This window comes from Physella acuta, unplaced genomic scaffold (genome assembly GCF_028476545.2).
Source record: "Physella acuta isolate Inbredline_101_S28 unplaced genomic scaffold, ASM2847654v3 ptg000258l, whole genome shotgun sequence".
NCBI lineage: Eukaryota > Metazoa > Mollusca > Gastropoda > Physidae > Physella > Physella acuta.
In genome coordinates, this window is record NW_026731777.1 from 603755 (window position 1) to 736580 (window position 132826).

The 132826-nt window shown below is 39.5% G+C and overlaps 12 protein-coding genes and 2 long non-coding RNA genes across 16 annotated transcripts; 9 read left to right on the forward strand and 5 right to left on the reverse strand.

The window, feature by feature from the left end:
* Nucleotides 1-1788: 1788 nt before the first annotated feature.
* Nucleotides 1789-3521, reverse strand: LOC131938851 (GTPase IMAP family member 4-like). The gene has a single exon (XM_059297075.1). The coding sequence runs from the start codon at nucleotides 3519-3521 to the stop codon at nucleotides 2166-2168; it is 1356 nt and encodes a 451-aa protein (XP_059153058.1). The 3' UTR covers nucleotides 1789-2165.
* Nucleotides 3522-8694: 5173 nt separating this feature from the next.
* Nucleotides 8695-11596, reverse strand: LOC131938873 (uncharacterized). Its single transcript, XR_009386370.1, has 3 exons — nucleotides 11511-11596; nucleotides 9628-9726; nucleotides 8695-8750 (listed from the first exon to the last, which is right to left on the reverse strand). It is a non-coding gene; the product is annotated as an uncharacterized LOC131938873 (long non-coding RNA).
* Nucleotides 11597-14853: 3257 nt separating this feature from the next.
* On the forward strand, nucleotides 14854-16030 carry LOC131938872 (uncharacterized). Its single transcript, XR_009386369.1, has 3 exons — nucleotides 14854-14901; nucleotides 15232-15307; nucleotides 15927-16030. It is a non-coding gene; the product is annotated as an uncharacterized LOC131938872 (long non-coding RNA).
* Nucleotides 16031-16940: 910 nt separating this feature from the next.
* LOC131938852 (uncharacterized) lies at nucleotides 16941-20676 on the forward strand. Its single transcript, XM_059297076.1, has 4 exons — nucleotides 16941-17154; nucleotides 18316-18411; nucleotides 19215-19293; nucleotides 20001-20676. The coding sequence occupies exons 1-4, from the start codon at nucleotides 16941-16943 to the stop codon at nucleotides 20674-20676; spliced, it is 1065 nt and encodes a 354-aa protein (XP_059153059.1).
* A 2704-nt stretch (nucleotides 20677-23380) lies between these two features.
* Nucleotides 23381-35032, reverse strand: LOC131938868 (structural maintenance of chromosomes protein 4). The gene is made up of 4 exons (XM_059297092.1): nucleotides 34857-35032; nucleotides 33568-33767; nucleotides 31431-31540; nucleotides 23381-24118 (listed from the first exon to the last, which is right to left on the reverse strand). Exons 1-4 carry the CDS (start codon nucleotides 34957-34959, stop codon nucleotides 23629-23631), a joined length of 903 nt encoding a protein of 300 aa, XP_059153075.1. The 5' UTR covers nucleotides 34960-35032; the 3' UTR covers nucleotides 23381-23628.
* Nucleotides 35033-40622: 5590 nt separating this feature from the next.
* Nucleotides 40623-63338, forward strand: LOC131938893 (kelch-like protein 17). Its single transcript, XM_059297119.1, has 11 exons — nucleotides 40623-40759; nucleotides 43219-43439; nucleotides 43772-43969; nucleotides 45137-45304; nucleotides 45554-45688; nucleotides 49874-50063; nucleotides 50829-51021; nucleotides 53146-53343; nucleotides 54151-54251; nucleotides 61235-61372; nucleotides 61870-63338. The coding sequence occupies exons 1-11, from the start codon at nucleotides 40633-40635 to the stop codon at nucleotides 62067-62069; spliced, it is 1869 nt and encodes a 622-aa protein (XP_059153102.1). The 5' UTR covers nucleotides 40623-40632; the 3' UTR covers nucleotides 62070-63338.
* Nucleotides 63339-67313: 3975 nt separating this feature from the next.
* On the reverse strand, nucleotides 67314-74846 carry LOC131938892 (LDLR chaperone boca-like). Its single transcript, XM_059297118.1, has 5 exons — nucleotides 74600-74846; nucleotides 70228-70384; nucleotides 69785-69866; nucleotides 69055-69196; nucleotides 67314-67458 (listed from the first exon to the last, which is right to left on the reverse strand). The coding sequence occupies exons 1-5, from the start codon at nucleotides 74768-74770 to the stop codon at nucleotides 67408-67410; spliced, it is 603 nt and encodes a 200-aa protein (XP_059153101.1). The 5' UTR covers nucleotides 74771-74846; the 3' UTR covers nucleotides 67314-67407.
* A 64-nt stretch (nucleotides 74847-74910) lies between these two features.
* Nucleotides 74911-79162, forward strand: LOC131938889 (putative methyltransferase-like protein 24). Of its 3 annotated transcripts, none has more exons than XM_059297112.1 (7): nucleotides 74911-75016; nucleotides 76084-76371; nucleotides 76622-76728; nucleotides 77271-77399; nucleotides 77782-77856; nucleotides 78063-78201; nucleotides 78676-79162. In XM_059297112.1, exons 2-7 carry the CDS (start codon nucleotides 76186-76188, stop codon nucleotides 79084-79086), a joined length of 1047 nt encoding a protein of 348 aa, XP_059153095.1. In that variant the 5' UTR covers nucleotides 74911-75016; nucleotides 76084-76185; the 3' UTR covers nucleotides 79087-79162. The 3 variants fall into 3 exon arrangements, with proteins under 3 accessions (XP_059153095.1, XP_059153096.1, XP_059153097.1); XM_059297113.1 differs by having other exon boundaries at nucleotides 74966-75016; nucleotides 76160-76371; XM_059297114.1 differs by having other exon boundaries at nucleotides 74966-75016; nucleotides 76193-76371.
* An 896-nt stretch (nucleotides 79163-80058) lies between these two features.
* On the reverse strand, nucleotides 80059-82858 carry LOC131938890 (uncharacterized). Its single transcript, XM_059297115.1, has 3 exons — nucleotides 82764-82858; nucleotides 82168-82254; nucleotides 80059-81644 (listed from the first exon to the last, which is right to left on the reverse strand). The coding sequence occupies exons 2-3, from the start codon at nucleotides 82232-82234 to the stop codon at nucleotides 80746-80748; spliced, it is 966 nt and encodes a 321-aa protein (XP_059153098.1). The 5' UTR covers nucleotides 82235-82254; nucleotides 82764-82858; the 3' UTR covers nucleotides 80059-80745.
* A 3622-nt stretch (nucleotides 82859-86480) lies between these two features.
* LOC131938885 (F-box/LRR-repeat protein 21-like) lies at nucleotides 86481-91498 on the forward strand. The gene is made up of 8 exons (XM_059297109.1): nucleotides 86481-86699; nucleotides 87290-87533; nucleotides 87665-87907; nucleotides 88575-88721; nucleotides 89050-89255; nucleotides 89688-89825; nucleotides 90085-90158; nucleotides 91220-91498. Exons 1-8 carry the CDS (start codon nucleotides 86595-86597, stop codon nucleotides 91371-91373), a joined length of 1311 nt encoding a protein of 436 aa, XP_059153092.1. The 5' UTR covers nucleotides 86481-86594; the 3' UTR covers nucleotides 91374-91498.
* Nucleotides 91499-93857: 2359 nt separating this feature from the next.
* Nucleotides 93858-100709, forward strand: LOC131938887 (F-box/LRR-repeat protein 21). Its single transcript, XM_059297111.1, has 8 exons — nucleotides 93858-94061; nucleotides 95034-95277; nucleotides 95402-95623; nucleotides 96234-96380; nucleotides 96921-97117; nucleotides 98200-98337; nucleotides 98682-98755; nucleotides 100493-100709. Exons 1-8 carry the CDS (start codon nucleotides 93957-93959, stop codon nucleotides 100644-100646), a joined length of 1281 nt encoding a protein of 426 aa, XP_059153094.1. The 5' UTR covers nucleotides 93858-93956; the 3' UTR covers nucleotides 100647-100709.
* A 2553-nt stretch (nucleotides 100710-103262) lies between these two features.
* On the forward strand, nucleotides 103263-109558 carry LOC131938853 (F-box only protein 39-like). The gene is made up of 8 exons (XM_059297077.1): nucleotides 103263-103458; nucleotides 104302-104539; nucleotides 104623-104865; nucleotides 105163-105309; nucleotides 106134-106330; nucleotides 108693-108830; nucleotides 109139-109212; nucleotides 109405-109558. The coding sequence occupies exons 1-8, from the start codon at nucleotides 103360-103362 to the stop codon at nucleotides 109556-109558; spliced, it is 1290 nt and encodes a 429-aa protein (XP_059153060.1). The 5' UTR covers nucleotides 103263-103359.
* A 3101-nt stretch (nucleotides 109559-112659) lies between these two features.
* On the forward strand, nucleotides 112660-120930 carry LOC131938854 (F-box/LRR-repeat protein 21-like). The gene is made up of 8 exons (XM_059297078.1): nucleotides 112660-112877; nucleotides 114822-115062; nucleotides 115175-115414; nucleotides 117413-117559; nucleotides 118794-118990; nucleotides 119481-119612; nucleotides 119911-119984; nucleotides 120693-120930. The coding sequence occupies exons 1-8, from the start codon at nucleotides 112773-112775 to the stop codon at nucleotides 120859-120861; spliced, it is 1305 nt and encodes a 434-aa protein (XP_059153061.1). The 5' UTR covers nucleotides 112660-112772; the 3' UTR covers nucleotides 120862-120930.
* A 1305-nt stretch (nucleotides 120931-122235) lies between these two features.
* Nucleotides 122236-130693, forward strand: LOC131938855 (uncharacterized). The gene is made up of 8 exons (XM_059297079.1): nucleotides 122236-122429; nucleotides 123292-123535; nucleotides 124497-124720; nucleotides 125034-125265; nucleotides 126053-126249; nucleotides 128241-128378; nucleotides 129714-129787; nucleotides 130481-130693. The coding sequence occupies exons 1-8, from the start codon at nucleotides 122325-122327 to the stop codon at nucleotides 130632-130634; spliced, it is 1368 nt and encodes a 455-aa protein (XP_059153062.1). The 5' UTR covers nucleotides 122236-122324; the 3' UTR covers nucleotides 130635-130693.
* The last annotated feature ends 2133 nt before the right edge of the window (nucleotides 130694-132826 follow it).

The window sequence follows — 132826 nt, forward strand, 5'->3', positions numbered from 1 at the left end:
TTGTGTTTAGGCTATGTATCAACTAGTCAGTTCTGAACTTGTGTTTAGGCTATGTATCAACTAGTCAGTTTTGAACTTGTGTTTAGGCTATGTATCAACTAGTCAGTTCTTAACTTGTGTTTAGTCTATGTATCAACTAGTCAGTTCTGAACTTGTGTTTAGGTTATGTATCAACTAGTCCGTTCTGAACTTGTGTTTAGGCTATGTATCAACTAGTCCGTTCTGAACTTGTGTTTAGGCTATGTATCAACTAGTCAGTTCTGAACTTGTGTTTAGGCTATGTATCAACTAGTCCGTTCTGAACTTGTGTTTAGGCTATGTATCAACTAGTCAGTTCTGAACTTGTGTTTAGGTTATGTATCAACTAGTCCGTTCTGAACTTGTGTTTAGGCTATGTATCAACTAGTCAGTTCTGAACTTGTGTTTAGGCTATGTATCAACTAGTCAGTTCCGAACTTGTGTTTAGGCTATGTATCAACTAGTCCGTTCTGAACTTGTGTTTAGGCTATGTATCAACTAGTCAGGTTTGATCGTTGATACCTGAGTCTCCCTGACTATTGATGCTCTAATGTGTACCTGCCACAAAGATACTTGAACACCGTGTCACCCTGACTATTGATGCTCTAATGTGTACCTGCCACAAAGATACTTGAACACCGTGTCACCCTGACTATTGATGCTCTAATGTGTACCTGCCACAAAGATACTTGAACACCGTGTCTCCCTGACTATTGATGCTCTAATGTGTACCTGCCACACAGATACTTGAACACCGTGTCACCCTGACTATTGATGCTCTAATGTGTACCTGCCACACAGATACTTGAACACCGTGTCACCCTGACTATTGATGCTCTAATGTGTACCTGCCACAAAGATACTTGAACACCGTGTCTCCCTGACTATTGATGCTCTAATGTGTACCTGCCACACAGATACTTGAACACCGTAAAAGTTATTCAAAACCCTGCATGGTGGTCTATTCCACAGCTCGTAGCATCGTGTCTGTATCCATACAGGGATGTACAAGGATACCGACGAAAACGTTATTTTAAAATAATTTCTAGCGTTTCTTAATGTAAAATATTTATAAAAATTTATTTTATAGTAATATTTCCAACAGGCTATAATTTACAAATTCGATTTTGTAATGTTTGCCAAAATTTTTTATTGATTGGTTATTCGATTAAATGATTATATACGTGGAGCGTTCAATGTATTTTAATATTCAGCCTAAAGAGTGTTCTTTAGCTAACTCTGTTCTTTAATAAGTCATCCTCTCATACACAATTCTTTTGCCCAAATTTTCACGACAACTGAAGTTTAAATCACTGCCTTCTTTCATCCACCCTGAGGATTAACAATTATTGTGAAATCGAAGTTTTGAATTAAGTAAATGTAAACTATTGTGACAGTGATAACCGTGCTCGAGGGTCCACTGTGAATTAATGTAATACCTAAAAAGAATAAAGTACAACACCAAACAGGTGTTAACATTTCAACCATAAGCACAGTTTCTTCCAGGCATCTCTTCGGGGGGGCGAAGCCCCCCCGAAAATTTTTTACCGCCCCCCCGAACGAAATGAAATTTATATAATTTATATAGAAAATATATACTTTTAACAGTGTCCGCCCCCCCGAAGAAAGTTTACCGCCCCCCCCGAAGATTTCAAGTGCCCCCCCGGAGAAAAAAGTCTGGAAGAAACACTGTAAGGCCAAATAGAAGGAAAGAAAGAAATACAAATTTATTGCAACGGTTTTGATACTTTTAATAACACAGTGTAGACTGTCTTCTTTATACGCTTAATTAAGTCAATTAATTAACTGAACTGAACAGAACAGATTTTTTTTTAAATGGTGAATTCGGAAAAAAAAACATTTTCTTTACAATATTTAAAAAGTAAAATAAGTTTGTCTTTTTGCAATTAGAATATGAGAAAAACAACTCCGCCACCTAAATAACACGTGCGTTATGGTGCCAACACCTGTATAAAGTAACGGAACTTTGACTTACAAAGCTCATTAGTGACACACAGTTAAAGAAACACTGGAATTCTAACCTGAACTTAAGACATTTGCTGACTTAAGTCACCTGACATTCGCTGACTTAAGTTTATCTGTGCCTTCTCCACCTGCTTCAGTTCTTCATGAACCGGTTTCAGGCTTTAAGAAAGATTATTTTTGAGGTCTAACGTTCCCCCTTCTTGCTGTGCTTGTCCTGCCTGTTCCATTACTCTGGGAATCCTTTGAGGTCCGCGCTCTGTGTCTCGCCTCTGTTGCACCAGATCTTCAAACCTCTTCTGGTGATTGCGTTCTATTTCCCTACGCTGTTGCTCATAGCCTTTTAAGTCCTCAGTCTGATTTTCATAATCATCCCTTTGATTTTTCAGCTCTTTATCGAAGACCTGTTTCATTTCTTCTTTATGTTGTCGACTTTGTTGTATTTCTTCAATACATCTACGAGAGAAAGCGCTTTCATCAGAAACCTGTTTTTGTCGAGTTTCCAAGGTTTGAGTCAGGTCTCGAAAACCTCCTGATAATTCTTCCATCTTGGCAAGAATGACCTGGACAGTATTGGTTTGACTCAACATCTTGTAAAGTGTGACTAAGTCTACTGTCTCATGTTCCAATACCTGTGCTGTCTCTCGACAATTGCCTTTTTTGTCTTGCATTCTCTGCTCAATTTCTTCAAATTTTTTCTGGAAATTCTCTTCGATTTCTTGTTGTTTTTTCTTAATAAGTTCGAGCTCTTTTCTCAGATTTTCGTATTCCTCACTTTTATCTTTGGGTGGAGAATCTGGGTAGTCAAGTGGTGAATACGTGGCAGGCTGGATCTGATTTTGGATCTGAACTCTTTCCAAGCGCTTGTTGGTAAAGCGGCGAGCGCTAAGTAACTTATCGATATTTTTTATTAATTTTTCAATTTGTTTGACTTTAACCCGTTTGGCCTGAGTGCTGTTGTTGAATAAGATGACCCTATTGTCACATTCTTCAAGCAAATCTTTAAAGGCGCCGTCTTGTTTTTCGCACCATTGGGAGAAGGTCGTTCTTTTGTCAATCTTTCCACGTTGTTCTTCCTTGAAAATATCCCCATAAGTTATAATAAGGATTCCGTATTTTCTTAGGAAATTATCGCCAAAAACCTTTTTTAAGGTATCAACCGAGGCATGTTCTTCTCGAGTGAACCTCTTGCCATATTTAAGCACAAGAAGAAAAGCGTGATATCCTTCAGGATTGGCTGCCAGAGCCAGTTTAGCGGACTCAGTTGTCTCCTCAACTGACCGTGCACTGTCCAGCCTGGTGTCACAGAATGTCAGACCGTCCACGACTTTTAACTGACGACCGTTGTGTTCTGTTGTCCCACTATAGAAACTTTGTTTTAACGAAGACGTGGTTGACCCGCTTTGGAACGTCCGTTTTCTTAAGATGCTATTTCCAGTGGAACTTTTTCCGTTTCCGGTTTTCCCAATCATTAGCAAATCAATCTTAGGTGGTATGCACTTGGAAAAAAAGAAGTTCATGTTGCAAACACATTTGGTATAATAACATGTTACATAACAATGTATACACAGTGTCACTTCCCACTAAACAGTCGATTGATGACTTAATTGCTATTACGGCTACATAATAATTACGGATGAAATAAATAATGGGTTAGAGTGTATCGACTTGAATATGTTTGTTGATATAGAATATGTGTGGTGTGAGTATGAGCAGAATGACGTAGTTGACATGTCGAGGGTGGGTAGGAGGTGATTAGATAAAAAGCATCAATTTTGATTTTAACGCTAGGCAAAGATAAGAAGGAAATAATTTAGTATTAACGGTAGACTTTAATGATAGACGAATCAGTTATGTTTTTGTTTTTTCTCATCCAATGTGGTTTGTATAACCATAGACTTGAGTAAAGTTATTGAACACATCAAAATAAGCCAATTCAGTCCTCATTTGTAGTAGATAGTCTAGTTGCAGAAATTGTTAATATATTAACATATAGATCAGCCGCCTTCCCCCCTTCCTCTATATCTATTACCCATGATTACATCTTACAGACTGCCTCCTCTATAAATTGTGTAATTTGGTATTAATCCTTAATAAACTATTTATTTTAATATGCAAAGACATTAATGCTGAAAGTAATGAACGTCTCAACTTTGTTAAAATTTAACGTCATTAAAATCTAAACTTATTAAAATCTACCGTTATTAAAATCTACCGTTATTAAAATTTAACGTTATTAAAATTGTACGTTATTTAAATCTAATCCAACATCGACCGTTTCTGGAGAACAGCATGGTCTAGCTGTAGAACAGCATGGTCTAGCTGTAGAACAGCATGGTCTAGCTGTAGAACGGCATGGTCTAGCTGTAGAACAGCATGGTCTAGCTGTAGAACAGCATGGTCTAGCTGTAGAACAGCATAGTCTAGCTGTAGAACGGCATGGTCTAGCTGTAGAACGGCATGGTCTAGCTGTAGAACAGCATGGTCTAGCTGTAGAACAGAATGGTCTAGCTGTAGAACAGCATGGTCTAGCTGTAGAACAGCATGGTCTAGCTGTAGAACAGCATGGTCTAGCTGTAGAACGGCATGGTCTAGCTGTAGAACAGCATGGTCTAGCTGTAGAACGGCATGGTCTAGCTGTAGAACAGCACGGTCTAGCTGTAGAACGGCATGGTCTAGCTGTAGAACGGCATGGTCTAGCTGTAGAACAGCATGGTCTAGCTGTAGAACAGCATGGTCTAGCTGTAGAACAGCATGGTCTAGCTGTAGAACGGCATGGTCTAGCTGTAGAACGGCATGGTCTAGCTGTAGAACGGCATGGTCTAGCTGTAGAACGGCATGGTCTAGCTGTAGAACGGCATGGTCTAGCTGTAGAACGGCATGGTCTAGCTGTAGAACGGCATGGTCTAGCTGTAGAACGGCATGGTCTAGCTGTAGAACGGCATGGTCTAGCTGTAGAACGGCATGGTCTAGCTGAAGAACGGCATGGTCTAGCTGTAGAACGAAAACCACATGCTCGGTTAACGGGGTCGAGAAAGTAGGTCGTTAACTGACCAAGGTCCACCCAGTAGGTCGTCTATTGACCAAGGTCCACCTAGAAGGTCGTCTACTGACCAAGGTCCACCCAGTAGCTCGTCTACTGACCAAGGTCCACCCAGTAGGTCTACTTACCAAGGTCCACCCAGTAGTTCGTCTACTGACCATGGTCCACCCAGTCTACTGACCAAGGTCCACCCAGTCTACTGACCAAGGTCCACCCAGTAGGTAGTCTACTGACCAAGGTCCACCCAGTAGGTCGTCTACTGACCAAGGTCTACCCAGTAGGTCATCTACTGACCAAGGTCCACCCAGTCTACTGACCAAGGTCCACCCAGTAGGTCATCTACTGACCAAGGTCCACCAAGTCTACTGACCAAGGTCCACCCAGTAGGTCGTCTACTGACCAAGGTCCACCCATTAGTTCGTCTATTGACCAAGGTCCACCTAGAAGGTCGTCTACTGACCAAGGTCCACCTAGTCTACTGACCAAGGTCCACCCAGTAGGTCTACTGACCAAGGTCCACCCAGTAGGTCGTCTACTGACCAAGGTCCACCCAGTCTACTGACCAATGTCCACCCAGTAGGTCTACTGACCAAGGTCCACCCAGTAGGTAGTCTACTGACCAAGGTCCACCTAGTAGGTCGTCTACTGACCAAGGTCTACCCAGTAGGTCATCTACTGACCAAGGTCCACCCAGTCTACTGACCAAGGTCCACCCAGTCTACTGACCAAGGTCCACCCAGTAGGTCGTCTACTGACCAAGGTCCACCCAGTAGGTCGTCTACTGACCAAGGTCCACCCAGTCTACTGACCAAGGTCCACCCAGTAGGTCGTCTACTGACCAAGGTCCACCCAGTAGGTCATCTACTGACCAAGGTCCACCAAGTCTACTGACCAAGGTCCACCCAGTAGGTCGTCTACTGACCAAGGTCCACCCATTAGTTCGTCTATTGACCAAGGTTCACCCAGAAGGTCGTCTACTGACCAAGGTCCACCCAGTAGGTCGTCTACTGACCAAGGTCCACCCAGTAGGTCGTCTACTGACCAAGGTCCACCCAGTCTACTGACCAAGGTTCACCGAGTAGGTCGTCTACTGACCAAGGTCCACCCAGTAGGTCGTCTACTGACCAAGGTCCATCCAGTAGGTCGTCTACTGACCAAGGTCCACCCAGTAGGTCGTCTACTGGCCAAGGTCCACCCAGTAGGTCGTCTACTGACCAAGGTCCACCCAGTCTACTGACCAAGGTCCACCCAGTATACTGACCAAGGTCCACCCAGTAGGTCATCTACTGACCAAGGTCCACCAAGTCTACTGACCAAGGTCCACCCAGTAGGTCGTCTACTGACCAAGGTCCACCCAGTAGGTCGTCTACTGACCAAGGTCCACCAAGTAGGTCTACTGACCAAGGTCCACCCAGTAGGTCGTCTACTGACCATGGTCCACCCAGTCTACTGACCAAGGTCCACCCAGTCTACTGACCAAGGTCCAACCAGTAGGTAGTCTACTGACCAAGGTCCACCCAGTAGGTCGTCTACTGACCAAGGTCCACCCAGTAGGTCATCTACTGACCAAGGTTCACCCAGTAGGTCGTCTACTGACCAAGGTCCACCCAGTAGGTCGTCTACTGACCAAGGTCCACCCAGTAGGTCGTCTACTGACCAAGATCCACCCAGTCTACTGACCAAGGTCCACCCAGTAGGTCGTCTACTGACCAAGATCCACCCAGTCTACTGACCAAGGTCCACCCAGTAGGTCGTCTACTGACCAAGGTCGACCCAGTAGGTCGTCTACTGACCAAGGTCCACCCAGTCTACTGACCAAGATCCACCCAGTCTACTGACCAAGGTCCACCCAGTAGGTCGTCTACTGTCCAAGGTCCACCCAGTCTACTGACCAAGGTCCACCCAGTAGGTCGTCTACTGACCAAGGTCCAACCAGTAGGTCGTCTACTGACCAAGGTCCACCCAGTCTACTGACCAAGGTCCACCCAGTAGGTCGTCTACTGACCAAGGTCCATCTAGTAGGTCGTCTACTGACCAAGGTCCACCCAGTAGGTCGTCTACTGACCAAGAACCACCCAGTCGGTCGTCTACTGACCAAGGTCCACCCAGTCTACTGACCAAGGTCCACCCAGTAGGTCGTCTACTGACCAAGGTCCACCCAGTCTACTGACCAAAGTCCACACAGTAGGTCGTCTACTGACCAAGGTCCACCCAGTAGGTCGTCTACTGACCAAGGTCCACCCAGTAGGTCGTCTACTGACCAAGGTCCACCCAGTCTACTGACCAAGGTCCACCCAGTAGGTCGTCTACTGACCAAGGTCCACCCAGTAGGTCGTCTACTGACCAAGGTCCACCTAGTAGGTCGTCTACTGACCAAGGTCCACCCAGTAGGTCGTCTACTGACCAAGGTCCACCCAGTAGGTCGTCTACTGACCAAGGTCCACCTAGTAGGTCGTCTACTGACCAAGGTCCACCACTAACCCAAAACAAGGGAGTCCGAAGTACTAATGAAGGAAGCAATAGCTTGAAGCGGTTGAGAAGAAATGATCGTCGTTTAAAGTTCAGGGTAATACATTTTGGCAACGTTTTATTTACTATATTATAGCTATACTAAAGTTCAGGGTAATATTGGCAACGTTTTATTTACAATATTATAGCTATATTAAAGTGGTGCGTGGACTATTTAAATTGAACTCAACAAAAGGCCTAATTGACTAAAATAAAGATTTTAATTTTGTCTTAAAATAAACATAAAATGACATGACATTTCAATTTGCAATGCAGAATTATATAAGTTTTAAAAAATAAAAATAAAGAAATCCTGCTAAAAAGCAATATTATAATGTAGACAATGGAAGGGAAAAAAATTATAGCCAAAACTAAATTTAAGTATATTTCAATATGTAGGTGAGGGGGGGGGGGGGTGAACTATCACAATCAATATAACAAAAATCTATCACTACTTAATATGTTCACATGGCAGCTATTTCGGAAATTCTTGGTTAAAAACAACAGCGCAAGTTTCAGATCGAGCGAAAAACCAACTTTTAAAAAATTTGCTTTTTTAAAAATTAAAATTATAAAACTAAATTTTGAAATGTTATAGTAGAATAAGTAGTTTCCTCTCATATTTGTTCAGTAAAAACATTTAGTGGCAGCAAATAGGAATAGAACAATGTTTTCACTCCAGCAAAATTTGTATCTCCGTAGATAATAGTTTTAAAACATGATCAGTAACTTGCGATCTCTAAAAGACAGTTATCTACACATTATTTGTCCGTGGGTGCATCTCAAGCAAAAAACTAACCAGTTCATCGTTGTCAAGCAGTTGATAGTTTATAATCCTTCCACCTCCCCCTTCATATTCGTTAGGGATAATTAATGAGATATATAATGACTAATCTAATGTCTAATAGACTCAACATGTGAAATTATTTCAGTGTCACCAGGGATGAATGTATATGGAAAGTTACGAAATCGCAGAATTAAAAAGGGTTTGTAATTAAGTTACTAGATTTACTAAAAATCCTGTCAAATAATATTTGAGCCTCTCGTACCATATTTAAATGTAATGCATGCATATCACCTTACATGCTACTAAACAAACCATCAAAATAAATTCTATAATACGAACTCTTATACAGACTTACCCTCGACTTTCGGTGGCTCACAGTACGTCCTCTGCTAGTATTTATATTGGAGCCATCTATGTATGTGGAAGAAGGGGCATTATTATTGTATATATGTTTATATGTAAATATGTACATACATATATATATATATATATATATATATATATATATATATATATATATATATATATATATATATATATATATATATATATATATATATAACACAAATGTAAATAAAGAAAACATTAGGATATAAAAAAATATACTTTAAAAACTCAATTATTAGTCATTATTTAAAAATTTTAGTTATTTGAAATATACTATTTGCTTCTTACGTTCCATGGGAAAAAAGATTGTTGCAATGGAAAATGAAATTGCGCTCAAAATCACTATTATAGCATTAATTATAGTACAATCAACATCGATGTAAACTTTCATAATTTTTGTCGAACAAAAATTTAAATTTCAAACAAATCTCGTCAACTTCCCAAAGTTTGATAGTGATCTGGTGAACGGTGTCAAACCGAAATCGACTTTTATTTTTATATACCGTATATTGAGAAAAACAAATCATGTCTTCGTTTAATAATGCATAAAGGTCAAACACACACACATACATTGCTTTATATATATACATACATTGCTTTATATATATATATATATATATATATATATATATATATATATATATATATATATATATATATATATGTGTGTGTGTTTGTGTTTATGGAAGTAAACGAAGACCAACTCATCCCACAAGCTATACCTCAAGTTTGTATAACCACATTTATTTTAATATTAGTGAACATTATTTTTAAAACAGGAGTTAGACGATATTTAAAGATGCAACAAAAATTAAGGTGGAAATTTTGTCCTCTCTTGATTAATATGAGTAGAAAAAAAGTGTGAAATGTAAAAGAGTTTAATCAAATATTTAAACCCTACCCCAGAGGTACTTGAATAAGCTATCATTTGATGAGACATCGTTTAGGTCGAGAATCCGGTCCAATGAAGTTTTAAGCTCATCTGATACACCTTTCGTTTCTACAAGGAAAGAAAACAAGTTAATTAAAAAGTCTAGTGACATTTAAGCGCAATTTCCTTATGTTATCTAAAAATAGCTCTGTCGTGACGTAAATCAAGAGCAGGGTTGGTAAAACCATTGGTTAGTTATTAAAATGTTTTTTATTAATTTTTATTTTCATTATTTACATGTTTTATTTACAATAGAGTTACATGACTAAAAACCATTGCGCGCCTAGCTACCGAACGTGATGTCGCAGCCATTGAACTTGATGGCGCAGCTATTGAACGTGATGACGCGTGTGTTGTGGTTGAATAAAAATGCCTACTAATTCGGTCAAAATTTTAATTAATTCAAAAAATTATTTTGTGACCGAACGAAAGGATATTTTTGAAAACTTTCTTCGGCAATATTGTTCTAAATTATGGCAGAAATCGATTGGTACATGTTTCAAGTCGCTAAGTGGTCTGGTTGCCGAGATATGGGCAAAAAAAATGCATTTTTTTAAGTTTTTTTGGCTTTTCCGGGAAATCCACGAAAGAAACCCGGAATTTTTATGGCCTATGTTCATCCTCGTAACTTGCTTAACATAATTGCTTTGGAACTGGTCCTCGATATTGCTTCGTTGAGGAGGAGATACGACTTAAAGCTGCGTACGCACAATCATTCATACATCCATCCAGAAATGACGGGTTTATAAACGCAATTTACAGAATGGAAATTGCGCTAAAAAGAAGGAAATTGATTAGATTGATTTCTTCTAATGTTGTGAACATCTCAAAATGTCAATCTATGCTTTACCTCACTCCCATTCGTGTAAATTTAGATGGGGAAAATATTTTGCAAGATTTTCTAGGCTGCTTGCCGCACTCAGATTCGTGACTTACAGAGCTACATTAATGATAGCTACATCAATTACAGCTACATCAATGACAGCTACATGAATGACAGCTAAATCAATGACAGCTACACCAATTACAGCTACATCAATTACAGCTACATCAATGACAGCTACATCAATGACAGCTACATGAATGACAGCTAAATCAATGACAGCTACATCAATGACAGCTACATCAATTACAGCTACATCAATGACAGCTACAACAATGAGAGCTACATCGATAACAGCTAGAGTAGTCACAGTTTAATATATCACAGCTACATCAATCACAGCTACAGCAATTAACTCTATATCAACCACAGCTAAAATAATAAAAGCTGCATATAACATAGATACAGTAAAAACATCTACATCATTTACAGCTACATAAATCATAGCTACATTAATCACAACAACAGCAATCACAGCTACAGAAATCACAGCTACAGCCATCAGATCTACAGCAATCACAGCTACAGCAATCACAGCTAGTATAATCTAAAATCTGTTCCATGTGTACGGCCATATGGAGATTATCACCACGCCAAGAGCATGCTCTAGTGTACGTCCCTGTTTTATGTTGCCTACTTCCCCATACAACTTTAACAGACATCTGAATATAATTCCCTAACACCAACCCTAACACCAACCTGAAACACCAACCCAAACACCAACCTGAAACACCAACCCAAACACCAACCGAAACACCAACCCAAACACCAACCCAAACACCAACCCAAACACCAACCTGAAACACCAACCCAAACACCAACCTGAAACACCAACCCAAACACCAACCCAAACACCAACCCAAACACCAACCTAAAACACCAACCCAAACACCAACCTGAAACACCAACCCAAACACCAACCCAAACACCAACCCAAACACCAACCTGAAACACCAACCCAAACACCAACCTGAAACACCAACGCAAACACTCCCATCCTCAGGTAGCGATACTGCTCTGTTCGGGAACCACTGGTGTGGGGTACGTTTGTATCCTTAAAGTAAAACTATCGTGTTTAAGATCACAGTACTAACATCTTTTATAACACAAGTATATATATATACATACATATATATATATACATATATATATATATATATATATATATATATATATATATATATATATATATATATATATATATATATAAACGGATGATCACTGACGTCTAAGAGCCTGATGTGGTCTCTTGATAAGAAGCAATTAAATGATAAAGTGGGAGCTTAGAGGAGAGAGATGGAAGAAGTGCAGGCTATTGGCAAGACCTGGCATGAATTGAAGTTGCTCGCCCAGGACAGAGTGGAATGGCGGAGATTTGTTGCAGCCCTTTACTCCACAGGGACTGACGAGGACAAATTACGTACATGATAATCAGTAGTACTTAATTAAAAAAGATTATGGTATAAATTATTCTATACCTGATTGACCAGGTTCAAGATTAGTCGGTTCGTCACGTTTGCTTTTCGAAGCTTTAGAGCCCATTTCAGCATCTAATGAACATAACATGATGTATTTGTTTAAAAAACTTTAAGTGGACTAATGTATTACTTTTGATGTTTCGCACACCCAAGAATAAAAAAGTTGTAATATTTTCGTCACAACACTGTCGTGTGTAGCTTAACAATCCAGCGTCTCTAACATTAGCATCCACCGCTCTGAGCGTAAAAAATTAACTGCAGTTGTTTCCTATCGTTTCAAACACATTCCTATAGTGATTAGAATTAGATGGAATGTGTTAATGAATATTTTAGAACGTTTGGAACATGTCTGAATTAGATATACATGGTACATGAACTATTAAAAATCTGCCGATGTTAAATATTAAATATTGTTTGTAAAAGTAAATATGTATTTTATTACCAAGTAAACTTCTGGACGATTGAGTTTCATAAATTTAAATAGATCTAGATCTATATGTCATAATTATAATACACAACACAAGATCAAACCTGACTAGTTGATACACAACACAAGATCAAACCTGACTAGTTGATACACAAGATCAAACCTGACTAGTTGATACACAAGATCAAACCTGACTAGTTGATACACAAGATCAAACCTGACTAGTTGTTTCACAACACAAGATCAAACCTGACTAGTTGTTTCACAACACAAGATCAAACCTGACTAGTTGATACACAACACAAGATCAAACCTGACTAGTTGATACACAACACAAGATCAACCTGACTAGTAGATACACAACACAAGATCAAACCTGACTAGTTGATACACAACACAAGATCAACCTGACTAGTAGATACACAACACAAGATCAAACCTGACTAGTTGATACACAACACAAGATCAAACCTGACTAGGTGATACACAACACAAGATCAAACCTGACTAGTTGATACACAACACAAGATCAAACCTGACTAGTTGATACACAACACAAGATCAAACCTGACTAGTTGATACACAACACAAGATCAAACCTGAATAGTTGATACACAACACAAGATCAAACCTGACTAGTTGATACACAACACAAGATCAAACCTGACTAGGTGATACACAAGATCAAACCTGACAAGTTGATACACAACACAAGATCAAACCTGACTAGTTGATACACAACACAAGATCAAACCTGACTAGTTGATACACAACACAAGATCAAACCTGACTAGTTGATACACAACACAAGATCAAACCTGACTAGTTGATACACAACACAAGATCAAACCTGACTAGTAGATACACAACACAAGATCAAACCTGACTAGTTGATACACAACACAAGATCAAACCTGACTAGTTGATACACAACACAAGATCAAACCTGACTAGTTGATACACAACACAAGATCAAACCTGACAGGTTGATACACAACACAAGATCAAACCTGACTAGTTGATACACAACACAAGATCAAACCTGACTAGTTGATACACAACACAAGATCAAACCTGACTAGTTGACTGTACAGAAGATGGGGAGTCAGGAAAGCTGCAACCTTCTGGTAAAATCAGCTAGCTTCTGTGCACAAGAAGTTTTGTTGCTAAGCGTATTGTAGCTACAAATTTGATCAACAATGACACATTTTAAAATGTTGTTAGTAGATAAAATGGTGTAAATACAGTCGTTTATTATCGCGTACTGCGCTTACTCTTTAAAACCATGGTGCGCAATCTTAACCATAAACATGGTATGCAATCTTAACTTATAGGCTATTCTAGTTCGGTCCCGCTTTGAGCTCACAGTCCAGGATCCATGATGTTTGTGTAAAGCGTGATAGAAAACAAACATAGCAAATCATTTTAAAAGAACTCTACAGCAATGTGTCATTGTTGATCTAATTTATAGCTACAATACGCTTAGCAACAAAACTTCTTGTGCACGCCAGTTGATCTTTTAATTCACGAGGTAAAAAAAAACACTAACACATAAGAGAGTGCCTAGCACTCAGTCAATCAGTTCAAACAATCCACAAGGAGAACAACAGAAGCTGGCTGATTTTACCAGAAGGTTGCAGCTTTCCTGACTCCCCATCTTCTTTCCAGTTTGTGTATCAACTAGTCAGGTTTGATCTTGTGTTGTGTAGCAACTAGTCAGGTTTGATCTTGTGTATCACCTAGTCAGGTTTGATCTTGTGTTGTGAAACAACTAGTCAGGTTTGATCTTGTGTTGTGAAACAACTAGTCAGGTTTGATCTCGTGTTGTGGAACAACTAGTCAGGTTTGATCTTGTGTTGTGGAACAACTTGTCAGGTTTGATCTTGTGTTGTGTATCACCTAGTCAGGTTGGATCTTGTGTTGTGTATCAACTTGTCAGGTTTGATCTTGTGTTGTGTATCAACTAGTCAGGTTTGATCTTGTGTTGTGGAACAACTTGTCAGGTTTGATGCGTTCAGTGCTTGTGAGCAAGAGAATAAAAGCAATGTAGCTGCTGATACATGTCTACGGTTGATGTTGCTGGTACATGTCTACGGTTGATGTTGCTGGTACATGTCTACGGTTGATGTTGTTGGTACATGTCTACAGTTGATGTTGCTGGTACATGTCTACAGTTGATGTTGCTGGTACATGTCTACGGTTGATGTTGCTGGTACATGTCTAAAATTGATGTAGCTGGTACATGTCTACGGTTGATGTTGCTGGTACATGTCTACGGTTGATGTTGCTGGTACATGTCTACGGTTGATGTTGTTGGTACATGTCTACAGTTGATGTTGCTGGTACATGTCTAAGGTTGATGTTGCTGGTACATGTCTACGGTTGATGCTGCTTTGTCTCCACAGATGATGACAATGATGGCCTCATTGACGAAGATGTCGTTGATGATTTGTTTGGTTGGTTGGTGTTGCTTCATTCGATTTGACTTTTAGATTTAATGTTACTCTAGGTGTGATTGGATACTTTAGCAATGTTTCAGTCGATATGATTGGTTGTTGTCGATCTGACAGTCGATATGATTGGTTGTTGTCGATGTAGCCCTTAATGACTGTTTACGTATAACATTGTGCTGCAATGTGACCGTTAGCAATGTAAACAATCGTCATGGTTAGCTGTCACCTATGTAACACTCGATACGAATGGCTGTTGGGTGTGAATCGTGTGTTTAGTTTAGCCTGTCCTGTGCATGTCTTCTGTGACGTCACTAGACGGCCAATCTATTCCAGTGGACGGCCATTGGTCGGAGTGGGACGAGTGGGAGTGTGAGGGGTCGTGTGGGACGTCGACCTTCATCTCTTACAGGTAACATGTCACGTGATTCAGGTGTGTTTTGTGCACGTGATTCAGGTGTGTTTTTTCATGATGCATACATATGAGCATATATATCCACTAAAGTACTCTGCCACCAAATTCACCATTAATGATAAATAAATTTAAAAATTTTTTTTTTTTACAAAAAAACTTGGTCCTAAGTAAGAAAAATGGTTTACATATTTTTGCCACATAAAAAGCCACTTTGTATGGAGATATTACTTTACCTCTTGTAACAATCAAAAATTTGTTTCAGCTATTGTAACAATTCTCCATTTGTTTTAGTTCTTGTAACAATTCTCCATTTTTGTCAGTTTGTGTAACAATTCTCCATTTTTGTCAGTTTGTGTAACAATTCTCCATTTTTGTCAGTTTGGGTAACAATTCTCCATTATTTTTCAGTTCTTGTAACAATTCTCCATTTTTTTCAGTTCTTTTAACAATTCTCCATTTTTGTCAGTTCTTGTAACAATCCTCCATTTGTTTTAGTTCTTGTAATCGTTCTCCATTTTTTTCAGCTATTGTAACAATTTTCCATTTGTTTTAGTTTTAGCTCTTGTAACAATTCTCCATTATTTTCAGTTCTTGTAACAGTTCTCCATTATTGCAGGTCGTGTAACAACCCTAATCCTAGATATATGGGCAAAACGTGTGAAGGATATTTTGTCAGGAAAAATAACAGCAGTTGTAAGGGATTGGTGGAGTGTGGCCAAAGTAAGTTGTAAGGGATTGGTGGAGTGTGGTCAAAGTAAGTTGTAAGGGATTGGTGAGAGTGTGGCCAAAGTAAGTTGAAGGGATTGGTGGAGTGTGGCCAAAGTAAGTTGAAGGGATTGGTGAGAGTGTGACCAAAGTAAGTTGAAGGGATTGGTGCAGTGTGGCCAAAGTAAGTTGTAAGGGATTGGTGGAGTGTGGCCAAAGTAAGTTGTAAGGGATTGGTGAAGTGTGACCAAAGTAAGTTGTAAGAGATTGGTGGAGTGTGGCCAAAGTAAGTTGTAAGGGATTGGTGGAGTGTGGCCAAAGTAAGTTGTAAGAGATTGGTGGAGTGTGGCCAAAGTAAGTTGTAAGAGATTGGTGGAGTGTGGCCAAAGTAAGTTGTAAGGGATTGGTGGAGTGTGGCCAAAGTAAGTTTTTATGGATTGGTGGAGTGTGACCAAAGTAAGTTTTAAGGGATTGGTGGAGTGTGGCCAAAATAAGTTGTAAGGGATTGGTGGAGTGTGGCCAAAGTAAGTTTTAAGGGATTGGTGGAGTGTGGCCAAAATAAGTTTTAAGGGATTGGTGGAGTGTGGCCAAAATAAGTTGTAAGGGATTGGTGGAGTGTGGCCAAAATAAGTTGTAAGGGATTGGTGGAGTGTGGCCAAAATAAGTTGTAAGAGATTGGTGGAGTGTGGCCAAAGTAAGTTGTAAGGGATTGGTGGAGTGTGGCCAAAGTAAGTTTTTATGGATTGGTGGAGTGTGGCCAAAGTAAGTTTTTATGGATTGGTGGAGTGTGACCAAAGTAAGTTTTAAGGGATTGGTGGAGTGTGGCCAAAATAAGTTGTAAGGGATTGGTGGAGTGTGGCCAAAGTAAGTTCTAAGGGATTGGTGGAGTTGATATATTTATAAGTAGCATTACATAAATGTTACCATGACGGCTAAACAAAAGTATCTAGATCATGCAATTCTTCCAACGTGTCAAGAAGCATTTACAACTCTGTTATTACCAAACTGTACCAGGCGTCGCTATGGTTACCAGTGTGCCTTCAGGTGCGACAACTGTGTCAGCAACTGTCATCCAGTCAACGGCTCGTGTGCTGAGTGTTTGCCTGGGTGGAGGGACCCTCGTCTGGCCTGCAACACACGTAACTTTTTTTATCGTTATTTGGGGGAGGGGATTGGGGGTGGGGTGGAGAGACCCACCTCTCGCCCACGCACATTACTAGGAGTGAAGTTGGCTCACCCATTATAATGGTCCTTGTGTTGGCATTCACTTATTATATATACAACCTGATGGCACAGTTCGATAGAATGAAACAACTGAGCTAATCCGCAGCGGGGAGGGTGGGGTGGCACTTCGAAGTTCCGATGGGCAGATGGGGGGAGAGGGGAATCACTGTTATTATTTTCTATATATTTTTTCCTAATTCGTCCAGTGATGGGGATGGTAGACGTGCTCCGGGTGGGTAGGGGGGGGGGGGGATTTTGGCCTTCTGAGAGATGACAGACAGAAACACTGAATACTAATCGTGTCTATTTATATCTCTTTCTGTAACACGCAACTGGATGAAACAAAAAATTGTTTGTTCTTTTATAGCTAAGGTTTATATAAAATATAGTTAGGTTAAGGTTTATATAAAATATAGTTAGGCTAAGGTTTATATAAAATATAGTTTGGCTTAGGTTTATATTAAATATAGTTAGGCTTAGGTTTATATAAAATATAGTTTGGCTTAGGTTTATATAAAATATAGTTTGGCTTAGGTTTATATTAAATATAGTTGGGCTAAGGTTTATATAAAATATAGTTTGGCTTAGGTTTATATTAAATATAGTTAGGCTTAGGTTTATATAAAATATAGTTTGGCTTAGATTTATATTAAATATAGTTAGGCTTAGGTTTATATAAAATATAGTTTGGCTTAGGTTTATATAAAATATAGTTTGGCTTAGGTTTATATAAAATATAGTTTGGCTTAGGTTTATATTAAATATAGTTAGGCTTAGGTTTATATAAAATATAGTTTGGCTTAGGTTTATATTAAATATAGTTAGGCTTAGGTTTATATAAAATATAGTTTGGCTTAGATTTATATTAAATATAGTTAGGCTAAGGTTTATATAAAATATAGTTAGGTTAAGGTTTATATAAAATATAGTTAGGTTAAGATTTATATAAAATATAGTTAGGTTAAGGTTTATATAAAATATAGTTAGGTTAAGGTTACTAAATACGAAATGTATGTTCAGCTCTGTTCAACCCAAAATTTGACATGAAAACAAAAATTTTCACAACCAATCAACAGCCTGCCCGGAGTGGACGTATGGCTTCATGTGTGAGATGATGTGTGAGAAAAAGTGTGGGGTGGACTGTGTGAGTCGTGTGGACGGGGCTTGTCCAGGTAAGATAGGTGTGGGTCTCGGTGTGTGGGAGCTGTGTGGGGGAACTTGGTAGAGATTGAGACTGGTGTGTCTAGGTGTGTGCGAAAACTTGGTGGAGAGTGTGAATGGTGTGGGTCTAGGTGTGTGGGGGAACTTGGTAGAGATTGAGACTGGTGTGTCTAGGTGTGTGAGAAAACTTGGTGGAGAGTGTGAATGGTGTGGGTCTAGGTGTGTGGGGGAACTTGGTAGAGATTGAGACTGGTGTGTCTAGGTGTGTGAGAAAACTTGGTGGAGAGTGTGAATGGTGTGGGTCTAGGTGTGTGGGGTAACTATGAGAAGAATGTGACTAGTGTGTGGGTTGACTTTGTGGAGAGTATGACTGGTGTTATTCTAGGTGTGTGGGATATGTGTGTATGTGAGTGGTGTAACAGGCGTATGTCATATGAAGCGCGACTGATGTATATGACATGAAGTGTGATGTCATATGAAGTATGACGGCTGTATGTCATATGGAGTGTGACGTATGTATGTCATATGAAGCCTGACTGATGTATATGACGTGAAGTGTGATGTCATATGAAGTATGACGGCTGTATGTCATATGGAGTGTGACGTATGTATGTCATATGAAGCGTGACTGATGTATATGACATGAAGTGTGATGTCATATGAAGTGTGACAGCTGTATGTCATATGGAGTGTGACGTATGTATGTCATATGAAGCGTGACTGATGTATATGACATGAAGTGTAATGTCATATAAAGTATGATTGCTGTACAACACACACCTGTACACACCCAGTTTTGACCATGTAATTCTAGAGTCCAACATGATGTTTATCTCCTCTGTGTGGACGGTCTTGTTGTTGGGGTTGATAACCTTGGCCTTCATCGCTCTGTGGTGAATAGGTACACACACATCTCACACACACACGCACACACATCTCACACATACACACATATCACGTACAGAGACACACATCTCTCACACACAGACATATAAACACACGCTCACACATCTCGCACACACAAACACACACATCTCGCACACACTAACACACATCGCGCACATACACATATATATATATATATATATATATATCGCATACAGACACACACATCTCGCACATACACACATATCTCGTACACAGACATATAAACATACGCTCACACATCTCGCACACACAAACACACACATCTCGCACATATACACACATACACACACATATCTCGCACACAGACACACACATCTCGCACACCTACTCAAGTGGTCAGGTTTTGTTTGTTATGGCCAGGTGCTCTTTACTAATGAGCTCTGTTGATAAAATTTGTTCCTTTTGTGCGGTCGATTGGATAGAACCATAGTTTTAAACATTTAAATGTCAAAGCTATTGTTAATGTTTGTAAAATATACACTTTTAACTAACCCCCCACTAAAACCAATGAGTTGTAAAGCTAGTAATATCCTATTACACCAATTACAACGTTCACTAAACCCCCACTAAAACCATTGAGTTGTAAAGCTAGTCTCGCTCTACTCCATCATTTACAACGTTCACTAAACCCCCACTAAAACCATTGAGTTGTAATGCCCTCTCTCGACCACAGGTACAACGAGGCGACACGATTGACCCTCCTGCTCATGGTCTCCGCCATCAAGGGAAAGAACTACATCTGGAGGTATAAAAACAAGAAAGGGGAGAAAATCCTTGTGCTTACTACACCCAATCTCTACAAAAAGTTAACCTCCTTGAAAAAGAAAAAAGGCCGTAAAGGGAAAAAATCTACTCGCGTTTTCATATCTGAAGTTGATGGACAAACAATAAGGACAGGTAAAAAGAGATCGAAGAAGAAAGCCAAGGTTTCAGCTAAAAGAGATACCGGAAAAGAATCCCGTAAAAAGAAACTATCTGCGAAAAAGCTCGCGAAAAAACGCGCAAGAAAACTGGCAAAAAAGAAACGGAAGCAACTCCAGCAAACTGCCGGATCTTCGACTCAAGTGGACGGCAAAGACGCGGCTGACGTCACACCGTCTATGTGGAGTGAAACCGCTTCCTACGTTAAGGAGTCCATCAAATACAACTCCCTGGCCTCCACCCCCAACCAGCCGTCTCCTAAATCCGTGTCCGAGGTTCCGTCCACTAACGTGTCTGGTGGAAAAGATACAGACACCAAGATGGCTGCCCAAATCAAACCCAAGTCATCCTCCACAAATGCTTCGGCCACAAAAGGATCTAAGTCTCCTAATCTGACTCTAGGCATTATTTACCAAAAACGTAGCTAGGCCCTATTTGACAAGTCACATATTCAATACTCTTGATCTTTTGATTTACTTAGATTTGTCTACAATGAGTAGTATCACCAACACTATCTGTTGTATTACTTATTGAGTAGTATCTACAACACTGTCTGTTTTACTACTAATTGAGTAGTATCTACAACACTATCTGTTTTATTAATAATTGAGTAATATCTACAACACTATCTGTTTTACTACTAATTGAGTAGTATCTACAACACTATCTGTTTTATTACTAATTCAGTAATATCTACAACACTATCTGTTTTATTACTAATTCAGTAATATCTACAAAGATACCTAGCTCATGTCACCCAGCTTTAATGGGTACCTATATTATATCCACACTTTGACATAACTTCTCAGAAATGTCTAGTATTACGCCAATACAAACAACGTGTCCCAGATGGTTTAGAACTTACCCCAGGTGGACGGGGACATACACACTATAGCATGTTTTGTTTGGGAATGTCTATAAATGAGGACAGGACATTACAACTAGAAGAAATTAATCGATTACCACACAGTAATACACATTTAACATCACACGGTGATACACATTTAACATCACACGGTGATACACATTTAACACCACACGGTGATACACATTTAACATCACACGGTGATACACATTTAACATCACATAGTGATACACATTTAACATCGCACGGTGATACACATTTAACATCACACGGTGATACACATTTAACATCACATGGTGATACACATTTAGCATCACACGGTGATACACATTTAACATCACACGGTGATACACATTTAACAACACATGGTGATACACATTTAACATCACACAGTGATACACATTTAACATCACACGGTGATACACATTTAACATTACATGGTGATACACATTTAACATTACATGGTGATACACATTTAACATTACATGGTGATACACATTTAACATTACATGGTGATACACATTTAACATTACATGGTGATACACATTTAACATTACATGGTGATACACATTTAACATCACATGGTGATACACATTTAGCATCACACGGTGATACACATTTAACATCACACGGTGATACACATTTAACAACACATGGTGATACACATTTAACAACATCACACAGTGATACACATTTAACATCACACGGTGATACACATTTAACATTACATGGTGATACACATTTAACATTACATGTTGATACACATTTAACATTACATGGTGATACACATTTAACATTACATGGTGATACACATTTAACATTACATGGTGATACACATTTAACATCACATGGTGATACACATTTAACATTACATGGTGATACACATTTAACATTACATGGTGATACACATTTAACATTACATGGTGATACACATTTAACATCACACGGTGATACACATTTAAGATCACACGGTGATACACATTTAAGATCACACGGTGATACACATTTAACATCACACGGTGATACACGTTTAACATCACACGGTGATACACGTTTAACATCACATGGTGATACACGTTTAACATCACACGGTGATACACATTTAAGATCACACGGTGATACACATTTAACATCACACGGTGATACACGTTTAACATCACACGGTGATACACGTTTAACATCACATGGTGATACACATTTAACATCACATGGTGATACACATTTAACAACATCACACAGTGATACACATTTAACATCACACGGTGATACACATTTAACATTACATGGTGATACACATTTAACATTACATGTTGATACACATTTAACATTACATGGTGATACACATTTAACATTACATGGTGATACACATTTAACATTACATGGTGATACACATTTAACATCACATGGTGATACACATTTAACATTACATGGTGATACACATTTAACATTACATGGTGATACACATTTAACATTACATGGTGATACACATTTAACATCACACGGTGATACACATTTAAGATCACACGGTGATACACATTTAAGATCACACGGTGATACACATTTAACATCACACGGTGATACACGTTTAACATCACACGGTGATACACGTTTAACATCACATGGTGATACACGTTTAACATCACACGGTGATACACATTTAAGATCACACGGTGATACACATTTAACATCACACGGTGATACACGTTTAACATCACACGGTGATACACGTTTAACATCACATGGTGATACACATTTAACATCACATGGTGATACACATTTAACATCACACGGTGATACACATTTAACATCACATTGTGATTACACATTTAACATCACATGGTGATACACATTTAACATCACATTGTGATTACACATTTAACATCACATGGTGTACCTAACAAAAATAACATCTCCCCTTGCCAGATGTTTTACGGACAATTAACGTTTGTTATATTTTAGGCATCGTCGTAAAGGTCAGAACCCCTCCCACTTTTTTGTTTGTTCTTTCGTCGAGTGGTTCTTAACCTGGATTCAATCGTACCCCAGGGTTCTGTGAGTCAGTCTTAAGAGTTCGGCGGATGTTGAACACACCCGACTCATATGATTCGCGATCAGATGTTGTCACTGTGCACCATAAAACTATCAACAAGGGTTCGGTGAATGTCCAAATGAAACGGGTAGGGTTCGGTACCTCCAACAATGTTAAGAACCAATAAGACTTGTCTACGGTAGAAGTAAAAAGTAAATAGCGTTTTATTAAACTGTGATACGTGAAATTAATTGCTATTTATTCTTATTAAAACCTTGAAAAAAAATGTGTGTAAACCTTTATAATAAATTTAAAAAAAAATCAAGACAACGCTACTAAACAGGTGAAAATGCGAATCAACTTCGAGTAAAACAATCAGCAGTCAGACAACTGACATGTAAACAGTTTGAAGGAAAGCAGTAGTGAGTAAAAACAAATAACATGATGGTAGGTCGATGGTCAAAATCTGAAAACAGTTCAATAACATTACAACTCATCCTTCTTCTTTGCTTTCTTCTTTTCTTTGACGCCATCTTTGTCTTCTTTCTTGTTGACGTCATCTTTCTTGCTGACGTCATCTTTCTTGTTGACGTCATCTTTCTTTTTACTTTCATCTTTTTTGTTGACGCCATCTTTCTTTTTACCTTCAATTTTTTTGCTGACTTCATCTTTCTTGTAGACCTCCTCTTTCTTTTTACCCTCATCTTTTGTGTTGGCGTCATCTTTCCTGCTGACGTCAGCATTCTCTTTCCCCTCATCTTTCTCTTCCAAGTCATCCTGTCTTTTCACGTCATCTTTCCTGCTGACGTCACCGTTACCCTTGACGTCACCCGTGTCTTTAGGGCTGGCCTTCTCTGGGGGCTGACATCTCGAGTGGCAGATCTTCTCAGCCAGACCGTAGCCCGGCCCTTCTCTGTAGCGGTCCTGTAGCATCTCATGGTGCTGCTCGATCAACTCCTTACACAGCTCTTGGTTGCTGGGGAGTACAGGGTAGTGTGGGGAGTACAAGGGTAGTGTGGGGAGTACACGGTAGTTTGGGGAGTACAGGTGTGGGGAGTACAGGTTGGTGTGGGGAGTACACGGTAGTGTGGGGAATACAGGTGTGGGGAGTACAGGTTGGTTTGGCGAGTACAGGTGTGGGGAGTACAGGGTAGTGTGGGGAGTACAGGGTAGTGTGGGGAGTACAGGGTAGTGTGGGGAGTACAGGGTAGTGTGGGGAGTACAGGGTAGTGTGGGGAGTACAGGGTAGTGTGGGAAGTCCAAGGTTATGTGGGGAGTACAGGTGTGAGGAGTACAGGTGTTGGGAGTACAGGGTAGTGTGGGGAATACAGGTGTCGGGAGTACAGGGTAGTGTGGGGAGTACAGGTTAGTGTGGGGAGTACAGGGTAGTGTGGGGAGTACATGGTAGTGTGGGGAGTACAGGGTAGTGTGGGGAGTATAGGGAAATGTGGGGAGTACAGGTGTGGGGAGTACAGGTAGGGAGTACAGGTTAGTGTGGGGAGTACAGGGTAGTGTGGGGAGTACAGGGTAGTGTGGGGAGTACAGGTGTGGGGAGTACAGGTGTGGGGAGTACATGGTAGTGTGGGGAGTACAGAATAGTGTGGGGAGTACAGGGTAGTGTCGGGAGTACAGGGTAGTGTGGGGAGTACAGGTGTGGGGAGTACAGGTGTGGGGAGTACAGGGTAGTGTGGGGAGTACAGGTTAGTGTGGGGAGTACAGGTGGGGAGTACAGGGTAGTGTGGGGAGTAAGGTGGGGAATACAGGTGGGGAGTACAGGTTAGTGTGGGGAGTACAGGGTAGTGTGGGGAGTACAGGTGTGGGGAGTACAGGTGGGGAGTACAGGGTAGTGTGGGGAGTAAGGTGGGGAATACAGGTGGGGAGTACAGGTTAGTGTGGGGAGTACAGGGTAGTGTGGGGAGTACAGGTGTGGGGAGTACAGGTGTGGGGAGTACAGGGTAGTGTGGGGAGTACAGGTGGGGAGTACAGGGTAGTGTGGGGAGTAAGGTGGGGAATACAGGTGGGGAGTACAGGTTAGTGTGGGGAGTACAGGGTAGTGTGGGGAGTATAGGGTAGTGTGGGGAGTACAGGTTCGTGTGGGGAGTACAGGTTAGTGTGGGGAGTACAGGGTAGTGTGGGGAGTACAGGTGTGGGGAGTACAGGTGGGGAGTACAGGGTAGTGTGGGGAGTACAGGTGTGGGGAGTACAGGTGGGGAGTACAGGTGGGGAGTACAGGGTAGTGTGGGGAGTACAGGGTAGTGTGGGGAGTACAGGGTAGTGTGGGGAGGACAAGGTAGTGTGGGGAGGACAGGTTAGTGTGGGGAGTACAGGGTAGTGTGGGGAGTACAGGGTAGTGTGGGGAGGACAAGGTAGTGTGGGGAGGACAGGTTAGTGTGGGGAGTACAGGGTAGTGTGGGGGTACAGTGTACTGTAGGGAGTACATATTGGTGTGGGGAGTAAAGGGTAGTGTGGGGAGTACAGGGTAGTGTGGGGAGTACAGGTTGGTGTGGGGAGTACAGGGTAGTGTGGGGAGTACAGGGTAATGTGGGGAGTACAGGGTAGTGTGGGCAGTACAGGTGGGGAGTACAGGATAGTGTGGGGAGTACAGGTTGGTGAGGGGAGTACAGGGTAGTGTGGGGAGTACAGGGTAGTGTGGGCAGTACAGGTGGGGAGTACAGGATAGTGTGGGGAGTACAGGTTGGTGAGGGGAGTACAGGGTAGTGTGGGGAGTACAGGGTAGTGTGGGGAGTACAGGTGTGGGGAGTACAGGTGTGGGGAGTACAGGTGGGGAGTACAGGTGGGGAGTACAGGGTAGTGTGGGGAGTACAGGTGGGGAGTACAGGGTAGTGTGGGGAGTACAGGTTGGTGAGGGGAGTACAGGGTAGTGTGGGGAGTACAGGGTAGTGTGGGGAGTACAGGTGTGGTGAGTACAGGTTAGTGTGGGGAGTACAGGTTAGTGTGGGGAGTACAGGGTAGTGTGGTCAATACAGGTGTGGTGAGTACAGGTTAGTGTGGGGAGTACACGGTAGTGTGGGGAGTACAGGAGTGGGGAGTACAGGAGTGGGGAGTACAGGGTAGTGTGGGGAGTACATGTTAGTGTGGGGAGTACAGGTGTGGGGAGTACATGTGTGGGGAGTACAGGGTAGTGTGGGGAGTACAGGTTAGTGTCAGGAGTACAGGTTAGTGTGAGGAGTACAGGTTAGTGTGGGGAGTACATGTTAGTGTGGGGAGTACAGGTGTGGGAAGTACATGTGTGGGGAGTACAGGGTAGTGTGGTCAATACAGGTGTGGGGAGTACAGAGTAGTGTGGGGAGTACAGGTTAGTGTGAGGAGTACAGGTTAGTGTGAGGAGTACAGGTTAGTGTGGGCAGTACAGAATAGTGTGGGGAGTACAGGGTAGTGTGGGGAGTACAGAGTAGTGTGGGGAGTACAGGTTAGTGTGAGGAGTACAGGTTAGTGTGGGCAGTACAGAATAGTGTGGGGAGTACAGGGTAGTGTGGGGAGTACAGAGTAGTGTGGGGAGTACAGGTTAGTATGAGGAGTACAGGTTAGTGTGGGGAGTACAGGTTAGTGTGGGGAGTACAGCGTAGTGTGGGGAGTACAGGTTAGTGTGGGGAGTACAGGTGTGGGGAGTACAGGTTAGTGTGAGGAGTACAGGTTAGTGTGGGGAGTACAGGTTAGTGTGGGGAGTACAGCGTAGTGTGGGGAGTACAGGTTAGTGTGGGGAGTACAGCGTAGTGTGGGGAGTACAGGTTAGTGTGGGGAGTACAGGGTAGTGTGGGGAGTACATGATAGTGTGGGGAGTACTGGTTAGTGTGGGGAGTACAGGTGTGGGGAGTACAGGTGTGGGGAGTACAGGTGTGGGGAGTACAGGTGTGGGGAGTACAGGTGTGGGAGTACAGGTGTGGGGAGTACAGGTGTGGGGAGTACAGGTGTGGGGAGTACAGGTGTGGGGAGTACAGGTGTGAGGAGTACAGGTTAGTGTGTGGAGTACAGGCTCGTGTGGGGATTACATAGTGTGGGGAGGACAGGGTAGTGTGGGGAGTACAGGCTAGTGTGGGGAGTACAGGTTAGTGTGGGGAGTACAGCGTAGTGTGGGGAGTACATAGTGTGGGGAGTACAGGTTCGTGTGGGGAGTACAGGATAGTGTGGGGAGTACAGGCTAGTGTGGAGAGTACAGGTTAGTGCGGTAAGGGTTTTGCTCTCGACCCTAACCAGATGTCTTGACTTTAAGCTGCGGCCTTCACGTGGCTTCGGATGTGTGCCACTAGTCGGACCAAGCTCATGACCCCCCTAGTGGGTGCGGGATGGCTAGTGGTAGCCAACAGCAGCTAGAGGTTTTTGATCTGGCCGAGTAGAACTGCTGTATGCGTTCGGCTCTTCCGAAGAGCCTGGTACGTCGGACTCCCAAGTCCCCCACATAATAGCGTGGGGGAGGAGAGGTGCAAGACTGCCGGGAACCAAAAGAGTCAGATATTTTGACTTTAAGCTGCGGCCTTAACGGGGCTTCGGAATAATGCCACTGGTCCGACCAAACTCATGTCCCCCTAGTGGGTGCGGAATGGCCGGTAGCAGATAACAGCAGCTAGAGGGTTTTGATCTGGCGGAATGCCCCCCTCGATCAAGCTGGGTACCAGGCGGTGGGACGACGTCCCGCGTCTGGTGGGTGGGGAAGGAAAGCCCGGTGAGAGCCCACGGAAGTAGCGACCGAGGTGTGGGGAACTCTTGTGGTCGGAGTTTGCTACACTGAGGCCTGCCTGGCTGATGGAAGTCAACCTTCTGAGCCGGTTTCCGTATAAGAAGAAGAAGAAGAAGTGCGGTAAGTACTGGTTAGTGTGGGGAGTACAGGTTAGTGTGGGGAGTACAGGTGTGGGGAGTACAGGTGCCTATGTTAGTGTAGGGAGTGATACCATTTCAAGTCCCCAAGAGAAAAAAGTATGGAAGAAACACTGGGGATGACACCCTCGGTTACCCCACCGGATGATACCCGACCTAGTGACGCCACTGTGGTGTTAATGACAAGCCAATGCCGGTGAATGTAACGTTAAGAGTTAATGTAATTAAAGATCAGTAAAAAAAAACAGGGCTAATAAACTAGTGGTGGTGGGGGCGGCCCGACTTTGTGGCCCAACAAGACTTGAGCCTACCATCTAGGTGGGCCAACAAGACTTGAGCCTACCATCTAGGTGGGCTAACAAGACTTGAGCCTACCATCTAGGTGGCCCAACAAGACTTGAGCCTACCATCTAGGTGGGCCAGCAAGACTTGAGCCTACCATCTAGGTGGGCCAACAAGACTTGAGCCTACCATCTAGGTGGGCCAACAAGACTTGAGCCTACCATCTAGGTGGGCTAACAAGACTTGAGCCTACCATCTAGGTGGGCCAGCAAGACTTGAGCCTACCATCTAGGTGGGCCAACAAGACTTGAGCCTACCATCTAGGTGGGCCTACAAGACTTGAGCCTACCATCTAGGTGGGCTAACAAGACTTGAGCCTACCATCTAGGTGGGCCGACAAGACTTGAGCCTACCATCTAGGTGGGCCGACAAGACTTGAGCCTACCATCTAGGTGGGCCAACAAGACTTGAGCCTACCATCTAGGTGGGCCAACAAGACTTGAGCCTACCATCTAGGTGGGCCAATGAGACTTGAGCCTACCATCTAGGTGGGCCAATGAGACTTGAGCCTACCATCTAGGTGGGCCAACAAGACTTGAGCCTACCATCTAGGTGGGCCAACAAGACTTGAGCCTACCATCTAGGTGGGCCAATGAGACTTGAGCCTACCATCTAGGTGGGCCAACAAGACTTGAGCCTACCATCTAGGTGGGCCAACAAGACTTGAGCCTACCATCTAGGTGGGCCAATGAGACCGCACCCTATAATCCAGGTGTAAGAGAGGTTTCTTGTGATTGTGGGTAGAAAAATAAATACCTTACACTACATTCACAGAGGTTGTTTTTTGTTGATATATAAAAGGTTTTGAATCTATTGAGTTTTTTTTAAATTATCGTCGACACTCTACACTAGCCAAACAACCAGTTGGTCAAAATAAATATGCTTGCAAGACAAAATTGGCCTAAACAAACTGTTAGCCAAACCAAGCTGTTGGCCAAACCAAGCTGTTAGCCAAACCAAGCTGTTGGCCAAACCACCCAGTTAGCCAAACCACCCAGTTGGCCAAACCAACCTGTTGGCCAAACCACCCAGTTGGCCAAACCAACCTGTTGGCCAAACCACCCTGTTGGCCAAACCACCCAGTTGGCCAAACCAACCTGTTGGCCAAACCAACCTGTTGGCCAAACCACCCAGTTGGCCAAACCACCCAGTTGGCCAAACCAACCTGTTGGCCAAACCAAGCTGTTGGCCAAACCACCCAGTTAGCCAAACCAAGCTGTTGGCCAAACCACCCAGTTAGCCAAACCACCCAGTTGGCCAAACCAACCTGTTGGGCAAACCACCCTGTTGGCCAAACCAACCTGTTGGCCAAACCAACCTGTTGGCCAAACCAACCTGTTGGCCAATCCAACCTGTTGGCCAAACCAACCTGTTGGCCAAACCACCCTGTTGGCCAAACCAACCTGTTGGCCAAACCACCCTGTTGGCCAAACCAACCTGTTGGCCAAACCAACCTGTTGGCCAAACCAACCTGTTGGCCAAACCACCCTGTTGGCCAAACCACCCTGTTGGCCAAACCAACCTGTTAGCCAAACCACCCTGTTGGCCAAACCAACCTGTTGGCCAAACCAACCTGTTGGCCAAACCAACCTGTTAGCCAAACCACCCTGTTGGCCAAACCAACCTGTTGGCCAAACCAACCTGTTAGCCAAACCACCCTGTTAGCCAAACCACCCTGTTGGCCAAACCAACCTGTTGGCCAAACCACCCTGTTGGCCAAACCAACCTGTTGGCCAAACCAACCTGTTAGCCAAACCACCCTGTTGGCCAAACCAACCTGTTGGCCAAACCAACCTGTTGGCCAAACCAACCTGTTGGCCAAACCAACCTGTTGGCCAAACCGCCCAGTTAGCCAAACCAACCTATTGGCCAAACCAACCTGTTGGCCAAACCAACCTGTTAGCCAAACCACCCTGTTGGCCAAACCAACCTGTTGGCCAAACCAACCTGTTAGCCAAACCACCCTGTTGGCCAAACCAACCTGTTGGCCAAACCAACCTGTTGGCCAAACCAACCTGTTGGCCAAACCGCCTAGTTAGCCAAACCAACCTATTGGCCAAACCAACCTGTTGGCCAAACCAACCTGTTAGCCAAACCACCCTGTTGGCCAAACCAACTTGTTGGCCAAACCAACCTGTTGGCCAAACCAACCTGTTGGCCAAACCGCCCAGTTAGCCAAACCAACCTGTTGGCCAAACCAACCTGTTGGCCAAACCGCCTAGTTAGCCAAACCAACCTATTGGCCAAACCAACCTGTTGGCCAAACCAACCTGTTAGCCAAACCACCCTGTTGGCCAAACCAACTTGTTGGCCAAACCAACCTGTTGGCCAAACCAACCTGTTGGCCAAACCGCCCAGTTAGCCAAACCAACCTATTGGCCAAACCAACCTGTTGGCCAAACCAACCTGTTAGCCAAACCACCCTGTTGGCCAAACCAACCTGTTGGCCAAACCAACCTGTTAGCCAAACCACCCTGTTGGCCAAACCAACCTGTTGGCCAAACCAACCTGTTGGCCAAACCAACCTGTTGGCCAAACCGCCTAGTTAGCCAAACCAACCTATTGGCCAAACCAACCTGTTGGCCAAACCAACCTGTTAGCCAAACTACCCTGTTGGCCAAACCAACTTGTTGGCCAAACCAACCTGTTGGCCAAACCAACCTGTTGGCCAAACCGCCCAGTTAGCCAAACCAACCTATTGGCCAAACCAACCTGTTGGCCAAACCAACCTGTTAGCCAAACCACCCTGTTGGCCAAACCAACCTGTTGGCCAAACCAACCTGTTAGCCAAACCACCCTGTTGGCCAAACCAACCTGTTGGCCAAACCAACCTGTTGGCCAAACCAACCTGTTGGCCAAACCGCCCAGTTAGCCAAACCAACCTATTGGCCAAACCAACCTGTTGGCCAAACCAACCTGTTAGCCAAACCACCCTGTTGGCCAAACCGCCTAGTTAGCCAAACCAACCTGTTGGCCAAACCAACCTGTTGGCCAAACCGCCCAGTTAGCCAAACCAACCTATTGGCCAAACCAACCTGTTGGCCAAACCGCCCAGTTAGCCAAACCAACCTATTGGCCAAACTGGTATTGCTGTTTGGGCAGTCTTGTCATACCTGTCTACTTTCTTGCTACAAATTTTCTGGGCGAGTTCAATGACGTCATCCTCAGAGAGTGACCCTCCATATTTCTTCCTCTTGTCTCCGCTGACCATACCTTTCTCCAGCTACACAGGAGGGGGAGGAGACATCAATGAGGCTGATCACACAGGCTGAGGTTAGCAGCCCACCCCCCCCTCCCCACATACGCACTACACAGCAGACAATACACCTTCTCCCTCACAACACACCAGAGCAGCAACCACTACCCCACAACACAGACAATCAACTTCCCCCACACAACATACCAGACAATCAACTTCCCCCACACAACACACCAGACAATCAACCTCACACACAACATACCAGACAATCAACCTCCCCCACACAACATACCAGACAATCAACTTCCCCCACACAACATACCAGACAATCAACTTCCCCCACACAACATACCAGACAATCAACTTCCCCCACACAACACACCAGACAATCAACCTCACACACAACATACCAGACAATCAACTTCCCCCACACAACACACCAGACAATCAACTTCCCCCACACAACACAGACAATCAACCTCCCACACACAACATACCAGACAATCAACTTCCCCCACACAACACACCAGACAATCAACCTCACACACAACATACCAGACAATCAACTTCCCCCACACAACACACCAGACAATCAACTTCCCCCACACAACACAGACAATCAACCTCCCCCACACAACATACCAGACAATCAACTTCCCCCACACAACATACCAGACAATCAACTTCCCACACACAACATACCAGACAATCAACTTCCCCCACACAACATAGACAATCAACCTCCCCCACATAACATACCAGACAATCAACTTCCCCCACACAACATACCAGACAATCAACTTCCCACACACAACATACCAGACAATCAACTTCCCCCACACAACATAGACAATCAACCTCCCCCACATAACATACCAGACAATCAACCTCCCCCACATAACATACCAGACAATCAACCTCACACACACAACATACCAGACAATCAACTTCCCCCACACAACATAGACAATCAACCTCACACACAACATACCAGACAATCAACTTCCCCCACACAACATACCAGACAATCAACCTCCCCCACACAACACAGACAATCAACCTCACACACAACATACCAGACAATCAACTTCCCCCACACAACATACCAGACAATCAACCTCCCCCACACAACATACCAGACAATCAACTTCCCCCACACAACATACCAGACAATCAACTTCCCCCACACAACATACCAGACAATCAACCTCCCCCACACAACATACCAGACAATCAACTTCCCACACACAACATACCAGACAATCAACCTCCCCCACACACAACATACCAGACAATCAACCTCCCCCACACACAATGCACCAGACAATCAACCTCCCACACAACATACCAGACAATCAACCTCACACACAACATACCAGACAATCAACCTCCCCCACACAACATACCAGACAATCAACTTCCCCCACACACAACATACCAGACAATCAACTTCCCCCACACAACATACCAGACAATCAACTTCCCCCACACACAACACACCAGACAATCAACCTCCCCCACACAACACACCAGACAATCAACCTCCCCCACACAACATACCAGACAATCAACCTCCCACACACAACATACCAGACAATCAACTTCCCCCACACACAACATACCAGACAATCAACTTCCCCCACACACAACATACCAGACAATCAACTTCCCCCACACAACATACCAGACAATCAACTTCCCCCACACACAACACACCAGACAATCAACCTCCCCCACACAACATACCAGACAATCAACCTCACACACACAACATACCAGACAATCAACCTCACACACACAACATACCAGACAATCAACTTCCCCCACAGAACATACCAGACAATCAACCTCACACACATAACATACCAGACAATCAACCTCACACACACAACATACCAGACAATCAACCTCACACACACAACATACCAGACACCCTCGACCACACAACAAACCAGAGCAGCAACCCCCACCCCCAACACACACACAGCATCTCCACAACACGCCCTCCGTTCCTACCCCACAACACAAAGACAGGGTTACTCACAACACACCTGAACTGCGACCCCATTACACATGTCACACATGTGCTTGCGGTACACCTCCTCAAAGCTGTCACCGGATGTAGGTCTCAACATCTCGGCTTGTACCGGCTTCTCCTCAGCATCGCAGCCGGGCTTCTTGCTGTACTTTTCCCGCGCTTTCTGCATCTCAATGTCCAGCAGTTTCTGCATGTGCTCCCAGTCCTTGCGCTCTGAGGAAATTAGAATCTAGCCATCAGACTCTAGCCATCAGACTCTAGCAATCAGACTCTAGCAATCAGACTCCAGCAATCATACTCTAGCATTCAAACTAGCAATCAGACTCTAGCCTCTAGCAATCAGACTCTAGCAATCAGACTCTAGCAATCAGACTCTAGCAATCAATCAGACTCTGGCCATCAGATTCTAGCAATCATGAGAAAAAAGTCTGGAAGAAACACTGCAGCCCAGTGGCGTAGGCGGGGGGGGGGCGGGGTTGGGGGGGTCATAACCCCCCCCCCCCATAGACCCCTCGGTATATATATATAAAGTTTGAGGGGGGGGTGGAAATCGACAGTTTGAGGGGGGTGGTGCAAATCGAAAGTTTGAGGGGGGTGTGCAAATCTAAAGTTTGAGGGGGTGCAAATCGAAAGTTTAAGGGGGGGGGGGGTGAAAATCGAAAGTTTGTCCCCGGGTAAAAATTGGTCGTCCCCCCCCCCCCCCCCCCCCGAGACGATCCTGGTTACGCCACTGCTGCAGCCAGCATTGAAAACTGAGAGAGAGAGAGAGAGAGAGAAAGCTTGCTTTATTAAGAACGTAGTCTGGTGTTTTGCTAGCGTTCATATCTGCTATGTAACAAAACAGTCTATTCTGTAACATATGTAGATTCATATTGCCTGTTCATCGACCGCCCCCCCCCCCCCCCGAACGAAATGAATTTTATATAGAAAATATATACTTTTAACAGTGTCCGCCCCACCCCCCCCCCCCCGAAGAAAGTCTACAGCCCCCCCCCCCCCCCCGAAAATTTCAAGTGCCCCCCCCCCCCCTACACTGGTAGGGAGTTGAGTGAAGATTTTTTTTTGTATCGGTGCAGTTTTTTTAACAAGTCGGCTAAGTATTTACGTAACTGCTCAGATGTTAGCAGTGTCTAACAGTGTTGTTAGACGTGAACAGATTATCTCATACTTTTTTTTACAAAGATCAGACTAAAGTCTACTAGTCTAAACACTGAGCCGAACTAAACTCACCAACATGCCTTATTACTTGTTACACTTACACCAGATTTTGAAAAATATGGACCGAATGTTTTGTTTTTTTACCTTGATCGGTCATAGGACCTTCGGGTATTATGCTGCTACTGTGAACCCCAACTATCAAAAGATTACCGACGAGAAAAAGCAGAGAAATAGTAAAAGAATTCATGGCTTTTTCAATTTGAAGCAAAACGTTCGTTTATATCTGCTACGAAGCCAGTTGTAAGGTGAAAGACAAATAGTTTCCGGTGTTGTTTTTGCACCGTTTAGCACTTTGGTGTGCACGCTTGAACTTTATCTAGTATTCAGCTAAATTCTACTTTTAAGATTTAAGGTTGATAGCCTAAGTCATTATTTTTATACGCTTTCTCTTACTTTAGAGCTTTAATTTTGAATAGTTAGTCAAAAAGTTTTGTTAAAGGCCTAAACAGTAAACAAGTCTGTCAGTATAACAGTTTATTTTTAAAAACAAAAAAGGAACAATGGTTTTTAATATTTTACGTCAAATCTAGATCTAGATCTAGAATCTAGTCAAAAAAATAAATTGTTTCCTACTTAAAAATAATAACGAAATAAAAGTACCATAATCCATATTTTACATTTGCAAAATAGTATATTTCTAGTTTCCTTTACAAAAGAAGAGCTCTCGAAGGATTTGTTTATTTACCATAGCAGTAGCAGTCTGATATCTAGATCTAGATCCAGATAGAGCAGTCTAGATTGATATCTATTTTCTAATTTTACCTTGTTTGTTCGTGAAAGTTGTCTGTAGTTACACAAATTTCAACTTGTTTTAACAACATCATGCTTCTTGGATCATCAGTAGCTTTTAGTAGATCTAGATCTAAATCTAGTAAGTTAGGCGTACACATCTGGCTGGCCATCTCAGCTGTTCTTACTCCTTTATTCTTAGAACGTTATATATAGTTATAAATATATCTTAATATCTTAGTCTTACTCTTCTTAGAGTTTAGAGTCTTAGCTTAGACTGTTAGACTTTTACTAAAAGTTTTAGACTTTAGTTTTGTTAGAGCATATTTGTGCCTAAATTGTAGCTTTTCTTACTAAATCTAGAATTTACCCAAATTTCAAATTAAACATGACTACTGAATGATAGACATCCATATTTAATCCATTAGGGACTAATTTTGAAGTTTTTAGTTCGTTTTAAACTAAATTACTTAATTTAATATTTATTGACACTCACTGCCATGGACAACACATCTCTCCATGACAACTCTTCTTACCCCTGAAGGCACTTGAAGCTAAAGAAAACCACAAATGCGGTTAGACTTTTTAAGTGGCCATGTACCCAGAGTTCCCCACTAGTGATCATCAAATAGCGGTCACGTGGTCAAAAAAATAAAAAAAATTTGGTTGTCATTTTTTGGCCACTCTTATAAAAAAAAGGGTTGACTATATTTGATTTATTTTTTCATAGACTGATAAAACTAATAATGCTTTAGTAGGGAAATCAATTTTGTAATAGGGAAATCTATATTTAAAAAGTTCTAGTATTTTTGATGAAACCAACTTTTAAATTTAGCCTTCATTCTCCAACGCAAATTTTAAAATGCTTTTCTGGCATATATAGCCCTGCCACCTATAGCTTGTTGTTATAACGTGAAAGTCCCGCCATTTTGCGCGTGGTAAACATTTTAAAAACTAATTAGTAGAAGGTCTCTGGAATTTGGCCGAAAAATCGTCGGAAGTCAAGCGTCCGGTCCGGGCGCCATATTGTTGTTAGCAACCGGCCACGCCTCCGGGTTAGCGAGAAATACTACTAAATTGCCCCTAATTTTATAGGCCTAATCACCTAATCCTTTAAAATTAATGACCTACCCCTATTTTATTTACGAAGTGACTACTCGGAAAAAGATTTTTCGCCCCAACGTCTCCACCTAGTTGGCAAAAGATAGTACTGCACATGCGCAGTGACCTATGGCTGAGTTTAAGTATAGGGTTAGGGTTCTGCAGTTGTAAACACACGCATGCGCAGTACCATCAAAAAACATCGCCACGAAGGCAAGTCGTAGTTTCTCTCCAATGCGCATGCATATCTTTTTCCGGCTAGTATCGGCCTTTTATTTAATAGGCTTAGTTAGGCCTATGGCTTTAACTCCCACCCAACGATTGATTGGTTTATGTCCCATTATTGTCATGTGACTTTGAGGTCATAAAAATGGTGATAAACATGTTTTTTTTCAAGCACAATAGCATTTTATATCAAAATAAATGATGAATTAATCATAATCTGCAAAAAATATTATTAATTTTAAACTTATTATATATTTTCGAGTACGAAAATTAATGCTATCGCGTGATCGGCGAGACGCCGCCATCTTGCCGACTTTGCATTCATCCTCGGTCAGACCTCATGGAAAATGGAATTAGATTCTAATTATCTGCGTGAAAATGATTTAGATTCAAGTAACGAAGAAGTGTAAGACCTTACTGATGTCCTAGACACTGGAGATAATGAAAATACAGTTTTGAACACTATTTTGAACTCTTTCTCTACACATCGTAAGTAACTCAGTTTTTATCGTTTTTTTCCTACTGATTTTTTGGCGATTTTTATAAATTTTTCTTTTTAATGATATTAATTAGATATAAATGTGTAGTTAAAAGAACACTTCAATCATTTTACTATGTAACTAGCCTAGTTTCAGTTCATAGTATATGACAATTATTAAATAATAGTAGTATTGGTAGCAGTACTGTCTACCGTCTAGAATGTAAACACAAATCAGCTGATCATACATGACTGTAATAAAAACTCAGTTTTCTTTTGTTACAAACAGTACTAACTTGTACTAACTTATTATAAATCACCTAACATTTATGATGAAATTATTATATGTGAAAATATTGAATAGAATCCATATTTTAAATATTTACCATTTTTTCTTTTCAACAGAACTGAGAATGTATAAAGGAAAAAAGGAGTGAATGGGTATCCCTTATCAACTGGGACTATTACCTCCTGAGAAAGAACCAGGAATTTAGCTGGCTGAGATGAGGACAGGAGACAGTACAATGAAGTATATGTTTACTCAAACTTACTGTGTTTGTAAACTCTACAGTGGATATTGTGACATACATCCATTATGTCAATTTACCAATGGATATGTAAAGCGACGCAGATCACCTATCTGTCTCGGGATGGTTTAATTTGACACCTGATTAAATCTTACAGGTTTTATGGACTTAAATATGTGCTGGGGATTATCAACACTCATTTTGACAGATTCTGAAGCAAGAATTTACTCTATGCTCTACAATGGACTGCGGCTCAAGCTTTCATATCACGCTATTGCTTCAAAGCTGTCATGCTTTTTGAAAGATGTACTATCAAGATACTGAACATACAGAGGACATATTATACAAATAATGCATCCTACTTACATCAAAATTAAGTGCAGCAAATTGTTGTAGCTTTATACAATATTTCCATAGATAAGACAATGGTGAATGGTTAGGAAGAATATTTTTCTTGACAATACATTATGATTGTGGATAAGCCAACAGTAGGGTATGCAATTATGAGCTTTGGCTGATCATTGAGAGGTTACACATAAGGTTTTGTTTTTTATATTTTATTATTCTGGTCAGTGGGCCAGATTGGTTAGCTTATGTGGTGGATGAAAGTGATCAGTTAATTAAATTGTTATGTCCTTCGGTAAACAATTAAGTACTAGTAGTGTACTAGAACTAATTTTTTTCACCTTTGAGATATAACTAAAGTTAATTTCTGTATTTTACTTCAAGATTATTGAGAAAAGAATCCAGATATCATAGGGAAAAAAATTCCAACATGGTATTGCCAATTACACTCTTTAAAAGTTAGTTGGAAAGTTAGGTAATATTTCACTTAACCATACTGTTTCTTTGGCTTGTAAGCCACCATTATTTTCCAACCATTCTATGAACCATACTATATCAGATTAGAATGAGGTTTTTAAATTGTTATTGTATGATAAAACAATATTAAAAGAATGTAAGTTAAGTGTAGATAAGTGTATATGATACACTTTATGTTTACAAAAAGAAGGAAATTGTTTGTTTAGTTATCATGTGTGTTCGCATTATTTATTAATTGAAGATCATTAAAAGCATCTGTTTTAATGTAATAAGAAGCACTGTAGATATTACAATTTGATTATTTCATTACATTGACTTATGTGTGTGTTTGATTACATGTTAACCTATGTTTGCCACTTTTAGAGTAAAAATGTTTGCGGAGAGGTCCAAATCATGTAAAGATCATCATAAGATCAATTAATTTGTGAAAAATCCATTTCTTGGCACAGTGCATTCAAAATTGTCACATTTATACATATATGGATGTAAGTCAATAAAATATACATATAAACTCAATAGCTCTTATTAATTATTTTTTTGCTTCTTAGGAACTGTTGATTTTAAAGTTTTTAATTATTTTTTTAAAATAAAACCATCCAATTTTAGGCTACAAAACTAAAACCAATTGTTAACACCTAAAAACTCTTCAGTAATATTAAAGACAAATCAAATACCTACACAATGATATATAACACATGTGTGTACTGATGTTCAATCTATACTTATGGTCAAAAGTTACAAGCATACTGCCGAACACTGAAAATATCACTAAAACCCTCAGTCTGTTAAGAGTTAAAGGGGTCATCCATAAATGACGTCACGCTTTTTTTGACAGTTTTTGTCTCTCCCCTCTGTCACACGTCGTCACAAAAAGCCAGACCCCCCTAAAATGACGTCACACCTCAACCTACAACCCCCATCAAAATTGCAGTTGAATTTTTTTTAAACATCTATATTTTTCCAAAATCTTGTCTGAACTCTGTCAAAAAAGAGTATTTTAATCAATTCCAATTACAATTTATTAAAAAAGTTTTCTAAAACCCAAAATAATGTCTAAAATTTGTTTTCTAACATTGCTTTTTGATAATGCAAAAGTGTGACGTCGCACCATCTGAACCCCCCCCTCCCCCTCATCATATACCGTCACAAAATTACTGACCCCCACTCCCCCCATTTATGGACGATCCCTAAGGGCCTTATTAATATTATTTTACTATTCTGGAATGGTTTAGCAAGTTTAGCATTTGTAAAGGCAAATCATTTGGTTAAGCTAATGAATTTTTAGTGTTTTTGATAATTATTACTGTTAGTATAGTATCTGGTACTGAGTAGGGCTAGGTTTATATTTGCAAAAGCTAGCTGCTAGGTCTAAATATTATTAATTATATGCCTATTAAAATTAATTTAAAAAAAATATTATATAAACACCTAATAGCTGAACTTTTTTAGTAAAGTTATTAGTTATTATTAAAAGTGTATCTCATAGGTATTTTGTAATTGTTGAAAGTAAAAAGAAAACATTTATTAAAATCTTTCAGTGCATGGAAACCTTATGAAAAAGAATTGCAAAACCTAACCTTTCTCCTAGACCAAAATCTGTAAGTATGTCTGAATTTATAATTTAAAATATAGAACACATGTCTCAATCTGCTGCATAGGCCTTGTCTAATATTAATTTATTAATAGTTGCTCTTACAATATATATATATATATATATATATATATATATATATATATATATATATATATATATATATATATATATATATATATATAGTAGGCTAATGAATAATATTGATCATATTCTTCATATTGTATTTTATTTAATGGATACTTATGAATCTTCTGTAGTATTTTGAGAATTCTGCTGGCCTTATTAATTATGTTGTTTATACCTTTCATGTTTTATAACAATGTACTTTGAATAACCGACCTGCTGTAGTTTTCCATCTGTTACTACAGAACCTTTCTGTCAACCATGACAACTGAGAGTAAAATGTCCGACTTGAAACTGTGCGACTCCTGTACATCTCCAAATAGTGAAGCCTCAGCCCCAGGGGAGGACCTATACACTGATGAGGCCAGGGCGGCAAATCTCCTGTCAGGTACTGGTGGTCATTGAACTTTAACCTCCTGTCTGTTGGTCATTGAACTTTAACCTCCTGTCTGGTGGTCATTGAACTTTAACCTCCTGTCTGGTGGTCATTGAACTTTAACCTCCTGTCTGTTGGTCATTGAACTTTAACCTCTTGTCTGGTGGTCATTGAACTTTAACTTCCTGTCTTGTGGTCATTGAACTTTAACCTCCTGTCTTGTGGTCATTGAACTTTAACCTCCTGTCTGGTGGTCATTGAACTTTAACCTCTTGTCTAATGGTCATTGAACTTTAACCTCCTGTCTGGTGGTCATTGAACTTTAACCTCTTGTCTAATGGTCATTGAACTTTAACCTCTTGTCTAATGGTCATTGAACTTTAACCTCCTGTCTGTTGGTCATTGAACTTTAACCTCCTGTCTGGTGGTCATTGAACTTTAACCTCCTGTCTGGTGGTCATTGAACTTTAACCTCCTGTCTGGTGGTCATTGAACTTTAACCTCCTGTCTGGTGGTCATTGAACTTTAACCTCCTGTCTGGTGGTCATTGAACTTTAACCTCCTGTCTGGTGGTCATTGAACTTTAACCTCCTGTCTAATGGTCATTGAACATTAACCTCCTGTCTGGTGGTCATTGAACTTTAACCTCCTGTCTGGTGGTCATTGAACTTTAACCTTCTGTGTGGTGGTCATTGAACTTTAACCTCCTGTCGGGTGGTCATTGAACTTTAACCTCCTGTCTGTTGGTCATTGAACTTTAACCTCTTGTCTGGTGGTCATTGAACTTTAACCTCCTGTCTGGTGGTCATTGAACTTTAACCTTCTGTGTGGTGGTCATTGAACTTTAACCTCCTGTCTGGTGGTCATTGAACTTTAACCTCCTGTCTGTTGGTCATTGAACTTTAACCTCTTGTCTGGTGGTCATTGAACTTTAACCTCCTGTCTGGTGGTCATTGAACTTTAACCACATGTCTGGTGGTCATTGAACTTTAGCCTCCTGTCTGGTGGTCATTGAACTTTAACCTCCTGTCGGGTGGTCATTGAACTTTAACCTCCTGTCTGTTGGTCATTGAACTTTAACCTCTTGTCTGGTGGTCATTGAACTTTAACCTCCTGTCTGGTGGTCATTGAACTTTAACCTTCTGTGTGGTGGTCATTGAACTTTAACCTCCTGTCTGGTGGTCATTGAACTTTAACCTCCTGTCTGTTGGTCATTGAACTTTAACCTCTTGTCTGGTGGTCATTGAACTTTAACCTCCTGTCTGGTGGTCATTGAACTTTAACCACATGTCTGGTGGTCATTGAACTTTAGCCTCCTGTCTGGTGGTCATTGAACTTTAACCTCCTGTCTGGTGGTCATTGAACTTTAACCTCCTGTCTGGTGGTCATTGAACTTTAACCTCCTGTCTGGTGGTCATTGAACTTTAACCACATGTCTGGTGGTCATTGAACTTTAGCCTCCTGTCTGGTGGTCATTGAACTTTAACCTCCTGTCTGGTGGTCATTGAACTTTAACCTCCTGTCTGGTGGTCATTGAACTTTAACCTCCTGTCTGGTGGTCATTGAACTTTAACCTCCTGTCTGGTGGTCATTGAACTTTAACCTCCTGTCTAGTGGTCATTGAACTTTAACCTCCTGTCTGGTGGTCATTGAACTTTAACCTATTGTCTAATGGTCATTGAACTTTAACCTCCTGTCTGTTGGTCATTGAACTTTAACCTCCTGTCTGGTGGTCATTGAACTTTAACCTATTGTCTAATGGTCATTGAACTTTTATCTTCTAAGGTACAGATGGACATTGCCCTTACTAATTAAACTTTCTGCATAAACTAAAAATCTGAAGCCTTGAAAACCTCATAACCTTCTACACAACACTTTCATAATCCCAGACATTTTGTTTTACTTCAGTCTCAAAATAAATAAACCGGGAGTGATCTCCCCTAAACTTTCTCGAATATTCTTATATAGACATGATTTTTAATTACTTTAACTTTTAAAAATAGAATAGAATAGAAAAATGAATTGCGCACCGAGTAAACGCCAAAACAAAATGTGCATAATAGTACGCAATACTATTAGTATTTTATAAATTTACATACGTTTTTTGAGAAATCGGAAATAGCGTAAATTAGTACTTCCGTTCAACGGAAATTACTCGAAATTTGACAGAAGGTAGAAAATTAGATCTTTTACTTGCATGTGAAATTTCATTTATCTACCTGAAATAGTACTCAAGTTATAGGCTTTTGATAAATTCAAAGTAGAAAAGTACCACTTCCGGTTATCGGAATCGGAAATCGCTCTTTTTTTTGCACGATTACAATACTTTCTCTATACTTCGTATATACGAGAAAGTAAAAAATCCTGTAAACAAACGGTACAAGCCAGTGGTTGAAAGTCTGTGTCTGTGTATTAATCCATAAAAAACACATTGAAATCCTATGATGTTTTAAAATACCTTCTCCCCCCAGGTTTCTCCACCCTATACAAGAACCAGCAGTTTGTTGACATTACTCTGAAGGTAGAACAGACTTCCTTCCCCTGTCACAAGAATGTTCTAGCTGTGTCCAGCCCGTACTTCCTGGTCATGTTCTCCACCAGTCTGGCGGAGGGTCAGCAGGACTGTATCACCCTGCAGGACATGGAGCCCAGGACACTTCAGCTCATCCTGGACTATATTTATACTGGACAGGTCAGTGGTCACAGGATGCTGTGAATAAAATTAAAAACTTAATTGCTGTTGTAGAATTTCTACAATAATGTAAATGAGGACTTACTAACACATACATATTTTTATGTTGGAAATTTTTTCAGTACTAGATTAAGTAGTCTTGCTGAAATTGTTTACTATCAGTTGATAATAGACATGCTTAGAATAGATTTAAGAAACTAGTGGGAAAAGTAAATAAGTGTCGTTTCTAGGAGTTCTAAAAAGTCATAAAAATAGTTAGCCATATTGATTACTTAGGTCCACCTGACAGAAGACACTGTAAAGAATCTAACCATCAGATTGTTGACCCACAGGTCCACCTGACAGAAGACACTGTACAGCACCTGCTGTCCGCAGCCAATCTGTTCCAGCTGATCTCACTGCGTGACGGCTGCGCAGAGTTCATGATGAACCACGTCAACGTCAGTAACTGTATTGGTGTGTATTTCTTCGCTAAAGCCCACCAGTGTAATGTGCTGGCCCTCAAGGCTAAGGAGATCATCAACAACAAGGTCAGTGGATTATCATGATGTCACAATCTTATTACATGATGTCATGATCTTTTGACATGATGTCACAATCTCATGATATGACATCACAATCTTTTGACATAATGTGACAATGACATGACGTCACAATCTTTTGACATGATATAACAATCTTTTGGCATGATGTCATGATCTAATGACATGATGTCACAATATCATGACATCATGTCACAATATCATGACATCATGTCACAATATCATGACATGATGTCATGATTGTATGACATGATGTCATGATTGTATGACATGATGTCATGATTGTATGACATGATGTCATGATCTTATGACACAATGTCACAATCTCATGACATTACATTGTGATATTTTGACATGACATCATGATCTCATGCCATGACATCATGATCTCATGCCATGACATAATGATGTCATGTCATGACATCATGATCTGACTTGACAAATAACATGATCTCATGACCTTGTCATATCACACTATCATGTCACATCTCTTGCTACCATGTACAGTTGAGTAGAACAGTTTGTAGATAGCAAAGTACGAACATAGTGTGTCTTAGCAGCAGCAACATTTAGTTTGTACCATTTTGTACAGCATTTATTGGTCCCCTTATTGTCCCTGACCCACTTCTCTCCACACTTCCCCCCCCCCCCCACCCAGTAAACCCTGTACCTACACTGATCCCCCACTAAACCCTGCATTACACTCACCCCATCCCCCTATAAACCCTCCATCCCTTCTCACAGTCCCTCTCCCTGACCCCTTTTCCTTCACTGACCCCTGTCCCTTCCCTGACCCCCCCTCACTGACCCCTCCCTGACCCCCTCACTGACCCCTGTCTCTTCACTGACCCCTCACTGACCCCCTCACTGACCCCTGTCTCTTCACTGACCCCTCACTGTCCCCTCACTGACCCCTGTCCCCTCCCTGACCCCCTCACTGACCCCTGTCCCCTCCCTGACCCCCTCACTGACCCCTGTCCCCTCCCTGACCCCCTCACTGACCCCTGTCCCCTCCCTGACCCCCTCACTGACCCCTGTCCCCTCCCTGACCCCCTCACTGTCCCCTCACTGACCTCTGTCCCCCCCCTGACCCCCTCACTGACCCCTGTCCCCTCCCTGACCCCCTCACTGACCCCTGCCTCTTCTCTCCCCCAGTTCCCCCTCCTATGCAGGCAGCAAGAGTTCCTGTGTCTGCCCATAGACAAGCTGGTTGAGATAGTCAGTGATGATGACCTCAACGTCACAATGGAGGAGAGCGTGTACGAGGCGTGTATGGCCTGGGTCAACGAAGACCCAGACACCAGGAAAAATAATCTCGTAGAGGTACAGACAAATTTCTGGTTGCGTAATCAGTTAAATTAACCAGTTTTAGAAAAATGTTGTTTTATATTATTTAGAATTAGTTAACAAAACTAAAACCTGATAGTCTTATATAATATATTATATAGTCTTGTATACCAGTGTGTGTAGCCACTTCTGTGTTTGATCCTACTGTTCATCACCTCTGTTTATGAAATGATTCTAGCAGTGTTTATATGCTTGTGTTGCCCACTCCTCCCCCGCCCCCATCAGGTGATGAACTGTGTCCGTTTTGCCAATATCAGCTCCTACTATTTCTGTGACAATATTGACACCAACCAACTGCTCAGAGATAACGCTGAGCTATGGGAGATCCTGAATACCACAAGATGTTACCATATGTTAAAGGTAATACCACCAGATGCTACCATATGTTAAAAGTAATACCATCAAGTACTACCATATGTTAAAGGTAATACCATCAAGTACTACCATATGTTAAAGGTAATACCACAAGATGCTACCATATGTTATAGCTAATACCACCAGATGTTACCATATGTTAAAGGTAATACCCTAAGATGCTATCATATGCTGCCTAATTGAAATGGCAATGAAGTCACTAGACATAGTTGTACTTGTCTGCGACTAACATACTAATGTCACACCTTGCCTAGACTAACATACTAATGTCACACCTTGCCTAGACTAACATTGATGTCACACCTTGCCTAGACTAAGATTGATGTCACACCTTGCCTAGACTAACATTGATGTCACACCTTGCCTAGACTAACATTGATGTCACACCTTGCCTAGACTAAGATTGATGTCCCACCTTGCCTAGACTAACATTGATGTCACACCTTGCCTAGACTAAGATTGATGTCCCACCTTGCCTAGACTAACATTGATGTCACACCTTGCCTAGACTAACATTGATGTCACACCTTGCCTAGACTAACATTGATGTCACACCTTGCCTAGACTAACATACTAATGTCACACCTTGCCTAGACTAACATTGATGTCACACCTTGCCTAGACTAACATTGATGTCACACCTTGCCTAGACTAACATTGATGTCACACCTTGCCTAGACTAACATTGATGTCACACCTTGCCTAGACTAACATTGATGTCACACCTTGCCTAGACTAAGATTAATGTCACACCTTGCCTAGACTAACATTGATGTCACACCTTGCCTAGACTAACATTGATGTCACACCTTGCCTAGACTAACATTGATGTCACACCTTGCCTAGACTAACATTGATGTCACACCTTGCCTAGACTAACATTGATGTCACACCTTGCCTAGACTAACATTGATGTCACACCTTGCCTAGACTAACATTGATGTCACACCTTGCCTAGACTAACATTGATGTCACACCTTGCCTAGACTAAGATTAATGTCACACCTTGCCTAGACTAACATTGATGTCACACCTTTCCTAGACTAACATTGATGTCACACCTTGCCTAGACTAACATTGATGTCACACCTTGCCTAGACTAACATTGATGTCACACCTTGCCTAGACTAACATTGATGTCACACCTTGCCTAGACTAAGATTGATGTCACACCTTGCCTAGACTAACATTGATGTCACACCTTGCCTAGACTAACATTGATGTCACACCTTGCCTAGACTAACATTGATGTCACACCTTGCCTAGACTAACATTGATGTCACACCTTGCCTAGACTAAGATTGATGTCACACCTTGCCTAGACTAACATTGATGTCACACCTTGCCTAGACTAAGATTGATGTCACACCTTGCCTAGACTAACATTGATGTCACACCTTGCCTAGACTAACATTGATGTCACACCTTGCCTAGACTAACATTGATGTCACACCTTGCCTAGACTAACATTGATGTCACACCTTGCCTAGACTAACATTGATGTCACACCTTGCCTAGACTAACATTGATGTCACACCTTGCCTAGACTAAGATTGATGTCACACCTTGTCTAGACTAACATTGATGTCACACCTTGCCTAGACTAACATTGATGTCACACCTTGCCTAGACTAAGATTGATGTCACACCTTGCCTAGACTAACATTGATGTCACACCTTGCCTAGACTAAGATTGATGTCACACCTTGCCTAGACTAACATTGATGTCACACCTTGCCTAGACTAACATTGATGTATGACCTACTTAGGTCTGTTTGGCTTTATGTATATTTAATCTCCTGAGTTATGTATTTGTCCTTGGGAGAATTGTCAGTTCACTGGTACAACCCGGTCAACTGAACGCTATCACATCATGTGATTGTAAGTTTAATCCCTGGCAGAACCTCAACCAATGGACTTGCGACCGTGAGGATCCTTGACTGACCCTCAACCAATAGTCGTAAGACTTTTGAGTTATTTCCCCTTACTCTGAGTTGTATTTAATCACGGGATTCTCAAGTCCAGAGGCCGCCAGATTGACTTTTGGACTAGGAGAGGTGTGCCAGTGGTTAGGTACGCCACATTTTGCAGTATTGTTATTTTGTGACATGATTTCACCTTTTGTATAAGGAATTATGTGACTAGTTGTAGTTTACTGAATTTGTGTTCTGGTGTATTATTACGCCTTTTTGACTATCGGTGATAGTTTAACCTGTATAAGGATTTCTATTGGTGTAGAGGCAAATTGTCTCTCCTTGGTCTTTTGTTGTAATTATTATGAGGCCAGTTCAGTTGTGTGTATTAATGATTTATCACAGCTGTGAGGTATTGTGATTTTTCTCAAACTGTAAGTTGGAGTTGAGTTTATTTATATTACACTGAGAATCTGTACATTTTGATCTTACCTAGTGTCATTTTCTTGTACATAAATTAAAAAGGTATTCATAGTTTAAGTCGTGTGAGTCTCTTCGATTTGTCGTGTTTTACCCCTAGACTGCATTAACGAGCTCACGGCAAGTTGTTGAGATTCCGTTACAACGTCTTCTATCGGTACCATACCAAACGAACCTGGGGCGTCCGCTTCCTCCGCGGCTGTCGGAGGTCGGACATAACAGATGTCACACCTTGCCTAGACTAACATTGATGTCACACCTTGCCTAGACTAACATTGATGTCACACCTTGCCTAGACTAACATTGATGTCACACCTTGCCTAGACTAACATTGATGTCACACCTTGCCTAGACTAAGATTGATGTCACACCTTGCCTAGACTAAGATTGATGTCACACCTTGCCTAGACTAACATTGATGTCACACCTTGCCTAGACAACATTGATGTCACACCTTGCCTAGACTAACATTGATGTCACACCTTGCCTAGACTAACATTGATGTCACACCTTGCCTAGACTAAGATTGATGTCACACCTTGCCTAGACTAAGATTGTTGTCACACCTTGACTAGACTAACATTGATGTCACACCTTGCCTAGACTAACATTGTCACACCTTGCCTAGACTAACATTGATGTCACACCTTGCCTAGACTAACATTGATGTCACACCTTGCCTAGACTAAGATTGTTGTCACACCTTGACTAGACTAACATTGATGTCACACCTTGCCTAGACTAACATTGATGTCACACCTTGCCTAGACTAACATTGATGTCACACCTTGCCTAGACTAACATTGATGTCACACCTTGCCTAGACTAAGATTGATGTCACACCTTGCCTAGACTAACATTGATGTCACACCTTGCCTAGACTAACATTGATGTCACACCTTGCCTAGACTAACATTGATGTCACACCTTGCCTAGACTAACATTGATGTCACACCTTGCCTAGACTAACATTGATGTCACACCTTGCCTAGACTAACATTGATGTCACACCTTGCCTAGACTAACATTGATGTCACACCTTGCCTAGACTAACATTGATGTCACACCTTGCCTAGACTAACATTGATGTCACACCTTGCCTAGACTAACATTGATATCACACCTTGCCTAGACTAAGATTGATGTCACACCTTGCCTAGACTAAGATTGATGTCACACCTTGCCTAGACTAAGATTGATGTCACACCTTGCCTAGACTAACATTGATGTCACACCTTGCCTAGACTAACATTGATGTCACACCTTGCCTAGACTAACATTGATGTCACACCTTGCCTAGACTAACATTGATGTCACACCTTGCCTAGACTAACATTGATGTCACACCTTGCCTAGACTAACATTGATGTCACACCTTGCCTAGACTAACATTGATGTCACACCTTGCCTAGACTAAGATTGATGTCACACCTTGCCTAGACTAACATTGATGTCACACCTTGCCTAGACTAACATTGATGTCACACCTTGCCTAGACTAAGATTCATGTCACACCTTGCCTAGACTAACATTGATGTCACACCTTGCCTATACTAACATTGATGTCACACCTTGCCGAGACTAAGATTGATGTCACACCTTGCCTAGACTAACATTGATGTCACACCTTGCCTAGACTAACATTGATGTCACACCTTGCCTAGACTAACATACTAATGTCACACCTTTCCTAGACTAACATTGATGTCACACCTTGCCTAGACTAACATTGATGTCACACCTTGCCTAGACTAACATTGATGTTTGCCATTTCTAGAACCGCCAGCAGGAGATGGACGTGAAGCTGATGCCACGTAGAGGCATGGTGTACGAGCGTGGTGTGATGATCATAGCCAACCCGTACACCGAGGACGTACTGAAGAAGTACAACAGCATGGAGATGTTGCTGCCTAAGACAGGGGAGGTTATCCACATCTGTAAGCTGCCACAGAGCCTCTACACGCCTGGTGAGTGCCACACAACATAAGTGTGGGTTAGCCTCTACACGCCTGGTGAGTGCCACACAACATAAGTGTGGGTTAGCCTCTACACGCCTGGTGAGTGCCACACAACATAAGTGTGGGTTAGCCTCTACACGCCTGGTGAGTGCCACACAACATAAGTGTGGGTTAGCCTCTACACGCCTGGTGAGTGCCACACAACATAAGTGTGGGTTAGCCTCTACACGCCTGGTGAGTGCATCATTGACAACACACTCACATTGTTTTAATGATACACACAACATAAGTGTGGGCTAGCCTAGAGCATTTAGACATTATATATAAAGATTTAATGGCTGAATCCTCAAGTGTTATTTTTATTGAACTTTAGAAACTTTATTTTTACATTGATATTACTGCCAGCTGTGGATGTTATGGTTGAATGTATTAGTTGTCACTAGCTGACACTAAACAGCTGGGTGTTGTCTGTCCCCAGGTGTGGCATCTACAGGTGACAACCTGATCTACCTGTACTAGCACCTGTCACAGCTGGTTGTTGTCTGTCCCCAGGTGTGGCATCTACAGGTGACAACCTGATCTACCTGTCCTGTCACCTGTCACAGCTGGTTGTTGTCTGTCCCCAGGTGTGGCATCTACAGGTGACAACCTGATCTACCTGTCCTGTCACCTGTCACAGCTGGTTGTTGTCTGTCCCCAGGTGTGGCATCTACAGGTGACAACCTGATCTACCTGTCCTGTCACCTGTCACAGCTGGGTGTTGTCTGTCCCCAGGTGTGGCATCTACAGGTGACAACCTGATCTACCTGGCAGGCGGGGCCATCAGGAAGATCAACTACCGCGGCTCCATCACCACAGAGGGCGTGTCCAACCACGTGTACGTCTTTGACCAGAGTGAGGCTTCGTGGCAGCCCAGGGCCAAGATGCACATGTCAAGGTCACAGTTTGCGCTGGTTATTGTAGATGGGTAAGTTTAAGCTAGCTAGTTGATGGAGGGGGGGGGGGGGATTTAACCCATCATTTACCCACAGGTACAAATTTTAATTATCAACTATTATTTTACCCAACTCAAACTCATATTAATATTAACATTAATCTAGCTTTATATTTTCTATACATCACCTCTACATCAACACTTTATCACCTACATATATTAACTGTTCTATCAATACAAGCCTCATGAATAACCACTGTATTACATATTGCTGCAGCCATGTATGACCCTTGCCTTACCTTGGCCTTAATCCTCATAACCCTCTGTGGAGTATAGGGCAGCAACAAATCTCCGCCATTCCACTGTCTAGGGCGAGCCACTTTAGTTCATGCCATGTATCACATATTGCTGAAGCCATGCATGACCCATGTATCACCTATTGCTGCAGCCATATATCACCACTGTATTACCTATTACTGCAGCCATATATCACCACTGTATCACCTATTACTGCAGTCATGTATCACCTATTGCTGCAGTCATGTATCACCTATTGCTGCAGTCATGTATCACCTATTGCTGCAGTCATGTATCACCTATTGCTGCAGTCATGTATCACCTATTGCTGCAGTCATGTATCACCTATTGCTGCAGTCATGTATCACCTATTGCTGCAGTCATGTATCACCTATTGCTGCAGCCATGTATCACCTATTTGCTGCAGCCATGTATCACCTATTTGCTGCAGCCATGTATCACCACTGTATCACCTATTGCTGCAGCCATGTATCACCTATTGCTGCAGCCATGTATCACCACTGTATCACCTGTATCACCTATTGCTGCAGCCATGTATCACCACTGTATCACCTATTGCTGCAGCCATGTATCACCACTGTATCACCTATTTGCTGCAGCCATGTATCACCACTGTATCACCTATTGCTGCAGCCATGTATCACCTATTGCTGCAGCCATGTATCACCACTGTATCACCTGTATCACCTATTTGCTGCAGACATGTATCACCTATTTGCTGCAGCCATGTATCACCACTGTATCACCTATTGCTGCAGCCATGTATCACCACTGTATCACCTATTGCTGCAGCCATGTATCACCACTGTATCACCTATTTGCTGCAGCCATGTATCACCACTGTATCACCTATTGCTGCAGCCATGTATCACCTATTGCTGCAGCCATTTATCACCACTGTATCACCTGTATCACCTATTTGCTGCAGCCATGTATCACCACTGTATCACCTATCGCTGCAGCCATGTATCACCTATTGCTGCAGCCATGTATCACCACTGTATCACCTATTGCTGCAGCCATGTATCACCTATTGCTGCAGCCATGTATCACCACTGTATCACCTATTTGCTGCAGACATGTATCACCTATTTGCTGCAGCCATGTATCACCACTGTATCACCTATTGCTGCAGCCATGTATCACCACTGTATCACCTATTGCTGCAGCCATGTATCACCTATTGCTGCAGCCATGTATCACCACTGTATCACCTGTATCACCTATTTGCTGCAGACATGTATCACCTATTTGCTGCAGCCATGTATCACCACTGTATCACCTATTGCTGCAGCCATGTATCACCACTGTATCACCTATTTGCTGCAGCCATATATTACCACTGTATCACCTATTGCTGCAGCCATGTATCACCTATTGCTGCAGCCATGTATCACCTATTGCTGCAGCCATTTATCACCACTGTATCACCTGTATCACCTATTTGCTGCAGCCATGTATCACCACTGTATCACCTATTGCTGCATCCATGTATCACCTATTGCTGCAGCCATGTATCACCTATTGCTGCAGCCATTTATCACCACTGTATCACCTGTATCACCTATTGCTGCAGCCATGTATCACCTATAGCTGCATCCATGTATCACCTATTGCTGCAGCCATGTATCACCTATTGCTGCAGCCATGTATCACCTATTGCTGCAGCCATGTATCACCACTGCATCACCTATTGCTGCAGCCATGTATCACCTATTGCTGCAGCCATGTATCACCACTGCATCACCTATTGCTGCAGCCATGTATCACCTATTGCTGCAGCCATGTATCACCTATTGCTGCAGCCATGTATCACCACTGTATCACCTACTATTCCAGCTACATCTATGCTGTGGGAGGCCAGGACGGCAATGAGATCCTGATGACCATGGAGAGATACGACCCCCACACCAACACCTGGACCATGGTCCACTCCCTGCCCCGCCCCCTCAGGTTCATGACGGGGGTCAGCTACAAGGGCAAGCTCTACGTCTTTGGTGGGGAGACCAAGACTGACGTCAGCAGCGGTGCCCTCAGGTCAGTCCTCTCATGACAGTTGTCTAAATTTGTATCATGATGAAGGCCTTGTCTTGTGTGTCTTGTAAGTCATATAATAAAGTAAAGTAAGCTAGACCACTCCGTCCCATAAGTCATATAATGATCTTGTCTAAATTTGTCCTGTAAGTCACATGATGCAGGCCTTGTCTAAATTTGTCTTGTAAGTCACATGATGATCTTGTCTAAATTTGTCCTGTAAGTCACATGATGAAGGCCTTGTCTAAATTTGTCCTGTAAGTCACATGATGAAGGCCTTGTCTAAATTTGTCCTGTAAGTCACATGATGAAGGCCTTGTCTAAATTTGTCCTGTAAGTCACATGACGCAGGCCTTGTCTAAATTTGTCTTGTAAGTCACATGATGAAGGCCTTGTCTAAATTTGTCCTGTAAGTCACATGATGACCTTGTCTAAATTTGTCCTGTAAGTCACATGATGATCTTGTCTAAATTTGTCCTGTAAGTCACATGACGCAGGCCTTGTCTAAATTTGTCCTGTAAGTCACATGATCTTGTCTAAATTTGTCCTGTAAGTCACATGACGCAGGCCTTGTCTAAATTTGTCCTGTAAGTCACATGACGCAGGCCTTGTCTAAATTTGTCCTGTAAGTCACATGATGATCTTGTCTAAATTTGTCTTGTAAGTCACATGATGATCTTGTCTAAATTTGTCATGTAAGTCACATGATGACCTTGTCTAAATTTGTCCTGTAAGTCACATGATGCTCTTGTCTAAATTTGTCCTGTAAGTCACATGACGCAGACCTACTAAAATGTTCCACCATGACAGGTATGACCCACAAGAAGACAGCTGGACTGAACTCCCTCCAATGAAGACTCCCAGGGTGCTGGCTGGCAGTGTTGTTTTTCGTGACAAGATTTATGTCATAGGTCAGTTCAGTTTAAACTATGTCATTGGTCAGTTCAGTTTAAACTATGTCATAGGTCAGTTCTGTTTCAACTATGTCATAGGTCAGTTTAGTTTAAACTATGTCATTGGTCAGTTCAGTTTAAACTATGTCATTGGTCAGTTCAGTTTAAACTATGTCATTGGTCAGTTCAGTTTAAACTATGTCATAGGTCAGTTCAGTTTTAACTATGTCATAGGTCAGTTTAGTTTAAACTATGTCATTGGTCAGTTCAGTTTAAACTATGTCATAGGTCAGTTCAGTTTAAACTATGTCATTGGTCAGTTCAGTTTAAACTATGTCATAGGTCAGTTCAGTTTTAACTGTCATAGGTCAGTTCAGTTTAAACTATGTCATAGGTCAGTTCTGTTTCAACTATGTCATAGGTCAGTTTAGTTTAAACTATGTCATTGGTCAGTTCAGTTTAAACTATGTCATAGGTCAGTTCAGTTTAAACTATGTCATTGGTCAGTTCAATTTTAAACTATGTCATAGGTCAGTTCAGTTTTAACAGTCATAGGTCAGTTCAGTTTTAACTATGTCATAGGTCAGTTCAGTTTTAACTAGGTCATAGGTCAGTTCAGTTTAAACTGTCATTGGTCAGTTCAGTTTAAACTATGTCATAGGTCAGTTCAGTTTAAACTATGTCATAGGTCAGTTCAGTTTAAACTGTCATAGGTCAGTTCAGTTTTAACTGTCATAGGTCAGTTCAGTTTAAACTGTCATTGGTCAGTTCAGTTTTAACTATGTCATAGGTCAGTTCAGTTTTAACTATGTCATAGGTCAGTTCAGTTTAAACTATGTCATAGGTCAGTTCAGTTTAAACTATGTCATAGGTCAGTTCAGTTTAAACTGTCATAGGTCAGTTCAGTTTAAACTATGTCATAGGTCAGTTCAGTTTAAACTATGTCATAGGTCAGTTCAGTTTAAACTATGTCATTGGTCAGTTCAGTTTAAACTATGTCATTGGTCAGTTCAGTTTAAACTATGTCATTGGTCAGTTCAGTTTAAACTATGTCATTGGTCAGTTCAGTTTAAACTATGTCATTAGTCAGTTCAGTTTTAACTGTCATAGGTCAGTTCAGTTTAAACTGTCATAGGTCAGTTCAGTTTAAACTGTCATAGGTCAGTTCAGTTTTAACTGTCATAGGTCAGTTCAGTTTAAACTGTCATTGGTCAGTTCAGTTTTAACTATGTCATAGGTCAGTTCAGTTTTAACTATGTCATAGGTCAGTTCAGTTTAAACTATGTCATAGGTCAGTTCAGTTTAAACTGTCATAGGTCAGTTCAGTTTAAACTGTCATAGGTCAGTTCAGTTTAAACTGTCATAGGTCAGTTCAGTTTAAACTATGTCATAGGTCAGTTCAGTTTTAACTATGTCATAGGTCAGTTCAGTTTAAACTATGTCATAGGTCAGTTCAGTTTAAACTATGTCATAGGTCAGTTCAGTTTTAACTGTCATAGGTCAGTTCAGTTTAAACTGTCATTGGTCAGTTCAGTTTTAACTATGTCATAGGTCAGTTCAGTTTTAACTATGTCATAGGTCAGTTCAGTTTAAACTATGTCATAGGTCAGTTCAGTTTAAACTGTCATTGGTCAGTTCAGTTTTAACTATGTCATAGGTCAGTTCAGTTTAAACTATGTCATAGGTCAGTTCAGTTTAAACTATGTCATTGGTCAGTTCAGTTTTAACTGTCATAGGTCAGTTCAGTTTAAACTGTCATAGGTCAGTTCAGTTTAAACTGTCATAGGTCAGTTCAGTTTTAACTGTCATAGGTCAGTTCAGTTTAAACTGTCATTGGTCAGTTCAGTTTTAACTATGTCATAGGTCAGTTCAGTTTTAACTATGTCATAGGTCAGTTCAGTTTAAACTATGTCATAGGTCAGTTCAGTTTAAACTGTCATAGGTCAGTTCAGTTTAAACTATGTCATTGGTCAGTTCAGTTTAAACTATGTCATAGGTCAGTTCTGTTTCAACTATGTCATAGGTCAGTTTAGTTTAAACTATGTCATTGGTCAGTTCAGTTTAAACTATGTCATAGGTCAGTTCAGTTTTAACAGTCATAGGTCAGTTCAGTTTTAACTATGTCATAGGTCAGTTCAGTTTTAACTAGGTCATAGGTCAGTTCAGTTTAAACTGTCATTGGTCAGTTCAGTTTAAACTATGTCATAGGTCAGTTCAGTTTAAACTATGTCATAGGTCAGTTCAGTTTAAACTGTCATAGGTCAGTTCAGTTTTAACTGTCATAGGTCAGTTCAGTTTAAACTGTCATTGGTCAGTTCAGTTTTAACTATGTCATAGGTCAGTTCAGTTTAAACTATGTCATAGGTCAGTTCAGTTTAAACTATGTCATTGGTCAGTTCAGTTTAAACTATGTCATAGGTCAGTTCAGTTTAAACTATGTCATTGGTCAGTTCAGTTTTAACTGTCATAGGTCAGTTCAGTTTAAACTGTCATAGGTCAGTTCAGTTTAAACTGTCATAGGTCAGTTCAGTTTTAACTGTCATAGGTCAGTTCAGTTTAAACTGTCATTGGTCAGTTCAGTTTTAACTATGTCATAGGTCAGTTCAGTTTTAACTATGTCATAGGTCAGTTCAGTTTAAACTATGTCATAGGTCAGTTCAGTTTAAACTGTCATAGGTCAGTTCAGTTTAAACTGTCATAGGTCAGTTCAGTTTAAACTATGTCATAGGTCAGTTCAGTTTAAACTATGTCATAGGTCAGTTCAGTTTAAACTATGTCATTGGTCAGTTCAGTTTAAACTATGTCATTGGTCAGTTCAGTTTAAACTATGTCATTGGTCAGTTCAGTTTAAACTATGTCATTGGTCAGTTCAGTTTAAACTATGTCATTAGTCAGTTCAGTTTTAACTGTCATAGGTCAGTTCAGTTTAAACTGTCATAGGTCAGTTCAGTTTAAACTGTCATAGGTCAGTTCAGTTTAAACTGTCATTGGTCAGTTCAGTTTTAACTATGTCATAGGTCAGTTCAGTTTTAACTATGTCATAGGTCAGTTCAGTTTAAACTATGTCATAGGTCAGTTCAGTTTAAACTGTCATAGGTCAGTTCAGTTTAAACTGTCATAGGTCAGTTCAGTTTAAACTGTCATAGGTCAGTTCAGTTTAAACTATGTCATAGGTCAGTTCAGTTTTAACTATGTCATAGGTCAGTTCAGTTTAAACTATGTCATAGGTCAGTTCAGTTTAAACTATGTCATTGGTCAGTTCAGTTTAAACTATGTCATTGGTCAGTTCAGTTTAAACTATGTCATTGGTCAGTTCAGTTTAAACTATGTCATTGGTCAGTTCAGTTTAAACTGTCATAGGTCAGTTCAGTTTAAACTGTCATAGGTCAGTTCAGTTTAAACTGTCATAGGTCAGTTCAGTTTAAACTGTCATAGGTCAGTTCAGTTTTAACTGTCATAGGTCAGTTCAGTTTAAACTGTCATTGGTCAGTTCAGTTTTAACTATGTCATAGGTCAGTTCAGTTTTAACTATGTCATAGGTCAGTTCAGTTTAAACTATGTCATAGGTCAGTTCAGTTTAAACTGTCATTGGTCAGTTCAGTTTTAACTATGTCATAGGTCAGTTCAGTTTTAACTATGTCATAGGTCAGTTCAGTTTAAACTATGTCATAGGTCAGTTCAGTTTAAACTATGTCATTGGTCAGTTCAGTTTTAACTGTCATAGGTCAGTTCAGTTTAAACTGTCATAGGTCAGTTCAGTTTAAACTGTCATAGGTCAGTTCAGTTTTAACTGTCATAGGTCAGTTCAGTTTAAACTGTCATTGGTCAGTTCAGTTTTAACTATGTCATTGGTCAGTTCAGTTTTAACTATGTCATAGGTCAGTTCAGTTTAAACTATGTCATAGGTCAGTTCAGTTTTAACTATGTCATAGGTCAGTTCAGTTTAAACTATGTCATAGGTCAGTTCAGTTTAAACTGTCATAGGTCAGTTCAGTTTAAACTGTCATAGGTCAGTTCAGTTTAAACTGTCATAGGTCAGTTCAGTTTAAACTATGTCATAGGTCAGTTCAGTTTTAACTATGTCATAGGTCAGTTCAGTTTAAACTATGTCATAGGTCAGTTCAGTTTAAACTATGTCATTGGTCAGTTCAGTTTAAACTATGTCATTGGTCAGTTCAGTTTAAACTATGTCATTGGTCAGTTCAGTTTAAACTATGTCATTGGTCAGTTCAGTTTAAACTGTCATAGGTCAGTTCAGTTTAAACTGTCATAGGTCAGTTCAGTTTAAACTGTCATAGGTCAGTTCAGTTTTAACTGTCATAGGTCAGTTCAGTTTAAACTGTCATTGGTCAGTTCAGTTTTAACTATGTCATAGGTCAGTTCAGTTTTAACTATGTCATAGGTCAGTTCAGTTTAAACTATGTCATAGGTCAGTTCAGTTTAAACTGTCATAGGTCAGTTCAGTTTAAACTGTCATAGGTCAGTTCAGTTTAAACTATGTCATAGGTCAGTTCAGTTTAAACTATGTCATAGGTCAGTTCAGTTTAAACTATGTCATTGGTCAGTTCAGTTTAAACTATGTCATTGGTCAGTTCAGTTTTAACTGTCATAGGTCAGTTCAGTTTAAACTGTCATTGGTCAGTTCAGTTTTAACTATGTCATAGGTCAGTTCAGTTTTAACTATGTCATAGGTCAGTTCAGTTTAAACTATGTCATAGGTCAGTTCAGTTTAAACTGTCATAGGTCAGTTCAGTTTAAACTGTCATAGGTCAGTTCAGTTTAAACTATGTCATAGGTCAGTTCAGTTTAAACTATGTCATAGGTCAGTTCAGTTTAAACTATGTCATTGGTCAGTTCAGTTTAAACTATGTCATTGGTCAGTTCAGTTTAAACTATGTCATTGGTCAGTTCAGTTTAAACTATGTCATTGGTCAGTTCAGTTTAAACTATGTCATTGGTCAGTTCAGTTTTAACTGTCATAGGTCAGTTCAGTTTAAACTGTCATAGGTCAGTTCAGTTTAAACTGTCATAGGTCAGTTCAGTTTTAACTGTCATAGGTCAGTTCAGTTTAAACTGTCATTGGTCAGTTCAGTTTTAACTATGTCATAGGTCAGTTCAGTTTTAACTATGTCATAGGTCAGTTCAGTTTAAACTATGTCATAGGTCAGTTCAGTTTAAACTGTCATAGGTCAGTTCAGTTTAAACTGTCATAGGTCAGTTCAGTTTAAACTGTCATAGGTCAGTTCAGTTTTAACTGTCATAGGTCAGTTCAGTTTAAACTATGTCATAGGTCAGTTCAGTTTTAACTATGTCATAGGTCAGTTCAGTTTAAACTATGTCATAGGTCAGTTCAGTTTAAACTATGTCATTGGTCAGTTCAGTTTAAACTATGTCATTGGTCAGTTCAGTTTAAACTATGTTATTGGTCAGTTCAGTTTAAACTATGTCATTGGTCAGTTCAGTTTAAACTATGTCATTGGTCAGTTCAGTTTAAACTATGTCATAGGTCAGTTCAGTTTAAACTATGTCATTGGTCAGTTCAGTTTAAACTATGTCATTGGTCAGTTCAGTTTAAACTATGTCATTGGTCAGTTCAGTTTTAACTGTCATAGGTCAGTTCAGTTTAAACTGTCATAGGTCAGTTCAGTTTAAACTGTCATAGGTCAGTTCAGTTTTAACTGTCATAGGTCAGTTCAGTTTAAACTGTCATTGGTCAGTTCAGTTTTAACTATGTCATAGGTCAGTTCAGTTTAAACTATGTCATAGGTCAGTTCAGTTTAAACTGTCATATGTCAGTTCAGTTTAAACTATGTCATAGGTCAGTCCAGTTTAAACTGTCATAGGTCAGTTCAGTTTAAACTATGTCATTGGTCAGTTCAGTTTTAACTATGTCATTGGTCAGTTCAGTTTTAACTATGTCATAGGTCAGTCCAGTTTAAACTGTCATAGGTCAGTTCAGTTTAAACTATGTCATTGGTCAGTTCAGTTTTAACTAGGTCATAGGTCAGTTCAGTTTTAACAGTCATAGGTCAGTTCAGTTTAAACTATGTCATTGGTCAGTTCAGTTTTAACTGTCATAGGTCAGTTCAAACTATGTCATTGGTTAGTTCAGTTTAAACTATGTCATTGGTCAGTTCAGTTTAAACTATGTCATAGGTCAGTTCAGTTTAAACTATGTCATTGGTCAGTTCAGTTTTAACAGTCATAGGTCAGTTCAGTTTAACTACGTCATTGGTCAGTTCAGTTTTTAACTATGTCATAGGTCAGTTTAATTTTATTGTATTTCATTGGGCAGTTTAATTTTAATTTTTTAAGGCAGCTCGCATATTACGTCATTTATATTGTGTATCATTTTTGGCATTTTATTTTTAATTGTATTTTTTTTCTACAATTTTTAATGTACTTTTGGGACGTTTAAACTTTCTAAGTTTATTTTGGTACTTGGCCCACCCTTCATAGAACAAATACTTGAAGTCAGTAACATAAGAAATCTGGCATTTTATAAAATGCTTGAAATAGGCTGACAGTATGAATCAGCAAAACTGCTTTTTCTATTTAGGACTTTAGTCTAAATCATATCCCTAAGTAAACCTATCCCAATCAGATTTAGTTTAATTAGTAATCAACCATGGAAGTGGAGAATACAGCTAATTAACATCAGGATAATGTACCTGTGAGGTAATTGACAGTGAGTCAATGAGCTAGCCCTATTGTACCTGTGAGGTAATTGACAGTGAGTTAATGAGCTGGCCCTAATATACCTGTGAGGTAATTGACAGTGAGTTAATGAGCTGGCCCTAATATACCTGTGAGGTAATTGACAGTGAGTTAATGAGCTGGCCCTAATATACCTGTGAGGTAATTGACAGTGAGTTAATGAGCTGGCCCTAATATACCTGTGAGGTAATTGACAGTGAGTTAATGAGCTGGCCCTAATATACCTGTGAGGTAATTGACAGTGAGTCAACGAGCTGGCCCTAATGTACCTCATGTGTTTGCAGGTGGGAACTCAGCACTGAGTGAGAAGTGGAAGAAAGAATATCTCCCTGAGCACTGCGTCACCTCTGTTGAGATCTTTGACCCGTCCCAGGAGGTCTGGAGCGAGGGCCCACCATTGGCTAATGCTTTGTGTGGCGCAGGTAAGGGCTTTGTTACCTGTCATGTAACAACTCATCCATAGTGTGTTACCTTGTGTTTTAATGTGCCATTGTCTGTTACATATAAATATATCACCTTGTATGTTTCATGTATAAACTTGTATGTACCAGGTGTCACCTTGTATGAACTATCTCACCTTGTATGAACTATCTCACCTTGTATGAACTATCTCACCTTTTATGAACTATCTCACCTTGTATGAACTATCTCACCTTTTATGAACTATCTCACCTTGTATGAACTATCTCACCTTGTATGAACTATCTCACCTTGTATGAACTATCTCACCTTGTATGAACTATCTCACCTTGTATGAACTGTGTCACCTTGTATGAACTATCTCACCTTGTATGAACTGTGTCACCTTGTATGAACTATCTCACCTTGTATGAACTATCTCACCTTGTATGAACTATCTCACCTTGTATGAACTATCTCACCTTGTAATGTATGACCTGTGTTCCCCTGTCTATTGCAGGTGTGGTCAAGTATGGTGAGACCATCCTTGTGGTGGGAGGTGAGGATGACAAGAGCTGGATGGCTGGTATCTGCTGGCTCAAGAATGAAGGTCAGTCCCAGACCTGGGCCTGGTCAGAAGGTCAGGAGCTGCCCACGGTCATGTCAACCTTTGGCTGCGTCGTGGCCAACATTCCACACGAGGTCTTGAAGCAGGAGTGACATGGGCCATGATTGTGTCCATTAGGTCACTGATTGATTGTGATTGTTTGACAAATGATTGTGTTCAGAGCTATGATTGTATCCATTATATGAATGATTGTGTCCATTAGGTCAATGAATGATTGTGATCATTTGACAAATGATTGTGTTCACAGGTATGATTGTTTACATGAATGGTTGTGTGAATTAGACAAAGGAATGTGTCCATTAGCTATTGAATGTGTCCACTAGACCACAAATTGTAGTCTTTGGGCCACAGATTGTCCATTAGGCCAATGATTGTCTCTATTAAATATATGATTGTGATCATTTGACAAATGATTATGTTCAGAGCTATGATTGTATCCATTATATGAATGATTGTGCCCATTAGCTATTGAATGTGCCCATTAGGCCAATGATTGTGCCCACTATTTGTTGTCTTTGGGTAACAGGTTGTCCATTAGACCACTGACTGTGTACTGTCTACTATAACACAAAAAGTTTGGAACCAAGCACTACATTGTTGCATCTACTGTATAGAATCTACCATGGTTGTGAAGTGATCTGTTACATTTAATTTATATATCTTTTTATACATAATTGTATCACATATTGTGCTACATAAGGGCATGAATTGACATACCATAAATTGCTATACAAAGTTAAATGTTTATATATATATATTATATTAACATAAGACTTGCTGTTGCAATATTGACCAGTCTGTCCACCATTCCTTGCCATTTCCTGACATAGTTTTTATTGTCAACTTGATGATCACAGACTTACATGAACACATCAATCACCAGTCTACAATTAATATGAACGAGGCGACCCGCTGCGTATCATTTGCCGCTATTTAGTTGTTTTATTTTCTACTTTTCAGCAATTCATAATTTGTGAATTCGACAGTTCCAACGCTGCCACTGAAAATATTTGCTTTAAAACACTATCAGTAGCTCGTTAAGCACGATAAACCCCCCCTCCTTTCCCCTACCCCACCCCACCCCTGTGAAAGTAAACTCCTCTTAGTTACCTCCCCTAAGTTTTAAATCGTTTCAAACTAAATTATCTGCCCCTAATAGCCGTCACTAAACCCGTTTCTACGATTGTAAACATTTAGCGTAAACCACAGCTCACCAGACCATGTGGGGGTGGTAGCGAGCGCGCTTACAGCTTGGTGTTTTCTATTGTCTCCAAGAAGAGAATTATATATATATATAGATATTTTGTAAAGTTAAAGTGGAGGTAGAGTTATGCCCCATGTCAGTTATTTCCCCACCCCCCCCCCCCCCCCCACCCCACTATTATTCATATTGCATTTGTGGTGATAATAATTACCCCTATCTCTAGGCAATGAGATTAAGAATATGGGCTGATGAGAGTATAAAATACAGTATATTTTCTTCTTCAAATGGACATTATATAGATCACCAAGCGGTGGAACTATGAATACAAATCTACCCAAAACATTTCTAAACCCGACCATATTTTGCGTTAGATTCAAGATTAGTGTTGATTTATAATCAACAGATGGTAGTGTCCTATCAAAATTTTTGGACTTAAGGAAGGTAATTGACCTGGGTGGGGGATGGAGGGGGTAATATCAAGCTCCCTGATATATGGATTGTATGCCTTTTACAAAATGTTTTTTAATGACATCTTGCCAAGATCTGTTTGTTTTTTGTTTTCATCTAGCTCTTTACTCTATTCTTTGTTTTGATGAGGATTATGGTTTGTTGGACATGTGAACTTTTCTTTACTGAGTGCCTATGCTTGCATCACATGGAAATCAGTACTGCCATACACTGATTAAGATTGATGTGGTAATCTTTCCACCAAGTGTATTGCTGTATGCTTGACAAGCACATTACCCCGCCCCCTTTCCCCATTCATTTAATGTGGGTCTAAACTAAACTTGTACCTACCTTATGTTTTTGTTTGACAAACTGACAAGGTTATGTTTACTTACTTGGTTATAGTGTAACATACTAAGCCCAATGTTTAATTTTTTAAATGTATGCACACCCTTTTTCAAACACACCACTGACCACACACCTACACTGACCACTAACACTGACCACACACCTATACTGACCTCTAACACAGACTCACGTTGCACTGACCACACACCTACACTGACCACACACCTACACTGACCACACACCTACACTGACCACTAACACTGACCACACACCTACACTGACCACACACCTACACTGACCACACACCTACACTGACCACACACCTACACTGACCACTAACACTGACCACACACCTACACTGACCACTAACACTGACCACTAACACTGACCACACACCTACACTGACCACTAACACTGACCACACACCTACACTGACCACACACCTACACTGACCACTAACACTGACCACACACCTACACTGACCACACACCTACACTGACCACTAACACTGACCACACACCTACACTGACCACACACCTACACTGACCACACACCTACACTGACCACACACCTACACTGACCACACACCTACACTGACCACACACCTACACTGACCACACACCTACACTGACCACACACCTACACTGACCACTAACACTGACCACACACCTACACTGACCACACACCTACACTGACCACACACCTACACTGACCACTAACACTGACCACACACCTACACTGACCACTAACACTGACCACACACCTACACTGACCACTAACACCGACCACACACCTACACTGACCACACACCTACACTGACCACTAACACTGACCACACACCTACACTGACCACTAACACTGACCACACACCTACACTGACTACACACCTACACTGACCACTAACACTGACCACACACCTACACTGACCACACACCTACACTGACCACACACCTACACTGACCACACACCTACACTGACTACACACCTACACTGACCACTAACACTGACCACACACCTACACTGACCACACACCTACACTGACCACACACCTACACTGACCACTAACACTGACCACACACCTACACTGACCACTAACACTGACCACACACCTACACTGACTACACACCTACACTGACCACTAACACTGACCACACACCTACACTGACCACACACCTACACTGACCACACACCTACACTGACCACACACCTACACTGACCACACACCTACACTGACCACACACCTACACTGACTACACACCTTCACTGACCACTAACACTGACCACACACCTACACTGACCACACACCTACACTGACCACTAACACTGACCACACACCTACACTGACCACTAACACTGACCACACACCTACACTGACCACTAACACAGACCCACGTTGCACTGACCACACACCTACACTGACCTCTAGCACACACTGTTGAAGTTCTGAGTTCACTGCCAGTATTAACTGTCCAACCTATATTTGCCTTGTCCACCTGATTTCTGACACTGATGAAGCACACAATTAAACCTGATTTTCTATGACACATATGTTATGCTTTTTAATATATGTTCTTTGTCAATATTATTTTTTGAGAAATTTGTATAATAATTTAAAAACTAAAAAGTTTATAGTCGAATGGTAGATCTTTTGAGCTCAAAGTCTCTAGTTTAAATCCCGAGTTCATCCAGTTCTAATGGACACCTAGGGAAAGTAAAGACAGCTGGCCATAATGCTGACCACATTATTCCTTTATATGCCCAAGTCACTGAACCAGGTGAACTCTACTTCACCTGCCCCATAAGGTTTGAGGGGATACTTTACTTCTTACCTTAAGAAATAACAACATATAAAGAATAGGACAAAACATGCAGCTTCTGATGTATTTATTCACATGGCAGTTGGTGACTAGATCAGACTATACAATCTTTTGTTCCATGTTTACAACTCCCATACAAGTTTTGAAAAGATTGTCATTTGAATATCAAAGTTATGCATAGAAAACATTTCATAACAGAAGTACCTCAGATCAAACATGTTCTAAGCAAATCAGATCAGTCTTATGATTGATAACATAATACCATCAAATATGAAATTAACACATGAAAATTGGGTGACAAAATTGTTTTATATAATTAAGATTTTAAACTTGTAACTTATCCACACATAAAAACTTACAATGTAAGTTTTTATGTGTGGGTTTAATATCTATCATCACCCACTAATGAATTGGCTTGTTATATAGTATAGCTATTGTCATGTCCATTTGAACTTGATATAATTATGACTGCTTCAACACCAGTATATCATCACCCTGTAATTAGTGCTCTGTCTCATCGCCCTATAATTAGTGCTCAAATCAGCTATATAACACTTCGCTTAGTACACTCATTTTAATTAGATGAAAATCTGAAAGTAACACCAAATGGTAATAAAACAGATCAGTTAAGACGCCTGTATCAAACTATTTACTTTGTGCAGTCACACATGATGATCTAGAACTTACTAAAAGGAAATTATCTTATGAACGGTTCAATTGGTTCTCATCACACCTTCACTTCATTTGAAACTTTTTATCCCCAACCTACAACTCAAATAGAACCCTACTGATATAAAAGATAATAATTTTTAAGACCCAAGTAACCATGACACATTACTCTATGTTTGGCTGAGAAAATGTTCAGACAGGACGATGGAGTAGGCCACACTAGATATGGAAGACAGGAATCAAATATTAGGAACATCAACAATCAATACAGCTAGGGTCCTAACAAAGTATTTGTGTTTTATGACATGGAATGTACACAAGCAGAAATCAAATTACAATAATTATTGCATGAGCAACAACACAGATGAACACAGTTGTATATAGCCATTGACAGAGAATACTAAAAAATGTTCAGTACTAAAAGACAAAAATGGTAAATTGTGTAAATTATACGGTTGTAAATTTAAAAACAAGCATAAATTAAATGTAATAAGTATTAGCAAAAACATGAAGACCTTTGTATAAGTATGTAATAATTCTATGTGGTGACCTTTCAATAGATATTATGTCAATGGACACCTAATTTATCATTACGCAATTTTCCTTCACCATCCAGAATTATTTTTGTCACCCCTCAATTGCTTAACTTTGCCCACAGCACTAACTGTAGGATACAATCTCAATGATAATGCATCTAAATACAAATAACTCATTTCTAAAGCTGATCACAAAATTTATATTTATGTAAACCTCTAAAAAAATATGATATATTGAGTATCAAACACAACTTGCTTTGATTGTCTTATTCTGTGTTGAACTCCATAAACACAGACACGGCAGAGTTCTAACCTGGGCCTAAATGCTCAAAACTACATTCCACCATCATGAGTCTATTAGGACTCATACTCCACACAAAACTGGGTACGCTTATGCACCTATCCAGCATTATAATTCTGTTTTCTTTCCTTTCTTTGTCTTTTTATCTGTCGTGTCTTTCTGGTAGATCAAAATAAAATTGAGTGAACATCACTTGCAGTCAAATATATTTGAGACCTTTGTTTAGTTTGGCATTCTGCATTAGTCTAAACCCGATAGAAACATTTTGTCTTCAAACTTAATCAACAACAAATTTCTAAATATTAAAATAGAATATTTTCACACCTGTAAACTGATCATTGTAATATTTTTAATGACTGAATTCATATTTTATTAAATGAAACTTTTACTTTTTTCACAGATCTTAAACTAGACTTTTTAATTGTATTTCAATTTCTTTTACTTTTCAAGAGACTTAGCCTTGTTATTTAACATCTTCAGTTTCACTGACCATCAACTAACTCTGGTCTAAAGATTGAACTTTTCACTGACCATCAACTAACTCTGGTCTAAAGATTGAACTTTTCACTGACCATCAACTAACTCTGGTCTAAAGATTGAACTTTCCACTGACCATCAACTAACTCTGGTCTAAAGATTGAACTTTTCACTGACCATCAACTAACTCTGGTCTAAAGAATAAACTTTAACTGACCATCAACTAACTCTGGTCTAAAGAATAAACTTTAACTGACCATCAACTAACTCTGGTCTAAAGAATAAACTTTAACTGACCATCAACTAACTCTGGTCTAAAGAATAAACTTTAACTGACCATCAACTAACTCTGGTCTAAAGATTGAACTTTTCACTGACCATCAACTAACTCTGGTCTAAAGAATAAACTTTAACTGACCATCAACTAACTCTGGTCTAAAGATTGAACTTTTCACTGACCATCAACTAACTCTGGTCTAAAGAATAAACTTTAACTGACCATCAACTAACTCTGGTCTAAAGATTGAACTTTTCACTGACCATCAACTAACTCTTGTCTAAAGATTGAACTTTTCACTGACCATCAACTAACTCTGGTCTAAAGATTGAACTTTTCACTGACCATCAACTAATTCTGGTCTAAAGATTGAACTTTTCACTGACCATCAACTAAATCTGGTCTAAAGATTGAACTTTTCACTGACCATCAACTAAATCTGGTCTAAAGATTGAACTTTTCACTGACCATCAACTAACTCTGGTCTAAAGATTGAACTTTTCACTGACCATCAACTAACTCTGGTCTAAAGATTGAACTTTCCACTGACCATCAACTAACTCTGGTCTAAAGATTGAACTTTCCACTGACCATCAACTAACTCTGGTCTAAAGATTGAACTTTCCACTGACCATCAACTAACCCTGGTCTAAAGATTGAACTTTCCACTGACCATCAACTAACTCTGGTCTAAAGATTGAACTTTCCACTGACCATCAACTAACTCTGGTCTAAAGATTGAACTTTCCACTGACCATCAACTAACCCTGGTCTAAAGATTGAACTTTCCACTGACCATCAACTAACTCTGGTCTAAAGATTGAACTTTCCACTGACCATCAACTAACCCTGGTCTAAAGATTGAACTTTCCACTGACCATCAACTAACCCTGGTCTAAAGATTGAACTTTCCACTGACCATCAACTAACTCTGGTCTAAAGATTGAACTTTCCACTGACCACCAACTAGCTCTGGTATAAAGATTGAACTTTCCACTGACCTTTGCCCCCGCACCAGGGTAGGACTGTCCTTCTATGGAGACCTCCTCACACCTCTCTTGCTTGACCAGAAAGTTCCGGACATCCCAGGCCTTGGCCCCATCTTTGAGCATGAACAAAACTCTGTTGTCACCTACCACATACCTGGGTTGGGGCGAGAGTTGGAAAAATGAATACTTACTGACAATAGTAGTTTCAGCCTGTGTCACCATATTTCTCTTATTATATTTAATTGATAATAACTTCTAATAAAGTGATGGGAACTCCACTAAAATCTTAAATGGCATTACGTCTCTTCTTTTAATTCTAGTGATGAAAGGATCTCCTCCAACACTATTAAGTATTAAGTGTCAACTGTTTATGCGCCATGTAGGCCTTTGACTCCGATTTCAGTCAGCTTTTCTTTTTGGATGTGTTACAAAATAGCAGTAATTTGATTATTGAATTTGATTATTGTCTCTCATAGAAGAGTTGCTGTCCCTAGCTGTCGAGCCTCATCTGTCAGAGGGGTCGAACTCGAGACTTTTTGGTTTAGGAACAAACTCAACCACGCCAACCCATATTACGTCTCTAATGATTGGTAATTGCAAGAATGGTGGGAAGGTAAATTGAAGATACTTTTAACTAGCTATGTTTAAGTGTACTAGCCCTAACATTGGTATCAGCAGATTAAAAAATTGCTGTTGTTCTGCCCAAGTAGTGACTTATCAAGATCCTTAACATGGATATTACCTCTGTGTTTCTATGTGGGCATTAAACAAACTGGAGTGCCAGAGCTGAGTTATCTTCTCAGTTTCTTCATTGGTTGGATTACCTAAAGAATAAAAGCCAGAGATTTATTGACCAACAGAACAAGGCTCTCATCAACAGGTTCTCTTAACATAGTGGATGTGTTGTTTAGTGATGAATATAAATGGTGGATATAAAAGTAAATCAGTGGAACAAAGATATATACACCATGCAGATTAGTTAGTCAACTAAAATAGTTCAGAAAACCCGACAGTGAAAAACTGAGAATCAATAGTTAGAGATGCAATGGTTTACAAAGGGATGAACCTAAAGGAACTTTGCAATCTTTTATTTCAAACTAAAACTAAATCTATAGGCTACTGAAATTACAATTATTTATAAACATATTTACTGTCAATATTTTGATACTAAGTAAATCATCAAACCTGAGACAGTAGCAAACATCATCAATGTGCGCCCTTTCTTGGACATTTTGAGCAGTCCCTCGGGATCATTTGGATCTATGCTGGCCAGATCAATCTTTGGTGGCTCCTTCTTCCACTCTGGCAGTTCATCTTCTTCTAGTTCATCCTCATCTGCATCCTGAGGAAAATATATAATTAGTCCATGTGATCTTCTACCACAACTAAAATCATATTTCTTATCTAATATCTAGCTCTAGAACTAGAAATCCATTCCAGATCTAGATCTAGTAATCTAGAAGCTAGACTATTCTAGAGAGAGAGAGAGAGGGAGAGAGAGAGGAAATTAGATTGTTATCAATTATCAAGAACTGGAATCGGTCCATTTGTACGGTAGAGTAAACACACAGTGTTGAGTGTAGTTAACAGTTAACTTAACAGTAACGGTAACATAACTTTACTTAACGGTTCAACTTAACACTTAGAATCTAGATCTAGAATCTAACAAGTAACGTGTATGTGTGTGTAGTTTGTATTACTAAAAGGGTCATCCATACATGACGTCACGCTTTTTTGATGATTTTTACCTCCCCCCCTCCCCTCCGCCACACGTTGTCACAAAAAGCCAGACCCCCCCCCCCCCTAAAATGACGCCACACCTCAACCTACAACCCCCTTCAAAATTGCAGTTGAATTTTTTTAAAACATCAATATTTTTCCAAAATCTTGTCTAAACTATTAATTAGATCTACAATTTATTAAAACAGGGTAAAATCTTAGTTTAGCGTCGTAAATTCGGCCAAAACTAGTAATGTAGGAGAGAGTGCAATAATGAATATGTCATTAAATATGAGTATATTTTCGTATATTTTGATAAAATATTATAAATAATTGAATAATAGATCACCATTTATGGTTAAATCAATTTAAATATCCTGAAATTAATTTTTATCAACCCTGTTCGAGATAGTAAATTTGCTATTAAAAACAGCAGCCATCTTAAGAAAATGTTATTTAGAGTAGCTTCCCTTTCATTTCTATTCGTATGAAAATGTATTTAAATATGATTGTCTTGTTGTATAGTCCGTATAACAAAGCATTTTTTTTTAAATTCTGCTCTTTAAAAACTGAATCTCCTAACAAACAATTTTATTAATTCTAGAAGCATTGTGAGATGCAACTTGTATCCATGTTTTAAATCACGTTTTTTTTACTAATGTTTATTTGATCTTACTATTACTATATAGTTTGAGTTTTTTCTTATTGTTTGAATGTTCACTATTTTCATTTCAGGTTTTTCTTTTCATCAATTAGTGATTCTATCGTAACTTATGACATTCTTTTTACTTCTCTTTACCTTAATTAAACCCCAACCTCCGTCATATTTTTGTTGTCAATGTCACAACAAGTCATAAGGGGTCATCCATAAATGACGTCACACTCGTAGGGGAGGGGGGGGGGGGGTCGGACCGTAATTTTGTGACTATGTGTGATGAGGGGGAGGGGGGGGGATTGTTCAGATGTTGTGACGTCACATTTTTGCATTATAAAAGAGCAATGTTAGAAAACGAATTTTAGACGTTATTTCGCGTTTTAGATAACTGTTTATAAATTGTAATAGTTTAGACAAGATTTTGGAAAAATATCGATATTTTAAAAAAATTCAACTGCAATTTTGAGGGGGGGGGGTGTAGGTTGAGGTGTGACGTCATTTTAGGGGGGGGGGAGCTGGCTTTTTGTGACGACGTGTGACGGAGAAATGGGGGGGGGGGGGAGGTAAAAATCGTCAAAAAAGCGTGACGTCATTTATGGATGACCCCAATGTAAAAAATTACGCTTCGCTCTGCCTTATCTAAGATCTCTAGCCTTAATTTTGACAACAATAAATGTTTGTCATCATTTATATATACAGAGAGACAAAATGTATTATCCACCCGCTTCCCTCGTAAAACATCACCTAAAATAATCAGCCACTCCACCCCTTAAGTGCGTGTTGTCATTATGGTCGATCGCAAGTCTCCACCCGCCAGACACATTTTGGTTATCCCTTGTTGTCAAAATGTCAACATCAAGTACCCAAGTGAGTGGTATGGGGTTGTCCATAAACGATATCACATATGATTTGCTACGGGAGTGAGTGAAGATTTGTGGCGTCAACTCAGGCGGCTCCGCTCCGCAATTTATGATGTGTCGGTCTCACGAAAGGAGGTGAACGGGGAAAAATACCTAGGTGGTTGATGGAGAACCTCTATAATGCTTTGTTCAATCAAAATAACGATAAATAAGCATTAGTATACGTATACCTTGCTTAAAACGAATCATCACAAATGTTGCAAGCCTGCTGTTTTGGCAAAACATTTGGCAAAACGGCCTTAAGGCTTGCAAAAAAAAAAGGCTTGCCACCAAATGCCTGCCGACGAATAAGCCGCGTCTAATGCGGGGCGTTAGGAATACAGCCATTAGCATGGGCCGCGTTAGAGCACCAGTAGGCTATTGCGCTTTGTAAGATGACGTAAATACTTAAATTCAATTTCGCTAAACTGCGCGAAAATTTAGTAATGTTCCATCGTTTGAGGAAATTTATTTTCTTGGACTTAAATTGAAATATCATGTTGACTGTCTGGCTCTTAATTTCCGAATATCACTTTTAATGTATCAAGATTCAGAACTATAATTTACTTTAATATAAGTGTCATCTTATCGTTTATTGTGCTTTTTATAAAGCGCAGAGCAGCTTCAAAATCGGACGGCCATCCTGTTTTCACCAAGCTTCTTTTGGAGCTTAATATGGGTAGTCTAGTTCTATACGGTGAGAGCTTAATAGGCAGCAAGCTTGCAGGAATAACTACGTGCGTTTAAATGGACGAGTGATAGGTGTGTTAGGGGCTGTTTAATGAACACCAACTTATGTAATCAAATTAAACGTCGCATAAGCGTCAAAAAGGCAGTGCTTGTTGTTTTTTTTTAAATATAAAATTAGCCTAACGGTCGGCGGTACCGGTACATGACGTCACGTGCGAGCGCTAACTCGGTGACGATGTACTAAGTGGGGGAATGAAAAAGGTGGGGTTCAAGAAATGCGACTCAGCAAGCTTTTTACATTTCTTGACCCTTCTTAATAGTTCTATCGTCCCCACTGAGAAAATGGATCACCAATGAATGACGCGTCATACTTCTACAGCTGGTCTTTCTCCCACAATCATCCCCTGTTTTCACGAGAGAAAAAACCTGACCCGTCTCCAAAATCACATCGCTGAGTTCTACTCAACCTCTCCCCACCACAAATCACAATTTCTATCTGAAACAATATGTTCATATGTTTGCTCTGTAATAATTCACGCTGTCATTAATATCATAAGAGCGACGTCATTTATGAGCGATCTAATATTGATTTGCTTACTGCAAATAAAGTGTTCAAAAGTTCGCGCTCCCAACAATTGTTGTGGTCTTGGATGCACACTATTAAGTCTGGTAAGGTCTATTAGTCATTAATGTCAACTATATTTTAAAAAAAAAAAAAGAAAAATTACTATACAGGGGGTCATCCATAAATGACGTCACGCTTTTTTGACGTTTTTACCCCCCCCCCCCCACACGTCGTCACAAAAGGCCAGACCCCCCCCCTAAAGTGACGTCACACCTCAGCCTACAACCCCCCTCAAAATTGCAGTTGAATTGTTTTTAAACAGCTATATTTTTCCAAAATCTTGTCTGAACTCTGTCAAAATAGAGTATTTTAATCAATTGTTATTACAATGTATTAAAACAGTTTTCTAAAACGCAAAATAACGTCTAAAATTCATCACACAACGTCACAAAATTACGGACCCCCCTCCCCCCTACGAGTGTGACGTCATTTATGGACGACCCCCAGGCATGTATTAAAACAATACAAAACAATCATATTAAACCACAAAATCAACACAAAAGACATGCGAATAGACAATTTATTGTTTTTAAAACATGGCCGCTGCTTGAATTTACTCATTGTTGTCTCGAACGGGGTAGTTTAAAGTTTATTCCAGGATATTTATGACTGGTTTGGTCTTGGATTGTGATTTGTTATTCAATTATCTGTTATATTATGTAAAATATGACATAAATATGGCCAAATGAAAGAAATATTCATTAGATACCTTCATCGCACATTACTAGCTACGGTGGAATTTACGACGCTAAACTAAGATTTTACCTAAAACAGTTATCTAAAACTCGAAATAACGTCTAAAATTCGTTTTCTAACAACATCTGACCCCCCCCTCCCCTCATCACACATCGTCACAAAATTAAGGAACCCCCCCCCCTCCCCCTTACGAGTGTGACGTCATTTATGGATGACCCCAAACGTAAAAGTCGTAAAAGCAGTAAAAATTAAAATGAAGAAAAAAAATCGTACCTCCCACTGTTCAAAAAGCCGCTCAATATCAGCATCGTTATAATCTCTCACGTCTTTCTTCTTCCACTTTTCAGATCCACCGTCACTTGCTTTCTTAGATTCTTTAGATTTCTTTGCACAGCATACATTTATTAAAATTATCAAAAAGATGAGAATAATTATTTTCCCCATAGTCTATTTTTCTACCGTAGCAGATCCAGCAGTTCAAAACAAGTGATACTTTTTAAAATTATACGTGTGAGAGTGGCATTGGGTGATGTATTTGCATCTTCGTAACTAAAAGAACTAAAAAATGGTAACGTCCCTTTAAAAATGTCTGCGCCCATGTAAACTTAAAAACAAATAATATTGACATCAAACTCTATTCTATTGAGCTCAAACTCTATTACAGTAGTTACTATTAGGCCTATTTTCGAAGTAAATATGTTTTTCAAGCGATCTTCGTATGAATAGGCCCCTAAGTAGATCTAAATCTAGATTCTAGATCTTATAATAGATCTAGAGTCTAATAACAACGGATGAAACTAATCTAAAATCAGTAAATCTAGTCAGTCAGTGAGTGAACGCCGCTGTCTGAGTTGAATAGAGAGAGATTCTAGATCTAGTCTCAACTTACTTAATACTAAACTAATTATTAGATTAGGCCTACTTCTTACTAACTAAACTTAGACTAGAGACAGTGCAGCTGTTTGTTGAAAATTATAGGGCCTAACTTATTATAACTGTTTACTGTTGTGTTAGCCGACTGTTAGGCCTGCCAGCCTACTTTTTTTAGTTTAAGTTAGAGTTAGGGGCTAGGCATTATTCACAGTGGCGTAGGCAGGGGAAGGTTAGGGGGGGGTCATAACCCCCCCCCCCCCCATAGACCCCTCGGTATATAGAAAATGTATGAGGGGGGTGTGCAAATTGAAAGTTTGAGGGGGGTGGAAATTGAAAGTTTGAGGGGGGGGTGCAAATTGAAAGTTTGTCCTCGGGTAAAAATTAGAACCCCCCCCCCCCCCCCCCCTTGAGACGATCCTGGCTACGCCACTGATTATTCATTACCACCGCATTATTCATATGGTGGTATGTGGTATGTTAAGGCACGGGTTAAATTTTAGACATTATTAATAATATTAGGCGAACTAATATTAGCCATCATTAGGGTTATGGTTAGATTAGGTTTAGGTAGGATTGATATATGGCTTGCATGTGCAGTACAACATTGAAAACATTTCCACCCCACTGTACATGCATACTTTGTTCCGGCAAGACTCTGCCCTTAAATAAATTGTAGTTATAAAATATTTGTGTTTTTCTCTGACTTAACTAAACATTGGATGTTGGCTATTGACTATTTGATGTTATTAGTATTTTCATTAAGCTTTAACTAAACTTTAAACACAATTTTAAAAAAGCCAAAAAAACTAGTCATTAAGATCAAATAAATACAATGTAGGCCCTATAGTCTATAGATCTATTTTATCATGTATATTTCATTTCAGTAAATTTAATTAAATTCTTCATGAGCTAGAAAGAAGATACAATTGTGATTGTGCACTGTTGTGTGAAATCTTGTAGAATCATCAAAACAAATATTTGATGTGATGACAGAAACCTTGATGATTCGACTCCGAACTAAGCAGCGTGCAGCCGTAATAGCTGTTTTACTTTTGTTCACGATTGCAATCATCATCTGGCTGAACAATGAACTAAGCAAGCCCTACTACAGCAGGCCATATGTAGACCCGGAGCTTTGGAAATACCTGGGGCCTCCAGATGAAACAACCAGGGTATGACATCGTTGTATAGCAGCTCACTTGTACAGTAGATCTGTTATGAATGAAGGTTTGGAAGTCTGACCCTGAGTTATATGTTTAGCTAATAGATCTAGATGGAAAAGGGTTTTGTTTTTGTAAATATGTAAGATAACTATAATTTGTCAGACAGACTGTACTAAGTAAGTTAGTAATTATCATTAGTATTTTGCTAAATAAATGCATTTTATGTTGTATTTTACTGATATATGAAGTGATTTTACAGAAAGCAATTGTCACACCCAAGATCCCACAGATTGAGGTGAAGATCAAACCATCTGTCAGCATTCAACAGGACTGGCCTATTGCTAAAGTGGAGGAGCAGTTTTTCAGGTGATCTTAAACTGTATTAGGGTAGACACTTTCATATATGATACATCTAGTAGAATGGTGAGAGGCTTTACTTCAACTGACCAAGCTTAAAAATATACACTTGTAAACTGAGGTTTGTATGACTGGCCATTTGAAGTAATTTATTTGTTTTTAATACTATTTTGCTGTGTTTAGGCTTTTTTAACACTACTTTGTTGTGTTTCTGTTAAATTAGCTGAAACTGTCATAGAAATTGCTTTTACATTAAGTATCTACCTTCATATAAAGTTACTAATATGTTAAATATTATCGAAATGTTTGTAGAAGGCTTTCAACTTTTTACTTGGATGTTAAACTACTTTACTGATGAACCTTAAGTTGTCTTAAAACCTTTTGGATCATGCACAAGAAATGATCTATTGTATCCATTTCTTCAGATAAATATTTTATACATAACAAGTTAAGTCAGAATTATCTCTATGACATTATAAAAGGAGTTCAAATAGTTATGATGAACTGGATGTGAAAAATATGTACAAAAAAAATAATCCAATACGTTTCAGGTATTTAGAAAACAAAGATGTCCGCTGTCTTAAAGACACTCGCCTTGGCAACTGGAATGAGGGTGGCTGGAATGTTTGCCTCTCCCCTCCCTTCTTATTCAAGCGCCCATGTATTGTCTTTTCTTTTGGGTAAGTTTTGTGTTAACCAGTTAATCTCTCCAGGCGTATGTTACTCACAGTATGATTGTGAGCTGTATGTTTTTAAAGTTGTAGTTTTATCTGCATTTATGTTTTTGATCTGTATTTATGTGTTTTTAACTGTTTTTATGTGTTTTTTATTTGTATTTGTTTTTTATATGCATATTTTTTATCTGTATTTCCGTGCTTTTTATATTTATTTATGTATTGTTTTTTTATCTGTATTTATGTTTTTTATTTGTATATGTTTTTATATATATCAGTATATGTATATATCAATATTATGTTTTTTTTTTATTTATGTGTTTTTTCTTTGTATTAATGTGTATTGTGTAGTTATCTGTACTTTAACCTGCAATGTGTGTTTCAACAGCATTGGTTATGACTGGCAATTTGATGACAGTGTCGCCAATAACTTTCACTGTCATGTCCTAGCTTTTGATCCCAGGTAAGCGAGAATGCAGAGGCGGTAAATAAATCTAAAGCTGTTCTGTGTTGTGTTTATCTTGCAGCATGGATTATATTTCTAACATCTTAAAGCATGAATGATCTTATAAAATCTGGCAGGATGGATAATTATTTGTAAAATGTTGCAGTTTGAATGATCTTATACAATCTGGCAGGACGGAGATAATAATTTCTAAAATTTTGCAGTATGAATGAAACCTATGTGAAACGGAGTGCACTGATTGACTTTCGGAAAACTGGACTTGGTGCCAGGAATGGGATCAGTCCTGAAGGCTGGCAGATGAAGACATTGGCTCGGCACCTCAAAGATGAGGGCTTTTGGGGGGTGAGTTGTGTGGTCTTTCATGATCAACAATATTATAAAGGTGTTTTTTTGTTACCTTATTGAATGCATATTTTGCTTTATTAGTAAATTACACTTTCAAACCTGGTGGCCCATTTGTCAGAATAAGTATAGTTAGCCTGTTTCAGTGACCTGGGCATATGAAGGGATATTATGGTCACTATGCCCAGCCCCTACAGGACTAAGGACCTGAGCTTGGTATTTGAACTCGTGATTTATGTGTTAGCAGTCCCTTGCAACACTGTCATGTTTTGCATTAATATCTATACAAAAACATTTATTTTTTTAAACTTATAATCTAATTTTTAAACCTTTTTTTCTTAATTATGTCAATAAAAACCTGTATTTGATCATAAGATAAAAAAAAAATAATTTTTTGAAAATGTCATTCCTTTCTTATTTTCAGTTTTTTAAAAACTTGATTTCTGTTTGATGGTTTCAATTTTCTACTGGTAGGTGCCTGTTGACTATGTGAAGATGGACATTGAGTTCTCGGAGTGGGAGGTCCTGCGTCAGGCGGTGAGGGATAACTCACTCAAGTATGTCAAGCAGTTGGCGTTTGAGATCCACACACCGGAGATGTATCGCATCTTCAAACTGAAGAAAAATCCTCCGCCACCTCGTACACAGCAGAACGACAAGTCAGATTTTCTCCGTATGTTTGATACGTTAAAGGCACTTGAGGAGTTGGGGTTTAAAAAGTTTAACTACCGGCTAAATCCTTTTGGGGAATACACCTCAGTCTACTCTAGGAAAGTTCGCTCCTGTTGTTATGATCTCCACTTTATCAATGTAAATTTTCTAAGTAAAAACAGCACTAAATATGTCACTGAAAGTCCCAGATATGTTGGCGCAAGAAGTTTGTAGTAAAGAAATGAACATTCTACAAAACATAAGTGAAGACATCAGAAACATAAGAATGTAATTAATACCTAAGTCAGACATTCAATAATTTGTAGTTTAATAAATTGTAGTTTAATTAGCAGCGGTGCCGATAGTTGATAGAAAAGTTATCATGTTAAAGTCATGTTATCTCTCTCCCTCTTGGTACTCTCACACACATCATTAGCACAGACTGGTCTTTCTTTTCACAACACTACAGCAAATACCAGTCACAGTATCCATGGTATTATAATGCAATATATTTGTTTCTTCCATGTAAATATCTCGCAACAGTTAATGGAGATTCATGTTATTTGCTCATAAGGTTGTGATTTACTCATTGTGTAACAAAATTTTATTTTTTTGTGCAAAGATTCACATTCCATTATTGAAAAACCTTGTAATAACTTCATTATATAATTTGTTGTACTTTATCCTGGCAAAGGAAATCACTTCACATTCCATTGTTTACTTTCACTGTCAATCACATTTTACAAAAAAATAATCTAATTTTTAACTTTATTTTTTTATAGTGTATACAATTGTTTTAATTTTGTAAAACTAATGTAAATAAATTTTGTATTTGAATATAAAGCTGTACAAATCATGTTTAATGATATTACAAGAATTAAAACTCTACACAAAGTGTAACAATTTTAAAGTTTTGTTTTCCTTTTATTTTAGATCTCTGTGTCAAAAATGCTACATCATAATAGTAGTCATCATGTTTTAAGACCAAAAGTGTAACAAAGGAAAACAATAAAATCTGAATGGCTGTATCTTTTTACCAGTACATAAACATTCTGAAGTACATACAAATACAAACACTTTCAAGAAAAATTTTTTAAAGTTTTGAATGTAATTACATACAACACATACATATTAATAGTAATACATTTTTTTTGGAAATTCTTAGCCTACTAAAAAAAAATTAATGGCATGAACAAAAATGGCAGGTAAATGAGCAGGTAACTCGCTTTGACAATCTCTGCAAAGCTAGAGATGTGGTTGCTAGGATACAGTTTAAACAAGTTGGACAGTACAAAATTAGACTAAAAGTCATCTGTTTCTAGAACCTCATACATATAATGGGATTAAGTGGCCTGTCTTTACTTTCCCTGACTTGAGTCTGGTACTGGTACTAGTTATGAGGACTCAATGATGCCCTATCCATTTAGCCAGGACCCAAACTTGACCTAGACATTAAGAACAATGCCCAGATGTGTGGTCTCAAAGTAAGTAAAAAAAAAAGTAAAGTTCCGCTTCGAACCTGATGGTCCATGGGGCAAGTGAAGTAGAGTTCACCTGTTTCTGTGACCTTTGCATGTGAAGGGATGGTATGGTCAACACTATGCCCAGCCGCCTTTACTTTCCCTAATGTGAGTGAGGTACCCATCAGAGCTGGGTGGACTCAGGGACGTTCTACATTCTTGATCCCAGATTCAAACTTGGTACTTTTGGTGTTAGCAGTTGTATCTCTACCATTTGGCTACTCTGTCTCAGACATACATAAAAAAATATTCATGTTGGCAACAGCCCATTTCTTCACCATCCCAGGCCATTAACAACCTAGTCTAAATGTGCACCACAAAAATTTATGTTGGCAACAGCCCATTTCCTACGCCATCCCAGGCCATTAACAACCTAGTCTAAATGTGCACCACAAAAACTGAGACCATCCGAGTTGGTCCCAATATGGGAGTGCTCTGATGACCCGCACCCCAGCCTGTAGACGGTAGCGCCACCACTACCTGGACATGTGCAGTTGGTGTATGTGTACCTGCTGGCCTTGTTGCCCTGCCTGTGCACCCAGTGACCTACAGAGATCAGTTTAGAGCAGCCGTGAGGATGTGAAACAAGAACCGTCAGCTTGTTTTCCGTGTTCTTGTATTTGTTTTTTAAAGTGTACCTCAGATCATCAAACTGGTTGACCATCTCTTGCAGCTTGTCTGCCAGCTTTAAGTCATGCGTCACACAGCACAGCCTGCAGCCATCCACAGCACCTGACCCCCACTTGTCCACCCTAAACCCATCCAGGGTGACCAGCGGAGAGTTGTCGTCGTTGTACCACAGCCTACATCTGGACTGCTTGGCCTCGCTCTCGTCAAATATCACATGACTGGAGGTCACGACCTCAACCTCCCCCCACACCTTGCTGGGTGTGTCTGAACTTTGACACGTTGGACACGGACAAGTCTTGACAAGCTCTGTGTATTTGATGGCTCGCCACACCCTCCCCGTCCCTGTCCTCAATGAGTTTCTTCCTCTCATCCCATACCCAGGGTACACGCCATCGTTCCCTGGGAGGTGCTTCGGCCTCTCCAGGCTGTTAAAGTTAACTGTAATCTTCACAGTTAAGTCAGCTAGGCATGAGATCAGCTGAGCTATGTCGTTGTCATGGTAACCAGAAGGCAGGTGGCTGATGGCAAAGTTGTTTACTGCGATAAACCCAGCGTGGCCAGGATTTTTCCTGCAGTTTGTCTTGTACTGAGCTAGAGTTGGCTCCCCTTCCCCTGGCTGGCATTCTTGTACCTCATGTGTACCTTAGTTGATGTAAAAAATATTTGTGACACACAGTGTCTAATGCTACATAACTCTTTATTCTATATCACATATTAATACATATTTATTCAGCGGAGCTCTTCACAACTCTAGCACTGGCTTAACTCAGGTTTAAAAATACTTATAAATGTGGCAGAGTACACTGAGATGTAGACATTTGTATTGCTCATCACAGGTAGACATGCAGTTAAACCCATTTGCCACAATATTGTGAATAAATAAAGCTTAATCTTTTAATCCTAAACCATTGTGGGCCTATAATTTAATTAATAAGCTAAGATAAATGTTATAACTGCCTGTTGATAATGTATTTTATACCTACATTAACCTACATACATAAGAAAGTTATTATAATCTAATGGATTTACTATTCACTTTTACATAAACTAGAAAGTTATTATAACCTATAAATATAAACAAATTAATTTTCTGTTCTCTTCTACATACATTACAAAGTTATTATAACCTATAATAAACTACTGAATTTACTATTCAATTTTTTACCTTGAAAAAGTTTAGCTAAATCACTGCCATCATGTACTGCCTTCTCATGGACAGCTAGATTAGCCATGCCTTAGTCTCATAGGTTTCCTTGTAAAGAAATACAAGTGTAGTTGAATATACGATCTGATTATTAGTAGTACATTAGTAATAGTAATAGTTATTAATTGTAGGCTATTACAAGTAGGCTATACTGTATACTATAATGATATTTATTTATTATTATTTATTTGAAATAAATTTATCTGTAATATTTTCAGTAAGTCTTAACTCTTAATTAACTTACTGGCTGTAAAATAATAAATTGAGCTCGATTCTATTAGCCTATTTATTCTAGATTAAGATTTGATTAGGCTAAACACACTGACTAAACACAGTGAACACTAAACCGTTTACTAAAGTCTGAGTGAGTAAATCGTAAACGGGACTTAAAATCTTAAAACTAAATAACTACATTCTATAAGTTATAGATCTAGATCTAGTTATTTATAACTAAACTTAGCTAGAGTCTACTAAGTTTTTTTTTAGTGTGACCTAGAATACGACAAGCCAAGCCAATAACAATTGATACGGCGATTTGTTATTTAAAAATAAATGACAATTATTAGGTCTTAACTCTCTTGTCAATGGTATCTGGCTGTCGCCATTTTCCCACATCGTAACCAAAACAAACATCTAACAAAATCGATAACGTTTCGTTAACACCGTTACTAGATCTATTAATATCTCCCGAGTTTGGAATTTTCCGATTTTATTTTTACCTAAAACACAATGTAGATCTATGCTATTTTCATGACGACTATTCATTATTTAGAGTCTACCTATATTAATAAATTATTTAGCTTTAATTAATTTACGATAAATCAAGCATTAGGATATGATAATGGCATCATAATGGGAATCCAGAATACATGAAGCCTATAAAAAATCTAACAATTGATTATTTTAGCAAAACAGCCAAGGCAGACCGAAAACCGGATATAGCCTATTGTTTTAGCTAAAGCACAACGTGACAACACACAACACCAAGTGTGGGTGGAGTGGCCTACTTAAAAGATATATTGTTTATATTATTGTTTTGAATTTATATTTAACAAGCCCGCCGGTTGGATGAGGCCACGCATGGGGCTCGTTCTGCCAGGTATTGAAGGGTCGATTCCAAATATTCTCTGGGATCTAGAGTAGGCTATATAATAATATTTTAAATAGCTTATTGTGCACGCTCTGTTCTATGAGTCTATGCTCTGTCTTAACACATCATCACGATGGCTAGAGTAAAGTTATTTTCCACAGAAATGCAAAGAATATTCACCGTCACGTTCCATAACCAACCTCACCCTAACCTAGCCCATTGTCACAATAATCCAACCCCAACCTCACCCTAACCTAGCCCATCGTCACAATAATCTAACCCCACCCTCACCCCAACCTAGCCCATCGTCACAATAATCTAACCCCACCGCATTCTAGCACATCGTCACAATAATCCAACCCCACCCTCACCCCAACCTAGCCCATCGTCACAATAATCCAACCCCACCCTCACCCCAACCTAGCCCATCGTCACAATAATCTAACCCCACCGCATTCTAGCACATCGTCACAATAATCCAACCCCACCCTCACCCCAACCTAGCACATCGTCACAATAATCCAACCCCACCCTCACCCCAACCTAGCCCATCGTCACAATAATCTAACCCCACCGCATTCTAGCACATCGTCACAATAATCCAACCCCACCCTCACCCCAACCTAGCCCATCGTCACAATAATCCAACCCCACCCTCACCCCAACCTAGCCCATCGTCACAATAATCCAACCCCACCCTCACCCTAACCTAGCCCATCGTCACAATAATCCAACCCCACCCTCACCCCAACCTATATAATCCAACCCCACCCACACCCTAACCTAGCACATCATCACAATAATCCAACCCCACCCTCACCCCAACCTATATAATCCAACCCCACCCACACCCTAACCTAGCACATCATCACAATAATACAACCCCACCCTCACCCCAACCAAGATAATCCAGCCCCACCCACACCCTAACCTAGCACATCATCACAATAATTCAACCCCACCCTCACCCCAACCTAGATAATCCAGCCCCACCCTCACCCCAACCTAGCCCATCGTCACAATTACCCAGCCCCACCCTCACCCCAACCTAGCCCATCGTCACAATTACCCAGCCCCACCCTCACCCCAACCTAGCCCATCGTCACAATAATCCAACCCCACCCTCACCCTAACCTAGCCCATCGTCACAATAATCTAACCCCACCGCATTCTAGCACATCGTCACAATAATCCAACCCCACCCTCACCCCAACCTAGCCCATCGTCACAATAATCCAACCCCACCCTCACCCCAACCTAGCCCATCGTCACAATAATCCAACCCCACCCTCACCCTAACCTAGCCCATCGTCACAATAATCCAACCCCACCCTCACCCCAACCTATATAATCCAACCCCACCCACACCCTAACCTAGCACATCATCACAATAATCCAACCCCACCCTCACCCCAACCTATATAATCCAACCCCACCCACACCCTAACCTAGCACATCATCACAATAATTCAACCCCACCCTCACCCCAACCTAGATAATCCAGCCCCACCCTCACCCCAACCTAGCCCATCGTCACAATTACCCAGCCCCACCCTCACCCCAACCTAGCCCATCGTCACAATTACCCAGCCCCACCCTCACCCCAACCTAGCCCATCGTCACAATAATCCAACCCCACCCTCACCCTAACCTAGCCCATCGTCACAATAATCCAACCCCACCCTCACCCTAACCTAACGCATCGTCACAGTAATGCAACCCCACCCTCACCTCAAACTAGCACATCGTCACAATAATCCAACCACACCCTCACCCCAACCTAACGCATCGTCACAATAATTCAACCCCACCCTCACCCCAACCTAGATAATCCAGCCCCACCCTCACCCCAACCTAGCCCATCGTCACAATTACCCAACCCCACCCTCACCCCAACCTAGCCCATCGTCACAATAATCCAACCCCACCCTCACCCCAACCTAGCCCATCGTCACAATAATCCAACCCCACCCTCACCCTAACCTAGCCCATCGTCACAATAATCCAACCACACCCTCACCCCAACCTAACGCATCGTCACAATAATTCAACCCCACCCTCACCCCAACCTAGATAATCCAGCCCCACCCTCACCCCAACCTAGCCCATCGTCACAATTACCCAACCCCACCCTCACCCCAACCTAGCCCATCGTCACAATAATCCAACCCCACCCTCACCCTAACCTAGCCCATCGTCACAATAATCCAACCCCACCCTCACCCTAACCTAACGCATCGTCACAGTAATGCAACCCCACCCTCACCTCAAACTAGCACATCGTCACAATAATCCAACCACACCCTCACCCCAACCTAACGCATCGTCACAATAATTCAACCCCACCCTCACCTCAAACTAGCACATCGTCACAATAATCCAACCACACCCTCACCCCAACCTAACGCATTGTCACAATAATCCAACCCCACTCTCACCCCAACCTAGATAATCTAACCCCACCCTCACCCCAACCTAGCCCATCGTCACAATAATCCAACCCCACCCTCACCCCAACCTAACGCATAGTCACAATAATCCAACCCCACCCTCACCCCAACCTAGCACATTGGGCATTTGTCGCATTCGGGCAAGTCTCTTTCGGAAATTTGTCGTAAACCCGTTAAAAACCTAGATCTATACTGCATAGTGACTGGTAAAAAGTACCAGGAACCTTTCCGACTGAGGGGGGGGGGGGGGGGGGGGAGGAGGCGCTTTTTCACCAACTTGAATAACTACATAGAAATAGGGGAGTGGGGCGCAAAATGATAGTTCGACTCGGGCGCCGGAATGGGATGCTACGCCTATACGCTTGGATGGCATAACTTTAAAACCGCTGACATTCAGTTGCACTGCTGAAGGGAGGTAACTCACACGTGTTTATTCAAGCGTATTCACGCTAGTTTAATTTCACGTTACTGGCTTAAAAAGCAAATACGTATAGTATATCAAATACATATTACTATTATTAGGCGTATATTATTTCTAAATAATTATACACATTACATTGAAAAATGTAGTAATAAGTTATTAATGTGTTTTTTTGGGCCCTAATCAACACAAAACCTATGAAATGTAAGCGTGATAGCCTCATCCCCCAAATATAAATCTCCAATTCTATTAGTTAATGTCTAAATACATTTCTTTGCAATAAACGTCATCAATTCATGTGCTGCGCATTGGTTTAAACTGTATCAAATATGGCGCTGATTTAGGTAGTTCTTTCAAACTCTGGAATCAGTTGTTTTATTTAAAGTTAAAGTATATAGATTTCTATTAAGCTTATATAGGAACTGTCATGTCGGTATCTACTGACAAACGGCTCAAGCGTGTGACGGTTGACCTAGTGGACTGTGAGGGGGACGTGGCTAAGCGGGACCCGAAATGTGCAGATCAGAGTTTGGTAGGTCGTCTCTTCCGGTTTACAGCACCATTATCTTATCTAGATCTAGATTAGATCTAGATTCTACGTAGATATTGAAGTTTGTCATTTTTAAAAAAAATTAAACTACTTTTTAAGATAGACAATGTACCCATTGAGTACTGAGTCTTTTTATCGAATTGTAACACTTCCTTATTGGGTGAGTCGAACACAGAGGCGGAGCGATGGGGGGGGGGCAGGGGGTACATATGTCCCCGGGCGCTGACCTTAGGGGCTTAGGGGGCACCAAAATGGGTTGTAAAAACAAATTAAAATGTCATTTTAGCTGCATTTTTGCATTATAAACAGTTTGAGGGGGCGCCAAATTGAAAGTTTGTCCCTGGGCGCCGGGAAGGGTCGCTACGCCTCTGGTCAAACATGATGGTCACTCAATGATGGCCAGCGCCGCGTATTCAGCTAGAGTTCACCCAGTAACACGGCGATGTAGAATTTGAAGTTGGACGACTCTCCCCCGTAAGTTTTTAATCGAGAACATGTTCCCACTTCGGCAGCAAATTCTAAATGTTTAAACCATTTCTCTTTCACTATTTTGTCAAACGTAACACGTATAGGCGGAATCATTTGACTGGAGCCAGCTGCCGTACGAGATTGTACTGAACGTCTTCCTTTACCTGATCGACAACAGCGACAAGTACCACGCCGCCCTCACCTGCAAGTCTTGGCTCCGTCCACTCTCAGAGCCGTCCTTATGGCAGTCCGGAAATTTTGTTTTCAACTCTCAGAGCGACCAGAAAGCGATCAAATTTGTAAAAAAAATTGGGAAATATCTACGTCACATCCAAGCGGATTGTCCAGGTAGCTCTCATTTGTTGGGATAAACGTTAAGTCAGTTGTAGAAATGTATGTCTTTGATACCATCGCTAAAGTGGTAGAATTTTATGACTTTGATACCCATCGATACAAATGTGCTTTGTTGCCTCTTATAGTACAGAAAGATGGGGCATCTAGTATCGATGAACTGTACGAGTTTCTAGCTCACCTGAACAACGCACGCAACAAACAGCTGCTGACCTTCAAGCTGACCAACTTTGTCCACGTGTTGCCGCGTGTTGCAGGTCAGTTACGGCGGTACCCGTCGGATGTCGTGAAGCTCCTGAGAAAACTCCTGGGGGCCCAGCTGCAGCTCCGCGTGTTGGAGCTCAGTAATTGCCAGGTGGCCTTTTACAAAGGTCAGTAATCAAGGTCAACACACTGTACACTCTTAGTTTTGGTGATATAGTCAACACACTGTACACTCTTTGTTTTGGTGATCTACACATAGACGGAAGTCAGTGCCTGTGGTGTAAAATTAAACTTAGTCAGTAATGGTAGTTTAAAAATGGAAAGATGTCAGTAGTTTGTGATCTATTTAGGGGTCGGCGTGGTCGAGTCGGTAAAAACTCATAGCTGCTAAACCGAAAAGTCTCGAGTTCGAACCCTCGGGCAGATGAGGTTCGTTAACTGGGGATAGCCACTCTTCTATTAGAGACAACTCCAAATTCAAACAACTGCTGCCGTGTAGTTTGTACTTGGTTGGACAAAGGCTATGGAAGCAAAGCCAAAAAGAAAAGCAGGCTGAAATCGGAGTCAATGGCCTCAATGGCGCATAACCAGTTGACACATATACTTTATTGTGTTGGAGGGGGTCCCTTCCAACACTAAAATAAAGAACGAAGAAGAAGAAGAAGGTGATCTATTTGATACCACTTAGTCTATGTTTAGACAAGGTCATTAATGATGGTCCACTCAGTAAAAAGGCCTAGACCTGCCTAGCCAACCAACATTGTAACACGCCCCATTAAGCACATACATGACTGAACCCTAACCTGTGGAGCTGTTTACTTTATCACTCCCCAGCCGTGAAGCTGTTGACTGCAGCAAGCCAAAACTGTGCCAACACACTACACACTTTGGCCATCGACAGAATCGGCAGCTACAGCAATGATGATACTGATATACCAAGTACTTTGGTGCCCGTCATCTGTTGTTTCAGAAACTTGGCAGGTAAATTCCCATATTTAAAAAATGTTTCCCTTCCTTTACTTGACTCTTTTAGGAATTGGTTGTTGTTTTCGTATCTCCAAATAGTTTTTGCTTTTGATTCTCCCTGTAAGTATTTTAAATAAACATAATTTAAATCTACTTTAAAAAGTTGAAAAAACTTAAAGTGTGCCTCGTTTTGAGGTCGAATTCTTGCAAATGAACTCAAAAATGTGATTCAGCACAGCAGACTTTACACCTGAAGCTATGACTACTTACATAACACCACACCCTGTAACTTTACACCTGAAGCTATGACTACTTACATAACACCAGACCTTGTGACTTTCAGACCTGGAGCTGAGCTATGAATACCTGTGTGATGACCTACTGCTAAAACTGGCCACTAAAACAACAAGCCTGAAGGTGCTCACAATTCGAGCTGAAAACGACTCAATGGAGGAGGAGGAGGAGGTTGGAACGACCGCTCCAGCATGGAAGAAGCTTACAAAGGCTTGTCCCGAGCTAAGAACAGTGGTGTTCATCAAACAGACATATGTGAGCATATTTTTGTATCTCTTTATTAACACCTTTGGTCGCTCGTAAAAATCTCTCACACCTTAGGGACAATTTTTTTTTTACCTAGGAAAATGTGTTTTATTTTTAGTTATCGCATGCTAAGTTCCAGATATTGGATATGGTCGAATTTTCTTTTCAAATTTATATTTACAATTTCAAAATGTTAGAGTTTTGTTTAATAACTACTGTTATAGAATATTTATATTTTTTCCTGAGATTTTTTGTCCGTGAGATCAATTGCATTGTTACCTTATAGGCCTATATATATATATATATATATATATATATATATATATATATATATATATATATATATATATATATATATATATATATATGTGTGTGTGTGTGTGTGTGTGTGTGTGTGTGTAATCATAATTGATGCACCACGGAATTCTCAATGTTATTTAGGAATGCTACTTTGACCAAACAACAACCACAGTTCTCCAGCCCTCTATGCCGCTTTATGAAGTTCACTGGAACGCAGGAAGGTTGATAGCGATAGAGAGCATTGAGCTGTTCTTTCAACACGTCGCTCGCCACTTCCAGGTTAGTTAGGTCAGAGGGGCGGGGCATGTATGAGTAGACATTGTTTTGACAGGTCAGAGGGGCGGGGCAATGTATGAGTAAACATTGTTTTGATAGACTGGCTTGTGATCAATGTTTGATTTTTAGAGTATTCTCTCACACAATTTGACTGTAGAGCTAAAGACGTACACGGTGTGAAGCTAACTTTGATGTAAACACCCATTCGATATCACAGCAATAATGTTGTTCGTTTGACTGATGCGTGTGTATGTTTTTACAGAAATCGATGCATAATCTGGAGCTACAGACTGGCACCGGCCTAGACATGGAGTGCTTTGAAGTGTTGTTCAAGAGGTAGGTTAACCTGTTTTCTGTGTTAACAAGAGTTTACTCTAGTATTAGTTCAAATTGAATCAGGTTCTGGGACTTAATTTTCTTGGCAGTAAAACATCTTATGCAGGGTGTTGCAATATTCATTTTTAGGATTCTGATGGCTCTCATTTTGAGGGTAAGAAGAAGTTGATGCTGGTGTAATTCTAAAAATGTTTTTTTTTTTATAAAAGTTACAATAATTTAAATTAAATTAAAATAATTTGTTACGATGTGCCTTTTTATTAGACCGGGATTAATGCGAAACATTGTGATGTTATCACTAAAAAAAGAGAGAGAGAGCGGAGAGAAAATAGAGAGACCTGTCTAATTTTATTTCTTGTTACAAGAAGATATCATTGATTAAGGTTGTCTTGCTATATTAGATGTCACGTAATGATGTATACCTTGACAGATGTGTGACAAGGTCTTATTTTAGTTGAAGTCATGTATTGATGTAAGGGACGGTGTGGTCTAGCGGTAGAGAGCTGGACTGCTAACCCGTAAGTCTCGAGTTCGAAACCGGGCTCAAGTCAGTAGACCGTCCCTGAGTCTACCCAAATCTGATGGGTACCTAACTCATGTTAGGGAAAGCTGAGCATGGACCTGACCACCCTATCTCTTCAAATGTCGAGGTCACAGAAACAAGTGCACTTCTACCTTACTTGCCCTATAGACCGTCAGGTTTGAAAAAGGAAATTTACTTACATCTAGTGATGTACATATTGAAAAAGTTCTTTTTATTAGTTGACTTTGGCAGATGTATGCCCTCTCCACTAGTAACCTTCCACCAAGCAGTGAAAACAACGGCACGATGTTCTGTTTTTGCCCACAGAAAACACACATATTTCACAAAATCATTATGTTTAACTGTTTGTTATTTATAAGTGATACATCATATGTTCACGTTATTACTAAAGACCACAGATTTTGTAGAAGCAAATCTTAATTCATTTTTCCTTCAGCTAAGCGAAGTACGTCTGATGTATCAACAACTTTAAGCCATTTACTTGCATATAAAATCTACTTTATCTGTGTGTCCACAGTTTACAGCCTTGCAAAAATCTGGACACCTTGTCGCTAGGTTTGACCTGTGAGACGAGTGATGACGTAGAGAAGTACAATCTGACCATCAGAGATGTCATGGCTCTGTACCCAGTGTCATGTGACGTCACACTGAACGGTGAAAAAGTGAATTAAAACTTATCGTTGTGACTCGTGTTGTGGGTGCTATACAGTGCGCCATGTGCTGGGTGCTGTATAGTGCACTATGTTGAACGTTTTATGAATGTTTTCATTTATTAAAACAATTTTAAACAAATCATTATCTGCATTTTGTTCTATTTTAAATCACTTGTAGTTCCACAATTTACAGCCTAAATTCACTCAGCAAAACCCGTGTATATTGTGACTATGTTACAAACTTACTTTAAAGTAAAGTTCCCTTTACGTAACGTGAGTTAGGTACCCATCAGAGTTGCGTGGACTCAGGGACGGTCTACTGACTTGAACCCGGATTCGAACTCGAGATTTACGGGGTAACAGTACAGCTCTCTACCGCTAGACCTCCCTGTCCCTCTGAAGTACTCAACTTTTATTTGAATTTAACAAAACACTTTAGATTTTCGACTCTTAGGGAACGTATTATTTTTATAACAGGGCCTGTCATCTTCAGCTAGGTTAATGAACTTTCATATATATGTATTATATAAAATGTGCAGTCCGGTGTCAACTTTTCAGCGATTTAGGGTAACCAGAAGTGGAACTTATTCTACTTTCGGTTTATGAAAAGCTTATGTACGTAAACGATCTAATTCTCTATTTGCTGTCAAATTTTAAGTAATTTCCGTTTACCGGAAGTAGTAGTTTACGCTATTTCCAATTTCTCAAAAAACGCATTTGAATCTCTAAAATACTAGTGTTCAGCACGATTATTCACACAATGTTTGCTGTTCGCTTAATGCGCAATTCTTTTTTTTTTCTACGAGATTCTATTTAATTAAAAAAAATTAAGTATGTAAAAAGTAATTAAAATTCATGTCTCTATCCCGATTTGCCATCCCCGTAGTGTTATATAAGAATATTTGAGAAAGTTTAAGGTAGATTACTCCGGGTTTATATTAATTGAAATCAATAAGTTGGCGAAAATACTTCCATGGCAACTCGGGATATAGACATGATTTTTAGTCCATTTTTAATTACTTAAACTTTATAGTAGAATAGAATCTGGAAAGAAAAAGAATTTCACACCAAGTAAATGCTGAACAATAAGTGTATAATAGTGCGGAGTATTAATAGCACTTTGTAAATTCACATGCGTTTTTTAAGAAATCGGAAATAGCGTAAATTACTACTTCCGTTCCATGGACATAACTCAAAATTTGACAGAAGGCAGAGAATAAATTTTTTTACTTAGAAATAAAATTTCACTTATCTATCTGAAACAGTACTCAAGTTATAAACTTTTGAAAAGTTGAAAGTAGAAAACGTTTCACTTCCGGCCGGTTACCAAAAATCGCTGAAAAGTTGACACAGAACTACTAATTTGATATAATACTTATATATGATATTTCATCAATCTAGCTGTAATGGTACTCAAGTTATCGTGTTGACAGACACACATACACACACATACGGACAAAATTGCAAAACTTTATTTTTCCGACTCAAGTATAGTGTAAAACGATTTTTTTTGCACGATTACATTTCCTCTATAGGCCCTACTTCGTATACGAGAAAGTAAAAACGTGTTTTTGTCAATTTTGTTTTCATGGCGGCCGTACAAATATAATTAAGCTTGCAACAAAGTCAAAAGTTTAATAGTTTAAAAATTGGTAATGAAACTGATTCAAATACAGGCAACTCGAAAACAGTTCTGTGTGTGTTAAAGGTACATTTCTATTTATTTTCATTTCACTTTCTAAAGACTAACATTGATTGGGTGTACAGAGAATCCGTGAAAGATCGTCTGAAAAGCCTTCGATGTACTCACAATTTTACGTGGCCTAGTTATGATATGTTTATTAAAAATTATAGTGTACATTTAGAACTGGATAAGTTAAATGCAGGTAAGGTTCTATCCCAAAAGTTAGGTGCAGCAAGATACTATCCCAAAATTTAAGTGCAGCTAAGATCCTATCCCAAAAGTTAAGTGCAGCAAGATACTATCCCAAATGTTAAGTGCAGGGGGGGGGGGGAGAGCGCAAAATGATAGTTCGACCCGAGCGGCAGAATGAGACGTTACGCCTCTGCGCTTGGATGGCATTTTTTAGGACCGTTAATGTTCAGTGGCACTGCAGAAGGCAGATAACTCACACATGTTTACTAAGCGTATTCACACTAGTTTAATCACACGTTTCTTGCTTAAAAAGCAAATAGGCCTACGTATAGTATATCAAATACAAATTACTAATAAATTAAGCGTTTATTATTTCTAAATATTTATAGAACGCTGGGTATATCTAATAGTTCTACAATTAAATTATTAAAGTTGTTTTTGGGCCCTAATCAACACAATTAATATCTGTCTGAAAAACCTATGAAATGTAAGCGGGATAAGCGGGATAGCCTTGTTCCCTTTAATATAAACCTCCAATCCCATTAGTTAAATTAGTGTCTAAATACGTTTCTTTGCAATAAACGTCATCAATTCCTGTGCTGCGCATTTGTGGAAACTGTATCAAATATGGCGCTGATTTAGGTAGTTCTTTAAAACTCTGGAATCAGTTGTTTTATTTAAAGTTAAAGTATATAGATTTCTATTAAGCTTATATAGGAACTGTCATGTCGGTATCTACTGACAAACGGCTCAAGCGTGTGACGGTTGACCTAGTTGACTGTGAGGGGGACGTGGCTAAGCGGGACCCGAAATGTGCAGATCAGCTTTTGGTAGGTCGTCTATTCTAGTTTACAAGACCATTATTTTGTCTAGATCTAGACTACACCTAGATTCTGTGTAGATATTGACGTGTGTCATTTTAAACAAATTCAGCTATTTTTTAAGATAGCCAATGTAGTATGTACCCATTGATTACTGAGTCTTTTTATCGAATTGTATCACTTCCTCCGTGGGTGTGTCAAACATGATGGTCACTCACTTAAGGTAAGTGTGTCGAACACGGTGGTCACTCAATCATGGTTAGTGTGTCAAACGTAATGGTTATTTACTTAAGGTTAGTGTGTCAAACATGATGGTCACTCATTTAAGGTTAGTGTGTCAAACATGAATGGTCACTCACTTAAGATTAGTGTTTCAAACATGATGGTCACTCACTTAAGGTTAGTGTGTCAAACATGATGGTCACTCACTTAAGGTTAGTGTGTCGAACATGATGGTCACTCACTTAAGGTAAGTGTGTCTAACATGATGGTCACTCACTTAAGGTTAGTGTGTCAAACATGATGGTCACTCACTTAAGGTTAGTGTGTCGAACATGATGGTCACTCACTTAAGGTTAGTGTGTCGAACATGATGGTCACTCACTTAAGGTAAGTGTGTCTAACATGATGGTCACTCACTTAAGGTTAGTGTGTCAAACATGATGGTCACTCACTTAAGGTTAGTGTGTCGAACATGATGGTCACTCACTTAAGGTTAGTGTGTCAAACATGATGGTCACTCACTTAAGGTTAGTGTGTGTTGAGGCTGACCTTGTGAGACACTAGGCACAGTAATATTTACTACACGCCAACGCTGCGTATTCAGCTAGAGTGCACCCAGTAAAAATGCGATGTAGAGTTTGAAGTTCGACGATTCTCCCCCGTAAACGTTTAATCTAGAACATGTTCCCACTTAGGCACCAAATTCTAAATGTTTAAAACATTTCTCTTTCACTATTTTGTCAAACGTAACACATATAGGCGGCATCATTTGACTGGAGCCAGCTGCCGTACGAGATTGTACTCAAAGTCTTCCTTTACCTGAACGACAACAGCGACAAGTACCACGCCGCCCTCACCTGCAAGTCTTGGCTCCGTCCACTCTCAGTGCCGTCCTTATGGCAGTCCGGAGATTTTGTTTTCAACTCTCAGAGCGACCAGAAAGCGATCAGATTTGTGAAAAGAAATGGGAAACATCTACGTCATATCCAAGTGCATTGTCTAGGTAGCTCTCATTTGTTGGGATAAACGTTGTCAGTTATAGAAATATTTGACTTTGAAACCATCGCTAAAGTTTTAGAAATATATGACTATCCATCGATACAAATTTGCTTTGTTGCTTCTTATAGAACAGAAAGATAGGACATCTAGTATCGATAAACTGTACGAGTTTCTAGCTCACCTGAATAACGCACGCAACAAACAGCTGCTGACCTTCAAGCTGACCAACCTTGTCCACGCGTTGCCGCGGTACCCGTTGGATGTCTTTGAGCTCCTGAGAAAACTCCTGAAGGCCCAGCTGCAGCTCCGTGTGTTGGATCTCAGTAACTGCCAGGTGTATTTCAACAAAGGTCAGTAATCAAGGTCAACACACCGTACACTCAGGGGCTGTGGCATAAAAATAGACTTGGTCAGTAATGGTAGTTTAAAAATGGAGCGATGTCAGTAGTTGGTGATCTATTTAGGGGTCGGCGTGATCGAGTAGGTAAAAGCTAATGGCTGCTAAACCGAAAAGTCTCGAGTTCGAACATTCGGGTAGATGAGGCTCGTTAACTGGGGATAGCCACTCTTCTATTAGAGACAACTCCAAATTCTAACAACTGCTGCCTTGTAGTTTGTACTTGGTTGGACAAAGGCTATGGAAGCAAAGCCAAAAAGAAAAGCAGGCTGAAATCGGAGTCAATGGCCTCAATGGCGCATAACCAGTTGACACATATACTTTATTGTGTTTAAGGGGATCCCTTCCAACACTAAAATTAAGAACGAAGAAGAAGAAGATGGTGATCTATTTGAGACCACCAAGTTTATGCTTCAGGTCATTAATGATGGTCCACTCAGTAAAAAGGCCTAGACCTGCTACGAATAGCCAACCAACATTGTAACACGCCTTATTAAGCACATACATGACTGAACCCTACCCTGTGTAGCTGTTTACTTTAAAATGATTTGATCACTCCCCAGCATGTAAGCTGTTGACTGCAGCAAGCCAAAACTGTGCCAACACACTACACACTTTGGCCATCCATAGAATCGGCAGCTACAGCAATGATGATACTGATATACCAAGTATTTTGGTGCCCGTCATCTGCTGTTTCAGAAACTTGGCAGGTAAATTCCCACATTTAAAAAAAAATGTTTCCCTTCCTTGACTTGACTCTTTTATGAATTAGTTGTTGTTTTTGTATCTCCAAATAGTTTTTGCTTTCGATTCTCCAAGTAAGCATTTTAAACAAATATATAATTTAAAGTTGCTTTAAAAGGTTGAAATAACTTAAAGTGTGCCTCGTTTTGAGGTTGAATTCTTGCAAATGAACTCAAAAATGTGATTCAGCACAGCATACCTAGAGCTGCTACATAACACCATACCTTGTGACTTTACACCTGAAGCTATGACTACTTACATAACGCCATACCTTGTGACTTTACACCTGAAGCTATGACTACTTACATAACACCATACCTTGTGACTTTACATCTGAAGCTATGACTACTTACATAACACTTCACCTTTACACCTGAAGCTATGACTACTTACATAACACCATACCTTGTGACTTTACACCTGAAGCTATGACTACTTATATAACACCACACCTTTACACCTGAAGCTATGACTACTTACATAACACCACACCTTGTGACTTTCAGACCTGGAGCTGAGCTATGACTACCTGTGTGATGACCTGCTGCTAAATCTGGCCACTAAAACAACAAACCTGAAGGTGCTCACAATTCGAGCTCCACACGACTCAACAGAGGAGGTTGGAACGACCTCTCCAGCATGGAAGAAGCTTACAAAGGCTTGTCCCGAGCTAAGAACAGTGGTGTTCATCAAACAGACATATGTGAGCATATTTTTGTATCTCTTTGTTAACACCTTTGGTCGCTCGTAAAAATCTCTCACATCTTAGGGACCAATTTTTTTAGCGCAATTTCCATTCTGGAGAATTGCGTTTATTAACCCGTCATTTCTGGATGTATGAATGTATGAATGGATGTGTGTCCGCAGCTTTAAGTCGAATTTCCTCCTCAACGAAGCAATATCGAGGACTAGTTTCAAAAGCAATTATGTTAAGCAAGTTACGAGGATGAACATAGGAAAAAAAATTCCGGGTTTCTTTCATGGATTTCCCGAAAAAGCCAAAAAACCTCGAAAAATGCAGTTTTTTGCCCATATCTCGGCAACCAGACCACTTAGCGACTTAAAACATGTACCAATCGATTCCTGCCATAATTTAGAACAATATTGCCGAAGAAAGTTTTCAAAAATATCCTTTCGTTCGGTCACAAATTTTTTTTTGAATTAATTAAAATTTGGACCGAATTAGTAGGCATTTTTTCCAACCACACCACACGCGTCATCACGTTCAATAGCTGCGCCCTCACGTTCAATGGCTGCGACATCACGTTCGGTAGCTAGGCGCGCAATGGTTTTTAGTCATGTAACTCTATTGTAAATAAAACATGTATTTTGAACAATGGTTTTACTAACCCTGCTCTTGATTTACGCTACGACAGAGCTATTTTTAGATAACATAAGGAAATTGTGCTAAAATTGTCACTAGACTTTTTAATTACCTTGTTTACCTAGGAAAATGTGTTTTATGTTTAGTTATCGCATGCTAAGTTCCAGATGTTGGTTATGATCGAATCTTTTTTTGCCAAATTTATATTTACAATTTCAAAATGTTAGAGTTTTGTTTAATAACTACTGTTAATGAATATTTATATTTTTTCCTGAGATTTTCTGTCCGTGAGATCAATTGCAATGTTACCATATATATATATATATATATATATATATATATATATATATATATATATATATATATATATATATATATATATATATATATATATATATATGTGTGTGTGTGTGTGTGTGTAATCATAATTGATGAACCACAAAATTCTCAATATTATTTAGGAGTTTTACTTTGACCGAACAACAACCACACTTCTCCAGCCCTCTATGCCGCTCTATGAAGTCCACTGGAGCGCAGGAAGGTTGGTAGCGATAGAGAGCATTGAGCTGTTCTTTCAACACGTCGCTCGCCACTTTCAGGTTAGTTAGGTCAGTTGGGCAGGGCATGTATGAGTAAACATTGTTTTGACCGGTCAGAGGGGCGGGGCATGTATGAGTAAACATTGTTTTGATAGGTCAGAGGGGCGGGGCATGTATGAGTAAACATTGTTTTGACCGGTCAGAGAGGCGGGGCATGTATGAGTAAACATTGTTTTGATAGACTGGCTTGTGATCAATGTTTGATTTTTAGAGTATTCTCTCACACAATTAGACTGTAGAGCTAAAGACGTACACGGTGTGAAGCTAACTTTGATGTAAACACCCATTCGATATCACAGCAATAATGTTGTTCGTTTGACTGATGCGTGTGTATGTTTTTACAGAAAACGATACACCATCTAGAACTACAAACTGGCATTCGCCTAGACATGGAATGCTTTGAAGTGCTGTTCAAGAGGTAGGTTAACATGTTTTCTGTGTTAACAAGAAATTACTCTAGTATTAGTTCAAATTGAATCAGGTTCTGGGACTTAATTTTCTTGGCAGTAAAACATCTTATGCTGGGTGTAGCAATATTCATTTTTAGGATTCTCATGTCTCTCATTTTGAGGGCAAGAAGAAGTTGATGCTGGTGTATTTCTAAAAATGTTTTTTTTTATAAAAGTTACAATAATTTAAATTAAATTAAAATAATTTGTTACGATGTGCCTTTTTATTAGACCGGGATTAATGCGAAACATTGTGATGTTATCACTAAATAAACCGGGAGTGATCTCCCCTAAACTTTCTCGAATATTCTAATATAACACTACGTGGGATGTCAACTCGGAATATAGACATTATTTTTGTTTACTTAAACTTTTAAAAATAGAATAAAATCTAGTAGAAAAAAACAATTGCGCACCAAGCGAGCACCAAAACCAAATGTGCGTAATAGTGCGCAATATTATTAGTACTTTATAAATTGACATGCGTTTTTTTTTTGAGAAATCGGAAATAGCGTAAATTAGTACTTCCGGTCAACAGAAATTTCTCAAAATTTGAACGAAGGTAGAGAATTAGATCTTTTACTTACATGTGAAATTTCATTTATCTATCTGAATTAGTACTCAAATTATAGGCTTTTGAAAAATTCAAAGTAGGAAAAGTACCACTTCCGGTTATTGGAAATCGCTCAAAAGTTGATACGGATCTACGATTTTGATAAAATACTTATATATGAAATTTCATCAACCTAGCTGTAACGGTACTCAAGTTATCGTGTTTACACACACACACACACAGAGACACACACACAGACATACGGACAAGATTGCAAAATTATGTTTTTCCGTATCAGTGAGGTGTAAAACGTCGAGATTTGTAAAAATCTCGATTTTTTTTTTGCACGATTACAATACTTTCTCTATACTTCGTATATACGAGAAAGTAAAAAAGAGAGACAGAGCATAGAGAGAATAGAGAGACCTGTCTAATTTTATTTCTTGCTACAAGAAGATATCATTGATTAAGGTTGTCTTGCTATATTACATGTCACGTAATGATGTATACCTTGACAGATGTGTGACAAGGTCTTATTTTAGTTGAAGTCATGTATTGATGTAAGTGACGGTGTGGTCTAGCGGTAAAGAGATGGACTGCTAACCCGTAAGTCTCGAGTTCGAATCCGGGCTCAAGTCAGTAGACCGTCCCTGAGTTTACCCAACTCTGATGGGTACCTAATTCATGTTAGGGAAAGCTGAGCATAGTGCTGACCACACTATCTCTTCATATGTCGAGGTCACAGAAACAAGTGTACTACTTCACTTGCCCTATAGATCGTCAGATTTGAAAAAGGAAATTTACTTACATACATATTGCAAAAGTTCTTTTTGTAGTTGATGTCATGTATTGATGTATACTTTGGCAGATGTATGCCCTCTCCACTAGTAACCTTCCACCGAGCAGTGAAAACAACGGCACAATTTTCTTTTTTGCCCACATAAAACACAAATATTTCACAAAATGATTATCTTTTAATGTTTGTTATTTATAAGTGATACATCATATGTACACTTTATTACTAAAGACCAGCGATCTTGTAGAAGCAAATCTTAATTCATTTTTCCTTCAGCTAAGCGAAGTACGTCTGCTATATCAACATCTTTAAGCCATTTACTTGCATATAAAATCTACTTTACCTGTGTGTCCACAGTTTACAGTCGTGCAAAAATCTGGACAACTTGTCGCTAGGTTTGACCTGTGAGACGAGTGATGACGTAGAGAAGTACAATCTGACAATCAGAGATGTCATGGCTCTGTACCCAGTGTCATGTGACGTCACACTGAACGGTGAAAAAGTGAATTAAAACTTATCGTTGTGACTCGTGTTGTGGGTGCTATACAGTGCGCCATGTGCTGGGTGCTGTATAGTGCACTTTGTTGAACGTTTTATGAAAGTTTTTATTTATTAAAATTTGTTTAAACAAATCATTATCTGCATTTTGTTCTATTTTAAATCACTTGTAATTCCACAATTTACAGCCTAAAAGGCCATCACGCAATACACTCAGCAATACCCGTGTGTGTTGTGACTATGTTACAAACTTACTTTTAAGTAAAGTTCCCTTTTCAAACCTGACGGTCTATGGGGCAAATGAAGTAGAGTACACTTGTTTCTGTGACCTCGGTATATGAAGAGATAGTGTGGTCAGCACTATGCCCAGCCGCCTTTCCTTTCCCTAACGTGAGTTAGGTACCAATCAGAGTTGGGAGGACTCAGGGACGGTCTACTTACTTGAACCCGGATTCGAACTCGAGACTTACAGGGTAACAGTACAGCTCTCTACCGCTAGACCACTCTGTCCCTCTGAAGTACTTAACTTTTATTTGAATTTAACAAAACGCTTTAAATTTTTGACTCATAGGGAACGTATTATTTTTATAACAGGGCCTGTCATCTTCGAGGTTGGGATAAACAGTACAGAGTGTAATGTTTATTTTTCTAAGAACTGAGAATTTAAAAACTTTTAAAATCGGTTTTTACTTTCTCGTGTGCAAAGTATAGAGGTTACCAAAAATCGCTGAAAAGTTGATACAGACATACTTATTTGATATAATACTTATATATGATATTTCATCAACCTAGCTGTAATGATACTCAAGTTATCGTGTTCACAGACACACACACGGAACAAAATTGCAAAACTATTTTTTTTCGACTCGAAGTCGTGTAAAATGATTTTTTTTTTCACGATTACAACACTTCCTCTATACATCGTATACGAGAAAGTAAAAACATCAATTTTGTTTCCATGGCGGCCGTACAAATATAATTAAGCTTGAAACAAAGTCAAAAATTTAAGAATTTAAGAATTGGTAATGAAAAAGATTCAAATTCATCTAACTCGCAAACAGTTTTGTGTGTGTTAAAGCTACATTTCTATTTATTTTCATTTTCACTTTCTAAAGACTAACATTGATTGGCTGTACAGAGAATCCGTGAAAGATCGTCTGAAAAGCCCTCGAAGTACTCACAATTTTACCCTTAGTTATGACCAGTTTATTTAAAATTCTAGAGATAAAAGACTTATAATTTTACCATTTAGAACTGGATAAGTTAATTGCAGCCGAGATCGTATCCCAAAAGTTAAATACAGCTAAGATCCTATCCCAAAAGTTAAATACAGCCAAGATCCTATCCTAAAAGTTAAGTGCAGCCAAGATCCTATCCCAAAAGTTAAATACAGCCAAGATCCTAGCCCAAAAGTTAAATACAGCTAAGATCCTATCCCAAAAGTTAAGTGCAGCCAAGATCCTATCCCAAAAGTTAAATACAGCCAAGATCCTATCCCAAAAGTTAAATGCAGCCAATGTCCTATCCCAAAAGTTAAATACAGCCAAGATCCTATCCCAAAAGTTAAATACAGCTAAGATCCTATCCCAAAAGTTAAGTGCAGCCAAGATCCTATCCCAAAAGTTAAGTGCAGCCAAGATCCTATCCCAAAAGTTAAGTGCAGCCAAGATCCTATCCCAAAAGTTAAGTTCAGCCAAGATCCTATCCCAAAAGTTAAGTGCAGCCAAGATCCTATCCCAAAAGTTAAGTGCAGCCAAGATCCTATCCCAAAAGTTAAGTGCAGCCAAGATCCTATCCCAAAAGTTAAGTGCAGCCGAGATATTATACAAGTTGTTATATTCAGCCAAGGTCCTATCCCAGTTGTTTTATACAGCCAAGGCCCTATCCCAAAAGATAAGTGCCGCTAGGGATCTCTACCAAAATTTGTTCAAAATCAAGTGGTCCATAAAAAAATCCGTCGGACAGATATACCTTGACTATGATGCTATGGGCAAAGATATATAGACTTGAATGACATAAATGTGCCATATCACATTCACATTCATCCCCCACATTTATAAATATCACAGGACAACTCCCTTCAAAGTTATTTTTTTGAAACACGCATATTAGTTAAAAGGTTCATACATTTTTTTTAATAACAAGCTTTTTATGGAATAATACACTAAAAAGGAGAAAATAAACAATGTTCTTTAAATATATTATAATACACTAATATATAAATATCTATAAAGAAAAGCGTGCTTCACTTTATTATTTATTTGATATCTTTACTTATTTACAATAGAGTTGCATGACTAAAAACTATTGCGCACCAATTAAACATAAAAATGCGTGTATAATTGTGCGGAAGGAGTAGTAATTTCAGATAAAATTAATTAATTAATAAAACATTAATTAGGCATCCAATGAAGTCCAATTTAATGTCATATTGCATTTTCTTCAAGATTTGATACACGTGCCAACTTTGAAACAAATGTGTCTGTAAGAAGAGTTTCAATCTATGACAACAGACAGAGGAACCAAGTTAAATAAAAGCTTGTAGGCCTAATAATAAATAATCCTTTTTATTTGTAATAAACGTCATCAATTAGTGTGTAGATCTAGCGCATTTGGTGTAAACAAAACGGCGTAGACTGGTTGATAGCTATCTTAAGCTCCAAATTTGAAAATGTTTTAATGTAGATTCCATATCTGGTATATCGGTTATGTAACAAACTGCATCCATGTCAGAAGAGACGAACACAGGGCGTGTGACTGTAGACCATGTGGACAGTGAGGGGGACGTGGCTAAGCGTGGTACAAAATGTACAGATCAGTGTTTGGTAGGTCGTTTTTTTCCTATTAGAATCAAATCTGTTTTACCCATTGAGGTAGGACATTTTGTAATTCTAACATTTAAAAGTGGACTATATCCCCATCGAGTGGGATGGCGTGAGCGGTTGGTACAGAGCTTGACCCAATAGCCCCGAGTTAGGATCTCGCTTCTGAGTGTAGTCTACGGCAGTGGCGTAGCGAGGTCGGGAGTTACCCTTCTTCTTCTTCTGCTTCGTTCTTAATTATTAGAGTGGAGGGGATCGAGATTTATCTGCCAGTGAGTTTGAACTCGAGACTTTGTTCAAATTTATCAACCATGCACTTTTTGCTGACTCGACCACGCCTCCAACACAATTAAGCGTTACGTGTCAACTGGTTATGCGCCATTGAGGCCATTGACTCCGATTTCAACCTGCTTTTCTTTTTGGATTTGCTTCCATAGCCTTTGTCCAACCAAGAACAAACTACAAGGCAGCAGTTGTTTAATTTTGGAGATGTCTCTCCTAGAAGAGTGGCTGTCCTCAGCTAACGAGCCTCATCTGCCCGAGGGTTCGAACTCGAGACTTTTCGGTTGAGCAACCATGAGCTATACCGACTCGACCACGCCAGTTACCCGATTCGGCACTTAATGGTGTCACTCCTCAGAGGCGTAGCGACCCTTCCCGGGGAAAAACATTCGATTTGCACCCCGACGGCAAACTTTCTATTTGCACCCCCCCCCCCCATCAAACCACCCTAAGTGGTGTCACCCGGTGCGGTCCGCACCCCCCGCCCACCCCCCTCGCTACGCCTCTGGTCTACAGGTTGTCACGATATAACCTTCCTCCTTTTGTCAAATTTAAAACGTACAGGCACCACTTGAATGGAGCCAGCTGCCGTACGAGATACTACTGAAAGTCTTCCGTTACCTTAGCAACAGCGACAAGTACCACGCCGCCCTCACCTGCAACTCTTGGCTCCGCCCACTCTCAGAGCCGTCCCTATGGCATTCCGGAAATTTTGTTTTCAACGCCAAGAGTGACGAAAAAGCCATCAAATTTGCGAAAATCAATGGGAAATCGTTACGTCACATTCAAACAGAGTGCTCGGGTACTTTAATTTGTTGTGATAAAAGTTGTTAGTCGTGAAAATATTTGTTTACAATTTCATTGATGTACTCCTATTTCTAACAGAGAATGCAGATGAAACAGCCGGTACAGCGAATTTGTACAGTTTTCTAAGTAACTTAATAAACTCACGCAACCATCAGCTCCTCACCTTTAAGCTTACTAATTTAGCACTTGCACAGAAAACTGTGGATGGAGAGTTTATGAGGGATGTATCTGACGTCACTAAACTCCTGAAAAAACTATTAAAGGGCCAACTGCAACTTCGTGAGTTGGATCTCAGAAACAGCCAACTCTCCGTTAAAGCAGGTCAGTAGTTTAAGTTGAAATGGCGACGCACGCTAGTAACAATGGGAAGTTTTTTATTGGTGGTCTACAAGTGGACCAAGTTTAGTTCAGTTGGTTGAGTAGTGGACCAAACTCAGTAATAGGGTTACGACCCTAATATATCCAGTCATCAGATTATATAGTGTTCCAATCCTAACCTATCTAGTTATCAGACAATGAAACGCGACGCATAAAGCGCGTATATATTTGCCAAAGACCCTTGCATATTTAGTGTGGAAATGATAAAAACAATTCGAACCCCTCCCCCCCCCCCCCCAGGGCTGAAAGTATTGAAGGCTGCAAGTAAAAACTGCGCAAAGACTATTCAAAAGCTGACCATCGACAGGCTTCTCGTGTACCAGGTGAACAATCATTACGTGGGAGATGATTTTGTCGCCGCCATCGCTTGTTTTAGTAACTTGGCAGGTACCCTTCAATTAACTGTTGTAATAATTAACTTGTATTTAGTTTGTTTGTTTGCTTTCTTGTTTGTGTTTCGGTTTGTGGCAAATCTTGTAAATAGATTTTGACCATAGTTTAATTGTTTAGTCCACATTAAATTCCTGATTTATTTGACTCCGATATAAATTTATCGAGATATATAGAGCTATATTTATTCACTAGTCAGCCCAACATACCACTTACCGCCATACTCTGTGACTTTACACCTGAAGCTACGACTACTTACATAACACCACACCTTGTGACTTTACACCTGAAGCTATGACTACTTACATAACACCATACCTTGTGACTTTACACCTGAAGCTATGACTACTTACATAACACCATACCTTGTGACTTTACACCTGAAGCTACGACTACTTACATAACACCACACCTTGTGACTTTACACCTGAAGCTACGACTACTTACATAACACCACACCTTTACACCTGTAGCTATGACTACTTACATAACACCATACCTTGTGACTTTACACCTGAAGCTACGACTACTTACATAACACCACACCTTGTGACTTTACACCTGAAGCTACGACTACTTACATAACACCACACCTTTACACCTGTAGCTATGACTACTTACATAACACCATACCTTGTGACTTTACACCTGAAGCTACGACTACTTACATAACACCACACCTTTACACCTGTAGCTATGACTACTTACATAACACCATACCTTGTGACTTAACACCTGAAGCTATGACTACTTACATAATGCCACACCTTTACACTTGAAGCTATGACTACTTACATAACACCACACCTTGTGACTTTCAGACCTGGAGCTGAGCTATGACTACCTGTGTGATGACCTGCTGCTCCGCCTGGCACAGACAACAAGAAGCCTGAAGGTGCTGACAGTCCGAGCCATAAATCACCCACCACTAGAAAGTAAAACGTATTATGGAGCGTGGAATAAGCTTTCAAAGGCTTGTCCAGAGCTGAGAGTAATATTTTTCATCAAGTCGATAAATGTAAGCAGTTTTTATATTTCGAACATGTGTACACACCTTACCATATCACGAGTTTTGATTAAGTAAAATGTACACAAACAAAAATGTATTAATAACAAAAGCAATGGTCGTTAAAGAAATATTTTTAATAGGTCTACCTTTACGCGACGGAAGCTATTCGTATATAAGGCAAACAAGCTATAGTTGATTACATTTAATTATACAGTTAATTTCGAGAATGCTAATCAAGTCACATATCAGAAAATCACATTTATATGGTTTAAGCTTGATTTAAAAAAAGTATATATATATAAATATATATATATATATATATATATATATATATATATATATATATATATATATATATATATATATATATATATATATATATATGTTACGGTCAAAGCCCGAAGTCGGCCAATGCTAGGATTGGCCGGCCAATCCGCGCATTGGCCAATATCGCCTCTCATAGGTCGGTCAAAGTCCGAAACTTTGCTTCATTTCGGCCTTTGGCCGGCCAATCCGCAGACTGGCCATTGTGGACCGGCCAAAGTCTGAAATAGCTCTTGATTTCGGCCTTTGGCCGGCCAGTCCCGGCCAGTCCGCGGACTGGCCATGGTGGACCGGCCAAAGTCTTAATTAGAAGATCATGAGCAGATTTTGGGTTTTTTTATGCCGGTAGGATCATGAAATTAAGTCTTTATTGATTATTAATTAAAGTAAATGACAGAAACATTCAAATTTTTTATTGTACTACAATCAATCAATATTATCATTTGTTACAACAAGTTGAACTTTTATGGCATTTAGAATTACACAGCAGCTTGTTATTTTTACACTTGCAGCGATTTGTTGTACACTTGGTTGTGCAATTGCAGCGAGTGTAGCCTTGGCCCCCAGTCAATGATTGTGAAGATGCGATGAAGATGCGATGGTTCGTAGTGATTTTTCCTCAGTGCCAACTGACGACAATAAGAGCAGTTTTTGTGAAGAATTGAAAACACACTTCTAGCATACAGTTGTTTTACAACACCATGTTCCGTTCCTAATTTGTAGAAACCGCCCTCGACGCTCATGACAACTGCAATCACGCTTTGGGGATCACCGTGACCTTTGTCAACATCTGGAACACGGATGCGTACATTGTCACCCACTTCACCATCTTTAAATTTTGTATTTGATGTTTTAAGCATCTTAGCACCTTGAGTTTTCAAGCCAGTATGAGCTGCTGACCTGTGTTACATGATGTCTTGTTTGTTGTGACACAATCTGCAGGTAATGTTCCCTCCGTACCCTTCGTCTGCTTCATTGGGTACTCCACAAATAGCATGGACATCTTTGCCACAGGATCCACAAGAATGAGCTGCACTACAATGTTTTTCACAAACTATACAGAATCTGTTGGCCACATTATTGTCACGTAACTGGTATGGACGTTCCGCCACGGCAGTAGATGTGTTAGCTGAGGATGTAGTTGCATTTATGGCAACCTCCATTTCTTGTTCAATGTTCTCAAGATCTTCCTCAGTAACTATTTTATTGAGAGCCTCGCTTGGTAGATTTGAAGTGCTAAGTCCCACTTTTGCTTTGCATCCAAACAAGGCTTCGTATGGTGATTGTTGGATTCCTTGATGAAAAGAACGATTTTTCATAAATTGAATGAATTTGAGACTCTCAGCCCAATGAGCTGATTCATTTGTTTGCATCCATGTCATCATCATGTTTTGAACATCTAGGAACGCGGAAAAGTCTTTTGAACGTTCCGTCTTGTTGCACGTGGTCGGTGACGCCGACTGTCTTTGATTTTGTTCTTTGATGATTGTCTCACCTCGTCATCATGGAGGAGGCTGTCACATACAGTTGTAGCCCATATATGGAAACTAACATGGATTTACATTTTTTTCTTTTGACAGCCATTTGCTATGTCTGTCTCTTGGTCTGACGGCCCTTTTGATCCATGTCGCATTGCATATAGAATGCTATACAAACAAGAGCTAAACAATACGTTACTCACAATGAAACCGCACCCAGAATAATTAAAACGCGATCTCAACTTAGTCTAGATACAACATTGGCCAAGACATCCCGGCCAATGCGCGCATTGGCCGGCCAATGTACAAAATACGCTGTCAAGTTTAAGTACTTCGGACTTTGGCCAGTACGTCCCGGCCAGTGCGCGCATTGGCCGGCCAATGTACGAAATCCGATCTTAGTTCTAAGTTCTTCGGGCTTTGGCCAAGAGAGCCGGCCAATCCGCGCATTGGCCGGCCAATCCGGGGTTTGGCCACACTTCGGGCTTTGACCGTAACATATATATATATATATATATATAGCCACAGCCTAGTCATTGAGATTGCATATATATCTCAATGTTATTTAGGAGTCGCACTTCGATGAATCAACAATTGAAATACTGACGCCCTTCATGCCGTTGTACCAACTCCACTGGGACGCGGGCAGATTAATTGCCATAGAAAACATTGACGCGTTCTTTGAGCATGTTCGTCTTCACTTCCAGGTTAGTTACATAAGAGGGGTGGGACAGTGCACGGGTAAACCCTGCTTTGACATGCGTGTCTGTGATAAATGTTTGATCTGTAGTGTTTATCTCACACACCGTTTGACTGGGTAGCCTGTAGCAGACAGATCTTAAAGCAAAACTAATGTTTGACTGGGTAGCGTGTAGCAGATATTTCTTAAAGCAAAACTCTAATGTTAGACTGGGTAGCCTGTAGGAGACAAATCTTAAAGCAAAAGTTGGATGTTAGCAAACAATTATATTAACAACATTGATTTATTCAACAAATGTGTGTGTATGTTTTACAGAACACCATACACCATCTGGAACTTCAAACTGGTGTCCGTCTAGATACGGAAAGCTTTGAAAAGTTGTTTAAAAGGTATGTTAACCATGACAGTTGTACGTTTTCTATATGTGTAAGCTTTTATTTCAGCTATACGCTATTTCTAAAGACCACCAACCTAGTAGAAAATATCGTAATGTCTCTTTCCTCCCGCCTAGAGAAGTACGTTTGCTGTATCTTTAAGCCATTTACTTGTATGCAAAATCTACTTTATCTGTTTGTCCACAGTTTACAGCCGTGCAAACATCTGGAAACCTTGTCGCTAGGTTTGACCTTCGACATGAGCGGTGACGTGGAGATGTACAATCTGACCATCAGAGATGTCACGGCTCTGTACCCAGTGTCATGTGACGTCACACTGAACGGTCAAATAGTGAATTAAAACTTATCGTTGTGGTACGTCTGTACAGGACACCATGTTCTGGGTGATGTACAGTGCACCCTTTATTGTACAGTGCATCATGTGCTGGGTGATGTACAGTGCACCCTTTGTTGTACAGTGCACCATGTTCTGGGTGATGTACAGTGCACCCTTTGTTGTACAGTGCACCATGTTCTGGGTGATGTGCAGTGCACCCTTTGTTGTACAGTGCATCATGTGCTGGGTGATGTGCAGTGCACCCTTTGTTGTACAGTGCATCATGTGCTGGGTGATGTGCAGTGCACCCTTTGTTGTACAGTGCATCATGTGCTGGGTGATGTACAGTGCACCCTTTGTTGTACAGTGCATCATGTGCTGGGTGATGTACAGTGCACCCTTTGTTGTACAGTGCATCATGTGCTGGGTGATGTGCAGTGCACCCTTTGTTGTACAGTGCATAATGTGCTGAGTGCTATGCAGTGCACTATATTTGACGGTTAACGAATATCTTTCATTATTAAAGCTGTGTTGTTAAAATTAATATCTGAATTTATTTCTTTTTTTAAACACTTGCAGTTTCACGATTTATAATCAAAACGGTTATTTCAACAAAAGCCGTGAAAATTGTGTCTATCTTACAAACATACTCAAACAAGTACACATATTTTATTTGAATTTAACAAAACAATTTCGACTTTAGGAAACGTATTCTTTTTTTAATAGAACATGTCAGTTTCAGGGTTTAGAAAAACAGTTAAGCGTTTACTTTTATTTCTCAAGTACTTAGAATTTGAAAACGAGTTAAATGGGTTTTTTTTTCATTGACATCTACGTGGTGACGAAAATCATCATTGCTGTCACACATTTTAAAAAAAAAAGTTTTTTTGTCAATTTTCCATTCTTAGCGGTCGTAAAAATAATAATTAAACTTGAAACGAATTCAAAAATTTAATGTTTAAAAATTGGGTAATGTAAAAGTTTCAAAACCAGTAAAATGAATAAAAATATATTTTTTATGTTTAATTAAAGCTACATTTCTATTTATTTTCATTTTCACTTTCTAAAGCCAAACATTGATTGGCTGTACAGAGAATCCGTGAACGATCTCTGAAAAGACTTCATTGTACTCAACATTTTACGATAAATATTTTTTTAATAAAATTATACTTTAATAAACTACATTGTACTTAACATTTTACGATAAATATTTTTTAAATAAAATTATACTTTAATAACCTACGTGGCCTGGTCATGCCAAGTTAATTTATATTTTTAGTGACAAAACACTTTGCTTCAATCTTTAAAAATTGAGAAGTTAAAGCAGCGAAATCACGAATCGCAAATGTTGAGGGCAAACAAGGTCCTATCCTAAAAGCTCGGCAATTTGTGGACAGCTTTGGGGGGGGGGGGCAGCTTGGGGGGGGGGGGGTGGTTTGGGGACATTTTGGGGACAGCTTGGGGACAGCTTAGGGACATCTTGGGGACATCTTGGGGACAGGAGGAGTTTGGGAACAGCTTAGGGACGTCTTGGGGACAGCTTGTGGACAGCTTGTGGACGGCTTGGGGCTATCGCTCAATTGTACAAAGTCAATGGTCAATAAAAAAAATAGACTTCCGTCGGACAGATATATCTAGACAGTAATGAGTAAAAGACGTGTATGACCTAAATCACAACAAATGTGATATATCACACGAGCCGACCCGCGGTGTATCATACGCCGCTATTTAGTTGTTGTTTTTTTTCTACTTTTCAGTAATTCATAATTTGTGAATTCGACAGTACCAATGCTGCCACTGAAAATATTTGCTTTACACTAACCCCCCCCCCCCCCCCGTGTAAGCAGCCTCCTCTTAGGTACCTCCTCTAAGTTTATAATCGTTTCAAACTGAATTATCTGCCCCTAATAGCCGTCACCAAACCCAGCTCTACGATTGTAAAATATAAACATTTATTTAGCGTGAACCACAGCTCAACAGACCATGTGAGGGGGGTGGGGGGGGGTGGTAGCGACAGAGAGGAAGAGAGGGGATTGCAAGGCGCGTTTGCAGCTTGTTTTCTAACGGCTCCCAGAAGAGAATTATATATACGAGCCGGCCCGCAGCATAACATACGCCGCTATTTAGTTGTTTCTAATTTTCAATAATTCATAATTTGTGAATTCGACAGTACCAACGCTGACACTGAAAATATTTCTTTAAAACACTATAAGTAGCTCGTTAAGGACCATAACCCCCCCCCCCTTCCCTCCCCCCCCTCCTCCCCCCCTACGTTTAAAATCGTTGGCTCTGCTTGTAAACATTTAGAGTGAACACAGCTCACTAAAATCATGTAGGGGTGGGGAGGTAGGGGGAGCGTTTGCAGCTTGTTTTATAACGGCTCGAAGAAGAGAATTATATATATATAGATAGATACGCATACATCCCCGCATATATAGGGCTACATAACACGGGACAACTCCCTTCATCGCGATTCCTTTCAGACAACTATTTAACTAAAAACAAAAATAGACACGAAAAGTCTTTGTAATCATATTAAATTTTTAAAAAAAATAAAATATGGCAAGTGATAAAAGTATAGCTACATTTATAAAAATTTAATCTGTTTGGGATTTGGGAACCATTGATTACACTAATTTTTATATTTTTGTATCAAATAAAAACCGTTAAAAAGCCGTTTAGAATTATTATTTTATCAATTTATATATTTTCAAAAACTGCCCTTAACCTCTCCTTGAAGTATACCGGAATGGCCAGGGAGAATAAAACATTAGAAGTCTGAACAATTGTTCTCCATGATAAAAATACACAATAGTGATTTATGGAGTATACCGTACTATTTTATTTATATCAAATAATATAACATCCTCAATCACCACAACACCCTGACTCTACTAATCCAAATTAAAAATAAAAGTGTTAGCTGAATTACTATTTTATTACTAACAATTATGTCTTTGACTATTTCTAGCCTTAATAATACTGGAAGTAATTTTGTACTCATTGCACTAACGTTTTAAAATATGAAATTTTGGTTGAAAAATATTATTTCTGGCAACACAAATTTTGAACAATTTGGAAACAAATGATCCTGCTTTAAACGTCATCAATGTGTGTGTAGCATATTTCATGTAAATATGGCGGTAGTTTAGATCAAGGTTTTTTAGTTGTTTAAAGCTCATAATTTTAACGTTATTAAATATATATCTGGCTAATATTTTGCGTGAAAAGCTGAATAATGTCAGAAGGGGCGAACAAACGCCTGAAGCGTGTGACGGTAGATCTAGTCGACTGTGAGGGGAACGTCGGTAAGCGGGGCCTGAAATTTGCAGATCAGCGATTGGTAGGTTGTCTCTTTCTCAATACAGATCATGCTACATTTATGTTTATCAATACAGATCATGCTACATCTATGTTTATCTACACAGATCATGCTACATTTATGTTTATCTATAATATCATGCTACATCTATGTTAATCTATACAGATCATGCTACATCTATGTTTATCTATACAGATCATGCTACATTTATGTTTATCAATAAAGATCATGCTACATCTATGTTTATCTACACAGATCATGCTACATCTATGTTTATCTATACAGATCATGCTACATCTATGTTTATCTACACAGATCATGCTACATCTATGTTTATCTATAATATTATGCTACATTTATGTTTATCTATACAGATCATGCTACATTTATGTTTATCTATACAGATCATGCTGCATTTATGTTTATCAATACAGATCATGCTACATCTATGTTTATCAATACAGATCTTGCTACATCTATGTTTATCTATACAGATCATGCTACATCTATGTTTATCTATACAGATCATGCTACATCTATGTTTATCTATAATATCATGCTACATCTATGTTTATCAATACAGATCATGCTACATCTATTTTTATCTATACAGATCATGCTACATCTATGTTTATCTACACAGATCATGCTACATTTATGTTATCCATTGAAGTACGACTATGTACCCATCGAGTGGCGTGGTCAGTTGGCAGAGAGCTGGACCAAGTAGTATCGAGTTCAGATCTCGGTTCGGCTGGGAGTCACTGAGTCCACCCAGCTCTGATGGGTACCTGACTCACTGAGTCCACCCAGCCCTGATGGGTATCTGACTCACTGAGTCCACCCAGCTCTGATGGGTACCTGACTCACTGAGTCCACCCAGCTCTGATGGGTACCTGACTCACTGAGTCCACCCAGCTCTGATGGGTACCTGACTCACTGAGTCCACCCAGCTCTAATGTGTACCTGACTCACTGAGTCCACCCAGCTCTGATGGGTACCTGACTCACTGAGTCCACATAGCTCTGATGTGTACCTGACTCACTGAGTCCTCCCAGCTCTGATGGGTACCTGACTCACTGAGTCCACCCAGCTCTGATGGGTACCTGACTCACTGAGTCCACATAGCTCTGATGTGTACCTGACTCACTGAGTCCTCCCAGCTCTGATGGGTACCTGACTCACTGAGTCCACCCAGCTCTGATGGGTACCTGACTCACTGAGTCCACCCAGCTCTGATGGGTACCTGACTCACTGAGTCCACCCAGCCCTGATGGGTACCTGACTCACTGAGTTCACCCAGCCCTGATGGGTACCTGACTCACTGAGTCCACCCAGCTCTGATGGGTACCTGATTCACTGAGTCCACCCAGCTCTGATGGGTACCTGATTCACTGAGTCCACCCAGCTCTGATGGGCACCTGACTCACTGAGTCCACCCAGCTCTGATGGGTACCTGACTCACTGAGTCCACCCAGCTCTGATGGGTACCTGAATCACGTTATAAACATACTGTTGATCATACTATCCCTACATAAGGCAAAGTAAAAAAAAACATTAACTCTACTTCATCTGCCCTATGGGTCGTTAAGCCCGAAAGAAGATTTGTATATACTATATAGCTAATAGGCATTAAACCTTCAGTATTTTGTTCATTCTAAAACTTGCAGGCAGTAACTGACCTCATAGAGACCTCGACGGCTAACCCAAAAATTATGAACTCAAATATCACTAAGGACAGGAGTCTGGGTGAGGTTTCTGAGTCATTCCAGTTCTGATGGACATTTGACTCACGTTCGGGAAAGTAAAGACGACCGGGAACATGCCGATGTCAAGAGATATTAGTCCTACTTCATTTTACCTATGTTTCTTTTGTCCCGAGATATGAAGTTTCTATATCAAAGATGGTACTAAAAATATTAGACAACCTAACCCTCTACATTTTCTTCACCCTGAAACTTGCAGGCACCACCTGACTGGAGTCAGCTGCCGTACGAGATTCTGCTGCAAGTCTTCCGTTACCTGAACGACAACAGCGACAAGTACCACGCCGCCCTCACCTGCAAGTCTTGGCTCCGCCCACTCTCAGAGCCTTCCCTGTGGCAGTCCGGAGATTTTGTTTTCAATGCAAAAAGTCGGACAAGAGCCGTCAGATTTGTGAGAATCGCTGGCCAATCATTACGTCACTTTAGAGCTGATTACCCAGGTAAAGATAATTCACGTTGGTATTAAAATTAAAAAAGTCGAAAGTCCTGCGCATGAATTGCTTTATATTATTTCCTCAAGAACAAATATGTTTGGTTTGTTCCTCTTCACAGAGCCGAAAGGCTTGATATATTGTAACGAAGAGGTGTATCAGTTTCTGGCTAACTTAATCAACTCACGCAACCAACGACTAGTGACCTTTAAGATGACCAACTTGCAATATTTGGATAATTGTAATGTATCCGACGTGAAGTCTACGAGTATAATCTGTAATCTCCTGACTAATCTACTGGGCCAACAACATCAGCTGCGTGTATTGGATCTCAGCAACAGCCCGATGTCTTTCAAACAAGGTATGTCATCTTTGTCTGATGTTTATTTAACATGGTCAGTCATCTTTGTTTGATGTCTATTTAACATGGTCAGTCATCTTTGTCTGATGTCTATTTAACATGTTCAGTCATCTTTGTTTGATGTCTATTTAACATGGTCAGTCATCTTTGTCTGATGTCTATTTAACATGGTCAGTCATCTTTGTCTGATGTCTATTTAACATGGTCAGTCATCTTTGTCTGATGTCTATTTAACATGGTCAGTCATCTTTGTCTGATGTCTATTTAACATGGTCAGTCATCTTTGTCTGATGTCTATTTAACATGGTCAGTCATCTTTGTCTGATGTCTATTTAACATGGTCAGTCATCTTTGTCTGATGTCTATTTAACATGGTCAGTCATCTTTGTCTGATGTCTATTTAACATGGTCAGTCATCTTTGTCTGATGTCTATTTAACATGGTCAGTCATCTTTGTCTGATGTCTATTTAACATGGTCAGTCATCTTTGTCTGATGTCTATTTAACATGGTCAGTCATCTTTGTCTGATGTCTATTTAACATGGTCAGTCATCTTTGTCTGATGTCTATTTAACATTGTCAGTTATCTTTGTCTGATGTCTATTTAACATGGTCAGTCATCTTTGTCTGATGTCTATTTAACATTGTCAGTTATCTTTGTCTGATGTCTATTTAACATGGTCAGTCATCTTTGTCTGATGTCTATTTAACATGGTCAGTCATCTTTGTCTGATGTTTATTTAACATGGTCAGTCATCTTTGTCTGATGTCTATTTAACATGGTCAGTCATCTTTGTCTGATGTCTATTTAACATGGCCAGTCATCCTTGTCTGATGTCTATTTAACATGGTCAGTCATCTTTGTCTGATGTCTATTTAACATGGTCAGTCATCTTTGTCTGATGTCTATTTAACATGGTCAGTCATCTTTGTCTGATGTCTATTTAACATGGCCAGTCATCCTTGTCTGATGTCTATTTAACATGGTCAGTCATCTTTGTCTGATGTCTATTTAACATGGTCAGTCATCTTTGTCTGATGTCTATTTAACATGGTCAGTCATCTTTGTCTGATGTCTATTTAACATGGTCAGTCATCTTTGTCTGATGTCTATTTAACATGGTCAGTCATCTTTGTCTGATGTCTATTTAACATGGTCAGTCATCTTTGTCTGATGTCTATTTAACATTGTCAGTCATCTTTGTCTGATGTCTATTTAACATGGTCAGTCATCTTTGTCTGATGTCTATTTAACATTGTCAGTCATCTTTGTCTGATGTCTATTTAACATGGTCAGTCATCTTTGTCTGATGTCTATTTAACATTGTCAGTCATCTTTGTCTGATGTCTATTTAACATGGTCAGTCATCTTTGTCTGATGTCTATTTAACATGGTCAGTCATCTTTGTCTGATGTCTATTTAACATTGTCAGTCATCTTTGTCTGATGTCTATTTAACATTGTCAGTCATCTTTGTCTGATGTCTATTTAACATGGTCAGTCATCTTTGTCTGATGTCTATTTAACATGGTCAGTCATCTTTGTCTGATGTCTATTTAACATGGTCAGTCATCTTTGTCTGATGTCTATTTAACATGGTCAGTCATCTTTGTCTGATGTCTATTTAACATGGTCAGTCATCTTTGTCTGATGTCTATTTAACATGGTCAGTCATCTTTGTCTGATGTTTATTTAACATGGTCAGTCATCTTTGTCTGATGTCTATTTAACATGGTCAGTCATCTTTGTCTGATGTTTATGAAGGCTCTACTCTGGCATATATGGTCTTATCAAACATATATGGTGTTATTAAAAACATGTATGATCTAATTAAACACATATATGGTCTTATTAAAAACATGTTTAGTCTTATTAAACACATGTATGGTCTTTTTAAACACATATATTGTCTTATTCAACACATGTATGATCTAATTAAACACACGTATGTCCTAGTCCTAACTTACCCGATACTATAAACGACTCTAACACCCCCAGGGTTAGAGCTATTGAAGGCTGTCACCACCAACTGTAGCAGCACAGTCCACACGCTTGTGCTAAATAAATTCTTCCAGAGTAAGTTAACCTGCCCTACAGCTTTGTCCAAATTCGTCAACTCTGTCTGCAGCTTCAAAAACTTGTCAGGTACGTTCTCTACGGTGTCCAGTACTTGTTGTCCTATTTTGTCTCGCTTATTTTAGCCAATAATTTGGTTAATCCCTGTGAAAATGTTAAAATAACTATGTAGGTAAATTAACCTGACGAAAAATAGGAAGGATGAATTAGAGCTTCTCTTTTTTGCGACCCCAGCATATGAAGAGATAGCACAATACACAACTGCTCTTATTTTCACTTACGTGAGTTAGGTACCCATCATAGCTGGGTAGACTCAGGTAACCATCAGAGCTGGGTAGACTCAGGTACCCATTAGAGCTGGGTAGACTCAGGTACCCATCAGCCTGGGTGGACTAGAGCCAGGTACCCATCAGAGCTGGGTAGACTCAGGTACACATCAGAACTGGGTAGACTCAGGTACCCATCAGAACTGAGTGGACACAGGTACCCATCAGAACGGAGTGGACACAGGTACCCATTAGAGCTGAATGGCCTAAGGTACCCATCAGAGCTAGGTAGATTCCGCGCACTAGCTTAAGTTCAGTATGATCATCCAAAGCTAATAAGATTTTTTTTACGTCTTTGTATTTAAAACAGATGATCTTAGCTTTTTTCATCCAGCTCGTAATGTTTTTTTTTACTTTCTCCTGTACGAAGTATAGAGGAAGTATTGTAATCGCGTAAAAAAATCAAAATCGTGATTTTCACAAAACGTTCTGTATCAACTTATCTGCGATTTCCGGTAACCGGAAGTAGAACTAGTTCAACTTTTGATTTTTCAAAAGCCTTTAACTTGAATGCTATTTCTTATAGTTAGAGGAAATTTCACATATAAGTAAAATATCTAATTCTTTGCGTTTTGTCAAATTTTAAGTAATTTCCGGTAATCGGAAAGTAGTACTTTACGATGTTTCCGATTTCTCAACCAAAAAATAAATTTATAAAGTGATTATGATCCGCACTATTATATACGCATTGTTTGCTGTTCTCTTGATGCGATATTCTTTTCTACGAGATTCTATTCTATTTTAAAAAGTTTGTAAAAAAAAAAATGATTAAAAAGCATATCTAAATCCCCGGTTGCCATCCCCCGTACTTTTATGTAAGAATATGTAGAAAGTTTAGTGGAGACGACTCCCGCTTAATTTTACACGCAACGTTTCAATTCTAATTTATTTAGTGGTCTATTATTTTTTTTATTTACACGCAACGTTTCAACACGACCCATAACGTAACATAATATTCTTGCCCATGTGACTTTCAGACCTGGAGCTGAGCTACGACCACCTGTGTGATGATCTGCTGCTAAATCTGGCCAAGAACTCACCAAACCTGAAAGTGATCACACTTCGAGCGGATGGCGATTCCTCGGCTGATAAAATTACCTGTGCAGCATGGCAGCAGCTGACAGCAGCGTGTCCAGAGCTCCAAGCTGTTGTGTCGATCAACAAACCGAAACAGGTGGGTAGTTTGTATGCTTAAAACACACACACACATACATACACAAACATACATACATATATATATATATATATATATATATATATATATATATATATATATATATATATATATATATATATATATATATATATATATAAGTGTGCTTGTATAACATTTTTTTACAAAAAAATCGTCGAGGTCTACAGAAAAGAAAATACACATTACATTTATTATGATAGTGTAGTATAATTTATGACGTCGTGGTTTGGAGGTACTGTACTGTACCGTACTGTACTGTACTGTACTGTACTGTACTGTACTGTACTGTACTGTACTGTACTATACTGTACTGTACTGTACTGTACTGTACTGTACTGTACTGTACTGTACTGTACCGTACCGTACCGTACCGTACCGTACCGTACCGTACTGCACTGTACTGTACTGTACTGTACTGTACTGTACTAATACACATATAGTGACGTACCTTTAATATGTTTTTCTAAAGGCATTTTTTGACCAAGGACCAAGTGAAATCCTCACACTCTCCATGCCATTATACAAAGTCAGCTGGGACGCTGGTCTCATCGCCATTCAAAACATAGAACAGTTCTTTCAGCGGGTATCACGTGACTTTCAGGTGAGTCTGAACCAAATGCCAGGGCCAGTACAAGACATATACACAAAGTTTGACAAGTGTCTTGCAACTCTAGCTTTGTTACACATTTCACTTTAGAATTGGAAACTAATGTTTGAACAGAATTGCTGTATGATAGGTGGGTGAAAATTGAGTTATGGGATTTGATCTAAAACCCAATTTTTAAAATATTACTAATGAAAAGAAAGCTAATTGAATCAAGTCTCAAGTGCTAATATGTTTTTTATTTTGATAGAACACTTTACACCATGTAGAGCTAATATATTTTTTATTTTGATAGAACACCTTACACCATATAGAGCTAAAAACTGGTGTACGGCTGGACAAGATATGCTTTGAGCTGTTGTTTAAAAGGTGGGTTATCACTGCTTGGTGTGCTAGTTGTGTGCTTATATCAGTTGATATTGTATATGCTAGTTGTGTGCTTATATCAGTTCACATTGTATGTGCTAGTTGTGTGCTTATATCAGTTCACATTGTATATGCTAGTTGTGTGCTCATTTAAAATTGTGTGCGCATACTGAGAGGTAGAGCTGTGTTTAACATTTCTTAATGTAGCATTAGCTACTGAGGAAATCAAGCAACTGGAGGATTTTAAAGCGAGCACTGTGTAAAGACATCTGCCAACCTCTAATATCACAATTGTAACAGTAGTTAACATGACACGATAACAAACAATGTTTTACCACATTTTCAGCCCCCCCCCCCAGCAATCCCATAGTAAAAAAAAGTAAATGTGTAAATTTGACATTCAAGACTTTAATTTAGGTGCATGACATCAACTGTACATAGCTCAACTGTGTCCTATATTGCAAATAATGTATTTAATCAACACTTTGTACGATCTAGTAGTGTTGGGATAATTAACAAAGCACTATTGTGCTGTAAATACATTGTAGCCGAACTATATGGAATGTGTATATTGATATTTGTGTATCCAGAGTTATACACGTATGTGTGTAGCTTACACGTATGTAGTATACACGTATGTAGCATACAATTATGTACCATAAACTATGTAGCATACACGTATGTGCCATCCCGCCTAATGTCTTCCCACAGTTTCCAGACTTGCAGGCACCTGGACTCCGTGTCTGTAGATGTCACCTGTGACAGGAGAAGTGACCAGGACGATTACATGTTCGTCATCACAGATGTCATGACGCGATGTCCAGTGTCGTATGATGTCATACTGAACGGTCACAAAGTCAATGGCAGTCCTTCAGTCTGACACTGATGGTGTTTGCTGTACTGTGCTCTATGTTGAATGGTTTACCATTGAGTTTAGATTTTGTTATTAAAACAGTGTTGTACAAATTATATTTTGGTCCTTTATGTTTTTCTTAAAAGATTTAATTAAACGACTTTCAATTTTAAAGTTGTAACATAAAACACACGCATCAACACAGAGTGTCTTCTTGTTTAAGAATAAATATGTGACTGCTTGAATTGAATGACTAAAATTAGAGTGAGGTCTGAGTTATAATTTAAGCAAGATGCTTCAACTAAAGGTCAAGTGTTTGTAGTACCTAGGAAAATACAGTTAAATGTCTACACATAGAAGCATTCACTTAAAGTCACTGAAATAATAACTTGTGTTATCACGTTACATTTTACAACACATAAAGTTAAATGACACCAACGAGAGTAGGTTAAAAAGTTTCGTTGAATGTTACAAAAATCGGGTTCGATGCTATTAAAATAAAAGTAATTATTAAAATATTTGGTATTTTTCGGACTTCATTATTTCATGTAAACGAAAACAAAGACATTCTCGTGTTAAGTAGACATGCGTAAATTAGAATGAAAAATCAAGCATGACCAGTAAAATTCTTTTAAAAATATTAACATTAGCAATAACAGATGCGGTAATATAAACAACCCGAGAGTATTAATGTTTGATACCAATATCATTTAAAATATTGCCAAATTTAACATGGTCATTCATTTGTTTAGTGGAACCTAGTGTCAAAGTAAACTTTCGTTCACACTCTGCATTTGAAACTTTAATATTATTAATTCTAAAAGTATTTAATTTCTGAATTTGTTTCAGTTTTAATTAAGATAATATTTTTTTTTAAAATTAATTGAACAGTAAGAAAAAAACAACACAATTCAGGACTCTTCTACGGATCTAACAAGATTTTAAATATGTACACTAAGATAAGAAAATAATTGTTTTGATATATAAAATGCACCTATACGTGAATAATTTTAATCGTGAAGAAAAGCGGGGGTCACTTATAAAATTTTAATTATTAATTTTACATAATTTAGAGACCCATGCGTTTTTGTAAGACTATTGGCTTTATTTAATTTTTTAAAATTTATACATATAATTGTATAAAAAAAACATGGATCAAATTCGTAAGAAAGTAACAAAAGAAACCATAACTATGTTTTATTATTTAAATATAGGTGTAAATAAACCCCGAATAAATTGTTAAAATATTAAAATTAATCTGTTAGATTTCTACACGTTTTTAATTGTTCCATGAGATAAACGTCATCAAATTATGTGTAACCCATCTTTTCAAACTTCCTGTAAACAATACGGTGTTTGCTTAGATTTTAGAGTAATGTAATATAACTTAAAAACTCTATTTAACCAGATATTTGTATTTAATTTTGAGATATTCCTATCTCTATATTTATATTAAAGTTTGAACCCTAATTGCCTTAGCCCGTGTAACCATGTCAACGTTTAGTAGCAAAAACCATAAGCGATCTGCTGGAGATTTAGTGGACCACATTAGCAAAAAGGTCAAAGTTGACACATCTGTTTCAGCGCCGAATTCGGTATGTTTGTATTTGTAGAACTGTGTACATGCATATATTCAGATGTTAATGTTTAGTCCATCTAAACATTCATTTGCCAAGTGTTTAATCTATCTTTTACTAACCATTCAGGTGCTAAATGTTTGGTCCATCTAACCAATGACGTGCGTATGTTTAGTCCATCTAACCCAAGAGGTGCTAAATATTTAGTCCATCTAAGCATTCAGGTGCCAAATGTTTAGTAGAGCTAAACATTCAGGTTCTAAATCTTTGGTCTATCTATTACTAACCATTCAGGTGCTAAATATTAAGTCCCTGTACCATTGCCGTATTGCTTACACCAAGCATTATGTCATTTAAACTTTTCTATTATAGCTCATATCAAATCTATGTTTACTCATTGAGGTAAAACATTTTGTAATTCTAACTTTTAAAAGTTGACTATGTACCCATCGAGTAGGACGGCGGTTGGTCGAGAGCTTGACCCAATAGTCTCGAGTTCCTATCTCGTTGCGGACTGAAGACTGCAAGAAGTGAAAGCACCTACCCAGCTCTGATGGTACTTAATTCACGTTAGGGAAAGTAAAGGCGGATGGGCCGAGGTCAAGAGATATTAGTCCTACTTATTTTCCCTATGTATCTTTACTAATTTCACTAGTGAAATTAAATAATTGATATTCATGCATTGTCATCAATTAATTTTTAGGCACGAGATATGACGTTTCTAAATGAAGGTACTAAATGTATAAACATTCTTAACTTCATCATTAGGGCTTTTAAGTAGGTCATCAATCAGCTCTACGACTCAATAAAACCTGGATGAGCCATAGAACTGGTTGGTGACATACTTAACAGCCCTATTTGTTAAACTTAAAACTTGCAGGCGGCCCTTGCTGACTGGAGCCAGCTGCCGTACGAGATTCTGCTGCAAGTCTTCCGTTACCTGAACGACAACAGCGACAAGTACCACGCTGCCCTCACGTGCAAGTCCTGGCTCCGACCACTCTCAGAGCCTTCCCTGTGGAAGTCCGGAGATTTTGTTTTCAATGCAAAAAGTGGGACAAGAGCCATCCGATTTGTGAGAATCGCTGGCCAATCGTTACGTCACGTTAAAGCTGATTACCCAGGTGAGATAATTCATGTTAGGATTTATATTTTAATAAAATAAATATAGAAAACTTTATTATAACAAGCTTAAAAAATAATTCTCTTTAGACTTAGCTATCTATTGTGCAGATGAAAGAGAGTTCATATGTTTCTTGACCTCGGCACATGAATGAATAGTGTGGTCAGCAATTTGCTCAGTCGCCTTTACTTTCCGTAACATAAGTTAGATATCTATCAGAGCTGGGTGGACTCAAGGACATTTTACTTACTTAGACCAGGATTTGAACTCGAGACTTTCAGGTTAGTAGCCTAGTAAGTACTACTTAACCGATTTCCGATTTCTCCATAAAAGCACAAAGGTTTATTTAACTATCTGGTGCATGTCATGGGCGGAATGTTACGAGCCAAATTTGGAACACTTTTACAGGACTGATTAATTTCAAACTTTTCACGTAGGTTTAGACTCGAACACAAAGTTTATTGATATAACCTGTCACTTAATTAAATGGTTAATTAACTTTTAAAAATGTGTTCAATTGTTGCGCAATTCCTTTTTCAACGCGGTTATTTTCTATTTAAAAAATAAAAATTTTAAATTTGATTTTATAAACATGTCTATAGCCCGATTGGAATCCAGTTCCCATACCTGTTAGTGTTATATACGAACATTCGAGAAAGTTTAGGGTAGATCACTACCGTTAATTAGAATATAGAAATTTTTAAAATAAATTGTCTTTCTAATAAAATTAAATAATTAATATTCATGCATTGTCATCAATGAAGAGCGTATCGGAAATATTCAACAAAATCGCTGTATATAAGTGGGTCAAAATTAAGTTACAAGATTTGCCACAAACCCACAAACAAACAAACGGACATTTTGGCCTAAATAAAAGCTTGTAAAGAGCATAAAACTTCTTGCACATGAGTGGCAATATTTTCTCTCTTGAAGAACGAATATGTTTGCTTTGTTGTTTACAGAGTCGAAAGACAAGGTGTATTGCAACGAGGAGTTGTACCAGTTTCTGGCCAACTTAATCAACTCACGCAACCAGCGACTAGTGACCTTTAGGTTGACCAACTTGCAATATTTGAAGAACTTGGAGTATTCAGGGGTGAGGAAAACAGATGAAATCATCGATCTCCTGAAAAAGTTACTTAATCAACAACGACAGCTGCGTGTGTTGGATCTTAGTAACAGCAAGGTGCCCTATAAGACAGGTCAGCCATCTTTGTCTGATGTCTGTCCAACATGGTCAGCCATCTTTGTCTGAATCTATCCAACATGGTCAGCCATCTTTGTCTGAATCTATCCAACATGGTCAGCCATTTTTGTCTGAATCTATCCAACATGGTCAGCCATTTTTGTCTGAATCTATCCAACATGATCAGCCATTTTTGTCTGAATCTATCCAACATGGTCAGCCATTTTTGTCTGAATCTATCCAACATGGTCAGCCATTTTTGTCTGAATCTATCCAACATGGTCAGCCATTTTTGTCTGAATCTATCCAACAGGGTCAGCCATTTTTGTCTGAATCTATCAAACATGGTCAGCCATTTTTGTCTGAATATATCCAACAGGGTCAGCCATTTTTGTCTGAATCTATCCAACAGGGTCAGCCATTTTTGTCTGAATCTATCCAACAGGGTCAGCCATTTTTGTCTGAATCTATCCAACATGGTCAGCCATTTTTGTCTGAATCTATCCAACATGGTCAGCCATTTTTGTCTGAATCTATCCAACATGGTCAGCCATTTTTGTCTGAATCTATCCAACATGGTCAGCCATTTTTGTCTAACGTTAACCACCATCGTCTGTCATGTATGGTTTTATTAAGCGCATGTATGTGTCAAACACACACATATACTAACCCTAACATACAACATACTATAAAGAACTTAACATCCTACAGGAATGAAGCTGTTGGTAACCTACCACTGTCCATACACAGTCCATACTCTTGTGATCAATAAGCTCTTCCAGAATTATTCAAATAGCCGTCAATATATACCAGATTTCGTCACCACTGTCTGTAGTTTCAAAAACTTGTCAGGTACGTTATTTATTGTTTCCAATTAGTCTAGGCTTGATTTATTTCATGTTGTGATCTATATTCACTACGTTGTAACTCTCAAATATGGAGCTATGTTTACTTTCATAGCGCCATACATTGTAACTTTACACCTGAAGCTATGAATACTTACATCACACCCCACCTTGTAACTTTACACCTAAAGCTATGACTACTTACATAACACCACACTTTTACACCTGAAGCTATGACTACTTACATAACACCATACCTTGTGACTTTACACCTAAAGCTATGCCTACTTACATAACACCATACCTTGTAACTTTACACCTAAAGCTATGACTACTTACATAACACCACACCTTTACACCTGAAGCTATGACTACTTACATAACGCCACACCTTTACACCTGAAGCTATGAATACTTACATAACGCCATACATGTAACTTTACACCTGTAACTATGACTACATAACACCACACCTTATGACTTACAGACCTAGAGTTGAGCTATGGCTACCTGTGTGACGACCTACTGCTCCACCTGGCCAGGACATCAACCAGCCTGAAGGTGATGACCATTCGAGCAGACGGCTACACCAGCGACCTTGGTCGAACAACCGCTGCAGCATGGAGGAAGCTAACAGCAGCATGTCGTGAGCTGAGAGCAATGTTGTTCATCAAACCCAAATCTGTGAGCAGCTTACAATAAACTATGCGACATATCTTTAGGTTAAGAGGCTTTTATAAGCACCAAATAAACAAGGAAATAAACATCAGTTTATTATAGATGTAATTATAACACCTGTGCTGTTGTAGGCATGATTCGTGCTATTTACCCCACACTAACTTACTTCATATAATCCCAGCATTCAATAAAGACTGCCTTCACAAAACCCAAATTTCAACTACACGCTGCCTTCATATAATACCAGCATTCAACTACACACTAACTGCCTTCCCTTACCCCCAGCATTCAACTACACACTAACTGCATATCATTCCTGCATTCAATTACATACTAACTGCATTCATATAATGCATACATTCAATTACATACAAACTTCCTTTAAAATTCCTGCATTTAATACACACTGACTGCTATGTATACATAAGTTGTTCTTTTGGCAGAGATCAGTAGAATAATGATAGTGTCATCTTAATACTAACAAAACAGGTAGTGCTAGTATGCTCATACAAAGTTATCCATGGTCTCGTCAGCACACTATTTATATAACTACGTGCCTACTCGGAAAAAACTAATTCCCCCCCCCCCCCCAGCGCTAGTCTGGCCGGCAAAAGATGCAAAACGCAATGATCTTGTTAACTACGCGAAAGGCTCAAATTAAATATTGTTAATAGCGGCGCAATGGGCTCACATTTTTTTAGCGCAATTTCCATTCTGGAGAATTGCGTTTATTAACCCGTCATTTCTGGATGGATGGATGGATGAATGTATGGATGTGTGTCCGCAGCTTTAAGTCGTATCTCCTCCTCAACGAAGCAATATCGATGACTAGTTACAAAAACAATTATGTTAAGCAAGTTACGAGGATGAACATAGGCCATAAAAATTCCGGTATTCTTTCATGGATTTCCCAGAAAAGCCAAAAAAAAACCTCGAAAAAATGCAGTTTTTGGCCCATATCTCGGCAACCAGACCACTTAGCGACTTGAAACATGTACCAATCGATTCCTGCCATAATTTAGAACAATATTGCCGAAGAAAGTTTTCAAAAATATCCTTTCGTTTGGTCACAAAATGTTTTTTGAATTAATTAAAATTTGGACCGAATTAGTAGGCATTTTATGCAACCACACCACACGCGTCATCACGTTCAATAGCTGCGCCATCACGTTCAATGGCTGCCACATCACGATCGGTAGCTAGGCGCGCAATGGTGTTTAGTCATGTTACTCTATTGTAAATAAAACATGTAAAATACTGAAATGTTTTTTTTATAAAAAACGTTTTAATAACTAACCAATGGTTTTACTAACCCTGCTCTTGATTTACGCTACGACAGAGCTATTTTTAGATAACATAAGGAAATTGCGCTAAAATTGTCACTAGACTTTTTTTAATTACTTGTTTATGTGATACATTTTTCTTCCTTGAACAAAACTATCTGTACCGTTTAGTCGAGCTGCCTAGCTTTGGGTGGGTCGTCAGGGGTTGAAGGTTTATAGTACATTTAAAGTATATCTAGTCTAAAAGTTAAGAATAAAATATTTTTTTCTTAATCCCTTTTAATAGCTTACTTAAATCTACTATTTAAGTAGGCTATTAATCGAGTTAAGTTACCTGACAAACAAAACAGGTAAATGTAGCGCTGTGAGCATTCGCATCTTACGGTTACAATCGGGATTTATATAAACCTCACTCGCTGCAGCTATTTTATTTAGATATCATCAGCTGTTCCCGTTCGTGCCCAAAACACATGATGCAGAGGACTTTTGATTACCGTACTTGAGTTAGGTACCCATCAGAGCTGAGTGAACTCGGGTTAGCAGTCTAGAGTTCGACCGCTAGACCCTACCGTCCCAAATTAATCTCTCTATAGTGTAGTGTTATCTCACCATAATTAATATTTTATTATTTTACACGAAGCCTTACTGGACATGTTACAGCTTTCGTTAAATGTTACGTCTTGAACAAGTCTTAGAGAAGTTATTTGGTTACAGGAATCCTACTTTGATCTGGCCACAAGTTCTATGCTCACCCCGTCAATGCCTCTGTGTCAAGTCTACTGGGACGCCGGCGGGGTTATCGCTATACAGAACATAGAACAGTTCTTTCAACATGTGGCACGGCACTTTAAGGTTGGTCAAACAGAACATAGAACAGTTCTTTTAACATGTGGCACGGCACTTTAAGGTTGGTCAAACAGAACATAGAACAGTTCTTTCAACATGTGGCACTTTAAGGTTGGTCAAACAGAACATAGAACAGTTCTTTCAACATGTTGCACGGCACTTTAAGGTTGGTCAAACAGAACATAGAACAGTTCTTTCAGCATGTGGCACGCCACTTTAAGGTTGGTCAAACAGAACATAGAACAGTTCTTTCAGCATGTGGCACGCCACTTTAAGGTTGGTCAAACAGAACATAGAACAGTTCTTTCAGCATGTGGCACTTTAAGGTTGGTCAAACAGAACATAGAACAGTTCTTTCAACGTGTAGCACGGCACTTTAAGGTTGGTCAAACAGAATATAGAACAGTTCTTTCAACATGTGGCACGCCACTTTAAGGTTGGTCAAACAGAACATAGAACAGTTCTTTCAACATGTAGCACTTTAAGGTTGGTCAAACAGAACATAGAACAGTTCTTTCAACGTGTGGCACGGCACTTTAAGGTTGGTCAAACAGAACATAGAACAGTTCTTTCAGCATGTGGCACGGCACTTTAAGGTTGGTCAAGCAGAACATAGAACAGTTCTTTCAACGTGTAGCACGGCACTTTAAGGTTGGTCAAACAGAACATAGAACAGTTCTTTCAACATGTGGCACGCCACTTTAAGGTTGGTCTAACAGAACATAGAACAGTTCTTTCAACATGTGGCACGCCACTTTAAGGTTGGTCAAACAGAAAATAGAACAGTTCTTTCAACATGTAGCACTTTAAGGTTGGTCAAACAGAACATAGAACAGTTCTTTCAACATGTGGCACGCCACTTTAAGGTTGGTCAAACAGAACATAGAACAGTTCTTTCAACATGTGGCACTTTAAGGTTGGTCAAACAGAACATAGAACAGTTCTTTCAACATGTGGCACTTTAAGGTTGGTCAAACAGAATATAGAACAGTTCTTTCAACATGTGGCACGCCACTTTAAGGTTGGTCAAACAGAACATAGAACAGTTCTTTCAACATGTAGCACGCCACTGTAATTTGTGTTTATTTACAGAATGTAAATTATCTTTACAAAAAAAAATCATTTTGACCAGTTTTTGTGTCTTCAAATATCTCTCGGGACATGGGGTAGGGATAAACATTTGCTAACCCCCGCCGCCCCCCCCCCCCCTTCATCCACTTCGGGTAAACTAACTGGACAGTCGGCAGCATTACTGTATTAAACAAACATGGAAGCTTCCAAATCTTTGATATACCAATAATCATATTTGAACTCAACTGATGAGTGTTTATGTTTTCACAGACCACCCTACAACATCTGGAGCTACATACTGGTGTCCGTCTAGACATGGAATGCTTTGAAGTGTTGTTTAAAAGGTACGCCAGCACCAAACGTGGTGTGGTTTCTGTGTATATGCTATATATTTTCAATAACAATTTACTTCAGTTCAAATCTAGTTCTGATGTTGACTTAAGTAGTACACTATCGTATCTAGGGTGTGGTGAAGTTATATCATTGTGTATAGGTTCAATGAGATGTTTTTATAGGCTTTTGTTTTGGTTTACAGTGTCAGTTTTATTGTTTGTTTGTGGGATTTGGTAAATAATGTAACTTAGTTTCGGCCAACTGATAATGTAGCAATTTAGTTCAGGATTTGCTGATACATCTGTCTCCGGTGATAGTGCAAGAATATTTATTAGTTAAACTAGTTACAAATTAATAAATTCAATAATAGAAAGGAAGATAAACAAGATTAATTTTCTAGAGAATAGCTGGCCATCTAAGGAGAACTTTTATCACGGCAGAGTGATTTTATTTGCCTGCTGTTACCTAATTTTCAAAGCATTTAAACTTTTCTTTAAGGGTTTATTTTTTATTGTTTAAATGAATAAAGTGAGTTGTGTGTGTGAGATGTGTGAGCTAATGTGTACGGTAAGCAAACAAGGGGCCAATATGTTTACAATGACCACATTACCAATGTATGCTTAACGTGTTAGATACGATATGAGTTTCTGATGTGTGTCATACATGTATGTAATGTTATTCCTGCCCTACCTGTGTGTCCACAGTTTACAGCCGTGCACAAATCTGGACAACTTGTCACTAGGTTTGACCTGTGACTTGAGTGATGACGTAGAGATGTACACGACAGCCATCAGAGATGTCATGACGCGATGTCCGGTCTCATGTGACGTCACACTGAACGGTCAAGCAGTCAAATAAAACTGGTCAGTCTGACACGGTTGGTGGGGTCAGGAGAGTTCACCATGTTGGATCAGTTCACGAATGGTTTTAGATCGTTATTAAAACAATGTTCTACACAAAATATTCTGTTTTTTTTTTTATTTCTTAATCAAACAAATATAAACAATTCTTTACTATAATAAGCTTTAAATGAAATGAAAATAAAAACAAACTTGTTTTATCCAATAAAAGCTTGCGTCGCTCATAATGTTTCTTACAAATTTTACCCACCACAGCTTTTATAAAAGAAAACAAGTTTTCTTGCCCCCCTTTCATCCCCACTCCACCATATCGGAAATTTTAATTGCACCCCCAAAACTTGCCGCATTGATCACGTTTCTACAAAATGTAGTCCCTAGACAGATAATTAAAGGTATATATGAGAATTTTGTATATGAATTTTTGAAGTGACTAATTGATTGATTCAGTAAATTTGGTGTAAAACAAATATGTTTAATTGAGAACCATCGAATAAAAAAATATTTTAAAATTTAAGTGTTAGTTTACGTTAATTACATTAATTTTTTCTAATTACACCTCACTGATACGGAAAAACATAATTTTGCACTCTTGTCCGTATATCTGTGTGTGTGTGTATGTCTGTGTGTAAACACGATAACTTGAGTACCGTTACAGCTAGGTTGATGAAATTTCATATATAAGTATTTTATCGAAATCGTAGATCCTTTTTATTTCTTGAGCTATTTCCTATAACCGGAAGTGTTACTTTTTCTACTTTGAATTATTCAAAAGCCTATAACTTGAGTACTATTTCAGATAGATAAAATCTAACATGTAAGTAAAAGATCTAATTCTCTACCTTCTGTCAAATTTTGAATAATTTCCGTTGACCGGAAGTAATAATTTACGCTATTTCCGATTTCATGTAAATTAATAAAGTACTAATAATATTGCGCACTATTATGCACATTTTTTTTGGTGTTCGCTTGGTGCGCAATTCTTTTTTCTATGAGATTTTATTCTATTTTTAAAAGTTTAAGTAATTAAAAATCATGTCTATATTCCAAGTTATATAAGAATATTCGAGAAAGTTTAGGGGAGATCACTCCCAGTTTATTTTTTATTTTGTAATACGACTCAGTCCAGATAGGATGCAATGATCACACACCGAGGTTTAGTGTATTCTGGGCCTGACCCAGAGAGACAACACAACACACTATTGTGTGTATAACTCATGAACTGTTGAACGCAGCCAAGTTATAACGTGTTATGTTACACAGGTCGAGGTACAGGTAAATAGTTGTTAAGTAGTAAATATTTATGATGTAGATAACATATCATCTACAAAATGACAACCCATAGCCCTTTATAACGCTTATAGTCTTGCTAACTAATTCACTTACGGCCATCGGCTCATTGGGTCTTGATCCCACGACACATTAGGTTGTACTGCCGTGCCGTCTTGCAAGTCTTGATCTCACGACATATTAGGTTATATTGCCGTGCCGTCTTGCAAGTCTTGATCTCACGACACATTAGGTTATATTGCCGTCGTGCAAGTCTTGATCTCACGACAGATTAGGTTATCTTGCCGTGCCGTCTTGCAAGTCTTGATCTCACGACACATTAGGTTATATTGCCGTACCGTCTTGCAAGTATTGACCTCACGACACATTAGGTTATATTGCCGTCTTAAAGTCTTGATCTCACGACACATTAGGTTATACTGCCGTCTTAAAAGTCTTGATTTCACGACACATTAGGTTATACTGCCGTCTTACAAGTCTTGATCTCACGACACATTAGGTTATACTGCCGTCTTAAAAGTCTTGATCTCACGACACATTAGGTTATACTGCCGTCGTGCAAGTCTTGATATCACGACACATTAGGTTATATTGCCGTCATCCAAGGCTTGATCTCACGACACATTAGGTTATATTCCCGTCTTGATCTCAAGACACATTAGGTTATATTGCCGTACCGTCTTGCAAGTATTGACCTCACGACACATTAGGTTATATTGCCGTCTTAAGGTCTTGATCTCACGACACATTAGGTTATACTGCCGTCTTAAAAGTCTTGATTTCACGACACATTAGGTTATACTGCCGTCTTACAAGTCTTGATCTCACGACACATTAGGTTATACTGCCGTCTTAAAAGTCTTGATCTCACGACACATTAGGTTATACTGCCGTCGTGCAAGT

Bases quoted from the DNA above. Each gene is read 5' to 3' on its own strand.
- LOC131938851 (XM_059297075.1), bottom strand. From the start codon at position 3,521: ATGAACTTCTTTTTTTCCAAGTGCATACCACCTAAGATTGATTTGCTA.
- LOC131938852 (XM_059297076.1), top strand. From the start codon at position 16,941: ATGACGGCTAAACAAAAGTATCTAGATCATGCAATTCTTCCAACGTGT. The intron at 18,412-19,214 runs GTAAGATAGGTG...ATGTAATTCTAG, and splicing joins TGTGGACGGGGCTTGTCCAG to AGTCCAACATGATGTTTATC. The intron at 19,294-20,000 runs GTGAATAGGTAC...TCTCGACCACAG, and splicing joins TTGGCCTTCATCGCTCTGTG to GTACAACGAGGCGACACGAT.
- LOC131938868 (XM_059297092.1), bottom strand. From the start codon at position 34,959: ATGAATTCTTTTACTATTTCTCTGCTTTTTCTCGTCGGTAATCTTTTG. The intron at 31,541-33,567 runs GTGTGTTGTGAG...CCTCCTGTGTAG, and splicing joins GTAATGGGGTCGCAGTTCAG to CTGGAGAAAGGTATGGTCAG. The intron at 24,119-31,430 runs GTATGACAAGAC...TGTACTCCCCAG, and splicing joins TGTAGCAAGAAAGTAGACAG to CAACCAAGAGCTGTGTAAGG.
- LOC131938893 (XM_059297119.1), top strand. From the start codon at position 40,633: ATGACAACTGAGAGTAAAATGTCCGACTTGAAACTGTGCGACTCCTGT. The intron at 40,760-43,218 runs GTACTGGTGGTC...TTCTCCCCCCAG, and splicing joins GGCGGCAAATCTCCTGTCAG to GTTTCTCCACCCTATACAAG. The intron at 61,373-61,869 runs GTAAGGGCTTTG...TGTCTATTGCAG, and splicing joins TAATGCTTTGTGTGGCGCAG to GTGTGGTCAAGTATGGTGAG.
- LOC131938892 (XM_059297118.1), bottom strand. From the start codon at position 74,770: ATGGGGAAAATAATTATTCTCATCTTTTTGATAATTTTAATAAATGTA. The intron at 69,867-70,227 runs GTTTGATGATTT...TTTATTCTTTAG, and splicing joins GATGTTTGCTACTGTCTCAG to GTAATCCAACCAATGAAGAA. The intron at 69,197-69,784 runs GTAATATCCATG...GCCCCAACCCAG, and splicing joins GCCCACATAGAAACACAGAG to GTATGTGGTAGGTGACAACA.
- LOC131938889 (XM_059297112.1), top strand. From the start codon at position 76,186: ATGACAGAAACCTTGATGATTCGACTCCGAACTAAGCAGCGTGCAGCC. The intron at 76,729-77,270 runs GTGATCTTAAAC...AATACGTTTCAG, and splicing joins GTGGAGGAGCAGTTTTTCAG to GTATTTAGAAAACAAAGATG. The intron at 77,857-78,062 runs GTAAGCGAGAAT...AAAATTTTGCAG, and splicing joins GTCCTAGCTTTTGATCCCAG to TATGAATGAAACCTATGTGA.
- LOC131938890 (XM_059297115.1), bottom strand. From the start codon at position 82,234: ATGGCTAATCTAGCTGTCCATGAGAAGGCAGTACATGATGGCAGTGAT. The intron at 81,645-82,167 runs GTAAAAAATTGA...ACATCAACTAAG, and splicing joins TTTAGCTAAACTTTTTCAAG to GTACACATGAGGTACAAGAA.
- LOC131938885 (XM_059297109.1), top strand. From the start codon at position 86,595: ATGTCGGTATCTACTGACAAACGGCTCAAGCGTGTGACGGTTGACCTA. The intron at 88,722-89,049 runs GTAAATTCCCAT...TGTGACTTTCAG, and splicing joins TTGTTTCAGAAACTTGGCAG to ACCTGGAGCTGAGCTATGAA. The intron at 90,159-91,219 runs GTAGGTTAACCT...GTGTGTCCACAG, and splicing joins TTTGAAGTGTTGTTCAAGAG to TTTACAGCCTTGCAAAAATC.
- LOC131938887 (XM_059297111.1), top strand. From the start codon at position 93,957: ATGTCGGTATCTACTGACAAACGGCTCAAGCGTGTGACGGTTGACCTA. The intron at 95,278-95,401 runs GTAGCTCTCATT...TGCTTCTTATAG, and splicing joins TATCCAAGTGCATTGTCTAG to AACAGAAAGATAGGACATCT. The intron at 98,756-100,492 runs GTAGGTTAACAT...GTGTGTCCACAG, and splicing joins TTTGAAGTGCTGTTCAAGAG to TTTACAGTCGTGCAAAAATC.
- LOC131938853 (XM_059297077.1), top strand. From the start codon at position 103,360: ATGTCAGAAGAGACGAACACAGGGCGTGTGACTGTAGACCATGTGGAC. The intron at 103,459-104,301 runs GTAGGTCGTTTT...TAAAACGTACAG, and splicing joins AATGTACAGATCAGTGTTTG to GCACCACTTGAATGGAGCCA. The intron at 104,540-104,622 runs GTACTTTAATTT...TATTTCTAACAG, and splicing joins CATTCAAACAGAGTGCTCGG to AGAATGCAGATGAAACAGCC.
- LOC131938854 (XM_059297078.1), top strand. From the start codon at position 112,773: ATGTCAGAAGGGGCGAACAAACGCCTGAAGCGTGTGACGGTAGATCTA. The intron at 115,063-115,174 runs GTAAAGATAATT...TCCTCTTCACAG, and splicing joins CTTTAGAGCTGATTACCCAG to AGCCGAAAGGCTTGATATAT. The intron at 117,560-118,793 runs GTACGTTCTCTA...TGTGACTTTCAG, and splicing joins CAGCTTCAAAAACTTGTCAG to ACCTGGAGCTGAGCTACGAC.
- LOC131938855 (XM_059297079.1), top strand. From the start codon at position 122,325: ATGTCAACGTTTAGTAGCAAAAACCATAAGCGATCTGCTGGAGATTTA. The intron at 125,266-126,052 runs GTCAGCCATTTT...TATGACTTACAG, and splicing joins GTCTGAATCTATCCAACATG to ACCTAGAGTTGAGCTATGGC. The intron at 128,379-129,713 runs GTTGGTCAAACA...ATGTTTTCACAG, and splicing joins ATGTGGCACGGCACTTTAAG to ACCACCCTACAACATCTGGA.